Here is a 144,179-nt window from a genome sequence, read left to right on the forward strand (position 1 = left end):
AGCTTTGACCAGGCAACGGCAGAGTCAGGATTCTATTCATATAAATCCATATCTGTTACTTAAGGAAGCATTTAACCATCCATCCAAAACAACAGCATACAATCACAGTAGTATTTAATAGTTCTTTTGAATATTAGAACATGAAAAAGTTTATCACAACACATTTAACCAAGGGTACAAGTCAACTGTACAACACGCATCATAAACACAATCAGGGGTCACGCCATGAAAGGGTTTCTTGACATTGACTTTATAGATAATGTGGGATAACTATATTCTGTATGCATATGAAAAAATGAATGAATGAATAATGTAAGATGTTGTTTTATCATAACCTTGAAAAAGCTGCCCGGCCTTCTTTGGTTTTAGATCCAGCAAAGGAACTTTTTGTTAGACTTAAGTGAAATAATTTATATGAATGCAACTTCGTTCTGAATGGTATCGCCCATTAAAGAGTGAACACTGATATTTTCAGGCATACCCGCAGACAATTTAATGATAGAGCCCTTTGTAAACGAAAGATGGTTTCCTACCATACAGTGAAAGCACACTTCTAACATTACATGTTTTCATCTGGATCAAGGGCAGCTTTTAAATGTTTCTGATAATGATTTTGGCTCTGGCCACATGAAGTTGTTACAGTTCTTTCTAATTTTTCACATTCTCTGCTTTAAAATAATGCCCCACAGCATCCACTGTTGTGTACCTCTATTCCAAGGCCCATGTAAGTTTGCCACAAAAAATAATTTGTATTGTGCCTTTTATTTGGAAACCTCTTTATATTTTACAGCAGCATTTTGACCAACATGAGCCCTTTTAAATCAAATTAGCTTGTGTCCTTGAATGTTGATAGCGGCTTTTATGGAGAGGAAAGAAAGTCATATAAATGCAAAAAACCAGCAGCTTGTTAAAATGTTGGACTCATTTGGACGTTTAATTGCAAAAGATGCAAATATTTTTCGTTTTCTTAGAAAAGAGAAAATGCTTTTGCTTTTCATCATCTGCTGTATCTGCATGTGACAGTATATTGAGGAAATAAGCAACTATAAAGAACCTGGGAAGCAGGAGAAACAGGCGATGGTTCTACTGTTTTTCGTGACTGGCCTGTCACTGCATGTGGACAAACTGTTTGTGGATGATGGGGGACAAAGGAGGCGATTAGTTGGACAGAGCACTCCTAATACACTCTCGGGAGACCAGTAAGTCGGGCAGCTCAATGCTGCAGCCAGGTTCACTGAGCAATTAAGAGAGCTGGGAGAGTCAAAGTGGCTTAGCCTGATGCTCTGCAGCTCTGCGCCAGTGTTGAGAGCAGAGGGTCACTTTCAACCCCTATCACTCCACCTGTGCGTCTTAATGCACCCATCCACACTGGCTAGAGGAGCCGAGAACAGAGCCAACGGGATGAGTGGGGCCAAAGAGAACATGGGAGGAATTATTCTCCCCTTTCCCCATAATTGTGCCTGATAAATCCTTTGGCTTCCAGCCCAGATCACTAGCAATACATATATTTCTTTATATCCTTGTTATCCCTGGCTGCTTAATGAATTATTTATAGTGGGGAGAGTGAGGGGGGGTAGAGAGTATTTCCTTCAGAGTAAACATACCAGTAAAAGGAGAGATGACTCCAATAAAATGATATGGAAAGCATCATTTGCCCTTTTACCAAAATGATTTTTAAAGCAGACAAGAGCCAGAGCCAGATTCTTTAGCAACATGATTCTCAGAGAGCACACAAGATGACACTGAGGAAACTTTAAATCAAAAGAATTTGATTACCTTTGGAAGTGCCTTTGTCATAAATTCCATCACAATTCATTTGTGATGCACAAACAATTGACTAACTGTAATAATCCCGGCCACTTCATAATCTAAATTCACTCAGTCTTCTTAAATAGTCCATCTTCTAATGTAGTTTGACCTCATCGATCAAGTGCAAACATAGTCATAAAATGGCGTCAGGTTTCTCCCAGTTTCAGATGAGTGCAAAATGTAACAGACGAGTGGGGGGAAAAAAAACATAAAAACGTTACTGGAAGCATTTTAACAGTGAAGCCCCAGGGACATACTTCAACGTGGGATTTTTTTTTTTTTTTTTTTTTTTTTGATTGGCTCTTTTTTTTTTTCGACCATCAGTCCACAAGACATGTGAGATTACAAGACTAGAGGCAGTCATGGCTTGAGGGGAACAGCAGCACATTCGTGAGCACTCTCAACTACAGGTCCTCAGAGAAATGTGTGCTCCAATTTACAGCTTCCGCAGGAATGTGAGGAATAAGTGTCTGTAAATGGCAAATCAAGCTCTTTTGTAACATTTCATTAATATGAGAGGAGAAATTGTTAACCTCATAGAAAGATGATAGGGTTGGAATTCACTAGCACTCAAAGACTGCTCCTCTCATTCAGCACGTATAGGTTCCTAAGTCTCAATTTCTAGTCATTCACGTTCAGTTTTTAGCCCGCTTAATGTGAAAGGGGATTATTATTCTCTAACATATGACCGTGCAGGCTGTTCTTATTTCCCCCTCACTAAGACATACTTGCTCGCAGAGCTCCTATGTTTGAGACTTTCAGGAGAGGGCAGTGATAGGTCAAAGCAGAGTGCCTGTTAATTGAAGTTGTACATAATAAAAGGAGGGAGTGAAGTGGGAGAGGGGGGATCTGTTCATTAATAATTGATCAAAGAGCCGTTAAATTGGAATGTGTTTGCATCAATTAATCATCCCCCCAGATGCCACTAATCAGCTTTTTCCATCGCAGCATCATAGCAATCCTGCAGACTACACTTGTTGTGCTGAACGTAAGCCATCATTCATCATGCCTCACTGTGCTCTTAGAGCTGGCCTCAAGTCTGTGACAGAGTGATTAAAACACTATTGCCATTGAGCGCTGCAGGCTTTACTCACAATCTCCTCTGAAAATTGGTTGCAGTCTATTTTGTGTGGAGTGTGAAACTTGATTACCATGTTTCTACGAGTTATTGATATTCTTTGAACTTTAACAGGGCGGCGAGGCATTCTGCAACAGTCCGTGGCAACAGTTCGAGTTCTCAAAATGTTCAGTTCAATCACTGTCAGGCTTTGTTGAGAAGGAGGGAGGGCCAACATTAGCAGTTTGTGCACGAAATAGCCCGTAAAGCAGTGCAATGACACTAAGGATGACTTAATTCGAGCCCTTGCTCCATCACAGCATTTCACATACATGTACTATTACCTTAAGCTAAGAGACCGAAATGAAACAGATGCACACCGGGATTGTGGGGCCAACAGGTGCATGCATGGATGTACACCTGCTGATATAAAAAACTGTAAAATTGGAAAATTTGGAGCATGCAGGTTGAAAACAGGATCACAGCAGCAAGGACTTGAAGAAACCACTGAATTATAAAGTACTATAGCACTATGCTGCATGAAAATGTGGGTTGCACGTTTCATACAGTTTTTTTTTGTCAGTCTTGGTGAAGCCCCTTTTTTTTTTTTTTGAGGCTGCATGAGCTGTTAGCCATTAATGTGCATTGGGCCTGGCATGTGTGCACAGGGATTTTTATCTGTCGCAGTTTTAATGAAATTAGTTGATTAATTCTCTTGAAGCTTTGCTGAAAAAGATGACTATAATTGGCAGGTTGGTGTATGCATAAGATGCAGAGCGTCCATCTGTAGCAAGTAAAAGGAACTGATATTTGGTTTTGACAAGAAGCTCCGCAGAGCAGCTTTCAAAGCATGACATTGTTAGTCTTTTCCACATACACACAAAGCTAAACACAACATTCAGGAATTCCTATTGCTGATTTTTTTTTTTTTTTTTTTTTTTAACCATAAATACCTTTCCTCAGTGCTGCTGAGTCACTTACATAAGTTACCTGAGGATAAGGGCGTGACAAATATGATGCATTCCAAAGAGTCACTGCCATGTAATCTGCCTGAAATCCAAGCCTCCAACTTTAATTACGATGAAAGCATAAACTGATGTTTTTTTTTTTTATATTTACTACATCAGTGAACATCCAGGTTAATCCTAGATTAGATTATCTCTACTGACAGAGTGACCGCTCATGGAGTAAACTCACAGGTGAGGTGACTCAGTTTCTGAGGGCCTGTAGAGTTACAGGATAAGTCAGCCACAAGTCAAAATAGTCAGTGCCACTAAGCTGCAATAGGAATTGTCCCCATCATCTTTATTTAAAGTTTAATATCTCCAGGCTGTGTCTCGGGGCCGACGCTGGTGACATAAAAATGATCAATGACAGTAGATCAGCCCCATGGGAAGTGCAAGATACACATCACATGATTAATGGCTTTGTCAGCTGTCATGAACTATACTGGACCAATACAGTGAAGGCTTCATAAATCATAAATGTTCTGACACATGAAGTTTTTGTGCATTTTATAAAAGCCAAAATTTGGTGTGTTATCATTTTTCTCCTTTTTGATGTGGGCAGCACTCTCAGGAACATAACACGATCAACTTTGTTTCCCAATTTTATCTGTTTATAGTTGCTGCATTCTGTTGACGGCAGCGCTGTTGCAAAATGCCTCCAGTCTAATGATGAATTAAACATGAAATTTAAGCGTACATATAAGATGTCCCTCGGGACAGCCTGTCATGCGCTGTCATATACTAATGAATGTCTCTTAAACCTGCACTAAGTGTTTACTGCTAGCTAGAAGACTCCAAAACAAATTCACAGCAACAGAGCTCTGATATACCATCAGCTTATCAAGTGCTTAGGGGTAAGGTATTCAGAAAATTGGCTGCTTATACCTCCTCCCGCCACAGAGTGGTACAGGCATCCCACTGGTGTCTTTTTTCTGTCTACCTGTCAAATCCAAGTCCAACATTCACTCACATTACAGCCCTGGCTTCGTCCATGAATCCCTGAGGTGTGTGTGTGTGTGTGTGTGTGTATAAACTGGGACTTTTATGCTTTCTGGGTGTTAAGCTGTAAAAGATGTCAAGTGGTCAAAAGCTACAAAAAAAAAAAAAAAAACTAGAGAGTGAGGAGTTGATGTCGACCTCGGTCAAGGTTTGGTGACATCTGTGGTCACTCAGATATCAGCAAGAGCAGATTGATACTCGACACGTCCCAGAACGCTGCTGGCAACAAGCCGCTCTGACACAGCTCTTTGTCAGAAACACCAAAAAGGAACAAGCAGTGTTATCAGTTTGCTGTGCAAGCAACCAAACTCCCATTGTTTTAATAAAGTAAGTTAATGGAAATTGCAAATATAATGTGATTTCACATGGAGCAAGAGCTTCACCCTTGTGTTTTTATGTCTTATGCCTTTGCGGCTGCCCACTGTAATTTATTTATCTCACTAAAAATGATTTTTGGCTAGTTTCATAGACATTGTTTGGACAAAGAAAAAGAGCTCATATTTTACTGAGATAACAGCCTCAGCGCATGTTTCATGAAGCCGCAGCGGTGCAGCGGATACCACTGTGTCCTTACGCCAACAACAGATTCTGAGTTTGAACCCTCAGACTCACACACAGATTGGACTGGTCAAGAAGATCGGTTTCCATTCACTTCAGGCCAAGAGGTTCAATACACAGGAGGTCAAACAATCAGGCAACAACATCAGGATCAACGGGCTACACTTACCAAGCAAAAGACAAATAATGCTGGAGCATTGAGGCCGGAGTGAAGACCAGCAGGCCCAGCTGGGAGGGGGGAAAACATCAGGAGCCATTTTCCAACCGCAGGATCCAGGAAGAACCTTTTGAAGAACTGTGTGTGTCCCAACCAGGGGGTAAGAAATAAACCTAACAAAAAGAAAGAAAGAAATAAAGAAAAGAAAAGGGGAAAAGAAGTCAAGTCAATCGCATGAGAATAAAGTCGTGGTATTACTTGAGGACTCTTTTTTTTTTTTTTTTAACATGAGACAGAAGTAAACAAACTCCTCGGCCACCGTCCGCGGTGTCTTACGTGAAATTAGATTTTTTTTTTTTTTTTTACTAAAGTCCAACTTAACACGCACCTTCATTTTACAGCAGCCAATCTCCTAAATAACTCCTCGTTACACTTGTAACTTGTAACACTTGTAAAGTTAGGCTTTTCCTCACGACAATCCGACTTTGTTCTCATATATACGGTGAGTTATTTTTTTCTTTCACAAATTTCCGAGTTATCAGCGGACATCTGCTTTTCCCAAACTCTTGAACCTGCAGCTGCTCGCTACTTTCACGTCGTGCTCCGCTCCCTGCCGTAATCTGGACACCATTACCGCCGAAAAACATGCAAATTACCGTGGCATGGCCTTCGTCTTCTTCTTACCGCCGCCTACCGGACGGGCGGTTTACAGCAGTTACACTCATCGCTTTTCCATCCACCAAAACATTTTTTAACAATTCAAAAGCAGGAAGTGACACACAACTTTTTAACTGAACTGAACAGACTATCAGACTTGACTTCCTCCCACAGTCCACAGAGAAGCACAGTTGGTCGATGGATGACTGAATGCTCATCGACATGAATGGTTTCCCAACTCTGCATTTGAGGTTTGTCATTTTATTCTCTGTAATCTGAATTATCGTTGAGCTCTAAATGATCTATAATTTAATTTGGATCTCTTTCCGGCTCACCATTTTATTGATTATCAGTTTCTCCATCCTGCTTTTTGCATTTTGTGTGTGCGCGGGATGTGCATGTAAGTGTGTGTGTGTATGTGTGTGTGTGTGTGTGTGTGTGTGTGTGTGTGTGTGCAAGAAACAATTTCCTCCTCTTATTATGTTAATAAACTTGAGATGCTGTTCGGTTAAATTTTTTACACATTTGCATTCCACACGAATCATTACACTGCCATGTGTTCACAATAACTCTCCTTAATGGCCATATTAGTAAGACAGGTCACCGGGGGTACAACTTGGGAATGATAACATATCCACCCACCAACCACCTACACGTATGCATGCACAGTTTCATTACTAAAACATGTATGTGTGTGAAAAATCTCCACAGACAGCACTAGAAGGAGGTGATGCAGGGACAGGGAATTAGAAAGAAGGAGAGTGGTAGAGGTCAGAATTAATTGAACACTGAACCTTTAATAACACTGTATAATAGTAAGGCCATTACTTTTATAATTACACTCGTTAGCCCAATATCTCCTCCTACATCCTGTCCACAATGATATGCAACATTACTGAGATCCATCAGGATCTTGTGGGCATATGGTGCATTATGTCAGGAAAAATGAACAAGAAAAGCACTTCATATAAATCTAAAAATAGTTGTTTATCTGACCACTGGGGAATCTGGTATGTACATTTACTACCATTTTGTCTTCAGCTGCTTGCATTCCCGGGGAAGGCAGTGATGGCCGTTGTTACTTTTCTATGTCCTGATCAGTATACAATAAACCTGTAGCTCAACTAGTCGAGCAGCATTTCCCTCTTTTCACAGAAATGGGAGATTGTTTCAGGATGAAAATGTACAAGTTGGAGGAAGTCCTTTTAGCTTGTTTTCTTGTGTTTAAACATTGAATAAGAAAAATTCCAACATTTCAGCGATGGAAGGTCACTTCTTAAGCTATCTTTTCTTACTCAGTCCAAACAAGAACTTGTTTTGGATGCATTAAAGCTGAAGTCTTAAACTAGCATAGCAAGGTCAATGCACAATAAAGAGCTGCTACTATCACTGAGTGCATCTGCAGAAATATTTGCCAATTCCATGAGGAAATAATTAAATGAAAACACCACAGTAAAGGAATCACAAATAAAGCGTGTGAAAAACTGTGAACCTTGTGCTTTGCACCTGGTAGGTGGCACACAATAATCTAAAATTAATGTTTTCCATATTTGCAAGATCACTGTATGCATGACGGATGTCCACAGCTGTTGTTTGTGTTCTCGCTCATATATATTTAGACCCTTGATAGAACTGTTTAGGGTATTCACCACTCTTGGGCAATGCATGCTGGGGCAGGATCCAGTCCCACTGGGACCCTAAACAGGATAAGCAGCCATATGAAATGGATGGATGGTTGGCGGACTGGATGGAGAGTCCCTAGAGAGAAGATACTTTTCCTGAGATTCAGAAAGGTAGTTCACACCTTTCTGAATCTCAGGAAAAGTATTCTTACCTGTGCTGTGGCCACTGTCATTCCCAAACATGTGCATGTTGGTTATGAAGGATGTTAACTATAGAAGGCCGCCTTATTTGGAGCAGTTCTACAACACATAGCACGGGCGGCATTGTTGGCAGCCTTGCAGGTCCACAACCGTACACACACTGTAGCCTTGCCAGGACAATGATGCATGCATGTCAGCACATGCAGGAAATAGTTTGTTTAAGTGAAGTGTGCTTCCCAATGTGAAGCAGTGATCCCTGAAATCTAAGATGATATGAATGTAATCTGAAATTGCCACACCTTTGAGAGGCAGGCGTCCCCGGGAGTGAAGTGCAACCAAAGAACAATCTGGAGTTGAGGAGCTCTACACAGAGACAAGCTGCAAACGCCATCATTTTCTCCACAAAGCTCAGTTATTTCCACCACAAAGCAAACCTGAAGCAACATGATTGAACTCTTAGCAAGCAAGTTTTCTCAAGAAAAGGATTGTGAGCAGCAGCAGTATTGGCAAGAGTTAGATCAGCGTTAGCAACGAAGCAGTGCAGCCCAGTAACCTGAGACCTGAAATAAAACACACGTCAGAATAAAAGGTGTGTATAGTCCAGTCAATAGAAGGAGTCAGGCGGGAGAGTTCAACTGCAATTTAAATTTGAATTTGAATTTAAATTTACTTTCAGGCTTTAATTTAATAAAAAAAAAAAAAAAACTAAATGAAATTGTTGCAATTAGCGGGAAGGCCAATTTGCTCTGGTGAAGGGCAAACTTATGTACGAGGAGTCACAACAATGGCATCCATTCAGCTGTATGTTGTCAATGTTCTTACCAAGAAACAGTGATCTATTGGCTTTGTTATAAAGTGGACAGATTATCCACAGGAGGTTTGATATTCTAGATTGAGTTTTTTTCTTTTGTAATCGTGCATGCCGTGCAAACTTAACAGCTTTTTTGAGACACCCACTGTAACACCATGTGAGAAATCTCCAGGTATGTGAATTTAGCTGTTTAACAATGAGGGTTCTTAGTATCAAAGAAAATGGAAAATAAAGCGCTGTAATGAGTGCAGTGTTAGTGTGACTGTGGGAACACAACATCCTCATTAAATGGAACGTTTCTGGCTGTGGACAGGGCCTGACCCTTTGATTGCACCAGAGCCAGGACTGAGGCAGTCAGAAAAAAAAAAAACCTCCCCTGCCACTAAGATTAATAGTGGAAGAGCCAGGGCTTCCCTTCGCCTTCTTCTCCTTCTTCTTCTTCTTCTTCTTCTTTTTTTTTGATCATATCAGGCCATTTCTAGCCTAGTGACTTCTACAATAAATAAATCAATAAAACAGAAAATGAAAATATAAAAACACTGTGAAGACCATTAGGCAAGATGTGAGAGAGCTGAGTGCGGTCTGATGAGATGAAACAACTCTTTGTTACAATGAATTCTTCACTCAGTGGAATCTCGCCATTTGCAATTTTCTTGTCGTGTTAACTTCAACGAGCTTCTTCCATCATTATCCTACAGATGCCATATGTTCACTGATATGGTTAGGCATGTGTTGCACCCCAAAGAGCATATACATATGTATGCATATACACGGAAACTTAAGATGCTCATATATTAGATACTTGCTTCCAGTTGGACTTGAGGCTCCATTGACTCAACCAGATGGATGAATAGAAATTCAGCACAAAAGTAAAGCGGTGGTGCAGGTTTGGCTGAGGGCAGGTCACTCTGTTCATTCCTGAATTAAACATTAAGGACCAGACAAACGCTATAGGAGGTCAATTGGGAGTAAAATGCAAACCAAGCAATGTACAAAAGGGACCTTGTGGGGGGGCAACTACAAGTTTCATCCCCACAATAACAACACAAACATATGGCACATAAATTGATAATGTGTGTATATATATATATATATATGCACTTTATGTGATATCATATCTTGCATTTGCGTTAAAAGGATGCTGATGCTACAAAGTCCCTCGCCTCAGTTCACCATCATTTTTTTGTTGGAAAATATGTGGCTTACATTTTCTGGAACATCCATAATTAATAACTAAATATGTACATCATTTTTTCACAGCCTGTGCATCCATGCTTGCTTCTGCTCGCTATAAATTATTAGTTATATCCATTAAAGGCATCGATGGAGGCTGCTGTCTGGATGTTTAAATTCTTACCCTCATGTTGCGGCTCAGGGCCAGAAAGCAATTGGTTCATGCAGCATGTGGCAAAAATGACAAATCACTCAGTCAAAAAGCAGAACTGTGGTGAGATGGAGGTGATGCTGAAGACAGATCGTCTGCATCATTTGATAAAATCTCTGTTAAAAAAAAAAAAAAAAAAAAAATCGCACTAATGTAAGGGTATCTGGGTTTGTTTATGAAAGTATGTTGAGTGATTTCATTTTATACGAGCAGCCAAAGATAAGGCAGTAAAATTACCAGTGAAAGGAAGTCATACTTTAGAAGACTAAGAGCGTTTAGGGAGTTGGAAATGTTCCTTTAGGGACAAGCTCTTAGACCTGAGGATAAGCGACACAGAAATTACAGTATACAGAGAGTATAATAAACCCCCATGTTGTTACCCAAGCAGATTTGGGTACTAATGAACAGAGCACCAGAGGCTCACATAAACATCTCTGAGTTACAAAGTTCATCTTGCTCCTATCAGCGCAACTGATTCTCGCATTTTACATTTTGCTCTCTTCATTCAAACAAGATGTGGATGTGAAAAATGTAAATGGTCTCTTGGAGATAGGAAATTATCCTCAGGTAAACATATGAACCGATGCATGGGGATGGCATTTTCACTTCATAGACTGACTCTTTTCTACAAAGGATGATGGGATGCGCAGTCATTTGAATGTCCTGGAAATAATAAGGCCGTATCCAGGAAAGTACAAAATCTTTTTATTAAAGAAATACGATTTTAGAAATACAAAGGAGCACCCTTATGAATAGTTGTTAATGTTAAATCATTTTTGGTTTTATAGATCTCTAAGTACAGAAAATGTTTCAATTTTAAACTAAAGACGCTATCAATGTTGCTAGAAGATGAGAAACGCTTTTAATGCTCCTTTAATAAAGATTTAGCCTCCTTGGTGGTTTCATCATGTTTGGACTCCAGTTGTGCAATTGATTATTGCTTTGCTGTCATCTAGTGAAGCCTTTGTGTATTTATAGTTCCTCTTCGAGTCGTCCTATTGGAAATGCTTTTTTTTTTTTTTCAGCAGACAGAAGTTATACGGTGCAATTTGTATTATCTATCATTGGCCACAGTCATAGTCAGATTGCGAACAGGCAGCCTGTGCGGATGTGGTCAGGTAATTTGTGTCCTCGGGGAGCTGGCCACAGGAATGAATTGGGGCAATTCTCCGCTCATTGCTGTGAAAAATCATCTGAGAACATTCTTCTGAAAGCGGACAAACACAATTAGAGTGAGCTGATCGAAAAAGTGTCAGTGCTAATGCTTTGGGTTGTTAACACTGCTGATTTTGGTGACCAGACTCTGCCCCCGGTCAACATGTGGCCTTGATTATAGGCGGTCGTGCGGTTTTGAAAGCAATGACCCTAACTGCTTGAAAGCTGTTCTGAATCAAGGACATTGGAATAGGCTCCCCAAAATGTTTATTTTACATTTTCTGTGCAGTCTGCTCTGAAATATCTTAATGTGACCATCAAGATGCTCTGAAACCCACACAACAGACACAGTTACTGAATATATCATTGTGCAACATCTGGAATCATTAACATTTTACTTTTGGGGGTGCTTGGTGAAAGAGTTATTAAAGTAACCAGTGTGGTATAAAAGTTGAGATAAGTTGGCAGGCGGCTGTGACATGATATACTGTGTATGCTAATGACTCTTCCACTGCGAAACACGGATGAACATGAAATATGAATATGGAGGAGTGCCATCCATCCCTTCTGTTTCAGGACACCTGGCCATTATGCTGCCACTCAGACAAGTTTCCTCAGTGCAGACTCTTTGCAACAGGCCTGTTAGTGCAGGGCACATCTTCATTTCATATTCAAACTCTCCGGGGCACGAAGCATAAAGAACCTCTACTTGTCCCGATATGTTCATTACACAGCACAGGAGAAGATATTCTTATTTTGGATACTAACTCTTAGCAGAATATTTCTTTAAAAAGAAAAGGGAATATATATATATATATATATATATATATATATATATTTTGTTTGATTTTGAATAATCTAGGGGAGCTGTACGGCTTCCGACTGAACACCATTAAACAGGCAAGCTCTGTGAGGATCAGAAGAGTCAGCTTGAAAGCCAAACTCTTGGAATAATTATCATCACTCTGTAACTTTCAAGTTTCCGAACTGGAAGCTCATGCTCGGCCACATCTCTCCACAAAAGAGAATTGTTATTGTGCAAGAAATAGATGGATTAAATGCCACCTCATTATTTACTGATTCCTATAATCTTTTTACCATGTTTAACACCATCTAAGTGCCCAGAAATGGCCTTTTTGTGAGGTGGGAAAAGTCATTTGACAATTTGAATTATTAATTAAGGGAAAAGCAACCATTTTGTTCCTGGATTTAGACACAGTGCGCTAACCAGGACAACAAAATTACAAATGAGTATGAAAACAGACACACAATGCAGATGCAGGGAACAAGTGCCACAAATGGGTCTGAGCAACCCCCCCCAACCCCAAATCCCAATGGAATATTTTGTCATTACTGGCCCTTGCAGGATGGCAAATACAAGTATGCAGCATCCAGTAAATGGTGCCCTGTAGCCAACACTGGGAGAGCCCCCTGCCAGCCCGATGTGCTCTGCTAGCAATCACAGCCCACTGAGTCACGGGCCAGTGGAAAATGTCAGATAAGCATCACACTGGGAATAAGCTTCCTCCCTCTCCCTCTCTCCAGCTGTATAAGTGGTTTAAGAATAGCAATAGAGATGGAGCTGCTTATTTTAAGTGACACCATGAGAGTCAAGAGGTCAAATGAAATTCACAAGGTTAGAGCAGGCGAATACGGCGTTGAGTAGATCAGATGACTGAGGTACACGCCAGGGTACGCTGCGGGTTTCGGTCTGATTCAAACGCGATGCCGCATGTCACTGTGTCTCACCAACATCTCTGCTGTCATCCTCTATTATGTACAAAGCAACAAAGGAGGAAAGAAGGCTGAAGGAAACAGAGAATAAACCTCAGTCACCGCTACAAGTTGTGCAGCAGAAACGGTGCATTAGGATAATACACCGAGACTTGGCTCGCTCTCAACCATCCAATTCACACCTTCTCACAAACATCCACAAAAAGCTTGTTGCAATTTCCTGCGAGACCTTAACAAACACTGTGAGGAACACCTCTCACTGCAGGCTGCTGCTGTAAATCACATGACGGCAGCTCTGATATTTCATCTGCTCATCGGCCAGTGGGAGAAAGTGGCCTGTGAAACATCTCTTCCAGTTTCATGACATATTGCACAAACACTGCGCTGTGCTGCAAGTGGGAATTACACCATGTAGCATATTGTCAGTTATATATAAGATTTTAACTTGTAAAATTAATGGGGGATAAAAAAAAAAAAAAAAATAAAAAAAAAATCCTCTCACTTCACAGGTCTTATGCAGAGGTACTGAACTTTTGAGGAGCTCGCATTTCACTTGTTAATTTAATTTTATGCCTCTTGATGGTTTTATGCATTTAATTAACACTTTCAGTTTCAAGTTAGATTGCTGATCAATATTTCACACAATATTTGATCATCTTTCTGAAAGTGATGTTCTGCTGTTATAAAAATGACTTGCCACATCTACACAAAATAATAATTAAAAAAAAGCTACCTGCCGCACACACATAAATGGATTAGTATGAATAATGATCTATCAGTACAATATCTCACATAATGACAAATCACTTTTAGTTTTGCTACATGCGTCTGTACTTTTACTTAGTTTTGAGTTGAAGGACCTCAACATTCAGGTAGCTAATAACACTTTCAGGTCAGTTTTCCATTCTTTTCCCCTTTAGGAACTTTATGGTTGGCCTGGATGGTTGTGTGTCAAAATCTGATTTATATTCAACTTGTTCCAGCATTTCACTGAAACTATGTGATGTGTTCACTGAGTGACAGACTTTATACATATTTTTACAAAATTCAACTTGACGTGCTTCGTACTTTTCGAAAACTGTGGGGTTTGCAACAGAATTTCAAGGGAAATATTGTGGGTCCAACACTATTTGACTTTGCTACATAGGTTTGAAATGTACTCTGTTAAACAAAACATCTGCATACGTAAAATTATATTTATTTTTTTCATAATTGTTAAAAAATGCCACATGGCAATGTCTGGATAGGTTTGATTTAAATATTACCATAACCCCCTTTTATGAGGTCCAAAAGTCCTGACAAAGCCTTATTTGAACTTCCTCATCCACATTTCCTCTCTAATGTCTATTCCTGTCTCTAATGGTTCTCTCCCATTTGTGAAGAATGAAAAACAAAGAGATTGCTCTGACATTTCCTCAGGACTATCCCTTGTTGTACTGACTGTGTGCTGTCCAGCTCAATACTGAATGGCTGCTGCACATAGCGGAGATTAGCTCCTGTAGGAGTCGTCCACATCCTCCTTCTGCTCCTCCCTGGCATTCACTGGCAGTGGCAGCCGGTGATCATGGCAACGGCGGGTCTTTGGCAGGACCAGTCATGTCTAGACCAGTCGAAGCTACAGTATAGTCTGCAGGCTGCAGTACTAAGGCGCCCTGTTTAATTAGGCCCATCCTGCTGAGCTGCTGCTGTTTATTTCCCCTGTGACACTTTGCTGATCTCTGCTGAGCAGCAGGAGTGAGAGGGGGAAGGAATCATTATGCATACCTCTGTGCAAAAGCAGCTATACACCAAGTGTTATATAGATATATAGATATAAAGCAGTTCACATGTGTTTGCTGTCTCATGTGACCTGACTGTACATTGTTATATACACATCCGCTGTCTGGAACAGTTCATTCAGTGCACACTCGACCATTTTCCAGGGGAGACATACAGCCGGTCTGAAGCTTAGCCAATGATCTTCGGGTCTTAGCCCTCACTCCAAAATCGTCATGCTGCTGCAACATACTTAAAACCTCACTCATCTTCACAAACCACCTCAAAATTCTTTGAAGTTGAGCTGATAATGGTTTAGCTCTGTCACAATAATTTCAGAGTAGAATTAACTACAGCATCTTAAGTTTCTTGCTTGGAGAAAGTTTGGCAATTTTGGTGATAACACTTTGATTGGAGCAAATGGGAAAAGATATGGAGTCTTTGCACTTGCATGGCAGAAGTGAAACTGTAGCTGGTAAGCTTTGCTTACAGAGACTGAAAATAGGGAAACAGGCTCGACAGCTACTATTGTCACCTTAAGGTTGCAATTTAGTCCACGGAGAGGCCAGCAACCGACTGCCTTCAGGCGAACAAAGTGTTTTGTACATCATGCCTTTTGCTGCCAAAACCATTCTTCACTCTTTATTTATTGTATTTATTAAATGAAACGAGATGAACGGCGCAGTGGAGCAGGTTCTGAGTTTGAATTCATTACTGGCTGACTGCTAATTATAATGCTTCATATTAACATGGGAATAAAAAAAAAAGAAACATTCTCACTGCATCCTAAACGTTTGTTAGAATGCTACTTTGACACCTCTTGAAGTGAAAAACTGAGTTTCATTCATACATACACAAACCCCAAAATTAGGAGTGTACGTCTGTGGGTAAAGGGCAGCAGCCATGTTTTTCTGCTATAAAAATCAATCCAAAAATAAAAACACCAAAATGTTATTGACACGACATAACTTAAGTTGAGCCTGCGAGTTTCCCGGGTTCTCTGCAGGGCAAAAGCTCCACTGATTTCTTTTAAACATTAGCTGTTTAATTTAAGTGTGGGCCCAGTGAACTGGAAGAGAATTACCATTTATCTCTTCTGGGTCTCTGCCGTGCAACAGGGAGAAGCATCAGGTCAGCACAAAGCTGCAGCCAAATGGAGAGGCAAAGATAGATGGTTAGTCAGAACACCTCAGCACCAAACAGCTCCAGCTGTACAACACGTTTTTTCCCTATGTGCAATTTAAGCTGCTTAGCTAAACAAATCTGAGTGGTGCAAGGATACATGAAGAGGCTGGCAAAACATTTTTTTTTTTTTCTCCCTGATTTCTACCTTTTTCATCATTGTGTTTCACTGCTTGGAGATTGAGAACAATTGGAACACATGGCATGTGAGGAATCAGTTTGACTGCTCTGGCACCTACCAAACTGTGAAAGTAGGACTGGCAGAGCAGCCATATGGTCTGTGCCAGCTCTTTTCCTGCTACACAAACAACTCCAGATGAACATGCACACACACACACAAAAAAAAAAAAAAAAAAAAAAAAAAAAAAAAAAATACAGCCACAATCATTTAGGGGAAATATGTTTGATTTCCTGCCTTTAAAATGAACAAATCTAGCTTCATTCCCTCTAGTTTTAAACTGCAGCTCTATATGGAAGGAACAAACATATAGACAGTTAGCATTGCTTTTCATTATAATACACCGATTCTCGAGAATCAGGACAAAACACCTTCAGAAAAACTTTTTTTTTGGAATATTGATTAGGGTTATATATTCATGTAGATACAGATCTGTGCCAGTTAACCAAGTATAGGTGCAGGCTGGAGGTTCAAAAACATTTTTAACAAATAGCATGTTTTTCCCTCTGCAGAAAAAAATCACTGCAGCTAGCTAGGTAGTGTTTTGGCTTTGCTAAATGTCTCCATAATCTCAATAAAATGCTTTGATTGATTTCACTGTGATTAGATTTTTTTTTTTATCATAACAGAGAGATGGTGTTGACATACTCCAGTTGTGACCACAGGAAAATTGATATTTTTCATCTAAAACCTAAAAAAATGTCAAACTTACTAGACCATGTGTGGTACTGCTGCATTCGCCACAGCCAGGAGAATGAAAAGGGGTCCTCAGGGATATAGCTGACCATGCTATTGCCTGATTTAATAAGGTTTATGAAAAATCTGAGTTGATGGAAACAGAGGACACAACTTTGATAGGCGAATTTCAACAGAAAATATTTTTAGATTTTCATGGCATGCATAGTTTTATACATTTATAACCTTCTTTGATTTGATATGAAGGTTTTCATAATTGTTGAGGTTTTTAAAGGTTTTTGGGGCTGGTGAGTATTGTGACTTCTTGCTGAAGACAAGAGAAACAACATTGGGTGCCTAACCACTGGTCATACATTCAAATAAATATCCCACAAAAAAGTAATTATTTTTGCTAAAAGATAACATCAGTATACACAGTTCCTTTATCTCTGACTTTATGTGTATCTCAATCATTATTCATTTCTTTATTTTTGATATAAATAAGACTTTTCTATGTTCTTTTCTATATTCTATTTCTATGGACATGTTTTATCCTGATTCTCAAGAATCAGTTCATGACATAATATTAAGATCTAGGTCATCTAGATGTTTAAGTTCTAAGTTTAAGTTTAAGTTCTGATAAGTATGACTTATCAGTCTGCTTAGGTGCTGCAGGTGCTTCATTGCTCTGACACGACAAATTGCATTCCTGTTTTTGTGTTTCTGGCACCTTCCTTCGCCCACAAAATAAGAAGGGAATATTTTCCTTGTTAAATGGAACAATTTCTCCTCTTAAGGCTCAATATACACGAAGAATAATTCATGAGACACACTTTTATATTATCTGCTTTCACTTGTAAGTCATTGGCCACGTGTTGTCATTGCGAGTGGGTGATAAAGTGACTGAAAGCTGTAAAAAGCACATCCAGGAATTCTTTCCAAGTGCACAACTGCGCTCGTATCACTTCTATATGAAGTATAATGGGGGACCTCCTTGTCACTGTCACCTGTGATAGACTCATCAGGCTCCAAATCACAGGGCTAATGGAGAGGCCGCCCAGTGGGATATGAAGGTGAGAAATTGTCGTATGAGGTTACAATGGCATCCAAGCACTGAAATGTGATGCATAAATTCACATTTATTTACACTGTTAATGCATTAGAGGGGAGCTCGTTTGTGTGTCACTGTGTATACTTGACTGAAGAGGATGCAGATTAGCTGTGCAGTCAATGTGACCTTTCTGTCTGTCATTCCTCTTCTTCTCGCTATCTGTTGCACCATGCTTGCGTCTCCGACTGCGTGCAGAGTGACCATGAACTTGGATTAGGGAGGGTGCATTTCTGCACAATGAAAAATAAATACATAGCAAATAAAAAAATCAATAAATAAATAAATAGGTCAGTCTCAACAGAGACAATACTTGATCTAGTTCCTTTCAAAAGCACATTTGTAAAACGCCTCCAGGAAGGAGCAGCTGTCGGTGTTTACTTAACCTAATGTTAAAAAATACACTTGGATTGGGGGGGGGCGCTGTCCCACTCCTACGTGCGATTGCTTGGGCGGGTCAGTTGTGTTCGCTGTTACCCCCCTAGCTGGGGCCCCTGACCCGACTGACCCAGGTGGTGGTCTCATATTTAAGGGATGCCCACATGTATGTGTGGTGTCACTTGCCAGCTCGTGTTGGGTCACATCATGAAGAATTGATGAATCCTACCTAAAATGGGCTGAACTTTCACTCCATCACTACGTACCCTATCTTTGACCCGGCTCCTCTCCTGGGACACCTTTGCCTATCTGGACTCCCATCTCTCCAGAGATCTACACAGAAATCCTCTGGACTCTCATAATCCTGAGTGAGGTGACAGGAAAAGCACAGCATCCTTCACTCCACCAGTTCCTACCAGCACCACCTGCTTCCCTTCCTCTGTCCACCCGTCCACACTTTCTGTCCTTTGTTCCCCCCATATTCACTGAGGTGGAGCACTGCCCTCCCTGACACACAAAGGTCAGTCCACTCAATGACGATCAACAAACTAGATTCCAGGGAGGGCTGGTGATGGTCACACACATGCACTGAAATAATAAAATATTTAGCTGCAAGACTAAAAGTGCATCAATCTCATAAAAACTTGACACAACATGTGGTGTTAAACTATGAGGACAAATGCGGACAAAAAAAAACCCAAACACTTATCTTTTCACATGCATGCGAGAGCAGTTGCACTCTAGAAACTATGCATTTTGTTTTTGTAGTGTTTATTTGCTTAAGCCTGCCATCCATAAATATAATAATTATGGAAAAGATAAGAAAAAAAAATTAAAGTCCCACTGAAATTGTCCCTGTGGAAAGTCTTGCGGCTCGTGCTTTAAATTATCAGAAAGAACAAATGATAAATAATGTAATACCTCAGGTAATATTGTGATACTCCGACTGTTTTATTACACCCAGTTTATCTATGTTTGCATAACTTTTGGGGAGGCAAACATTTGTTTAGTGTCTTGACAGACATCAGGATCCTCAGCCAAAACAGAGTCATAGTTCAAAACCTTCTTGGCAATTGCTTGTAAAGATTAGCCACAGTCTAACTGGCAGTTTAATTATTTTTGATTGCACATCATTAGCTGGTCCCATTGTTGGCTTGTTTTCTGGGGCTTTCTTTTTCTTAGTTTTTTTTTTTGTTTGTTTGTTTGTTTTTTTCTTTCCTCGTCACCAGAGTTCATGACAACGTTGCTGACACTGAGAGTGATGGAAGCAAAGAAAGACAGCAGTGACAGGCTTGAGCAAACAATCTCAGCATGATCAAAGCTGCTGAGTGGAAGAGAACACTGTGTACAGTGATTGGAGAGGGCCAGAGGGAGGGCACTGTAGCGAAGCACAGCACCTCGACGCAAAGTTTCTCTGACACTGCAGTTCATGGGATGGAATATGGCTGCAGTTACAACCCATTAATCACAAGTACTGTACTAACGTCAAGCAACAGCTTTCACAGTCTACATACTAACGGTGCAAATTTACAGCCGGGAAAAGACGCGATAGCTGCAGCTGCAAGGGATTAAAGAGGAGCCATTAGTTATCGTAGTGTTACCTGAGGTGTGGCAACAAGAAGAACAAACCACACATCAAAGTGTGAGGTCTGCTCTTCAACTTACATTGTAATCAACCTGACAAGGTAGCGATCCGCATTCGGTCTCATGTTCACAATCTGCCTGCTTGCAGAATAATTACTGCATCTCTCCCCTGCAGTGAGCATCGCCAGTAGGAGCTCCATCCCCGTAGAGGCAGGGAGACATGTGACATCCACACCCACCAGCACTGCCAATAGGCACAGAGTGGAGGCAAAGTTCAGCAGACAACTCCTGTGTGAGGCTTAATGGTCCCCCATTGGGATGAGAAGCTGATTGGTGATAGAGTGAGTAAAAATGTGTGATGTGGTTGTGAGTGTGCCAAATTGTGTGGCAGAGTGTTGGGCTGGAGATAATGCACAGTGATTTCAATGCTATCGATCAGGGGGACAGACAGATATGGTCCCTTTGAAGGCAAAAGAAAACTCAAAATACATGTATTTGATTAAACTATGCGGGTGAATAGACTCTGGTTATGGTTAGGGATTCTGGGTTCATATATCCAGTTTACATTCTTGACTCTAAAATACAAGAGCCCACTTGTTTACCTGACAATTTATATTAAGTTAAGAAAAACTTACAGTTAATGTGGCACAATGGAAAACACTGCAAACAATAATTCACATTTAATTATTAACATTTTTCGATCACAAATTAACGTATTAAAATGTAAATATATTAAATTTCCGATCAACAGACGTTTCTCTTTGACATAAAGGTGAACCATGTTTGGTTCTGTGTCCAGTATTTTAGAATGCATTTTACTGCATGTGTGTGTTGTGTGTACCAGTCTTTACATCTATGAATATAAACTTACATTCAGCGGACATTTCTGGGTCAGTTCCTTGGCTAGATTTTAATCCAATCCGTTTCTTCTGTGTACAATTAACATACCGCTTAGGAATACTGTGCTGTGTCCCAATTATATTTTTCCAAATCTTCCCGGCAACGTCTCTGCAGTGTGCACTCTGCTCACACTAATCTCGCTTCTAACTTTGGTTGACAGGCGTCTGAAATACCTGGTTTGTCTACAGGGCCTTTCACAATGCCCCAGATCCATCATTGCAGGGCCATTGAGGCTCATTGTGTGCATCCATTAACTGTATCTATGGTGCAACCTTACAAAGGGCCAGCTTGAGGAGGGTCTCTGGTGCGTGGGCCCCCACCATCATAAATCTACTGCAGTCCAGCACTGAAACTCCCCTGTGCTCGACTAATGGTGCTCTGATTGCTGCTACCACTTCTTGGGCGGGATGGAGGAGTGTGTGTATGTGTGTGTATGTTGTGGGGGATGGGAGCTCATGGGAGGAACGGGTAGATCAAGCAGTATTCGTCTGTTTCCACGCACTAGGACCGCTGATCCATAACTAATCACCTGGCTTTTGTCTTTTTTCTAAAAGTGTTTCTGAGGAGCACAAATTGGGCAACCATTGTGGAAACACTTCTTTGAGCGAGATATTGATATTAATTTTCGCCTTTATCCCAACCGCAGCACAATGTTAATATCCATATGAATAAAATATAGACTGTGCAGTGGGGATGGTCAAACTCTTGCTTTCTTTCGGATGGATCTCATTGTTCCTCATTATTGAAGTGGGTCAGCGCCTCCTCACCTTTCTGCTCACCTGTAGAAAAAGATGTGGGAGACCTGCAATATTAATGCCTTCATAAAACAAGAAAAAGCTTCACCGCAACCATATCCTACAATAATTATAGGTTTGTCTTTTCTTTTTCTCTTGGAAACTAGCTCTATAGAAACATTAGCGTTGGTCATGAATTCATTCATGATTTTAGAAAACCTGTTAACAAATATCTAACATGTCTGCAAAATCACACAAAGGTTGCCAAACCTCATTCTTAACAAAGAGCAGTAACGGCTGCTGACTATCACTGCAAACATTTCTTTTGAACATTTGGATATCGTACCCAGAGGCTATTTAAAATTAGAAGAAATTTCGAGGTATAGAAATAAAAGCTAAATAAATAATAATAAAAAAAAAAAGTGTCGTATCAGTGAGAAAGCTGCTTCGAAGTGTAACAACAATTCATACCAAAGTTGTTATTTTGGTATGAATGCTGAGCGTTTGGCCATGAAAGTACAAAAGTCCCACTAATTTGCTTTCCGGGCCCTGGGATTAAGTAATTCCCTTGTGCTGTATAATATTGTCTAAACTGATATATTTTAAGAATGCTGAACTGGATATGAATAGATTCTTTAACATCTAGTATCCCACAGCTTGTCTTCCTTAGCTTGAGCAAATAATTCAGTTTTATTCCCATTGCTTTTATTAATTCTTCTTCTTCTTCGTCTCTCCACGTTTCATCTCTCCACCTCCAGGTTTGTAGGCAGCTCAGTCAGAACATCTCTCCACTGGAGTCTGCGGGTGTCCTGTCAAAAAAAAGGAACTCCTGCTGGTTTTCCTACTGCATCCTACCCACGCAGATCCAAAGGTTCCCTTCTCTTTGCCAATCCGTCCCTCCAAAATCCTGCCAGCCCTCACAGTGTCTGCAACACAAAGGAACGTGTTCACCTTAATACTCTCCCCGAGTGCTGAGAGATGCAGAGTGTTGGTGTTGGCAAAAAGAGAAGAGTGGCTCTGCTTTGGGGCCACCAGTAGCCCCCCCTCACCCCCACCACTGCTTCCTTCATATGGTGGATGATCAAACCTCAGAGGAAGATTCAAGTGAAATGCTTAGAAGACAATAGCATTTTCCTGCCAAACGCTGCAGGCTGACGGATGGAATGTAGCCAGTCATATTCTCACTTCAATTATGCCATTTAAATAATAGGCTATGTTAAGTGCCTCATGTCCAATCGTGCTCCTCATGGAGACACAGAAAATTCCTAAACAAATGAATAAATTGAAAGAAATGAATGCCCATATAAATACATGGTGTATAAGGTACAGTATACGAGCCAGTAATTGGTGAAATTATTATTGTGTCAAATGTTTCCAATGAAATGTCATTTTACCAGCGCTCATTTTCACTTCAACTTTTATCTCAGGGTCAGTTTTTATAGTTTATTTCATAATGTATTGATTTGTTTATGAATTTCACGATCACCACGATTCACTCACTGTGGTGGAAGCAAGGAAACGATCCAACGAACAGTTGCTGAATAGATTAGTTCAGGTTTTTGTGTTTCACGTGTGCAGTGCCATCATTGGAGTCAACAGTATTTGCGGCCTGTTGTGACTCTTGAGCGTAAACCTATTGCACTTACTAAAAAATTCACAGTCCATTCTAGGAGGTGCATGTGATTTAAATGTAGCAATCCATCACTGATAAGCTTGCAAAGAAACTGTCCTCAGGCGTCCGGGGTGGGTGATGGGACGAGTCTTGGCTGCTCTGTCACAGGGCTGCATAGAGATTTGGGTAGTACAGAGTTATCGAAGGACATGAGAAAAGGAAAGGAAACAATTCCTAATAATGCAGCATGTACTTTTCTCTTAGTCACATTGTGTCACGTGTAAAATCATGTTTTACCTGATCTAATATATTGCGGTAACATTTGATTGTTGGTCCAGCCTGTGAAGTAATACACCAGAGAGAGCCGTATCAGATATTCATCCGAGGTAATTTCCAATGTGTAAACACGAATGTCGTCCTTGATGAGGTTGTGCCCAACAGTCCTGCAATGATGATAGATGGCCAACGATCCACTAGTTATCCTCCGAACGTGCTCCTCAGTTGCGGGGGATTACTATTCTGCTCACTTCCTTTCTCTCTGTGTGCCAGGACAGCAGAGCAGAGGCTCCACAAAATATGAAATGCTTATGCAAATGAGCAGGTAAACATTTAAATAAACAGCTACCTGTTGGATGCATCCTACGGGCTTTATCAGAATATAATTCTTACAGTGGTCTTAAGGGGATCTCACTCTGTGATTATCCTCGGTTTTGTACAAGGGCTCATTTTAGAGCTGGTGGATATTTTGTCAAAAGAGATTATATGATTATGGGGTAATCCTTTTTCTGTCTCTTTCTTCTGGAGAGTGTACAAAAAAATATAATATACACGTTTGTGCCCTGACAGCAAAGATGTTTTCTTATGTCAGTGAAGTTATTTCTTCTGTTTTATAAAATATTTGAACACTTCTTTTTGATTTTTTTATTTAGATTTTTATTTTTTTATTATTATTTTGGGCTGTTCTCAGTTACTGTAAAATTAGCTGTGTAATCTTTCCTTACAATATCTTGTGCGCACAAAATTTAACTGGCCTGCTGCTGGAAGGTGAAGCCAGCCAGAAGAGTTACACAATGGCAGGCTGCTCTAGTTCTAAAAATGACAGCAACGCCTCCATAAAAAAAAAGAAAGAAAGAAAGAAAGAAAGAAATATCGACTTATTTTTAAAAACCCTCTGCAGTTCAGTAGATGTATAGAATAATCTGAACGTGTCAAAAAGCAGACGTGAAGAGAATAAAACAAGTAAAAGAGGGACTCAGCTGAAGGACCGAGACTGAGCTTCACCTCTTTCTTATTACAAGGTGTGATCGATCACAGCATTATGCCATTAATGGTGCTGCAGCTCACATGGAGACACTGGGATAACAAGTTCATGCTACCGCGTTATTGTGCAGCGCTGCTCCATGACAGGGTGGCAATATCCTCATCTTCTGACTCACACTTCAGCATCTTTTCATGCAGCTTGACTTGTGGTTTTTTTTATGAGAATTGTTGAATTTTTGCCATAAGAGAATGCTGTTAAAATTCTTTCAAAGGCTACTTGGGATATAAATGTTTAATGACTCTCTCCCAGCCAACTATAACCCCAGAATTATTGGCTTTGCATAGTCATTTCATAACTAATGTGTCTTAATGACATCTTCATGGTTCCTATTTAAGCCACTAATGGGCAGTAACAGATCTCAAACTGTGGTTTGTTAGATTAAATTAATTATTGATCTGCGCCTCAAATGTGATTGATGTCTCAGTCCTTGGATACCTTATTATTGATGTATTTTGACGGCGGCTGTAAAGCATGTCTGAAGTCAAAAGGCATCACGTTGTGCAGCATCACTGCAGACACACAACAACAACATGTACAGACATTCTCAGCTGCAGTGATGCAACTTCAAGGCCAATGAGGGAAAACCAACACAGAGAGTAGAGTTGCACATAATGAGCAGCACGACTCTGCCGTTGATAGATGGGGATAATGAAGTAAAATTGCTGTGTCCCGTGTTCGTGTTGGGCCATGTTTTGGGCCATGCTTTACTCCTAATTAAAATGAATTTGTGTTATTGTTACAGTGTTGCCGTTGTAATTGAACAAGGGCTGGTGAACGTAAAGGGATTCACAAGGTCTCTCAACATCATGTAAATCATGTCAGAAATATTTGAGGCAGTCAATCAAATTAATTAGCAGCTGAATAAATAGTTGACTTTGTTTATTTAACTCCATTTAACCAACCATTTACTGTTTGACATCAGACTAAGCAATCTCTGCTCACATCCCCCGACTGTACATTCTACTAAATCTTTATTTTCACTGCATATGTGTACTTCTTGGTTATGTGCATTGCAAACTTCTTCTAGTCAAACAGCAATATGAGAAGGCAGGCGGGCGTTGTAGTTTCTTTGTTGTGTGCATTGTTAGTGCTGCTTTGTGTGCCTGACCAAAAGAAATGTCAGTGTGCTCTACATACTGATAATAAAGCAGTTTCAGAGTTTTGAGTTCTGTGTTTGTGGTTTTAAAGCTGCAAGGATGATTTATCCATCTTGGCAGGCATGCATTCCTGCTTGTTTATAAACTGAAGAGTCTACGGGGCTCTCGGCTTTGGCGTTGCCGTCTTCATATGTCTTTTGGTCACGCTGCTTTTCATTTACAGAGGAAACAGTAGCTATACAGCAAGAGAAAACAAACCCTCCAAACAATGCATCTTTAAGCCCGTTTGGATTGAAGACACATTAAGATGCAACCTGACTGAGCTGGCTGATGTAGAAAAACTCTGATAAGTTAGATGATTTAATACAAACTTGAAACAAAGATGCCATGGCAGAATGTAAATGTCCGTTTTTGGATAAATGGAGCAAAACTGCTGCCGTAAGTTGCGGCATCATATTGGACACCTACCCAATCACCGTGGGACTGGGTAGCATCTGGCCTGTGTATCTTTGCCCATAATACTGCTGTTTCTGAGCTATAAACAAGTAGAGGCAGACGTTTCACTGCTTTGGTTAAGGATCCTTTTTCTGTCTTTTCTGCGCTGGTAGTAAGTCCTGTCCTATTTCTTGCTTCGGGATTTCTGTGCGTGCGCTATAAATATTGTGTGGACGAGCAGAAAACAAAAGAGACGAGGTAAAAAAATATATTCTGGTGCTAGATACCAAGAAAGAATCTAAAATATGAAGGCCTGTGGAACCGTTGCAGTTATTTACGACCAACAGACTTTATAACTCCGCCCACTGATGAAACGATTGTGCAGTACTCTGCATCTCTGCTGCACATTCGTTGGCCTGACGATCATCAATTAATGCGGCAATATTTTTGTAACTTGAACTGTCGTTTTTTTTAATTATCATTATTTGTCCGTGTCAAATAAAAAAAAAAAGATTTCCTTTCAGAGCACCTGCAACAAATGGATTTTTCCCTAAGGATTAAAAAAGTATTTCTGATGCTGATTCTCACATTTTATTAAGTGTATGAGTTGTTAAGGTGTTTTGAAAGCAACATAAAACGTCATTTATCTGCATAATGTGCTGTCTGTGTGCCAACATAGTTCAACCTATCCAAACATTCTGCTGCAAAAAGTGGATTCATTTTTTTGCCTCATTTTCTTTTTCTATTGCTTCCATCCACAAGAGACATGCAAATGAGCTGGTGACTCCAGGTTAACAATAAGGCCCAATGTGACACTTGTGAAATCCCCCTTAGGTGAAATCTGTGCTTTTGCGGATTTGGGACTTCTGAAGGAGACTGCATGTAAAAAAAAAACTTTCTGTGGGGGGAAAGCAAAGATTTTTGCAAAATAAACCTTAATTTCTTTTGAGAGCTCGTTTTCGATTTAGTGTTGAGGTTAAAGGGTGAAATCAAGTGAAGGAAGATTTTTTAAAGAAAGGAAAGATTAGTCAGTGTTGGGTGAAAACTCATTTAACGTCATACACTCACCAAGGAAATCTGTTTTACACCTTTCAAAAGTAGCTGGGGCGATGCCACATGAATATGAAATACAAGGCAAAGTATTTATTATCACATCATGGCATTGTTGTTGATCCAAGTGTAAAGAGAGTGCCCATGATCACAGCCAATCACAGTGGATGGTTTGCCACACATGTCAGGGCTGACTAATGATTTCCAGTCACTAATTTGCTGCTATGTTACAGTAATGAGCAGTATTTCATGTAACATCATGACATTTTACAGATGTCAGATGAATAATAGGCTGATTAAAACGTACTCGAATCGATGTGCATGCTCACATCGCACCCGGCATTCTTTGACAACGTGCTGAATGGAAGCTGATGTTCTTTTGACTGAATTATGCTCTGAGTTTCGTTCCCGCGTGGATGATGGCTTGTCACTCTTGTCACTCTACCCCTCGGCTTGCCATACAAACGGGGGGCAACAACAGAGTCACTAGACAGGAAAGAGCAGCCTGGCCAGTGGGGTCTTTTCCGTTTCACTCTTTCACACTGTAAACAGCAGTAGAAGAAGCCCGTTGTACAATCAGCAGCACATTGATCTCGGGGCTGTATAGCCTTGAGCGCATTTTATTAACCAGTGATTATGAAAACCCCTCTCCAGTCAGCAGCAAGATCATAAGTAAGATTTGCTCCCACTGGAGGAAACACCCAGTTATGGCACGATGCGGCCAAGGGAAATAAAGCTTTAATGACAAGCCAGGGATGGAATGTCAAGTGTTTAAAAGCATGAATAAATCTCAAGGTTCTCCGGGGAGTCTTTGTTTTCCCCTCTTTTTTCCCTTGTTGTTCTTTTTCCCCTCACACCACTTTAGCCTGCTGTGTTTCACAAGGGGACAAAAAACAAACAAACAAACACACACAAAAAAACAAAGCAAAAAAAAAAAAAAAAAACCCTACATATGACTCTAGAGTCCAGAGTGTGCATTTGTGAGTGTGCGGCTTCTCGGGTTCTCTCAATCTCAATAATAACCAAACATGGAGTTTAGTGACATCATGAAGTACTGTGGGATCATGGGAGTTGTTGTCTTCGCTACTGTTGCAGCAAAGAGTCCATCTGTGCTGATAATTTATGAGGTTTTTGTCTACAGGGGTTCCTCCTCCAAAACAAATGTACTGGGTGAATAAATGTGTTTAAAATACCAAATAAATCAATTTGATTTCATTGGTGTTGCTCGTGCTGTTTTGTAACACAGGAGCTCTCAGAGGAGCTGGGAGCTTCAGACTCACAATTAAAATCAGACAGGTCATAAAGGTCAGTTATAAAAATATACCTTAAGCAGCTATTTGTATGTTTGCTCCATAGTCAGTGTTTGGACTAATAGCTATTTGCTTCAGCAACAAACTTTATTCCTGAGTGACCACCAAGAGCGGCCACCAGCAGTGGAGAGCAGCACTGATGATAACTCTCGTCTCTATCACGTATTCTGTTCAACCCAAGTTATCTTTCTCTTTCTAATAAGAACCCAGTGTGGCCTTGAAGGCACAGGGCTGCCTTTTGTGTCTTGAAAATGCTACATTGGCCGAACTTCTCATCAAACATCAATCACCACCACAATCTCCCACAGAGAAGCCTCATTTAGCAGTAGAGGAAACTTACAAATGGCCCATTTAAAGCCATTTCTGACAATATTTCTTACAATACAGAATAATATCAGAGCACAACACAACAAATTATATAACACAGCTCTAAATGCCGCTACCCATTCGTATGTGAGACAGATACAGATTATAGATTTCATGTATTTGTTCTTTTATTTTGTAATTTTCAGGTTGTGAAACAGACACTTATCTGTAATGTATTAGTGTGCTGGAGAGAACGCTGGTCACAGAGTAACAGGAAGAGAAGGCCCGGGTGTAAATGCGCATGGTTTATGATTACATGTCCTTTGTGGAGCACATCAACCATTCATGCAAGAGAAAGCACGGCGAGATGAGAAATGCCTGCTATGCACTCAGAGGCAGAAGAAAGTGACATTGAGCATTCATATACAAGCTGAAAATCTCATGCTCAGCCGATATGCATCTTACGAGAGACACAGGACTCATCATTTTTGTCTAGATGCACAACCCCTGCCCCCTCCCCCTTGCCAATACTGTGACCATGGTGTCAGGGCGGTGTGTGGACTGAAAATAATGGCAGGACAGGGTCTGATAAATGAGAACTGATAATTCAGCATCGCGAAGAGAGGTAGCGCAATATCTGCTGAAACAGAGGTTGAGTGTTCGGAGAGATATCTACCGGCAGTCTGTGAGAACGCAGGGAGCTGTAGATCAACGGTTGAAGCTGGCATGATGGTGTAAAAAAAAAAACTAAAAACAACAACTCAAAATTGAGAGCATTCCTTCTGCTCTCTGTGGGTAAAGCAACCCAAACAAACTGATCTAATATTACACTTAGAGGGCAACATAGTAAAAATTAAATTGATTGATTTTACGCAAGTGACTAGGTCTATACACGAATACATTAAGGGCTGCATGTGCAGAGTGTGTGCACTTCCTGTCATGCAGCCCGCTTGCTTATTCATTTGTAGGTAGCTTGCAGGGACTGGGAGACCATAAGAAATATGCTCTTGCTGCTGCAGGCCAGAAATTTTTATCGATAGCTTGGGTAGCATCCATCTTCCCAAAGTCCACCAAAGGTCAGGAACAGCATAACTTAAAAGCTGGTTTGCATCGGATTCTAGTCTGTATTCTGCATGTTTACTGACAGTCTCCCCATGGAGGGTGGGCAGCGCAGTGACACTTACTCAGACACACACACACACACACATGCACAGAAGAGCTGGGGATGGCTGTCTTGTAAATCTGAGATGTTGAGGGGGTGTTGGTGAAAGCATTGTTTCACAGTCAATAAAAGGGGCCCCAGGGTGCTTGTAAGAACAGCAATCTGCAGCCATTTTCCAAATAGAACATCTTGGGAGTACTCAGGGGTTGTAAGTTGAGTTCCTTCTCGTATTTGGAGTTAATATCTAGAATAAAAACTAAAACAATAATCTTGCTTGCTACATATTGCTGTGTCTAATGGAAAAAAAAATGAAATGGAGTCACTAGAATGAAATGTGCACATGAGAGCCATATTTCAGTTCAGAATATACAAGACGGGCCACGGTGCCAGCCAACAAAGGAGAACACAATCATCATATATTTATTGCTCGCTGTTCTTGAGATTTTTGCTTTTCTTATGTATGTGCATTTTGTAGGTCAAAGACATTCACAAATACTGGCAGATTGAAGCGACGTCAATCCTATCCGGCTTAATTAGCTTTGCAAATAATTTTCTGCATATTTAAATTCCCTTGAATTCCTATTTTCCCCATTTGTCAGCTAGCTAAAATGTGCAAATGAGATTCTGTTTTGAGCAATTATTGCATTCCTCCTTGTTGAGCCATATGGCAAATAAGTGATAAAAAAAATATATGCTCCTCACACAATAGTCACTCCAATTGCTGCTCAGTCAGTCAATGTCAATGATTAAAATATTCAAATGTATTGTCCTTTAAATTCACATATTTCTGCATCGGTGTCACTGAAGCAGGCCCTTCTCATTACATTGTTGAGCAGTCTCTCACGCTACATGCCTATAAATGGTACAGGACTGTATATTTGGGGTGCGGACGGTGAAGGAGCTGTATAGCGGCTGCTTTTATGTCCCGGGCTTCTCACAGATTGCCAGCATTCCTTCAGGGATAATCCATGTTGTGAAATTGAAGTGCAGTGCTGGAATATAAATTGACATCATCAGGTGACAATACAGCGGAGTGGGAGAGCCGGGGAAGGACCTGAAGCTGAGGATGAGGCGGCATTAAGGACTGAACAAATATACATTGCAGTTTGTGCCCCAACTATGTGAATTATCAGAAAGAAAAGGTGACATTTGGGAAATTGCTAAATTGCTCTCTAGTGGCGAGTTAGATGGGCGGACTGATAGTGCACTCATATCTGTCCCTTATGGCCGCAGCCCGCAGTGTGTTGGCTTAGCTCAGCACAATGACAGTAGGAAACAGGAGGCCATTCTATATCGCATTTGTTTACTTTCTCAAAGCAGAGGCATAAAAATTATTAGCCCCCCCCAAAGAAAAATCACATATAATCTATAAAACAATTCACTGTTTTTTTTTTTTTTTTAGTGTTTCTGTTCTTTCAAGGATTAGAAAGTCATGATAATGTGTGAGTTTTAGAGTTTTGTTCAGCCAGCTAATCCCTTGCTCATTTTCATAAATGTTTTTGTTCTCAAGCTAAATCAGTTTTTGTCTTAAGTCTATAAACGAGGACAAATATATATATAAAAAGGGTGGAACTGATCTTCATTACTACCGCTGTGGCAGAAATTTCCCCCAAAAATATCCAACTTTTCTTTAAGTGGTGTTAAAAAAAAAAAAAAAACTTCCTCTGAAACAATGTCCTGGTTGGCTGCATAGCTCCTAACATTGAGCACATCTGAGCCATAAAAAAGGATTTGATGAAGCCAGTCTCAGATTGTGAGTCACTAACCAAGACCAAAGAAAAGAGTAGTTATGCAGAGGATTTCAGTGGCATAAGCCCTCTGATAGGAGAGAGAGAGAGAAAAAAGGAAATACAGCGCATTAAAACCAACCATCCAGTCTGAAAAACTCCAAGTCAGAGGAAGTGATTTGGCAAAACAATTCTGAGTGAGTTGCAGCTGAAACATCGCCTGGAGGTCATGCAGCATGTTTTTTTACATTTAATCAGACTGGGCAGCAGTACATTTCATGTTACTTTTGGCAAATGGAGTGAATAGCTCGGCGTACTGAAAGATAAGTGATATGCACCACACAAGGCCATTTCAGGTCCACTTTTTAAAAAATAAACTCCCTTTCTTGGGAGGTACAGGATGTGGAAATGATTAACGCAGACCAGCCATACTGATGACATCAGCCGAAAAACAAAAGGCAGCCAGGGCCCTCTGGTTAACGTCTGATAGATGTTCACTGCACTTTGTATGACGACCGCAAAGCTGCTGCAAAGTTGCTCCTCTATAATTTGGTTAAATGAATAAGCCGTGTCCACGTCTATACGAGTGTTGGCTCTGTGGATTACAAGTCCCACAGTAATAGAGAAAGGAGGGGAAAGGAAGGGCAGGTGAAGGCTAAACGGCTGATGCTCTGCGACTTTCATCATCCCAAGACACGGCGCACGTGACAGCTGAACAGATCGTTACCGCCGCCACTGCCGCCACGTACAGCACACACACACACACACACACAGATGTCACTCTTCTCCTCATCTTTTCACATGTCCCATGAGCTCAGATACAGTCACTGTCCCTAGAGGCACTTTTTTCTTTTTTGGAGGCGTTCTTCATTTTGAGGTCCAAGACCAATTTGACCTCCAGTATTTTACAGTAAAAATCCCTGATAGCAGACAGGTGCTGGATGGATTTGGCTTTTCAACGAGCTTTTGACCTTGACTTGGCTTAGGGACATAGATATTGTTGACAGAATGAGCCTATTGTTTTCTTCTGAGCCTGCGAGTGAAAACAACTTATCATCCACTGACTTTTTATGAGCCTAAAGCATTCTGATTTTTACACAGAAAGTGAGAACAACAAATAAATAAGGATATAAATGATTTATACTCCCCCACCCCACCCCTGGCAAGATATGGTCCAACAAACTCCATGATTTTGTTTAAAGCTATTGTCCTGAGATAGATTGCACAGTTCGCTATCTAATTAAGCCTCTGAAACAATGCTGAGCTGAGTAAAAACAAATAAATAAAGAAGCAGTTTGTAGCTCCAAAATTAGCATTTTATTTGGATGGTTGGGGTCAGAGATGTATAATTTGTTTTCCAGTACACATGGTTATCCACAAGGCTTAAGTCCAAAACCTTTCCAGTCTTAAAGCTGATTCATTAATTAGTGCCCAGCATGTCATCCCGCCCAAACCCCCCCTTTTTGGTACAAATTCAACAGTTGTGCTGACAAGATCACTACTTTTCAATTTTTATCAATGTGTTTTTTTTTTCTTTTTTATACAAAAAACTCTCTTAACTTCTACACATTTAATGTCACCCAGATGTTTTTATTATTTTTTTTTTTCACTTTGTAAATAAATTTGGGAAACGAACATTTTTCATTTTTGTTGATAAAAACATGCAAAAAACTTGAATTTTGTCGTCCAAATTATACATTTACAAGTTTGGAACTTTTTGCACTTCTTTATATACTACATCAAAAGAAAAAAGATGAAGAAAAAAAAACATTATGTACACACATCTTTTTACAGTGAAGTAAAACTTGAAAATATCAGATGATGACTAAGGCATATGAAGTGTACATAGATTAGACCGAAACAGTTTTTTTGTTGTTTTTGTAAAATATTACATCACTTCAAAAAAAAAAAAAAAAAGAAAGGGAAAAAGAAAATCTGCTACAAAAGTATGATTCATAACTCCCTTTATTTGCAACCAGCTGCATAATTTTAATTTTTTAGTGAAAAAGTCTACAAGTCTAGCGTAACTGTACAGTGCTGCTCTTAATTGTTTTTCTTTCCAACCAAGTTAACAAATGATCCTTCATTTTCTTTGTAGTTTATTTAAATAATTTTCAACAAACAGGAGCATTGTGAAACCAAAGGGGGAAAAAAAAAAAAAAAAGCATGTAGAAGCATACCAGAGTGTAACATACTTTGTTTGAAATCACTCCAAAAGTCAGTACCATTAAAGCCTTGAACATAAAACTAATCATTTAGATCCAAAAAAATGTACAAAAAGGCACATTATATCCCAGTGCTTCTGTACTGTGAAATTCAAGTGTAACTGAGCGCATTCAATACCAACAATCCGAATGGTGACAGTCCACCAGTGTTCCCTCCCACATCCACCATAACTGGACCACAGCCTATGCCTTTCCACAAGCATATGTATGCGTAGACTACAACAATAAGCCTAGGTTGGTTTTCGAAAAAATTTCTGAATCAATGTTTTGTTGTTTTTGTTTTTTTTTTTTTTTTGTTTTGTTTTCTGTCACAGTTCCGTCACTCTCTTGGGGGAAATATCAGAAGTTGTAGATGTCCATCGACAGGAAATCTTTCCTTTTCTTCTCTTTTTTTTTCCTCTCTCCATCTTTTCATCATTTAAGGAGTGGCTGTGTGTCCTAGTCATCGCTTCCGCCGTACATGTCTGCCAGTTTTCTAAAGCGAGGGCCCCAGTCGTTCAGGTAATCGTAGTCCTGGTCGCCCCCGCTGCTGGAGGAGTTGAGGGAGCTTAGGGAGCCAGCTGTGGAGCCACTGCCTTCATAGTCGAACACTAGCAGGGAGTCGTAAGGAGGAGCGGTGGGGTCGTTGTCTGCTGCCTTCAGTCCCTGTACAGACAAAAATAAACCCACGGTTAGATGAAAAGATCAAGCGCTGTCTGCAACAAGGGGAAGACCCACGTGAACGCGGTGCTCTCCCCCCTCCTGCTGTGCACCAACAGGCTAATCTATCCTAAAACCAGTCAGTGCTTCTTCCTCCACTTGTTCATGAAATCAGACTCTTGCCTTCCACGGGGGTTTTCTCTCTGTGTTTGGTTGGCATTCTCCTGATGTTTCTGGGATGTAGGATTATCCACTGCTTGATCAAAAGCCAAGCTCGAGCATGACCAGTCTTAGTTGAATAGAATCATCTCTTCCTCCCCCACTGACCCTTGTACAAGGCTCCCGTTCTCTCTTCAAAGGCGTCGCACAGGCGGTAAGACTCAAGCACCCATACTTTGTTATCTATTATCTACATAGCGATATATCATTCGCTATAATATTTCATTTTTATCTGAGTCCTCCCTAAACAGCAGCAGAGAAAACCAAGTCAGAAATGAGAGGAGCGCGTGTGAGTTCCCCATAACGTGGACATATGTGTTAACATGAGGCTCATGGTGCTGCTGGGGCTGGTTTTCAGTTTCAGTTGTGCTCGACATTCCCAGAAATCCTCATAGCATCATGAGAGCTCCTTATGGATTGTTATTGATTTCCAGCCTCATTCCTTAATGGGACTCCGGAGACTTGATGGATTGCTAATCTAGCAGTCGAGATGTGCTTTGGCCATGAACTGCTTTGGATCCAGGCCGGGCTTCTCCTCCTTACTGCCGTAAGTGAGGACACCCAACGTGCAATAAATGAATTAAAAGACGTGGAGCAACATAACGCAAGAGAAACGAGACCTCATTGGGAACTTGTCAAAGATTTATTGTTTCCTTTATGCTTCTGTTATAACACTGAAACGCTCTCAAATAAAAAGATAGATTGAATTAAAGTGCCTGGGCACTTAGCGATTATTTTCCACTTGTTAGCTTTCGATAAGTATTTTGCTCAGGGCCGTGGTGCTGATAATTTGGTGGGAAATATGACAGATGGATTGTTCATTACAATTACAACCATAATCGCTCTGCTGGTTATGGCCCCCTCTATCTACGACCAAAACCCCAATGGCAGTCTCATACGATTAGTCAATCACAGAATCCCACTTCATGATTTTCGTAAAATTTAATCATCTGCTGCGCAACACACAATCACAACTCTTAGTTAAATGGCAAACTGTCCAAACTTTTTAGGAGTCATGCTGTGCTGCAGATAACTCACCAGATGTGCAATCAAACTCTTTCTATCCAGAGGCTGAAACGCAGGCTGACACAAATTGTGAGGCAAAAGCACTGAGCGCAGTCACTTCAGCTTTGTCCTTCTTAGTGCCACTGGGTCCACCTGTGACCAATTGAGGACTTGTCACATTGGTGATAATGTATTTAATGTTACCCCCTTTGGTCTGCGCAGACCAGGAGCTGACTAATGGACTTTTGTTTGGCCAACTGTGAGGTTAAAGTCCTTATGGTAAATCTATGCCTAATTTTTGTCCCTCTAATTTAATTAAGAGCCACAAGCTCCTGGGGCGTGTGCACATTTCAGGATGAAGATCAGACCCTCCCCCCTCTCTCCCCTCCCTCAGCCCCTCATCTCTTTGCTCCTCTGGCAGCCAGCCTTTATCAGTTAGGTCAGATTCCAGCTCTATGTGAGTGCTGGAGCTACCATGACTGAGTGTTAGCGACAGTCAAATCTGGGACTAAAAACAGATCAACGGTGCCTGGTAGCAGCGAGATTTTTCTGGGTCAGGATACTCAGACTTTAAAAAGTCTCAAAGGCCTAGCGAGAATATTAAAATAACAAGTCTGATGAAGGATGGTGTAAATTGTCAAACTGTTCTTTGTTGGACGGTGCAGAACATTAAATTTCACTCCATAACTGCTGTTAGGACAAGTGTGTTAGGTGTATTCATGGCACAACGGCAGGAGTGAAAATGAGTGGTGCCCGCGTTAAGGGATCTGAGAGATAGATGGTCAGGGAGCAGAGCAGAAAGAGCAAGTTCGAATCTAAAAACATGGGCGCCATCCAAAAACTAGGAGAGAACTCCATTTGTAATGCTGTGAAACTCTTGTCTGTTGGAGCTTGTGAAAAATACATGACTGCTCTTTTCATTTTACATTCTCCCTTCATGCTGGAGTCAATGATGGCCTCAGGCAAACGAGGGTACTCTGAACACTGCACTCCGATAGAAAGCCAATGTATTGCTCCTCTCATCTCCTATTTCTATGCTGACACATCTATAACTACTTTGGCGGAAAGTGAAGAGAAAAACAATTATATCTAAAGGAGTTGGCATCATGTACTTTTTGGGCTTAGTACATGTCTGAGCGGATATATGTGAGATGAGAAAAGTTTCTACTTTCTGCTCAGAAAAGATGAAAACAATTCTAATAATAACTGATTCAATTTAAAGTTCTTCCCTCCCGCTACAAGGCGGTGCTTAGCTCTCTCTCTCTCTCTCAATACTGAGCCAAATTGTTTATTTAGATACAAATTTATTATAAGAAAGTCATTCAACTTGAAAATGAAATTCAAGCTTTGTGACAGCACTGATCCTTTTATTTCAGCTCTGTTCCTATTTCTTGGGATTTTATTTCAGTTTTCAATAACCGCTGGCTCGCTGATGTTCTTACCTCATTGATAAAGTCTCCAATGTCTCCAGGGTGGGGTGCTGCTGACCTCATGGGGTACTGTGGCTCGGGGTGGAGGGGTCTCTCGTCTAGACGGCGGATTCCGACCGGCTTGATGGCATCAGGCTCTAACGTGTCCGGTTGTTGGAGCTGACTGAGGTCATAATCCTGTGAAACACAGGGACAGATGGGAGTTAGCTGAGCAGCGTGTGCAGACCCCAAACCGAGCGTGATTATGTAAATACGTAAACACATTCTTTCGCTTTTGAGTGGAAAGAGGAGTTCAACTAAGTTGAGGGAAAATTTTCAAGTTCAGAATGAAGGAGAGAGTGTAGAGGGAGCGCGAGGAAAACTTTAATCTTCTTGTCTGTGAAGAACAAGCCCTGGGACAATTTGCCACATTAAAAGAGCAAGCAGTGAGGGGGGCCAAACTGAGGACCACATCACACGCTGCAGAGTGTTTATACTTGTGCAGTGTGCCGCAGGATGTGCAGGTGACTGTTTTGCTCTAATCAATGCCCAGACACGGGATGGTGGATATGCATAAGCCAATGCTAATCCTATTAACATTACCAAGGCAACCTGAATGGCTCGCAGTTTGTGCAAAGTCATGGGCAAGAAAGGAGGAGGAGATAAGGAGAGAAAGACAGAAAGACAGAAAGAGGGAAAGGCAGAAGAGGAGTTAAGAGACAGAAAAAACCTTGCTGAGCTGAGCTGAATGTCTGGATAGTATCACTGTGACAGCAGATATGATAGAGAAAATGCCATTTGAGAATCAGGGTGTGTGCCTAATAAGCGTGCATGATGGATTGTCCCTCTTTAGAAGATTTTCAGTAATCCATCCATCTCTAATATCCCCCTTCAAAATTGTCTTTGCTCAGTTGCACTTGTACCTACACACACAAGCATATGAGTGCTCGCTCTGGGGACAAAAATGTAAAAAAAAATAAAGGCCGCAGACATTCCAATGTAAAAATAAACGTGAGGATAAATATAAACCCTGTGATGATGCACTAACAACCCAGATAAACATCACAAACCGAGTGGGCACTTGACAAACATCTACTCATCTCCACTCTAATAAGTATCATCTCACATCTACAACAAGCACATTGATTATTCATGTGTAATTTAATTTCAGGGGGAATTACAAGCACCCTGCGGGTAGCTACAGAAGAACAATGGTCACTACACATCATGCAATAAGGCCATCCATCATCTTTGGTCCATTTCAATCCATTTCCTTCTGACCTTTCCTGAGTGTGCACAGCGGAAGGGTCAGAAGTTGGTGACAGGAATTGCAATGGAGCCATATAATTTCTGAACTAAGCAGGAAGGTCTAATGACATACCAGCTCCCTTCAGGGAATTGATTCCTCACACGTACACTGGCGTGGTAAAATGGCTGCCTCTGGCACTCATGACCCACATCCAAACATGAGAGACGGAACACTGCCAAGCCTTACCACTTTATCCTGTGTGAGACACAGCTATAGCTATCTACCCCTAAACATATAGGAATATAAGAATTTAAGATTTTATTACATTTTTTATAAATAAGATAAAATGATAAATATGAATTTACTGACAACCAGCACACCAGCTGCATTTCCAAACGAAGAACATGAGAAGCTATATGATCATACATGCTTCAAATGAACCCCAGTTATTTGGAAAAGAGAGAACAATTAAGTCATCACCCAAACAATTTGCTGTAAACATCCAGGGCAGTTAAAAGAATGACTTTCTGGCTCAGCTGAGGCACTGGCTTCTTTACAAGGTGCTTTAAATGAATAGCTGGACATTCTGGGAAATGCTACATGCTTATTCAGTCTCTTGCTGGGAATTAATCAGAAGATTCATAGCACTCTCATGTCTGTGAAGAAAAAAAAAGAAAAAAAAGACAAAAGACAAAAGAAGGGCTAGCGCCAGCTGCCAATTAGTTTTGCTTTGCAAAAAGAGACTGAAAACAGAGGTGCTGCCTGGTAGATTTAGCTACCTTTTCTCTTTCGCCACAAATCTTAGCTTGCCGTTTCCCCCTTTTCCATCCCTGTGGTGATTTAAGTTTCCTATTTACCATACGTGACGTGAGCATAGAATAATCGTCTTTCTGAAGTCTGATTCCAAGTGCTTCATCATTTTTAATGCTGTAAACATAATGGAAATAATGGCCAATATTTCAAAAACGATCCCATGTGTAATAAAGCAGGATCCTGTAAGAAACATATGTCTGATATATAAAACCTTCGTATATCTCCAGTGAGAAATACATGAGGCAGTTATGCTTATCTGCATAGACAGGTCTGATTTCTTTTTGTTTTATTATTACATGGAATTGGAAAAGATATCAGAGAGTATTTCCAAGCATGCCTCCAAAGCCACACTATGTAATGTTAATATGCATCAATTTATTCTGTGGCCAGTTAAAAAAAACAGATGATTTGTCAAACTGTCATGCATTTTATCTGTTTCACTTGCAAACCTGTACACAACAATTTCTCAGTTTGCTGTTATTTCTGCATTATTTTTTCCACGTCCACAGAGTGCAGCTGGATCAGCTGTCTGGTTTTGATGAAATGAGTGCTTCACAAACCAATACAAACCAGGGCAATGGCAGCGGCAACTAAAATCATATACTCCGAGAGCGACCAATGGTCTGACACTTCAATTTCCTCCCCAGCGGGAGATAGGGAGAACAGAGGTGGGCATTATAAAGACCACATCGCTGGGAAAGTCAGGCCCATTTTTTACCCAACACTGACTTCCTCGATTCTGCAGACAAGACCATTTTCTCCTGGCGCCCTGTACTTCTCTGAGTCAGTCAAAATGGAAGCTTGTTTTCTCTCAATAAATTGCTGTGCCCATTTGTTTGCTTTTGAGGAGTGTTATATCATGCAATAGTTTCCTTTTCAAAGTGTTCTGGTCCACAAGTTTGTGCGTTTTGTGTGCTAAAGTGAGGATGTGAATACACAAGTGAGTGTTCGCCCTCCTGCCTAATCATTGGCAGATGTATAATGGCTTTCCAGTCATATTGTTACCTCAGACAGAGCTTCATTATTTGGCCACACCAGATGTCTGTCTCCAGATGACATCACCTTACCAATTACAAGTCTCCAAGGCTAATTTGCCACAGTGCTGGGTCAGGCCAGGGTACCCCACTCATTTCTGCTATGCCTAAGCCACCAGAGCACTTCAGCCAGGCACATGAAAATAGACTATTTAGTACGTTAGCGCCTTTTTATGAAATTATTCCGTTCTGCTAACAAGGGGTCATTAGGAAAATTGATTTTTTGTCCATGCCTATCTGTCAGTGCAAGGGAATGCACTTGATGCTCGTGGCACTGCATTTCTATTGAGTATATGTGTTTTAGGGTTGGTGAGTGGGAACCAGTTACAGCTGAAGAAACATTTCCAATATTTCTAGAACCGATTGTATTATTGACTCAAGGCTTCGATTCACAGCTCCGGAAAAAAAACAAACGACCATATCCAATTCAAAGTCTGATGTCTGATGTGAATGGCAGGAAGGTATTTTTTGAGCAGTATAATGAGGAGGAAGAAATGCAAGTATGAGAGTGTCTAAGTGGTCCTCTTTGTCCCTATGCTGCTGCAGTTACATACAAATGGCTACTATACGGCATAGATGTGACCTCAACGATCACCAATTACAAAAACCAACCTCGCTTTACAGTATGTCTGTTTCAAGGAAATATCACTCTACCAAGCTACAGCAAATCATTCCTTAACGACACTGAAACTTGGTTTCAGGTCGTAGGAAATTGTTCTTTATTGTAAATATTCAAGTTAAAATGAATAAAAATAACTGTTTCATTTCAGGTGGAAATGTATCATCTATTACCAATTTATAACTCAAAAACACAGCTTGTTTGCTTCCCTGGGATTTTCAACTGCGTGATCATATTTTGGGCAAGAAAAAAGCACCCACACAGCCCCATTCAGATTTAAATACAAAATCCTGACAGGCGTGTGGCATTACCCTCCAATCCAATGACACAGGACACACACAAGGTGCTGCAAGACGTTTCACATCTTTGACAGAAAAAAGTGTCAATTTGGTAAACCTGTACAGTAAAAAGCAGTTTTTCATGCTTTTAAAATAAAAGCAGCGCTGCCAATATGTGTGTTTACCATATGATTCTCACCTGATCCTCCTCTCCGCCTCCTTCCTCATCATACTTGAGAATGTTGTCTCTCACGTCATCCTCGGGATCGATGAGGAGCTGCTTGGCCTGACGCTCTTTGTCACGGCGTTTCATCCATACAACAAACATAAGCACGAGAACTGACAGACAGAGAGAGAGAGAGGCATCTCATATTACAAAATATAATAGCTTACATATTTTCCCACAAATGTAATCGGATTCAATGTTTTACAGCTTGGATAAGACCCCTGATGAAGGCTATCTTTTCGGTAATCCTGCAGTAATCTAGGAGTATCTGAGATATTATTTTGCTGTCTTTATAATCCCTGTGTTTGTATGGGTGATGTGCCAATTGAGAGAGGAACTTAGACACTCACTGAGGAGGATAATGATGCAGAGGAGAATGGATATGATGGCCCCGGTGCCCAAACCAGCTGCCATAATGTGCTGCTGGTCAGTGCAGTCTCCGTTGATGTCGCACTGGCACACTTTAATGCGCAGGTAGGAGGTGTTGGACATGGGCAGGTTGCCTGAGTCTGTGATGATGATGGGGATCTCGTAGATACCGCTTTCAAGGAAACCTATCTTCAGGCTCACCTGAGCGTAGTCACCTGAGGTGTGGAGAGGAGAGAAGACAAAAAGAAAAAAAAAAAGAATGTGTGTGGCTATAAATATAAATCGGTAAGAGAATGAGCAAGTTAATGTGATTAAATCTAAAATAACATGTTTCCTTCGCAGATAATTCTTTCAGAGCAGATAGTTTGTATGCCGCATGTTCACAGTGCGATTACACACTTATTACCACAAATATGCAGAATAAATTCCTACCTGGAAGTTGCATCAGCATATCTAATCCAAAACATGGTCAGGATTTAGATTTGGAGCTTATAAATCTACTGAATACCTTTTGATAGTGCTGCTTAGGCTAAATTCCTAGCTGCGATAATCCAAATGTCATTATCCTATTAAGATATATTCAGTGCGTTTCAGCTCACACTATTTAATAACGAACACACAAGAAATAATTTTTTCCACTGTATTTTCCTTTCAAATTCGCAAAAACAATAAATGATTGTTTCGTGAGGTGATTAGTATTAGTATTATACTGTGGATCATAGCTCTACCTGACCTTTCTACTGTGCACTATTTACACATAACTTTCAGTGTTGCTCAGAGGAATGAAATATCTGTCTGCAGCTTTAATTACTGAACAGATTGCTGAGCATTGCATGCATAGATTGCTGGATACTGTACAGTTTTCTTTCTAATTATTAAATTGCTCCGATTGGAAAAATAAGAAGAAGCTGAAAATGGTCACCTTCTCTCCCTTCCCTTCCTAATGAATACAAATGAAGGCTAATTTCAAAAAGATGAATCACTGCCCTTGACAGGTTATATCAGGCATTTTGCAGTCTGGAGTTTCTTTCATGTGTACAGTATAAGTAGCTTATATGTAAATTGTGGCGGCATTCTGCGTCTTACCACTGATCCTCGTGATAGTCCAGTTTCTTCGAACGTCAGCGGGCCTGTGGGCTAACTCAAAGGCAAATGGCCCTGCATTCGGGTTAAGGTCTCCGTCAAGTGCAGTGATGTTGATGGCATTTGGCTCGGGCTTTTCACATATCTCGGCCTCCTGGGGGAACACCTTAGGAGCGTTGTCATTGATATCCAGCAGGTAGATCTGGAGAGTACCTGTGCCACTTGCTGGTGGTGTACCTGCATGGACCATAAAGGAATTCAAACACTTAGCACATACATATTTATGAGAAAAGGGATTTTCTAAAATTCCAATATGGTTGGCAAAATATATGCTGAAATTCCAGGTCTCATTTTGCTCTAAATATGTGTTTGAGAAAGGAAAGTAAAGTGTGAGGCCTCCTTAAAAAAACTCTAAACAGCTATTTACTTCAGCAGAAGAAGACCCATCCAAAATGCATACTGATCTAAAAATCTAATCTCAAGTGAGTAGGTAGATAGAGTGAGGGGGATATCGGAACATTTGGCTAAAGTGTGTGTGTGTGTGTGTGCACGCACGCCTGAAGAACGTCTTCCTGACGAAGGACACAAGATGGGAATACTAAAGCACACAAACAGAGCCCACTGTCGCTTCTCTCAGGCTCCTCTATGTATTCACTCAGCTAAGAGGCTTTTTTACCATTCAGGCCACGCTCAAAGGAGCTAGTCATCCAATCCTGACCCATTAATTCTGAGAAACCTCTTTATTGGTAGAGTTTTTAAGCCTATTGGCCTAAGCTATGCTCCGGAGAACAGGGTAAACTTGAACAGAGGTAAATCCCACAAGTGCAGGGAAGAGGTGAATATATCCCCATGCTGGACGGTCCTGGGATTGCTAGCACATTAACCTTCAGCTAAGATGGTCAGCGTTCCAGACGGGCCAAATGTCTGTTTGAGTTTCAAGCATAGAGGATGTACTTGTGTGTTTGCTGTAACTGAACCAGCGTTTTGTTTTATTTTTCCATCAAATATGGTGTGTTTGTGCACTGGCTTCAGGTGAAATACACAACAGAGGTACTCAAAGTGATGCTGGGCGGAAGATTGACCTTTGAGAGGGAGGCTACATTAGACATCTGCTAGGCCTCCTTTCGAAAAAGGCTGCGTTATCTCCTCTTGGATGCTCGAACAATAATGGCCTAGAATAGAGTGCTTGTGTAACAGCCTGCCTAAAACACCTAGACCATGTAACCAGTGCATCACAGGACCTCAACAAGGTATTTTTGGCCATGGCAGTAGCACTTGCTTACTTACCGCTGTCAGAAGCCAGGAATGTTGCATTGTACAAACTGTTCTTCACAAAAGGTGACTCTCGGTCCAAAATGGCAATTGTTGTAATACGACCAGTGTTGGGGTCAATCCTTAGCCAGTTGGCTGGATCTGAGAGTTTAGAGTATCTGAGGGAAGGAAAAAAGGAGGCTTATGGACTTATGGACACAAATTTTGATACAGTTTAAAAAAATATTTTTTGTTTGGCATAAGTTGATTGTTTTGGTCTATTTGACCAGTTCGGTATCTATTGCTTTCTACCCATGATTTGCTTACACTGAAAAAATATTTCAGATGTCGCGCAATTTACATAATGAAGTTTTGAGAATGGCTGGTCAGGGCAAACTGGCCTGTTGTTATCAGTTGCTGAAACTGATTTGGAGGGCAAATTGCGAAATTCTAAAACTATTTTTTCCTCATTGACTGTTTTCTGGCAAATAAATTCATTCATTGTCAAAAAGCAAGTTGTCTGATAATTGCCAGCGTGAAGAACAGACATTGAAGGAAATTACGCTTTGTCAAAGTGTAAACATCTATGCACTAGACCTGCTTCCTCTGAATATGTTTAATGTTTCAATTAATTCTTTGTTTGCTGTAAAATACCTGATGCTCTGCTTCATTAAATGATCAGGGTCCTGTGCTGTGAAGGTAGTCAGAGTTGACTCGGGCAGCATTCCCTCTTCCAGTTTTATGAGTTTGGGGTTGGGCTCAAAGTATGGACTCTCGTTGACATCGATCACATTGATGGAAACGGTGGCAGTGGACTGATGAGGAGAGTGGATGCCTCTGGCCAGGGGGATCTCATTCCTCGCTTCCACTGTGAGCACATAGGTCCTACTCATTTCATAGTCAATAGGCTGGAAAACAGTAAAGAAGATGATACAGACAGATAGTCAAAAAACAGTGTCAGTGAAATAATATCACATGTTTCTTTGTGTGAAAATGGTGAATGAGTGATGCGGAGAAAAAAAATATTTTCTTCCTCTTGGCTAAAAAGCTGTTATTGTTATCGATGGTGAAATGAGATAAAGAAACTGTGTCCTTTTGTGGCCAGTTCAAGGATAGACAACAGTAAGAGAGGTGCTGTAAGAGCTGAGCAACCCACTTATCTGAAATGTGGACTGAATTTAAAGATTCAGTTCTTAGAGTTGATCATGTATTATGAATTTGAATGGACATAAAAGAATTTTCTAGTGACTCGTGCCCTAAACTAAGCATAACACTTACAACATTGTCATTTCTATCAAATTTAATGTAATTATTTATCAAAATATTATGGATACACTGACATAAAAGCCAAAAATGGCAAAAAAAAAAAAAAAAAAAAAAAAAAAAAAAGCAAAGATAACTATCCTCAAAGCTTCAGAATCGCATCCATTGTACATTTTCTAAGGAAAAGGAAAAGTATGGAGTTTGAAAGGGAGGACTTACCTTGACGACTGTAACCAGGCCCTCATTAGTGGTTGGATCAGTGGGCACAGAGAACCTGCCAGTGGGGTCGCCCCCGGTGATTTTGTAGACTGCATTCCAGGCGGGCGTGTTGGGTTGGTCCTTGTCAGTCACTGTCAGGTTGGCCACAATGACATTCACACGGTTTTCAGGCACCTCACCCTCAAACTGCATGAATAAAGCATGAACGTACAGAACAGTGAGCTGTTAGTGATACTGCTGTGGCAGCAGAAAACACACTGGGCCTTGCCTTACATGGCACAGCAGGGCCAATCTCGGGTAAATAGACATCTAAGGTAACTTATCATGTCGTCATGGTCATCTTGCTCCCTGCGCTCCCCTGATAGCACAACAGTAGCATTACAAATTTCAGCGATTCGCGAGCACGGTAAGTGCCTCCTTCACTCGGGCAGACATCCCCCTAGCAGTATATGTCAACATTTGAAGGGGGATATAACACTTTGCACATGGATGGCTACTTGTGCTTTTGTATGGCTTTGGAAATGCTGGGCAAGCAGATCTAGCTAAGTGAGCAGAACGGATGGATCAGTGCATACATCCACATTGACGTGAGATGAGGGTCCTTGAGATACTTTCCTTTCACCAAGATTACTGTGTTGCCTTAGCTATGAATTTGTGTCTTACCATCTCAGCAGTAAACTCCGGTGGATTGTCATTAACGTCAGTGACTCTGATGACAGCGGTAGCTGTGTTGGAGAGACCATACATAGGGTTGCCTTCCATATCGGTGGCCTGGATGATCAGCGTGTACTGGGGAACTTTCTGCAGAGCAAGGGAAGAGAAACAATTAAAATTGGATCTTTTATATAGCTTTAACTTTTCCTTCTTTAACAATTAAGTGAGATGAGATGCTCTTTTGAACAGCATTTTTTAAATGACTCCTCTGTAGTATGTGGAAACACGAATGGGCAAAAATATTAAAAACACAATATTATATAATGCAGCTTCTTACTAAACTACCACAAATTACAACCTGACCTATAAGGTCAGGACCTTATAGCTGAATCAACGCCTCTCAGGCTCAGTGTCAGCAAAAACTAATCATTATAAGCAGATGAAGATTTTTTACTGGGTTATTGTCAGGGATTACGGTGCATTTCAGCAGTTCCCTTAATAAGCTGGTAACTCAGTGTGCATGACTCTTAATGTTTTCAACTAAAACAAATCTGAACTGCATAGCTTCCTAATTATGATGGCTAATGGTGTGGCTTTTTATATAATTCTGACTAATCCCTATGGGCGGGTGTGAGTTTCCAAGTGGATGTGTGAAACTTACCATGTACAACATCATGAAGCTAACAAATTACTCTTTTCACATTAAAAGCCACTCAGGTGACGGACCAGTTGCTAGGTAATGAGAGTTGGGCAAATTACTTTCATGGTGGCAACTGGCAGACATAAAACGGCAGCCCCAGGGCGGAAGTGATTGAGCAGCCACCTTGCCAGATTGCCCTCACTAGAATTGCACCAACTGGCTCCAGCTTTCTATATTATTTTATTCATTTTCTCAAACAGCCATGCGATCCAATTAAATTAGAGTGTGGGAGCATTTACAGCACAAGAAATAGAGAGAAAGGAGATTGAAGTAAAGCCTTGTTTTAGAAAAGGAGAAAAAAAACAACAGAGAAAGTGCGAATGAGGAAAGGGAAACATTTAGTTGCTCAGTGATGCATGTTGCATCCTTGTAAGAGTAAATAAGTGTGAAAGAGCCAAGTCCATTTCTACTTCTCATTTAACTGATAATCAGCAAAATTCACTTTGGCTCATTGGTTCTCAGACAGTTAGACAGATATTAGCAAAGATGTTCAAGCTGTGTTTTGTCATCATATAAAATATGCAGGGTCCATTTATGTAAACATGGAAAATTGATATGTTGATCTACATCTAGTAGGAGCTGCAAATGCAGAGTGAAAATAAGTTAATTTATTAATTTAATAAATGAAGCCTTGCTGATGAACATTACACTTAAATATTCTTACAACAATTTTATACATGTATGAGTCGACATTCATAAACACTAAATAGGGAGTGGAATGGCAACAGCATGAAATTGTATTGCATCAAGAGATGGAAAGCTATCACATTAACAGGAGGTAAGGGGTAACGCAGAAGGTAAAGAGCGACAGAGAGAGTAAATTAAGCACAGCAAAAAAGAAAGAAAGGTGTCCGTCACCTCTCTGTCCAGGCCGGCCGCCACCGTAATGATGCCTCCAGTTTTATTGTTGATGGTGAACATATTGGAGGTCGGACTCTCTGGATTCTGAGACACGATCTTGTAACGCAGCATCCCGTTAGCTGTTTTGGGGTCATCTTTGTCAACAGCCGTTACTGTCATAACAAATGTTCCTATAGGATAGAAAGACAGAGGGGAGATTTCTTTTTTGAGTATGAGTTTTTAGCAGCTCATACAACAGCAGAAGTTGAGTGAATAGTGCTGTTTGAAAATCAGATTTATAGTTTTGTAACATAGACATACAATGTTTTTTCTTGTGATCATAAAAGACCACTCATCACTTTAATACAAGAGAAGCAGAGTTAGCAAAGTGGCCACCACAGGAATGCTACTAATGCTGTTTGACCTAAGACCATGACAACTTGTGGAGGTGGAGACGGAGACTCGGACTACAGCCAGTCGTTTGTTCATGCAGTGCGGTGGTGTGCTCGGCATTATATTACCTGGCTTGCAACCCTCTGGGACTGTGCCGTTCCAGATCTGATGGGTGAACTCGGGTCTGTTGTCGTTCATGTCGATTACATTGATCACAATGTCAATAGGGTTTTCTACCTGGTTGCCGTTCAGGTCCACTGCATGAGCTCTCAGCTGGAGGGAAATACAAACACATCTGGACTGTCCGACTTTTCAAGCAAGAACTCTTATCAGCTGTGAAAACTATATATTAGGAGAAACTACTCGCAGAAGTAGTAGTCAATTGTTAAACTGCTATGATAATTACTGAAACAAACTGTAATTAAAGTCTCTTAATGCATGTAGATGAGCATGTAGTTTTTCCTGCTACTAGCACATGCAGGTAATAGCCCAGAGGTTAGATTTAGTCTCATACCTGCCCGGGAAGACAAAAACTCGAGCATTCTGGCTACATTTTTATGGTTGTCTCTTGAAACATAATCTCAGGGCAGTTGCCAAAAACTGTGTCAGCAAAGATTTAGATGTTTTATGAAAAATGACTCAGATCTGCTGAATCTTTTTGCACTTCAAATATGTGTTGTTTTTTTTTTTTTTTTTTTTTTTTTTTACACACATAATTGCAAGTTTGGTTTCCAACAGAGGACTTGTGCTCTAGAATAAATTTAAGAAATATATTGCACATCAAGATTCAGGCTCTGTAGAGTTTTCACCACATATTTTTATATTTTACCTCAATGTCAGGTTCAAGTGCACATTTATGAACAAATTTATGTTACTGTGTCGAGTACAAATGCAAAAAATGAAGCGGCTAACTCATACCAGTGGTATGCTCAACTAAAAAGTTGAGTCACATAGTTTACTTGTACTGAATGAGCATCTATGAAGCTTTTTTGAGGTATATATAAAAAAACAAAACCCCTGCATTAGAAGAACATGTTTCATGGTTTACTTTAATCATATGAGTCTATCAGTTGTGTTAAGAATGAAAATGTACCATTAAAAAGAAAGCTATAAAATTTAAATGCCATAGAAGAGCCACTAATGAATAAGGCAGCTCTACAAGAAGCTCAAGGATTTAGCATACACACGCAATCCATTCATCACATCTCTCAACAAAAGTCACGTTAAACCCTTTAAATTCTCAGACGGATCAGTCACATCGCCTGAGAGACCTAAGTCTTTACTGAGACTGAGGATGCCATTTATGGTACACATGACCCTCGAGCACATGCCAACAGTCAGGAATATACTGCATTGCCTGCGAGAACACATTTTTCTTGATAAAGATGTCTGGAAAAAAACATTTGCAAATAACAGAAATATGATCTGTGTATTCTTTAACTACTGTGTCTGACTTACATGGAAGCTCGGGATGTGTTCTCGATCCAGAGGCTTGTTGACTGATAACTCTCCAGAAATGGGGTCAATGATGAAGATGCCAGTGGGAGGCTGGTCAGCGCCAGGGCCTGTCACGCTGTATCTGAGGGACCGGCTTTTGTCATGGTCTGACCGAATCTGTGGGTGTTAAGAGTTGTTAATAAACAACAATAGATACTGAAACATATTGAGGATCAGCCAGTACAATATTTTATGTTTATGATACAAATTTACCACTAATATTGGTCACTACGTAAACCCAAATTGCTAATTTAGCTAATAAGGCACAGCAAGAACTTAAGATGATTTTTTAAAATAATTATTATTGTTAATTGATTAATGGCTTGCATAGAGATGTGTTGAAAGTATTTAATAACGGTATAAACTATACATTTTTCAACAAAATTTTGAGAATGAGCTTTGTGTGTGTGTGTGTGTGTGTGTGTGTGTGTGTGTGTGTGTGTGTGTGTGTGTGTGTGTGTGTGTGAGAGAGATCTGGACTTGGACAGAAATGTCAGTGAAAAGGTTGATAAACTGCACTCATCAGGAGTCTGTCTTTTGTCATTGGTCCTCCTGTGACTCTGAACCTGAACTTGGTGCTTTTGGTGTTTCTGGAGCTTCAAATGTGGACAACGCAGCAATGTAAATATCAGACAAAAATCTGCTTTTCTCCAGAGAAATTGTATTTGAAAAGGTGGACGGTGGACATTAGGCTCATTTCTGAAAAGGCCAAAAATCTTTACAACTTTGAAACATTTTTTGTTAACTTTTTGTTAACTTGTGTTCCTATGAGGATGATTTACATTTCATTTTCTCAAACAATTTTCAGATCAGCTCTCCAATCTAGTCAAAGACATCACCACTCTGACCCTGAGCATTAGGCGCAATGGGGAGCTAAGATTTTCACTGAACTTCTCCAAATTGAGCATGATACTTGAACAGTCACCGACTGTGTAAAAGATGTCAGGAGGATGAATGCATTCCTGAATATACAAGACTTTTGTCAGCATTCTCAACTTTGAATGTAGTCTGTGGCTCAAAGTATACAGAAGTAGTAGAGATATGAAGAGGCCTCAATATATTTCTGTTTTTTGGCCTCCTCTCATCCACTAATAAGGGTGTTTTTGGCTGCATTTTTCTAAAAAAAAAAAAAAGTCAAAACATACCGATCCCAATTGGGCCACACATTTAGATTTGTAGTGCCTGATTTTTCTCAAAGCTGTGTGACTAGTAGCAAATTAAAATTTTGATGGAGGAGATATAATAAGAAGAAAGGAAACACAAATAAGACCAAGAGTGCCTCTGTGCTTTGCCTCGCGGCATTAATAATATAAACGATAATCAAAAGTGAATATCTACCGTTTGAGAGGCTAAAGCAGCAAGTCTTTGTTAGTCAATTATTCATTGAAATTGCCAATATAATTGCCAATGTCCTATAGATTGACTTGTTTATTGACTCGTTATCATCATCATTTCAGCACTGGTTTAAAAATAAGTTGCTGTATGAGTAAAAGGGTGGATATAAAGAGTGTTTGTGCCAGTATAGTATTTAGCTTCTGTCATGGCTGGGTTGTTTGCCCTGTAAGCTGAGACCCTCTGTGCCTTCAGCCCAGAAACATGCTGAGCAAATAAAGTACTTCCTCATCCTGATATCATCCACTAAAGCCCAGGAACATCCCCTTTAATATGGCTGGATTAAATGTAATACATGCAAATGGCATGTACAGAAGTTAACATTCAGCAAGGAAGTTCACGTAATTTGTTGAAAATGGATGTACTTCTTCTTGGAATTGCTTTTGTAAGTATTGCTTGTCCTCTGTCAGCCACCCACACCCTAACCAGAGAACTGTTGCAAATGAACTGGGCCGTGGACGTCCTTGAGCCATGAGAAAAGGACTGTAATATCTCAACAGGCAACATCAGGACAATTGTGCTGGTGACCACGTCAGATTTCTTTCTGCTGATAAATAATACCATGTTACGTTGGTACAGACCCCCCCTCCGAAAGAAAAGATGAATAATGCGGTGTGTAAAAAAAGAGTCAGACCTTTAACCAAGTGCCGTAAATAATATAAGTATTTTGTTGAAGGCATAAGTCTCATGTCTGTGACCCTCTGAGTTTAAGCTCGGGGCAACAAGGGTGTCAAATCAACAAAAAGCATTTTCTTTGGATTTGTGAGATTGGTGTGTGTGTTGACATGCATATGCGTGGGTGAGTTATGTTACCCGGACAAGCTCTTGTGGGAACGGGCCACGTGAGTTCTCCGGGACATTGATTGGGGGGATGACCCAGTCTCTCTTCATGCGTTTGAGTTCGCTGTCTGTGTTTCGTGATGGAAACACTATTTCCTTCAAATCCTTGGACACGGCTGGAGGTACTGCAACTTCCTGGACCTGTGAACAGGAATTTATTTAGGTCAGTGCCAGGTTATAGTTAGCGTGATAAAAAGCTGAACTAAGACGGTAAACGTGCTCAACTCAGAATGTAAGAATTAACACATTTGCATTTCAGCACAGCCTTGCAGAGTATTGTTATAATGTTTTATAATTATGTATCCAGTTAGAATGAAAGCCTTAATTCTGCTCATGTAATTACTGTGATAAACAGCAGCACACTACCTTCCTGCAATATTAAGCTGATCGGTGACCCTTTTTTTGCTCCTACAAAAAGAAGCTGATGTGGTGATAAAAGCGAATATGCTGCCATTTTCTGCATACCCTAATAAGCTCCTGCCTGTTCAGTCAATCTCTTTTTGCACAGCTTTCTCTGGATCTTAAAATATCTGAAGTTCAACATGTGATGATATGATATGCTTTGAAATACTTTGGTGTGGCTACTGCAGCAACCACACAGCACCAGCGCTGGTTGGCTTTAAATGTCAGACCTCTTCTTATGTGCTGATAAAATGCACCCACACAGACAGACCAGCTTCCATAATGGATCTGCCACCCTCCCTCGGCTGTAATGAATGAGATTTGAAACAAAGGAGGATGGTACCTGCAAGCCAGACACTAAACACACAGATGGCTCAAATTGCCTATGCCGCTCCAGAGACTGAGAAGACTGAAGTAGTGCCAGAGAAAGTTAAAACAACCTTGAACAAAACATGGCGGGAAGGGAAACAGAAAAACAATATGTAAAATCTGTCAATGTCAATGAATGATAGGTGGGATTTCAATGGAACTGCCAAAAACCTTGAAGTATATTTCATACTGTTGCCTGTAATTATTTGAATGTTGATTGGTTGTGAGGTAGTCAAGGCCAAAAAACTATTTCCAAATGTCCTATGCAAACAAAAAAATTAATTACCACTTTGCCACCTTATATCATGACCCATATCCCACACCCCCCCTTCTAACATCTGGGGAGCTGTCGGAGAGCTTCCACTAATCATGTTTGAAATGCGATTATACTGCTTTCACACATTGGAAATGCAGAGAGGCAAGCGGACAGATAACAAAAGGGCATGATTCAGAAATATCTATTACCCTATTAAAATGGGTGCGAGTGAGCAGTAATTATTTCCAACCTGTATCTTGAATGATGAATGGCATGGTGGGTTTGCTCAGCCTAACACGCATCTATCTGTAGTGTGCTGGAGGTCTGTACTCATCCACACTATCAGAATCCCCTCCATCTTCTGACTATTAGTCTACTTCAGCGTCTCAGAGAGTGTTAGACTGAGTGTGTGTGTGTGTGAGAGAGAGAGAGAGAGAGATTACATGTGTGACTTCACTCCTTCAGAAAAATTGCTCCTTTCAGATTATGAAATATGTGCAGACTGCGGTCAAGCCGAGGTTCTGATAGCAGAGGAAAATGTGGGTGAGGAGGGTCTTATGTTAATTAGGATATTGTTTTGCTGCCACTGATTAAAATGTTTCCCTAAGGCTGAAATATTCAATGCAACAAGCAAAAATAAAAAAAATAGTTCACATGATTAAGATATGCATGATGAGTTATGACATGGATTGTGCTGGAGGGAAGATACCTGCCCATGACCTCATAAATGTGCAAGTGATACAGCAAAATCCCTGCATTTGTTATGGTCAAATCAAGTCAACATTTACAGAGCTGACAGTTGTCAGTGATGATACAGATGATTGCATATGGAGAACCCATGACTGTGATTCTTACTTAACATCTAGAAATTCTATAGAAAGTCTATGTTAATCCGTTGGGACTCCTATGTATTTGCCTTTGACCAACTGACAACAGTGACTAATGGTATCATTAAAATCACATACCTGAAGGAGCCCCATAGTAAATGACTGTCTGCAGCTAACGATGGTGTTTTGAAAAGCCAACCATTACTGACTACAAGTTTAATTTTGGTGCAGCAGACCACTGCATCCTTAGCACCCACAGTAACCACACATAACTGTCGGCATTAACTTTTAATCTGCACTCACATAAAATATGATGGCTGTCTTTCTTGAGATTATCTGCTGAGCTACACATTCAGAGATGGCCTTTTGTGGTCATTTGTTTAATTGTATTACATGGATTAAAAACACAGTGAAGCACATCGGTCTTTGTAAAGCAAACACAATTACTGCATTTATGGGTATTCATTAAGACATCAGACAGCTAATGATTTAAGATCTTATCGCAATGATTATAAACAAATGCACAGAGAAGCTCTCCCATAACCCTGGAGAATAGGTCTGGTAAGGGAGCAGCATACGCAGTTGAGAATAGCTACAGTAGTGTGTCTGTGTTTGTGTAGTGTCCTATAAATTTAAAGCAACAAATATTATCTGATTTAGCAAGATCACATAATCCACTGGCACTGTAGTTGAAACCACTACAACAGCACTGCCTTTGGAGCTTCTTTTCATTTCCTGGTTACAAAATAGACAGATGAGTTTTTTCTCTTTTTTTGTGCACTTCCTCTGATCCTTGGCCAACCATAATGTTGACATATGAGCACACGGTCATCCTAACTAATTGCAGATGACTGCGTAACGCGTCCAGCAGAGCAACACTCTACAGATCAGACAGATGCTTGCCGTCAAACAGTGAAAGAGGTGCGTCCCTTTTTGGATGATAAGGCAATAACCTCACAATCACAAGGCATGCTCGCTGAAATCATTTTTATGAGGAGCTATTTTGCATCTGCTCTTGATACTCACTGACCCTGTTGAGTATATGTTTGTGCACCTAGTAAATTGACACATTAAGTTTTAATGAGCACATCCCTACCCAGTCTCTTGGAACACCTGCTGAAATTTAGGCTTAGAGCATGCTAGAGGACTGTACAAATATTAACCAAAAATTGTGAGTGATCTCAGCTATGACAAGAGATTTAACTGATTATTAATGTTTTGACTATAACAACACACATACCAGATAATTCAGTCTACCAAACACTGATTTTACAAAACTATTTGAAAATCTCACATACATTTTTGTGAAAAGGCAGCAGCTAGTTGCCGTTTCACCTAAAAATCTTTGTCTTATAGATTTTATAGAATGAGCGGGAGATTATGATACAGCTAGTGTGAGCTACAACTACAAGCTAATATCACTGTTATTTTTGCACAGATGGTGAGAAGATGGTGAGAGTGAAGTCTGTGTGATGCCATTCGCCATCGCTGACTAGAAGAATATGATATGTGGTGAGGTTTAACAATAGCATTAAAATGATATCTGTAAATCCCTTACACCAGGAGATCATGTGGGCAGATCAGCCTTGAATGGGAAACACCCACATGATTATTGGGAGGGACGAATCACACACCAAATCTGCCCAATTGTGCAGTAGGGTGGAACCAGCATTGGGCAACTAGTCATCAGACAGACAATTGACAAAACAAGTCAGATATGCTCTGGAAGTGTAGTCACCTGCTGCCTGGACTGGGTGGAGGGCATCAACATGACTTGAGTCACCCATTGCTGCAGCTTGGTGGAATCGCTGGCCTTGATCAGCAACGGTGACACGGGGAGTGTTGAGTGCTGAAGATTTCTGGCAGCATAAATCACTCCATCAGACTCTATCCGGAAGTCAGAGGGGTTACTGCATTCATACCGCACCAGGATACTTTGGCCACAGTCAAGGAACCTCACTGTAAGAGACAGAGACAGATGGATTCAAGTAAAAAATTACCAGAGAGAGATAAACCAAGTAAAAAAATTTGATACATAGGAGGTGGAAGACAGACAGCCACCTCGCCAGACAGAGAGACAGAGAGGAGGTTTTCTCATTCTCCCTCTCTCATACATTATTCACTTCAAGCTATGCCCCAGAGGTATTGCTGAGAACAGGTGCAGTGGAGGAATGAGTCGGAGGGAGAGAAAACAAGAGAAAAAAGTGCCCCCCTTAAGGGCTATTAAAAGGAGTCCAAAAACCTGAAACACAACATTTTAAGCCTGATGTGTATATTATATTGTCTAGATGCCCCTCTGTGTTTAGATTTGATAAAATACATGCAGTATGTGTAAATACGTAAAATTCTGCCAGATAAGTTTTATTTTATTTCAAGATAGGGCATTGCATGCCAGCTTTGTCCCCCATGACGTACAGCAATGCCTTCCACGGATGACTACCTATCCTCAACACCTCAAGAGACAGAAGTAAGTGCGTGTGATGTTTATTTCATTGGCCTGTTCACACAGAAAACACACCAAAACTCACACACACATAGAGATACTGCAGAAAGGCTGCTCATGGGGCCCTGAGTCCCAGAGGTGCCTCAGCGGCAGTAGTACAACACCAGTTCATGTTACAAGTGAGTGACAGTATAGCACAACCTACGTAGCTCAAACATGTACACACTCACAAACATACTTCACTGTGTGATCCTGTTGTGTGGTTATTTTTCCCTGGCAGGCCCACCTCATGTTTATAGCTCACAAAACAGGATAAAGGGAAAGATAAAGATTCCTCCCAGCCTTAAAGATCACAATGCCACCATATATTGTTTGTGTGGAGGCTCTGCTGGTGCCGCATTGAATTATTAAAGCAGATGTAGAATTACTTAACAAAGGCCTTGAAGAAATGTGCCTAATCTTCCTTTGTGTTGCTACCTTGGGGACCCACTGATGTCTTCAGAGTATCATCTGCAGTCTGAGTGCACAGAAAGGGATGCAGAAAGGATGCTGTAGATCCACTAAGGGTCTAAAAGGAAGTTGTAAATTTACGTCAGTCCCTAATTTAATATTATTTCCCAAACACTTGCAATCAATTCTGCCAAAGTGCACTAGAACCTACAACTAATACATCTCTCAAATGATGACAGCGAAGGTGTTTTTTTTTTTTTTTTGTGCTGCCTCTAATAGCCAACAGGGCAAATGGTTTCAGACACTTGAATTCAGCAGCAACAAAGATGTACCTGCAGAAATAAAAGCACAGCCTCCTGAATGGAAGACAGGAGCAAGATGTGCAAGGAAAAGCTTCCTCTGAAAAAGCTATTATTGAACAGTGAATGTTAGAAAAGCGTGCGGGGGAAAACAGAGACCACAGCAAGCATCGTATATAAAATAGAATAAAATAGAATGCATGTAAGAGAATGCAAGAGAGATGGAAAAAATATGAAGACATCAAAGGAAAGTTTTGAAAATTGGCATCCAGCGTGTTCAAAATGTATTCATCCCAATGAATGAAAAAGCAATCTTACTCTTCTTTATCAAAACCCAAACAGGGAGAACAAATTTCTGCAAGGACTGGGTGCTGCTTCTTTCCATTAATGTCTGCTAAAAGATTTAAACACTGAGACAGAAGAAGAGAGCAGCACTGAACTTAACTTTTTTTTTTACCTGAAGAATTGCTATCACTCTAAATATTGCCTACAAGGTGAATTAGCGTTTAAGGCAGCTCCAATAATGAAGACAGAAAATGACTATATCTTTCTTCTATGCTGGAATACATATGATATTGACCTTCTCCTGGGTGCTCTTGTTCAATTGCCATTGACCAATTAGCTTTTCTTTTCTTTTTTCTTTTTTCTTTGAGGCTGGTAAAGCAGACACAAGGTATATGACTTTCTCTTTCCCAAGGTTTCGCCACAAAACCACCCACCTGTAAACTCAAAGCCTTCAGGCAATCAACCTAGCCAGCCCAAGTCAGCAGATGCTCAGACCGAGGTGGAATACAGAGTAAGGGACTGTCAAAATAGCTCAAAATATTGCACAAGAAAAGTCCATAGATTTGGGTTTCACGATATTGCTGGTGGGGGAGGTGGCTCACTCACATATTTCTAATATTTGGAAGAAGAAAACTACACATTGTTTAATAAATGTAAGGAAAGCTAGAAATTGGTCAATTGATGTTCTTTCATTAATAAAAAAAATTGTCAGTTTTGCTGACTTAAGGTAATTAAAAAAAATAATTTAATTAAAACCATTTAAAGATATCACCTTTTGCATATATTTAAATGTGTTGTGCTGGTTCCTCTGCCCTCGTGGCATTCAGGGCATTCCAGTAAGAATTTTGTCAGTTAGTAGGAAGTGGACACCAGTACTGCTGACCTTGCTGCCAGATTTTGGATTCACACATATTGCCTTCCTGCCCCTCGAAGCTGGGTGTCTCCATATTCGATCCTGCTGGCACTTCTGACTATACATTTTTGTGAGTGTGTGTAGTGAGGAACTTGACAGCAATGTTCCCCGTGTGGGTTATTTTAGCCATAGCCTCTTGTTGAGCACAGCTCCCATTCTTTAACATTGTCTGAAAATCAGCAATTAGGACACTTCCCAGAGAACCTTCAGCAGTCAGCCCCTACGGCAATTGCAACAAAAACTCCCAGCAGGCACCACGCTTTCCAATGGTAATGAATAGGAATGTCCAGTATGTGCCTATTCATTTATCAGACACTCTGGTGGATTATAAAACCACATGAATGCGTAATGTAGCTTGGTTTAAAACCTGACTGCTTCAACTTATCTATATCTAGATGTATTTGCTCCCTAAGGTATAGAGCCAGAAGAGATCTTGACTCCCACACCCTATCAGACATGTCGTCATGGGCACAAAGATAAAGGCCTTTGGTTTGGACAGAAATGCCGATGCAGCAGAGTGGAATTGGGGGTTGGGGTTCGGAAAAAAAAAAAAAAAAAGAAGAGGGAGAGAAGAGAGGGAGAAACAAGCCTGTCAGCAGAAAGGCCTGTCCAACTAATGCCCTGCACCGGGGCACAAAATTATCTCCGACTCAATGATCCTATTCACGGCTTAGATGCCCCCCCTTACTGACAAGCAACACAAAAACCCCGGCTAACCTCTCCGTAGTGCCAGAGTGCCTCCCTATTGTCTGTTTCATCACGTGACAACTCTAACTCAGACAGACACAAATAGTTAGTGAGAGAGAGACGGGGAGAGGCAGAGAGAGATGCATTTAATTTGGAACATGGAATGCCGACTCTGACTGCAAAGACGAAAAGAAAATGCTCTCCAATTTCAGCTGCTACGCCCGCCTGCCAAATACAGTGACTGCAAATGAGCATGCTGAAAGTCCCCCTAAGTGTGACAAGACAGAAACCTCTCAAGTGAGATCATCTCAATACATCATCATTCATTTTCTGAGAAGTGAGGTCACTGACATTTGAGGAATACTCCAGATAGGTGTTTCATCAGTAGCAGGAGATAAATGCAGACCCCACAAATACCCCAGTGGTCGCCCAGTGGTAGCCAACCTCAACCCTGGCAAATGATACAACATCCCTGACAAAATGCATTATTCACAAATGAATGTGACCAGGTTTAGTACGGCGGCCAGCACTGACAATGAGACAATGCAATATGAAGCAGAGGCTCAAACTGAATGTGATGTGTGACACATCCATGCTAGCACCACTGTTTATAAGATCCCGTTAAGCCCCAGTGGAGCTCGCACTCTCATACCTCAATTCAAACTGCTGTGATATGAAATTCTAATCCTGTCCCAAACTGGGGGGGAATATGCTAAATTAAGGTCAAAAAGCACACCGACTTTACACCCAACCATAAAAATATCCTTCATAGCATAGTCTAACTGCCCAATTATTGCACAAACTAAAAGCACAATAGACAGTTTTTTTTTTTAAATGACTGCTTGCTATGTGTAATTGCGCATGCATATGTTTTTGTTTCTAGCTTTATTTTTTCTGATGCTATTTTTATGAATGCCTCCTCACAGCTTCAAGGCTGGTAAGTAAATAAACGCCATTATGCAACATATTACATTCTACTCTACACACTTATGCGCATTTCCATGCCGATGCTTAAAATGCTAGCCTATTTTTAAATGGAAATCCTTCAGTGGAAAATTTCTGGTTTCCTGCTTTCTCATTTGATGCAATCAATAAATTAATTTATGTTTAATTCCAAATGTATAAACCATGTGCATTTAAACTGATGGATCTAACAGTGAAATTTAATCATGTCGGCAATTACTGCAATGAATCTGTGGTTGTGAAAACATCATTGATTCTTTTTAATAAAAAACAACCAGCACTAGTAGAGTGGTAAACTACGTTTTTGATTTGCCCATCACTCATCGTACTCATAACATTTCTAAATGTCCATTAATTCACAGACACTGAAATGTAGACTGAGATGAGAATTGAGTGTATTTCTGTTTTTAGATTAGAGGGTATTCTTCAGAGAAAGTAAACTGTTTATAGCTGAAAACCTGGATCTGGGAATGATGATACCCTCTTTCACCAGACTAAAGCCCTTGAAGGCGTTTTACTAATGCACTGCACTTCAAACGCACAAAGCATTCCATGCATTTAGAGCTGCTCCTAAAATATGTAAGTGATTTGCATGAAAAAAACATGCAATGTTTGTACTCTGTTCAGTGTCTCTGGCAATTTAAAAAACTAAAGAGGAATTTCATCAGAGCCTAAACACATTTTTAACGAGCAGCTGGCTCATTTTCCTACATTTTCCTACTACTGATTGCGTTGACCATTCCCTTAGCACTTGCTTTGTGTAGCGTACGCATATTGTTGGAGCCATTTTTTCATCCAAAAACTGCTGCCTCAATTATAGATTTATGAAGAGGTCCTCTAAAACCGTATTGCTACTACCTTTCCTTATCGCACGCAGAAACATAAACACCTTGGATGTCTAAGCAGCAAGAGCCCGATGAGCTTACTCAATCTCAAACAGAGACTTTTAAGCTTCGTTGATCTAAACTGGCCCCTAGGAGAAGAAAACTTTTTGTCTTTTCTTTTAGCGCTTGCTTTCTGACATGTTTACACAGTCATCCACTCTCCCAGGTTACAGTAACCCCCACTTGACAACTACAGCATTCAGAGGACAATTACCACTGAAGCAGACTCCCCACCAGCAAAAAGCGTCACCTCTATTTCCTTCAGGGTGTCAAAGTTTCTTTCTTATATTTTTCAATACAAAAGGTTCTATGTATGTTATTTCTCCACAATGATTAGCCCAGAGGAATCTACCTTCTCCCTCTCTGCTGGCTGTCTTATACCTCCACAGCAACTCCATTCCTTGTAGATACCCGCTGGGTTCGAAGCAAAAAGCAAGCTAACTGCTGTGATCTTAATAAACTGACATTCAGTAAGAGCCTCTTATACCAGTGGAAAAAGCCCCATGACAACTTGACTCTTTTGACTAAGTAACATTTGGCCTTTGAAAATTTACAATCTCAAAGGATAGTTGTGAAGGGGGAGCATAGGGGGACATCACAATTATTCTTGCGCCTTTGTTGGGTAAATGAAACGATTCTGTGTTTTCCAGTACAATGACAGCCAAGCATTGTGTGGATTACTGTGTCACTGGAGCCAAGAGCTGATAAGGCTAAGCTACATCCCTCTGCAGTTATCAGCACATAGCTACTGGGACTTTGTTCTGTGAGTTATTGAGACGAATGGCTTGATACAGAGGTTTAAGTGGGGTATTAAACTGACCACATTACCGGGATGTCAAACAGGCTTCCTCTTTATGATGTCTTCAGCTGAGCTCTTTGACCACTGTAAAAAGCTTACAGGTGAAGCTCATTATGAAAAGGCTTACACTGATATACTGGTAAACCCAACAGCAGAAATTGATAAATGCTTTATAGAGTCAAGGAAAATTTTTATTTTTCTTGCTTTTTGCTCAGAAGTAAAAAAGAAAAAGAAAAAAGAAAAAAGATGTCATCGTTTGAAGAAATAAAATTACAATGATGCTGCTCAATGTTTGTAAAATGTGACCAGAAATATGTCAATACATCCTTGTCTTTTGAACCTAGAGTGAACAATGCCCAGCTGGTAGTAGCTCTCTGATGTCTCAGAGTTATCTGCTAAATTTCATACTTATATACAATAGATACTTTGTGTATCCTCTACAAGGTTGTTGGGTTTTAAGTACTGTGTATAACCTTGTTCAACTTAAATTACTGCCACTGGAAACTCTGCACACGCTTCAAAGTCTTTAATGATATAAATAGGGAAGAAACGGGATGAAGAAGAAAAGCAGATTGGAATGATAATAAAAAAAAAAAAACAATTTGGAAGGTTATAGGCCAGAGGCAGATCAAGACAACGAGATGCCATCAAGAAAACGGTGAATAATAACCCATTTAAAGGTGTCTGCATGCATCACTTTTGTTGTTACTGTATGACTGGGTCATTCTCTGACCACACAACACACTAACACACACTTTAGTAAATGCTCCACTGCACCAGGCATCCATCTCAGCTGTGTCACAGTGCTGCTGCATCTCAGGCACTTTCAGTTGGACACAAACGTGAGTCTCTGGTTGGGTGAGAAATTCTAATCTAAATTTTAAACACCAGATATAGATCCTGTTCAATTTTTATGCATGCAACTGCGATATAAGACAAAGACACTAAAAAGGCAGTGGCTCCAGCACTAGGCACGGTGAGATTGACGCAGAAAACTGATTTAATTTTTAAGGGAAAAAAAAAAAAAAAAAAAAAGCACATCCATTTCATCAGCTTCACACATTTTTCACTCATACATATATATCTCAATGGTGTAAACAAATGTCTTGACATACATAAAAGACAAAATGGTATGCACAATTTCTTTCTATATTCTAGGTTAGAAACAAGAAATATGCAAGTAGAGCAGTTAGTGGCAGCATCAGCTAATCACTGGGAGCCCTGTGCCTCTGGGTCCAAGTTGAGCTTATATTTTCTGAAGAGGCTGATCACAAGGGCTGTGCACTAAAACTGCTCCAGTGAAACCTGTAATGTGACATTATAAGGCCCTTTTGATCTGAAAACCACAGACTCGAGGCTATTAGTTCTTCTCCTTGATCATTTCTGTCAAAATGCCATCATAAAAATCAAAGAGGCAAAGAATAAGGCAGTGACCAGTGATGAGCTAACCTTTGCTGGCATGTTCCTTTTTTTAATCACACCAGCAGAGCAGTTGCTCTTTCTCAGATTTGTTGCTGAGAGAAGGAACAGAAATATCTCTCTGGCCAGAATGGCACCAGCCATTGTTCCACAGAGACAGCCCTTTTACTGGAAAAATTGAATAGGTGACTTATGCAATGATGTCAATGTCTCATTCTACTTTCACACAAGTGGAAAACTAATAGTGTCAAATTCATGCATAGTTCGGCTTGGCTCTTCAGCCCCCTGTCTCCAGCTGTAGTAAATATTATCAGTCAAACACTACCCACTAAAGCTAAGGCTCAACACTGGCAGAGTGTGTCTCCCATTTAAACTGAGTCAGAAGAGCCTGTTTATGGAAATTACATCAACAATCACTCAAGGTTGGTCTGCAACAAGATACTCACTTACTGACAACGAGAGCAGAACTGTTATCACTGCTGAATCACTGGCGTCTGTGTAGTTGAAGATGGCGGGTGCCAGACATAAATGCTCCAACACCACTTGGACCACATTCACAACCCTCTTCTAAAAGTAGCACGTAGAAATGTATTGCATTGATCAAAGCCTGACAATGATATATTTGTCCTTCATGCAATGAAGAAGTGAAAAATGAAAGCTGCATGTTCAGCTACATCTTGGCTCATAAAATGTATTATTGTGCAACAGGGGTGCATGGGATGTTATTCGTAAAAGGTAATAAATGCACTGCATCTTTGAAAATATAAAATCCAACATCAGATATGTTCTGAAGCACTTCTGGACAGTAACAGGAAGACAACAACCTGCACAGCCTATTAAAACTGTGATTTGCACTGGACAAAGGTTGTGCAAATTAATGTTCAAGTAGACACAGCCATTTCCCGGGAGATTGACCACCAAGGATACAATTTGTACGTTATCAATTTTGATGAAATTAGCATGGTGATGTCTTAAGATGTGATTAAATTCTGACAAATTGTCTAAGCTCTTGTGTCATGGCTTGACATGGAGTTCATTTAGTGTTGGAAGGAAGGAGATCAAGCTACCGTAGTTAATAATAACCACTATGCGTGACAGCGGTGCCTTCCCTTCCTATGTGATACATCCCATGTATAGCTGTGCAGCACATACTAATCACTCAGTCTTTATTGTTCTATTGAAATGAAAGTAGCCATCAAAACTCAAAACTCTGGTGCTAAATAAGCCGCATGAATGACCATTCAGAACGAACACAATGTAAAAAAAAAAAAAAAAAACCCATTATGTCATATTTACAGAAAATCACAGAATCAGATGAATCAGAATCAATAAACGTTACATGGCACCATTTCTCACTTGCTTAGTGACTCATTCATACATTCACAAGTGACTGGCATTCAAGGCTGCCTTTGGCTGTGGGTGTAAAAAAACAACACCATGTGCATTAAAGAGATATTAGAAAAACCACAGGGAAAAAGAGGATGTCAATTTTATTTCAGTATTTCAAGACAATGTATAAATAACATAGAGGAAGTTCCTCTTTTTTTCCTGGCTGTCTTTAGTCCATTCCTGATTGATATCTCCCAGATGATTATATTTGTTTGCTCAAAGTGGGCTGGTGTTTACGATTCTTGTGAGTACATTAAGTTTGATGACTTAAGCGAATTTACAGAAATCTGTCTAAACTGAACTGAGATCTAATCTACAAATATAAACCCAAACGCTGAGGCAAACGGAGAATGGTTTGCGCGGAGATGAAATTTCTGTGTGCAAATGAAAATTCAACTGTTTTCTTAGCAATGATGACTCCATACTAATTAACAAGACAGTGATATAAAAAAAGGCATGATTTGTGCAGCTTCTCTACATTTATGAGGAATAATAATTATGTCTGCTTTGCACTGCTGAGTTGTCCATCAACCCCATGCAAATGACTAGCTCAGGTAAAGACTGATACGCTCCACTGCATCCAATTACAAAGCTAACCACACACACACACACACACACACACACACAAATTTGCCAATCTGTTCATATTTTTTACATGCATAAATGGAGGTATACACATACATACACTGGCAAGGTCTCCCTTTATCCCACTGTCTACTTGAAACAAAGGAGTTCAGCAATTGGAGGCAGAAGTGGGGAATTTTAACACATCGTGTTTAAAAAAAAAAAAAAAAGATGTGGCATGTTCACCTACAGCATAACATGCAAAGTAAGAAGAATGCATGCAAATCTGAGACCAGTTCTGGGGCCAATATGTCATGTGTGGCACAGACACGAGCTCACACTTAGTTTTTGAGAACAAAGCTAATGGAATTCCTGCCTTTCAGTCATTTCCTTTGGAGAAGATGGGGCACGGGGAGAAACAAGGAGAAGGCATGTGAATCCTCTTTGGCTGAGAAACAAAGCAGCACACAAAGGAAGCTGAGGCTGACAGCCTCTGGAGAAGACTGTAATACTGTAAGATTAAGACTGCTTGTGCATCTCTCTTGAAAAAAAGAAAAATGATTTACTAAGACTTTTGAACACATAAAAACTATATACTATATCTTCCGCCTGAACACTTACATCAAGATCTCTACGTCGTAAAAATCTATGACCAGTTATGTTGGAAACCAGCTTAACTATTAAAAGATGGATTGGACAGATAAAGAAATCAATTTTATATAATGTGGCGAAAAAAGGGGGACGAGGGAGAACATTACAGTACTATGCTGAAGCCTTAAGCAGATCTCAATGGTTTTTTTTTTTTTGTTTGCTTGTTTTTTTCAAACTTAAAGCAAATGAGTCATCATGGTGGGTCGACTGTTACAGTCATGACTACAAACCATTATCTTCTTTTCACTCTCGTGCCCTATTAGATACATCATTAAACTCTTGAAAATTTCTCCTTCTTTATATGAGTGGAAAACACAAAAAAAACAACATATGGAAATACCCAAGGCTGTTGAATCATGGGAGTAGAGCCCTACCTACTCCAAATGGCTGGGGAGAAAAGAAAAAGAAAAAGTACATTCTGAAAACAGTGACAACAAGGAAAATAAAGCTTCTTCAAAGAGACGGATTAGGGCAGCTGCCAATACATGGGGTGTGTGCGTTTGCCATTGCATGGTTGAATCGATATGTGTCAAATTCTGCTTGAAACACAATTAGCTGCTGCTTAAAGAAAAGGACGAAAAATAGACAGAGGGAAGATTAAAGACAAGCCAACTGTTCTCCTCAAAAGCTTTCATATCTAACACATACACAGCTTTTCAGACACATGACAGGTTGTTATGTGCCGCTCCAGTCGAAGAAAGCAAACACAGAGGGAAGCAGGCGCTTGTATGAATTTACAAACGCTGTCTTAATGTGTCAACTAAGCTCATCCCTTTGTACTGCGCTGGTTCCTGGAGCTATCAAACTACAACTGAAATGCCGAATGCATCTTGCTACTAACCTACTTTGACCTGGGTGACCCTCCCCCACACATAGTTTGAGCTTAAAAGAGATCAACTGCTTGGAACAGAAAAGGGGGAGGGGCCACTTTTTTTTTTTTTTTTTTTTTTTTTTTTTAAATGGATGGATGGAAGCATGACATCCATCTGTGCAAAGCAATTAATTTCTATATCATAAGGCTGAAAGAATCATTTTCAATTTGATGGCGCAAACTTGAGTATTTGTAGTACACAAAGACTTCATTTAAAAGCTTTTCTTTCAAAGCTGCCATGTTGTGATACAGGCATCTTGTGCACCACTCAGAGCTTTTATTGATCAGTGTTACTGTTTTCTTTTTTCGTTCTTAAATGTAGTTCATCCTCTGATGCTCAATGTGGCACTATTTGTAAGACAGACACATCTTTCCATTAGGGTGGCCCACTTAAATATGCACAAATTCTTTTTTATTTCTGAGCACACAATCCACTCCGACAAATTGACTTACTGCATTGGTCACATAATTCAGCATGAACAGCAGTGAAACTACACAAACTATTTGACAGCTCAAAAAAGTTTTATAAAAACTTCTGTAGAAAGTTAAGAATGTTTAGTCATCAAAGTTGCAATTGTAAATTCATAGTGCTTAGATGAAGAACACGCAAGATCTGTGTTACACATCACAAACAATAGGATAGTACAGTTTCTGCACTGTAACTGTTCCCTAGTGCAAAGGCAACATTAGGTGAGAACAATTAGTCCTGGCATCAATCCAGCAGAAGGAAGTGTCTCCTCTCATATGCATTATGTGTGTTAAGGGAACAGTGGAGCATTACTATGCGGGGAGCAACGCTGGTGTGACTGCTCTTGGTGAGAGGAGAGCCCTCTTACTCCTATTTAATCAGCTGAACTGAGGGGGTTCAGAGAAGGATCTGTGCAGCTGTGCTTTATTACAGACACAATGACTCCCAGATTAGGGGAACTGGAAGGAGGGAGGGGATAGAAGATCATGGGGGAGAAGGAAAGGGAGGGGTTGGAAATGACTCCAAACACATCTGTCCTGAGTTTGTCTGCAGTATAACACCAAACCACAAGCATGGTCATGTACAAATCTGTCTCCATTTGGAAAGGCTGCCTGCGGAAATGTTTCCAGACCTTTGGTTTTTAACGCGAAGACTCGTGGGAATGCTCTGTCGCCTCGCAGTGATAGCGATGTTCGTCAGGGTCACACTAACATTGACAGCGGTGGCGCAAACAAGCAGGTGGCACAAACATGTGAATCACAGTAGACAGCTTCTGGTGCTGTTGTGTGGTCTCTGCGTGTATCTTAGGGATCAGCAGTGCTTTTGCTGTGAACCTTTTATGGTGACTGATGTTCTGTTTCTCCCTCTGTTTCCATTTGTCTATTTCTTTGTCACAAAAGCAGCCTGAACTGTTACTAAACAGAGTAATTGGTGCCTAATTACACAATGCTTTTAGGCTTGGCCTAACAATGCAACCATACAGTTCTGAAGTGTTCGTCTGAGCCTTCAAATATGCAAGTGATCATAGTGACACCACCTGAGTCACCCTAACCGACTCAGAGAAGGAGCAGGAGATGAACGGGAGAAAAGTGATGTAGTGTGTTTAGCCTGCTGTCTGATCATTCTGCTTCACTGGAACCTCTCAAGCTAACAAAAATCCAGGTTCACAGCCTGTTATGCCAACAGAGGCAAGATTCAGCAAGAAGACATCCCACTGCCATTAAAGCTTACTGAAAAGCCTTTCTATCCCCTTTAGAACAGCTTACGCATAAAGAGTGATTAAACATCAAACCACACTGTTGCACCCTAATCCACCGCCCCATTCCTGATGTGCCGCCCTGTTTGTCTTGCTTTCTTCCTTCACATATACATAAGTAGAGACAAGATGATTCCCAACACTATTCAGAATTAATCCAGCAATGCAAGATGTTGTGTTTGAGAAATGGCAGTAAGACTTTCTTACACAGCTGAGGAGATTTTTCTTTGTTGCAGCTTACATGTGAACAAGAAAACCTACATCTAACTTGATGAAGAAAATGTAATTTTGGTTTCAATACACATTCATCAGTTTTTTCATTACTGGGGAGAGGCCAAAGTTGGATGAAGTTGAAAACAACTGGCCGCCAGGTACATGATGCAGCACTGCTTCTTTGTTGGAAATAGTTAGAGGATTAAATTGTTCCAGGTGGGGTCCTATTTTCTTTTAAACTCCTCTGCTAGGCCTGCAGGTATAAGAATGGCCAATGAACAGGCCAATGGCAGTGGTGGGGGCTGTATCACCCGGTCTGTGGCAGATTTTATTACTTACACTGCTTCTCATCGAAGCCTGCTCTCTCCACTTATCCGCATACCTCTGATCCACTGGAGTGGGCACAAGAATTATGTTTTTGTTTTTTTTTACTAGATTAATCTCATTACTTTTCATTGGCTAATAAAACTCTGCGCTAAAAGTAAGCTCATTATTTATTGTTTTGAAGAAAGGCTATGCACCAGGTGTGTGAGCATGTTCCGATGGATGTTAGGACAATCAGTCTAGGGTTGATAATAGTAATAATAATGACAACAGTAATAAGCTTTTATTTTTTTGTTCATATCTTCTGTGGTCAGGGTATTGCCCAGCTGCTTATGAACCAATATGATCTCCTCCACCACTCTATTTCCTCTAGGACCACACAGGACAAATCTGGCAATATACATGGACACTCAAGATGTACGGCCTAATAACTCACATTATATGAATTCAATAACACATGTCTATAGCTCTGCATGGTTGTTGATAGGAGCCGTAAAACAAACAATATCCCAGTGTGTTAGAAGTGTTAATGATCAGTGCTGTGAGGAGATGGGCTATAATTCACTGTCCACTGCCACCTAAGTACCAACGCAGACTTTACTTCTCATGCTAATGCCACATGCAAGTGTCAGATAGCTGTCCCTCCAAAAAAAGGCAGACACAGCAACCATAAACAACAATCTGCCAACAGACTTACCGGCTCTGCGATATAAGCATTGTAATTGCAGAGCCCTAAAACCCACCACAGCACATCAACCTGTTCTTATTGTTTTCTCAGGAATGCGTGACACCGACCACTTCTGAAGGTTATTCATCAGCATGTGATTTGGCAACTGAGGGCAAAGTATTAGTTAGCAGAGGTGAGGCTTTGGCAGGGCTGACTAGTGCAGCAAAAATAAGGGAAACATGGCATGCTATGAGATCACAGACTGCTGGCCAGCTGTGTCTGTTAATGCAGTGGAACCGTTTCAAGCCCCTTCAACATATGGTTTGAATCAGGTACATCAGAGTCATACTGGGCTTTAAAAACAAGCTAAGGTCCCATGCATTTGCAAATGCTGCATTAATTAAAAACAATGAAAAACACGTCATGAAATTAATGTTGACATGTAGAAATGCTGACACTGTACATATGTGACCGCGTAATTCAAAAACAACCCCCCCCCCCCAAATATTTGGCTGAGTGTTTCAGTCTAATCCAGCTATTTTTTTTTTTTTTTTCAAATAATGATAAAAAACAGCTTTTCACTGTGAGGCTCTGTCATATCCAGTTAAAATCAAGGATTTGAATCTACAATGGAGTGTTGGTGTATATTATATATATAGGTTGACTAAGCTAAAATACTTTGTAGTCGGTCCCAGAAATACTAGTCAGTGGAAGTAATCATCAGTGTTTTTCTAATGTTCAATGGTGGTGAAATGTTGCTTCTGTGATATTAGGCAGTCGCCTGCCAGTAGTCAGGGCTGAACAACCTCAGCAGACAGAAACCCCGCCCTCACAACTGTCCATATGTGGAGAACATGCAAGGTGGAAAATGGGACAATCACATGTATGCATGACAGCAGTTGGCACTATTTTGATCTAGAAAATGAAAAAAAAAAAAAAGTTGTATGTAGGTTGTATCAGAAAAAAAAAAAACAAAAAAACAAAAGAGGTGACTGAAGCAATATATAACGACATTCAGCAACGGCTATTAACCGCCAAGAAAAGTAGGCTACTTGTGCTGGCACTGCTCACGTTAGCCACGCCCAGCTAACCAACCACAGTTATCTTGAATATATTGTCATCCTACTGAAATAATTTTTGATTTTGACTGATTTCTGATTTTAAATAGATGCCCTTACCACTCTTAAATTGTTCAGATATGATATGTTTTCATAGGAAATCAATCACAGCTGTTTTTGTATGTAAGACCAGACAATGTCAGAGTATATGGTTTCAAGAGTTAAAAAAAAAAAAACCCAAAAAAAACAAAACATCCACAGCTTTCAGATATAGAAACACATTAACACACTACTGACGACAACAGAGGTAGAACTTTTCTTTTTGTTGGCTGGGTTCGAATGTTATTCTTTCTTTCAAACCCATACTCTGTTCTGAGAAAAATACATCAGAAAAAGTGTCAGTCCAGTCACTTCCATTCGCATCAAAGTCAATGCTGTAATGGTCATTAACTGTGCACGAAAAACAGTGGCCAGTCGGTTTTAAGTTTCTGGTTAAAACAAACGCAACAAAGAGGTAAATAAAAGACTTCCTTTTCACAGGAGGATTTTGAAAACTAACTAATGAGTCACTGAGTGTAGACTCCATAGGTCCAACTGGGATCTAATCCATATTAGTCACAGGTCATCTCTGACCTCACATCACTTCCCTTTTCAATATAACATGTCCTATGTATTATGTCGTGTGATGCTATATGCAGCATTGTCACTTAGGGATTTCCTGAAGCCACTTTGACACGCCCTGCTCAATGTTCAAGGTGGGAATGTTGTAGATGTAGCCCCCCCTCACAATGCAGCATAAAAGGAGTTACCATGAAATGTGCAGAGATATTGCTGTTCCTTTAACCAGCAGCGGAGGGAGTCAGAGCTGGATTGACATCTGTGTAAAAGGATGTGTCGCCTTGGTGGGACAGAAACTGACATTGTTATGTTACACGGCACCCTGCTGATTCTGGATAACATACTGTTTAAAATCACTGACTGGTGTTGGCTTTGTTAAGTCCAGTGTAAACGAGCAAAGCAGGGATCACGATGGATCTTATTAAAAGCAAAATAACAGGATCTTGGTGTAAAAGGCGGCTTAAGATTTATTCTCTGTCCGGCTAACATGAATAGAAGTTGTCGCGATGCATGGGGCGGCAAGTTCAACTGATGGTTTACTGGAGCAAACAAATTGCAGCTATACAGATGCATGGCAATCAGTTTTCACTCAGTTAATTCTGAAATAGACAGAAAATTCTTGTTGAACCCATTCGCTTGAACAAAAGGAGCCAACATTTTCCCAGATTGTTTCTTTGGTGTGAAATGTAACACTTGTAAGAGCAGGACTGGTCAGTTGATATAGTCTGGGAAAGGGCGTTGTCCATGAACCTCAGTATACTGCTCCATCTTGTGTTACACATCCCCCTATCCTTTGTGCACACGGACAATAACAGCATTTGGGAGGGGGGAACTACAGAGCTGATGGGGGGAGTAGGATCTGGTTACTACTGCCAACCACTGCCATAACAACATATGGAAGAGGCTCAGTTACATGACAACAGGTCCATCTTCCTGTATTCCTCTCTATGTTGTGCAGATGTCTGAGGGAATTGATAAAGCATTAAACCCACACATACACTGAGGAGACCACGCTATTCCATACAAAAATGCAGACATGTTCAGTAAAATTATTATATCATTCTGTGTTTTTGGACACCCATTTGCATAATGTGGGTGTAGAGGGGTCAAAGATCATCGCCATCACAAATCCCTTAGCGTGAGGAGTCACAATGGGCAAGAACTGAATGCTTTTAGCCCAGTGGCAAAGGAGAGAATGGCTTCTCGCTTGGTGCTGGGTTCATCCATACCAATGCGCTTCCAATTCATCCTGTTATTCACATTTATTATTTTAAAGGAAACTTACAGCCTGTGGTGAAACCTGAAGCAATTTATTACATATCTGTTTTATCAGTGAAAAAAAAAAAACCCCAAAACAAAACAAAACTGAATAACACGGACGAAAACCTAGTGAAACAAAGAAAAAGGGATAGAGCTGTACTAGTAGCTGTTTTATTGTATCCTGGTCTATGGTGGAAACTGTGGGGCTCCTTTCAGTTGTCACATTAAAAGACCCATCCGTCAGAAACAGGGTTGTGCGAAGTCCCTACAGACTGGAAAAGAGGGGACACTTTCCACTGTGCTGGCCAACACTCCTAAACCCAGCTAGTGTAAATAAGATTTCCATTGGCAATCATTGTGACCAGCATACAAACAAGGCAATAACATTCCCTCCAAAAAGAAAACAACTAAATTAAAGAGATGGTGGGAGGTTTTGATTCCTGCACACTAGCGGAGCATAGCTAAGCAGAGAGTTCACCACCTTTACCCAGCACACCATTCATAGAGTAGATTATCTAGAATGAGAAGTTCATACAAAGTACATTCTGCACTAATCGGAGAAAACAGCATTTTGGGGGAATTAAAGCAGATTCCTTCCAAACTACAGTTGGTGTGTTTCAGTTGGGACTTGGGGCTCCAAGATGGCTATTGTGCCAGAGGTGTAATGATTAACTATGCTGTCTTCTGTCAGAGATAAGGACAGATTTTTGAAATGCAGCTGGGATGCTTGCAGAGATTGTGCTGCATTCAGAGCTGGAAGGTTTGTGCAGGAACGGGATAACATGACAGCTGTAGCAACCCAGGATACCAGGAGGACCTGGAAGCCCAAACATTTGCCTTTCTGCCTCACTGGAATTCACATTAGGGGGTCGGTGGCATAACAGAACCCCCCAGACATGCCCCCGTGGCAGCTGTGCACGGGGGTTTACAGTCAAAAACACAAACAAGAGATAGTGTTTTCAGAGAGATGGGTGCTGTCATGCATGTACAGTATGATACTGGCACACTATCCCTGACATTGTGGCTAGGGAAAATTAAATTACAATTTCATGACAAACTGTTTCATAAAAGCAAATTACACATGTAGGTATATTCACGAAGAGAGGGGGGATAGGGATGAGAAATGAGGCGAGTGGTAACATGAGAAACCCCATTTGCATCATAAATCAATCAGGCTAACATCACCGGGGTCATGCTATCTTACACCGAATACTGAAATGTTTGATGTTGTCCTTGCACATGTCCCACTCAATCAGGGTAAGGTCTTCCCCTCAAGTAGACCAGTGGGAGCCAAGATTTTAAGATCAATGTTACACATGGAACACACCAAACTCAGAGGGAGTGGCGCCCAAGGGTTGGATTTAAACACGGACAGACAGCTGGTGCCACAAGCTATGACAGCAAAGAATTCAAATTGAATCCCATTCCCTTTTTTACTGCTGTGGAATTGTGGGCAAATTGTGGAGATTCTCTGGTAAGAACATTAAAGGGTTTTTTATGGGCCTCCTAGCAGAGAACAGGTCAGTTTAATGAGGGGCATTGTCCAGCCCATTCTCCTCCTCACTTTAACAGCAGGCTGCCTCAAAGCCTGCGTTGGACCCTCAGCCACATCAGGGCCATCTGGCCCCTCCATCGACAAACATGGCCCTTAATGGGCAATTACAAAGTCCAGGGCCTGGGAATATGCTTCGATTTATAGTTCCAATGTATCCAAACCCAGAATCCTCTGTCTATCATGGTCACATTAGGTTATGTGAGACAGGAGGCCCATCAGACCTAATAAGCCTTATCCTTTCCAGAGGATAGCCATTAAACCCCCCCCCCCCCCCCCCCACGCGCACACACACACACACACACACACACTATGCCAGCCCAGCCATCAGTTCTCAGTCTAGTAAATTAAACAAATGAATGGCGTCCTCACTATTACAATTAAAGCATAGAATAACATGAAACTATAAAGCTCATTAAAGCTCTGCTCCATCTACACTCCAAGAAGATCCAGGGAAAACTCAATTATAATTCATTTATAAGGCAGACATCCAGTGTGTGTATATTGTTTCACCCTTTCAATGTCAGGCTCATATTTAGTCCTTCTATATACCAGTATCTGAATTTCTTGAAGAGAGGGAGTGAGAGCAGGTTACACAGAGCCATTTCAGTTGCCCCTGACAACCCATGGCTTTTGCCAAGTTGAGCCCTCTTCATTTAAGTTCCAGTCTTCTTCATTTCACTCTTCCTCCCTCTTTTGTCAGCTGGAGGTCTCCTGCTTTTATTAAGCCCCCTCCCCCTTTCGGTACAAACACAACCGCATTATCCATGTCAAATCCATTGGAGGCAGCCTGAGGAAGTCAATGGAGCCAATAGATTCTCTGCTTTCACTTTGGCAGGGAAGGCAAACACAGCTGAAACTATCATTGAAAGCTAAAAATGTTTGGTTCTTTTTTTCTTTAAAATAAGGACACACTTTTTTTTTTTTTTTAGGTACAAGCTGAGAACAACAATTTAACTATCTCTTTGCACATTTAGTCAAGATTTATTATGGTGTAAACAGTAAACAGTTTTTCCTGCATTTGATGCACAAGTAAAGGAAACATTTTTGTCTTGTGCTGGATTAAAAAGATGGACATGAGAGAAAAGAATGAAACTCTTTTCAGGAGGTCGGTAAGTTCAGATGCACTGAAAAGACAATTAATGTATAAACATTTTGATTAGTTTGTTGAGTTCCTCTAGCTAACAGAAAATTCCAATGTAACGTAGACATTCATTCTTCTTCTGCCGCTTATCTGTTTCCAGGTTGCAGGGGGTGCTGGAGCTAATCCCAGCTCACATTGAGCAAGGGGCAGGGTACACCCTGGACAGGTCGCCAGTCCATCCCAGGGCCAACATAAAAACTCACACTCAGAGCTACGGACAATCTAGAGTCACCTATTAATCTAAACATGTATGTCTGGATGGTGGGAGGAAGCCCACGCAAGCATGGGGAGATATGCAACAGAAAGGCTCCAGTTCTGGGATTAAAACCTACAACCTTCTTATTGTGGGGCGACAGCACTTACCACTACAGTGCTGTACGCTGCCCCAGACAAAGAAATTATAATCTTTGCACTGTGATACATCAATCAACCCAGGGGACAGTATAGTATACTACAAAAATACCCTGCCTGGTTTTTGAGCCCTTTTTTGCAATTAACACCTGCCAACAGCTTTTCACCATCCTGTCCTGAGACGCAGGTGTGAGGAAACCAATGTGTGACCTAATGAAAGACACACCACCAGTGTAGTGCCAAACAGTCATTTCCCCTCACTGATAGTCCATTCTTTATTTAGTGCCGCCTAAAGATGTGTGCTTAGACCAACACACACCGGCACTAAAAATAAACTATTATCAACAGCACAGACCACTGGTCACACATTAACCACAGCAAACTAGCTCTTCCATACCGGATATGATGTGAGTCTTGGAATTAAACAGGAGACAGAAAGCAGGAGAGGGAAAATGGGAAAACATGATATCAGAGGTGAAACTATGAATCACCACCTGTACAGCGCTATTCCTCCCAGACTTCCTTCTGCTCACCCGATAGCCGGAACTTTCGAAGTGACAGTGAATACTAACAATGCGAGCGAGCCTCTCCTGGGTCTCTGTACAGCAGGCACGATGTAGAATCATAAATGAGGGACTTTGACAGAAAACACATAGGCTTACAGAAAAAAGGGGTGAAGGATGAGCAGCAAAGAAGGGAATGAATTTAGAGGTTGCGGGATTTTCAATATGACAGGGGCTAGTTATTTGCTGGCAGCAGCAAGCCCTTTACCAACAAAGGGCCTTTCATATTTCCTCTGAACAGAGACAGAGACTCCCATTAATCCCAGAGGGAGGGCTCATCTCAGGCTTCTCCTTCGCACATAAATTACTCTTCTTATGCCCTTCCTCCCATTACTGCTCAGTGTTTACAGCATAAAGAGTAGGGGAAGAAAGTAGATGAGCAAGCCACACATCTTTAACGTGTTAGGCCACTCTTTAAAACAGTTATGTCGGCGCTAATTCATAGCACATGTGCCAAAATTTGCTTTGCTCCAAGCCACAGTCAGGAAGCTGCGGCTACCCCGCTCCTATTGTCCCTCCCCTCATTCTGTCTCTCTTCGTCTCATTTCTGTCTATCTTTCTCATATGGGAGGAGTGAAAAAGCTCAGTCCAGCTGTCGCTCTTTTGAGCAGATGAACCAGCTCTGACGGGCAGAGTACATGCCAATCCCCACTTATCCCGCACAGGATGGAGTTCAACAGTGGTGCACAGCTGCCTGTGTACACATGCTTAGACCCTCTTGGTGGTCTGGTGGAAGACATGATAAGCGGCTAAGGAAGCATAGTCTAGCCTGTATGGCATGCTGAGAATGGATTCGCTCGAAGTGGAGGAGACAATAAGAGAGATAGGAATGAGAAAAACTGTAAAAGGAACAGGGATAAAACTGTACCATCCTATTTCCAACAGACACAAATCAATGGAGGGGCAATTGCATTTTCCAAGCGCATTGCAGACAGACCAATAAATGAAGGCCCAGGATCGGAGGATAGACTGAGGAGAGCCTAGACGCTGTACTAGCTGTAGCCAAGTTTCACAGAATGCTGTTCCAGTTGTCAGTCCAACACCTTCTGCTGCACACACATACCCACACACATACCCTTTAATGCCAATAATAGCTCTGTTCAGAAGGTGCTGAGTGTGAGAGGCTTTAGCTGTTAGTTTGCCTCCCATTCAAAGCAACAACAACGGCACTGTTTTTCCTGTGAGTACATACTGATTATGACTAAATGTGCTACATAAATGTGGCTGGACCATCTTCATAATGGAATGGCTTGTAAACCTTATCACTCAGGCCATTTATTGATGGAGATGCACTTTAGTATTGACTACTGGATTCAACACTACAAATAACTGGTAGGCGTATATTGAAGTCTAAAGTCATAATAATGCACTCACGTTGCATGGATGCATGTACAACATCTGCCGTCGATTTTATTCTACTCCATCTTGTATTATCGAATATCTAGTTCTGAAAAAAGTTTCAGATTTTATTCCACACATCAATATATTATGCTATGTAAAATTCAAATACTTTCCAATTCAGAAGACAACAGTGTGTGACGTTCTTGGCTGTCAAAAAGAAATAAAATTAATATACAGCATTAAGGCTCATGAATATATATTCTCTTGCAATAAACTCTGCAACCTTTTGACAGATTGAATAGAACAATGTGTACCAGTGTTGCCCACTACACTCTGAACAGAGTAAATGCAGAACAAAGCCTTATTTGTGTCTTTTGACCTCAGCTCTCCTAGACAACACATTCTTGGTAGGACATAGGGGAGACATTCAAACGAGTTCACCACAGTTGTTTTTCCGCTATTTGCCCAAAAAGATCCTCTTTAAGAGACAAGGTGTGTGTTTGTGTGTGAGCGTGTGTGTGTGTGTATGTACTGGGGTTAGGGGAGAGCAAACAACAAGCAATACTGAAGTAGTTAATGCCATGTCATGACTGATGGTTTATGTTGCCGGCAAGCCATCCACTGAATGCTGATTGATGTTGATGTTGATGTTGTTTTTCAGGTCAAGAAGTTCTTTGTTTGCTTCTGGTCGGATTTCTTAACTTAATCTATTTGTTGTTTCAGCAACAAATTCGGACTGAATGTTTCTCAAATGTTATCACACAAAAGATGTTCCAGGGATAAATAACCACAAACAGTTCATTTTACATATAAACTGACTCAGTGTCTAAAAATTCTTCAGCTGACTAAAATCATCCTGACCAACAGACTAAGAGAACAGCCTTGGTATTCATATCGACTGTGGATGATTGACAGCTCTATAACCACTGCCGGGAGTTTAAATTATATACTAAATTTGAGTATAGCCTGAGAATAAACAGGTAACTGGAATTAATGTGTTTACCCATTATTGACATCTGTAAACACAGCAACTTTAGTGCTGTCCAAAAAAGGGCATCTCAATTTGCTTCGTGGTGTTTTTTTTTTTTCCTTTTTCCTTCTTTTCAGCCTGACTCAACAACTCAAACAAGCAGAGATGTGATTTTTGTCCATCGCACTGTGATAAAATGACAGTAATTTCATATTCTTTTTCCGCCTGACAAAGTTAGTATCAGTAAGGCAAGTGCACAGTGCAAAGTGCAGCATTAGGTTCCAAAGAACAAAATGACCCACGGTGGGAGTAACTTCCAGTGGAAATGCAGCATCAGGGCTGAAAAAGCAAGGTTGGTACATTTCATCTCCATGACAAAAAAACAAAAGAGAACTTGCACGTCAAAGAGGAAGTGTGAGAGGCTATAACTAAATAGATATGACCAAGAATAAATTCACATTAATATTCAGCCTAAATTTTCCAGCTGCCAGTATTTGGTGGTCATCCTCTTTTTAAAGCTGAACTGCATATGAACTTTAGATTTAGAATGACAATCATATTTAGCTGCAGAGAAAGGGAATCACACTGGAAGTGCACATTTCTCCTTTAGCTGGCACCCAACTCCCCACAGCTAAAGCTCGAGGTAGAAGTGTGAGATGGAGCTTTTCAAGTCCAAAATAGCCCTCCCACTTATACGAAACCCCTCTTAGCCACAGGCAAAGATAATATTTGTTCCATTTTGTACATACTTACATTTTGATAAGTAGCACATCTTAACACATAAGTCCCTGCATCACACAAGTATGCACTGCATGTAGAAATAGCTCAGTCAAGTGCACAATATTTGTATGCATTAGCCCCTTTTCCTCAGCCTCTGGTTATCTTGTTGCAAATAAACAAACACTTGAAAAATTCACCAAGCTCCTCCAAATTAATACTACAGAGGGTGGCTGAGGTAGCGTCAGTGATTCTGTCTCTATTCTTGCAAACTAAATGAGGTTATAGCTGAGCCCCTGTGCAATATGTGAGGTAAATTCGTAAACTGAATAAACATTGCGTTAAAAAAGTTCTTTTGGGTGCACCTCACTCTGGAGGTCCCCTAATAACAAAGACATATCTGTGGTACAAGTTTTCTGCTTTTATCTATTGCTTATTTCCACTGGGATACAATTGGGGTCCTATGTACAAACAATGCATCAGACGGAGATAAGCTTCTCCAGAGTCAATAAAAATGGTTTTAGTTGAACCCCATAAGGGACCACATATAATTATGACAAGACAAGAGCTGGAGCTGGAAACATAACATCATAGCATGTTGATCCAATATAAATACATGCCTCCCTTGCCTCCCACCAGGTTTTACAGACTCGGAGCTCTGAGGGAGGATGGGGTTGAGAAAACATGTTCTCAATCTTCTCTATCCATGGCTCCGCTTCTCCGCTGTCTGCACGACATTCTTTACATGCCTCATTTTATCTGAGCAGTTTTCTGCCTGTTCAGCTTTCCTCCTCTGGCTTACAGCAACACATGTAAATCACGAGCAAAGACCCCCAACGACAAAAAAGATTTGTGACTGCCTAGAATCCAGATTGCCTTTTGAAAAAAACTTTGATTAAGTCATTCAAAATCCGCACAATCCTTCATCTGATAACGATGACCTCAGTTCAAGATGTGCTGCTGTAATGGTTTTTATGCTTTAAGTGTTAATCCTTCAGGCAGTTCACACATTGCACCCACATTCATGGGGGCACTACAATATGACTCAATGTTACTCTCAGTTCTTTGTTTCTATTTTAGTTGAAGACAATTGGTCAAACAGTGAAAAAAGAGAAAAAGTAATGATTAAATGAAAGAGAAAACTGCAGAATAAAGTTGCCCCCTAGGTTTGATTCGAAGCCCAGCTCTATAATAAGCCCAATTCATTTTCCTCTTGGGTCTGGCTTCTTCTATCACTAGTGACAGGCGTGAAAGGTCAATAACCTTGGCTCATAGCCCTCATATGGTTAGCAACGCTATAAATTAATGGTTGAGACCGTTATTCCAAACTCTTAAAGTCATCCGAAGGAAGCTTATCCTCTACAAAGGTCACAGTGCTTGGAACACTTAGTGTGAGAGTGAAGGGCTGACACAGGACTTATCTGAGATGGCATGTATTGTACTCAATCAGATAAAAGGCAGATGCAATGCTGCTTTTGGAAACCGGCAGTACAGCTCACAATAATATCCAGAACAAAAATACAGAGATCAGCAGGTGGGATTTAGGTATTTCCTTTAACATATGTGTGAAATTTATTTCATGTATGTACAATTTTTTATTATAGGAGGAGTCAAGGCGATATCAAATAGTGTAAAGCATGTTCTTTACACTTGGTTTATTTTTAGTTAAAATCCACAGTAACCCACAAAGAAAATAGCAGCATCTAGACAGTGGAATGAAATTAAAAGTCCTGCAACAAGTACTGAGTTTTTGTTGAGAATACTTTTTCTCCCACAAACATCAAGAGATTGGAGCCTGCAGGTGGCATGGATTTTCTTGATTGCTTGATAGTTTTGAATACATTTGCGGTTTCCTTTCAATACCTCAACTGTAGCATGTTTCATGCAGCTTGTTCAAGGCTTCCACCTCACCGTTTTGTATAAGAGGTAAGAACAGAGAAAAGGGCCATTGTGTTTCCCTCTCTAAGCTGGCAGCAGATGTAGTCATACCAGATTGATTGTGTGTAAAAGGGAGATCCGGCATGGCTGGACAGACACAGATGTTGCTGTGTTACACGCAACGCCTCCGATTCCAGAGTGCCATCACACTTCCTAAAAATCACACATTTCAGAGGCTTCGACCCGACCTCGCATAAGCGGATGAAGATGGATGGATGGGTGTTTGGTTCAGTGTAAACAAGCAAAGATGGCATAATGAAGGGTCCATTTAGTGGTACTGCAGCCCAACCCTGCATAAAAATTTGCTTTTAGTTGATTTCATCAACTTAGAATCTAAGGTTTTTATAAAAAAAAAAAAAATTAATAATAAACTGTGGCCCTCATTTATATATAAGCAAGTTGACATCAAAGCAGGCTTAGATACATTTATTTCCTCTTCTAAAGCATCACCAGAAGGATTTCCTTTTTCTGACTACATTTCAATTTGCAATTTCGGGAGAAATTTGGTGTGTTTGGCAATATTTGATCTGCTAATCCAAAACAAACAAACTCAATGTCATATACAAATGAGTTATACATTTAAATATTGATGTTATAAAAATTAATCAAGCTACTCTGATCCCAGCTCACACACCACACAAACAGATTATACCTGCCAAAGATAAAAAGCCAGAGTAAAGCAAAATAAAAAGATATTTCATTTATTTGTAAACTAGTCATTTCAAAAAGCAGAGAACAGCTAACCTACATTTGACATGAGGCAAGAGTGTGTATGTATATATATATATATATATATATATATATATATATAAAGTATAGTTGTGGGGTTTGTAAAGAAGTCTTGCTGGACATTTTTTGGTTCAGCCAATCCTCGCAAATGATGATAAAACCTTTGGATTAACTCCAAAATCCATTTGGTAGCACTCATAACGTGAAGCACAAAAGTTATTTTCAACAGGACAAATAAATAAAAATATAAATATATAAATAAAAATCATAGTCAAACTGTTATGCCATATGCCTTTGGCTCTGCCAACTCACTGGTGCATGTTTGCCGAACACACAAGGTTATTTTATAAAAGTCAGTCAACATGTTTGGCGAAATTAGCAGACCTCCAGTTTGTAGAGGCAGTTATACCCTTCAGTAAGAATCTACCTCCCTGCAGCCATTGGCCTGCTGAGCAGGCAGTGGTACAGGAAATAAAGTGGCAACATGCTGCACGCGTTTTAATGCCCCAGTAAATATCGACAGAGGAAGAGATAAAATGAACTCAGACAAGGCAGGCCGCAGAGCAATATGTTGCTTACTGCCATAGTGTGCGTTCAAATGGTGACCAGAAATTGCTGCAGGTCAATCATAATATCCGTGTGGTGATGGCAGACACTGGTGTCAGCAAGGCTTGGTAACAGTAGATCACCTGAGACAACTAATATGTTGGCCTGTATATGGTTTTCTGATGAGCCAACACTTTCTTGGGAGATGGGGTGGGGGTAATGATACCAATCACCATTCTATCCCATAAATAAAAATAATGATATTCTTTATTTTAGACAAGAAAAAATAGAAATAACCGATATCGCAGAGGCCCGTGGAATGATAGCTTAATCAATAGTGAAGAAGAGCGTTTTATTCACATCCTGTCACATGGATTAGTGTAAAAAACCACTTGTCATGAGGAAGCATCACAAAACTACATGCTTAACAAAACCTCTACAAAGAAAGCACTAAGATGGTTGGACATCATTGCCATGAAGCAACCAAGATCTCTGCAAGAAATAAACTCTGCTGTTGAATAAACGGCCAAATACCTCTGTATTGCATCAGCCCTAAATGCAATGCCCTTGCATTACTGAATTAAGGCACATCAATCATAATGTATAGCCAAGGGAGCTCTTCCATCTTCAAGCACGTGTGGCAGAGGGGGAAGGGATGGTGAGGAAGAGAGTGGCGATAAGAGGCTGGGATAAAAGGAGCATGCGTGGAGAATGTCACGAGATACGACCGAACAACTCATCAGAGGCTAGTTTTCAGAGAAGAGCTGCTGTGTTGAAATTGAAGCCTGTGCCGGAACACAATAGTTGGCGTGGCCCGCAGGAGGTAGTCATCTCTTTCCAGGCAGGATATTGGCCTTTGTGAGCATGTCTAGAGTATCTGGGTCAATTAACGTGTCCCTGCATCAAATTTCTCTTTTGTTGTCAGAAGAATAACAGTATGCCAGTTCATGTAGCCCCTTTAACACAGCACGAGGTTTGAAAATGTGAACTATGTGTGTCACTTGCATAAAGAAAAAGGCTTGACTATGGGCTTATCCTAGTTGTATTTTCTACATTTGCTCAAACTCTCATTAATATATTAATTTGAGTATAAGCTTCCCTGTCTGACCCTTCACACAAAGTCTTTGTGTTTGCCCGCTGTCTGTCGCTCACAGCTAGATGTGACAGGTAATGCTGTTGAATCTGCATCTGGGCATTCAGTGAATGCGCTCTTGTGTACGAACAACAAAGCTGAGATTAAATGTATTATGGACAACAGATTCGACAAAGTAGAAAAGAATGGGAGTGGCTTCCCCATTGGCTAAAAATCGAACGACAGCATTGCACAATTAACAGCTGTGGCAACACTGCAAACAGTGTTTTCTTTGCAGAGCCTTGGTCTCAGAAAAAAAGATATGGACTTGTTTTCTTTACATCCAAAAAAGGCTGCTGGGCTCTTGGAAAAAGGACATTGAAATCCACAAATCAGTCACTAAAAGAGTTAACAATTCACTCCATACTGTTGATGTATTGTCTTCTAGGTGCAAGCTGGCATTTTCTTTATCACATTGGTTCTAGTATTTCACTTATGAAAAATAACACTAGCCTAGTTATATGGAGGCATATATGCAGAAAGCCAGGTCAATACAGCTATTTATATGCGGCCCCATTACATAGCGGGGTCATCTTATGTGCTCTTTTGGTGTTCTTCACATTAAATAAAACCCATGAGAACCAATGTGTCAGGCACACTAAACCACAGTGACTGTGGTGTGGTGATCTCTGCTCCCTTCCATTTCACAACCAATGAAAACAGGGAAGGATTGCCTCAAAAGAACAACTAAATCTCTTCTCTTTTGACAGGCTTTCAGGTGGATGCACACACATCAGCTTTAAAACCTTAGTAATATGGCATCTTGAATAAAGGTGTCCAGGTGTGATTTAGAAGCAAATAACCCATAAACCCCTCCGAACCTTCACGTGACCATGTGAGGGAGCGATGCGGTGGGGGGGTCTTAGCAACTCTGTATTCAAACATTGTGGATAATAACAACAATCAGCCAAATGCGGTTACATGCTACTTCATGAAACACTGCAGATTTTCACTCAAATCGTAATGGTGGTCAAAAGTGTCTATGTTAAAAAGAGCAGCTTGTGCATTTGTCCACCACCACTAAGAGCTGTCTGGGCAGAACAATCTAATTATATGCCAAGGACAAGCCCCCACACACACACTTACAGGAGAGGGACACCTTAACTACTGCCCAATGTCAGTGGCACATAGTTAGGTGCCAACAGGAGAGGGCAGGGCCTGTAGCTGATAAGAGTGATATGAACAGAGGTGATGAGAAGCCACCCGCACAAAGTCAGCCCTCCACAAAACACTTTATCTACATTTAGACATTGAACAAGTACCTCTCTGTCTCCTTTAATTCTGGAAATAACTTAAAGCCTAAAAAGGTCAAATAGTATATATATAGTATAATATAATGCAATATGCCACATCCTGTCAGGCTACCATGGAGGTTTAATAAGCACAACCACAAATTAGCTACAAATGGAGGTATTTCTTAAACACAATCACCTTTTTTTTTTTTTTATTTTACATTTTAACAATATAGTCTTAAGAGGGCTGGCCCCTAGCAGTAGCATTCAACTAACCCTGCTTCTTTCTTACTCATTCAGGAAAACACACCCATGCTAAGAAGCATTTACAATGAATATGCCTTGAGATTTAACATGCAGTAAACAGTAATTATCTAAAGGCATTCATTCATTCGTCTTCTTCCGCTTATCTGTTTTCAGGTCATGGGGGGTGCTGGAGCCAATCCCAGCTCACGTTGGGCGAGGGCAGGGTCACCAGGCCATCACAGGGCCAACACACAGAGACGGACAGAGACCAACAACCACTCACACTCACACTCAGACCTACAGACAATTTTAGAGGCACCATTTAACCTAATCATGTATGTCTTTGGATGGTGGGAGGAAACCGGAGTACCCGGAGGAAACCAACGCAAACACAGAGAAAACATGCAAACCGAACCCACAATCTTCTTGCTGTGGGGCAACAGCACTAACCACTACGCCACCTCATTGCCCTTTCTTTGTTTAAATGTAAAATGTAAAATGCAAAAATGTATCAAAGGTTATTTTCAAAAATCCTACACTGCCAAGATTCAATCTGTTGTCACAATATGTGGTGGTTATCTAGGCCATGGCACTCTCAGGAAAAATAAGGAATCAACAGTGACAGGAGACGAAAATACATTTATCTAGGCTGATAACAATAAAGAATAAAACAAATTCAACTGCTGCCCAGCCGTGATCCTTTAGCTGGGAATTGGAGCACAGCCTTCATTACAACATATTGATCACTGCAAACAAAGACCCCGGATTTATTGATCCACTTCCAGCAAAAAAGAGGGGGGAAGGGGGCAATAGGCTGCTCTTATGAACAAACTTCCAATGAAACTGCTGCCCTAGCTTAAAAAACTGAAGGCGAGCTAGACTTTGAACCCCCCAAAAAGGAAAAGGATGGTCATGTGGTGTCTCTTGATGTGTCACAATGACAAAAAGAATGTGTGAAACGTGTCGAAGCCTCGATACTATTTCAAAAAAAGCATTGCAGAGCCTTGCACTGCTTTTCATTTTTTTGCTGCATGAGAGCTCCTCTGACCTTATGGATCTCATTTTAAACACAGATTTGAATATTAAGAAAGTCATGTTTTATTTTTGAATGATTCAGTTTTGCCACAGATAGTTCACAGACCTCCTATAGCTCAAACAAAGATCTCCACAGCAGACTCTCCTTTTTGACATTGTGATTTTTGAAATATTGCTCAAAATTATTACAGAATTTTTCAATAAATATTAAAGATATACAAATTACAATTCTGCAGTTTTGCAAAGATAGCGGCTTGCAGTCTTTGACCCATTCCACAAAGATTTAAATGGTCATTTGCTGTTCATAATCCTGTCAGAAACTTTCTCTACAAACTGCCTCAAAACCTGTAGGTTCGCGACAGTTGGCTTTGTCTGTTTCTCTAAGTGATGAATGATCAGCTTTGTATGTTTGAATGTCATGAAGTAGGTGTGCCATGCATCTGTGGCCCTCAAAGTGACGGGTCAGGACCTCTTTGGCTAGTGTTCCATTCATCTAACACCTCACCACTAAACCCCCACCAGCCGCACACCCGATCTAAGAGCAGGAAAGAGGGCTGAGTATGTTTCTGAGCACTTGGCCCAGTTTACAGGAGAGGGTCGAGCAGGGTCAGGTCTCAAAAAACATTGGGGCCCCTTAAACATATCAGAGTGGCCCCAGCTGTACCCAGAGGTATCAGAATCTCAACAGAGCGCAGAGAACCAGAACAACACAAATGTTGCTTCAGTCAGTTTTGGATTTGACAAAAATGCGTTATTTTTCCTGACAAAATGGGGAACATTGGATTGTTTTGAAATGCAGTCGCTGTGGCCATACACAGTAAAAGAAAGATTAATGGAAAATTCTGAGAAATGTTTAGCCCAAATGAGTGCATGTCCTGGTTGCAGACGTTGACACTAATTGTTTTAATCACATTATTAAACTGGTCAACTGTAAATCCCTCCCCCCAGCACATCTACAGGGCCAGCTTAGTAGACCCTCTTGAAACAATCAAATTCAAAGCACTTGAACCAAGCCAAAAGCAGACTATAAACATACATCTCTTTCATCAGCATAACTCATTTAATTGTCGAGAAAATAAGTAAAACACAGGCCTGTAGGGGTGGAGGAGAGAAAAATTAAAGCGGAATAGATGGTTGGGGGGAGGGAAGGAAGAACAGCAGCATAAGAGAGTGTATTAAGCTCAATTAGGCTTTTGGGCTTTTCATTAACCTAGTTTTTAGGGAGGGAAACCTCTGCTGAATAATGCTCAGACTGACTCACTTTGCAACCCTGCTTTAAAGGACTCATCTGGAAAAAAAAAAAATTGCACAATGTGTGTCAGCTCTCCAAAGTCACCAGAATTCCATTAGAAACCCAGGGGCAAACCACCCGCAGCTGCAGCCTACCTGAAATTAAATGTAATTTAGTAAAACAAGTGAGTTTATCGAGAACCAAAAAAGATAAAAGGAAACATGAGAGTAATTTTTAAAAGACTGCTTTCATGTGTACGATAGTCTGATAATAAATAATGATATTTGGTTTCCTTGTCGCTCAGTATCAGGCCAGAGCAAACATTGCAACCTTAACATCAAGGTCATATAGACCCTCAAAGTTAGACAGCTTATAGACTCGTAAGCCTGATGTGATTTTGCAAACAATGAGCGTAACCTCCCTTCAATGGATCATCAGAGAGGAGTTCTCATACAAGTATAACTGTCCTTCCTGGCTTTCCTCCTAGTCGCCCTGCCAAGCAACTCTGAAGAAATGCATTTTAACAAATCTATTGCAAATCAATGGGGTGTCACTTGGCCAGCTAACAGTTAAAGCCCAGTTTGCACCCCCACAATGTGATTAAATCTTGCAATCAAATAGCTATGTTAGCTGGTTAGCCACAATTGCCATTATCAAATCCACAGGATGTCTTTAATTTAGCGAATACAATGTGAGCTGTTTACATGTTAACTGTCACCACTTACAAGCCTCAGGATGTGTATTCTCTTAATCAATAGCAAGGATGAGACTGCAATCAAAAAGGACAAAGATCTCACCCACCCACTACATCTCACTGCACATTTGAGGTCAAAAGCAATACAATATGAGCAAAATGGTCACGTTACTGACACCTGAGACGATCTACTGATATTATGACATTGCTGCTCAAGCAGATCATACTCCAAATAACTAGCCTGACAACTGGTGATCATTCATCAATAATTAAAGGTGAAGTTTTATGCATACTGGAATGAGTGACTATTTATATCATGACCCAGCCTATGTGTTCTGTTCTAACATATTCCCTCCAGGTATTTTAATGAAATGACCCCAACAAGATTCTGCTCATGCTTTTCCGTTTACTATTTTGGGGAACACTGGAACAATTATCAAATGCTAGGGCATTTTAAGGATTAGCTAGCTAGATGGAGCAATCGCAGCATCAATTAAAAAAAAGAAGAAGAAGAAAAAAAAAAAGAACCGTGCGTTCCTGGTCAGAAAGAATATTCTTAACCAGCACGGTGAAAGCACAGCTGAAAACTTTGGGCATATTCTCCGCACTGTGGGGGCTTTTGTCTTTCAAGACATGCCACAGGAGCTTTTCATTAGAGAATGCAGTTTCATTAACATCATCCCACACTGCTGAGCCTTGCTGCATTACAATGACACAGGAGTGCCCCTCTCTATCAAGGAAATCTCCACAGAGCAACAACTCAGTGGGGGAGGGGAAGGCACAGAAAAGAGAAGAGGGGGCAGTGCGGGGGGCAGACAAAAGGGAACCTAATTCCCCACTCCTCACCCCCCAAACTCCGGTCACGGCTCATCCACAAGCCAACAGAGGGAAATCCATCACCTGCAGGATCAAACAAAAACTTGTGCACAAGGTAAAGCCCAGTGAAAGCTGTACCCACCCATCTAAGCACTCTTTTTCCTTTCTCCTTTCTTCTGTAGTCATTGCTACCTTCCCCCTTCACCTCTCTGACTCACACCGATGGCAGCATGCAAGTTCTAGCCACACACTGTGAAATCTAACACAAGTGAGAATGTTCTCTGGTCCAGATGACCTCAAGGCTCTAACCTCTCTTATGACACACTGGTGATATGCTCCAGTTTTATTACCATCTGTAGGTTTGCATACTACCTCATGGTAGCTGCATCTTCATTTTGCCAAGATTAAACTTCAAAGAGTATTGGTCATGCCTGCAGCAATGTAATCGACCACCACAAAGAAGCCATTATTTTTCACTGTCTTGTTTGCACCAGGTTATATATTCAACCTACTACAACTACATTTCCACCAGAAGGACTATTGCTATAACTAACATTTTGAGAGATACTTAAATTGCGTTTATTATGGCCATTAACTGGGCTTAAATGTGTAAAACTGCAACTGGGTACATTCCTGAATGACTCAAAGTTAAGTCTTTAAACTAACAGACACATATAGTTACATTATATGCTTTAAAGCTCTGCTAAATTGATGAAAAATAAGGACAGAACAAATCGGCATGTGACAATGGTATAATTCTGTGCTCCAGCACAAGGCTCAGAGTGTTTAATAGCTAGGTTATTTGCTTGATTAAAAGGTACTTAAGTCCTCAAATTTGTGTGTAATTGATTTTTAATCAATGCAACAGAAACTGTCCCACATGTAATGAACAAAGTTTTCCGACTTATAATCACAATATTAGTAGCTTTTCATTGCAACACATGATATAGCACGTGGGTAACAAACTCATTATGTTGGTGCGTGTTTTAAAAGGAAAAAAAAAACAAAAAAACAACATGGGTGGGAGCTATATAAACCTGAACCACATTTGAGCTTCTTTACAAGGCATATTACACAACTTGCGATACCACACAGTACACTAAAGCTAATTGTTTAAATATGTCAGGTTTATTCCAATCCTTCCTGAAATGTAACACACAGAGGCAAGCACACACAACTGATGAACATGCAAACACACATGCACACTCAATCAAACACAGACATAACAAATCCACCATGGAACAGCAGTGGGAATATTTCACCACTCACCGTTGAAAAGGGGCTGTCCTTTCTCTGAGATATCTGGCACAACAACCTTGTATACATCTTCAGAGAAGCCAGGCCTGCATGGTGCGGTGCCCCTGCCCTCTGCTGCAATCTGTGATGATGTGGAGAGAGCGGATGAGAAAGAGAGAGGGGGGGTTAACAATGAGTCATAAATCAACCTTCAAAAATGCACCCTGTTGCCTCCAAAACCTCTTGCTCACGTTCTGAAGTCTCCACAGTTGTACAAAAGCATCTGTTGTTTTTATAGCAGGGGCTGCAATTAGGATAATGAGGCCAAAAGGGTTAAGCATTAGCCAAAAAGCATGGCTAGGCAAGAACAAGCTCCATTTGTCCCCTGGAGGGGCCCAGCCACAAGGAAAGGGTTATAACATACGTACTTGGTCAGCCCCTCTGATCAACACAGTACTTTGGACAAACACTCCACTTTGAAGTGCAGGAACAAGGAAATAAAAAGTAAATGTTAACGATCTTCTGTTGTGGGAATAAACATCTATGCATGAGTGCCTGAATAAACAAGGAATAACACCTGCTGATGTCTACAGAAACTGCAAGGCTAGCAGTGTGATCAATACAATGTCTTTTTTTTTTTTTTTTACACCTCCTTTTGAAAAAGAAAACTCTGTGCTTAGCGTGTCAACACAAAAGATGTAGGGAATAACAGCATTGTCAAGGGAAAAAAATCTTTAAATCACTGCAGCTGGTGTTCCCATAAAGCGTGAATCCAGCATGAAAAGAAGAAATTGCTGGCGGTGAGAAATCACGGACGGAACATAAGTGGAGAAAACATTTTGGTGTCCACACTTGTCCAAATATACTCAATCTCACAACCTCAGCATTGATTCAGCTCTTAGCAACAGAGGTCTGGCTTTTTCTTTTTTTCCCCGTCTTTTCTTTGCCTACAATCTCTAAAGAATGCAAAGCAAGAGGGCTCCTGCTGAAAAAGAGCATTGTGGGTATTTGTGCCACTTGCCATTCTAAATCAGAGGAATTTAAATGGGAAAACGCATGCAGAGAGAGAGAGGGGGGGGGGCTTCTGGGAAATCTAGCACGTTACAACAATAGCACCTGGATGTACTATGTTTCTGGTTTTTAAGTGTCAAACCACAAGCCGGATTTCTTTTCGCCAACTGTCTCAGCCGCAGTGTTTCAATGTGTGACCGGTATCTGCTTGATGCTGAGAAACACAGTCCGAACAAAGTAGGCAGACAGTCAAGAAATCTAATTGTTTCCACAAAAGCTGTAGATGTGCAGCCTAGGACGTTCACTGCTTTAAGCATGGGAACGCATGTTGATACACACATTGAAATAATTTACAGTAGGATACTTTTCATTGTTGCTCATAACGCAGTTTTAGCACAGAAGCAATTAACTGGCCGGGAGGGGGGAGGGGGGGGGGGGCGCTGCAGCAATCTACATAAATATTCAACCTAAACTATATATGACAAATAAGGACCCAGACTGACGTTAGCTAACTTCCACACCATAAATGATTCAGTTATAAAATTAAATGAACGCAGCTTTTATACATGTTAGAATTCATCCGATCTGCAATGATTCCTTTGAATGTGCGTAGTTTTTTGTTTTTTTTTTTTAACACGACGCAGTGTCTCCTTTTTGATCATTCAGATAGAGCCGTTAGCTCCCAATTACAGCCAGTGCTGCTCTTACTTTGGGCTGATTTTTATTTATTATTTTTGCTACATGCAAAGCCGTGTTAAACAAACACTACGCCATGTAAAGTGCGCGGAGGGAGGCTCTAGCAGCCCGACAAGCCTGCTCGTGACTCCACCAAAAGAAAAAAGAAATAGATTAAATAAAGCAACATGATAAAAGAGACCGAGCCACCAAAGTGTCCGGTGTAAACTCCGCTCCAAAGCGCTCATGTTACGTTTACCTGCAGTCCTGCCAAGACCGCCAGCAGAAGCAGACCGCTGCCCTCGTGTAGTGAGTACATCGGTGCGGCCGTTAACTGCTTTATTTCCCACTTCGGAATCCGTGTAGAAGAAGAAAATTTTTAAAAAAATCAACAAACAAAAAAACAAACAAACCAAAAAGCAAAAAAAAAAAATCTACAAAAAAAAAAGCAAGTTGTAATTTTTCTTAAATAAAAATAATAAAACAAAATTATCCCAGTGGCTTCGGTGGAGAAAAAAAAAGCGCCCCTCTCTCTCTCTGTCTATCTCTACGACAAAGGCAGGAGCGGCAGAGGCGGCAGAAAGGAGCAGCCTCCTCCACTGTCTACACCCAGTCCGTACTGAGAGAGAGCACTGCCTGGTACTGAGGCTGGTGCTGCTCCCTCCCCATCCAGCCCAACACACACACACACACACAAAAGAAAGAAAGCCCCGGCCACTAGTCTACAAACCGCCCATCTCACTGTCTCTCCCTACTGGTCGGACTGCCAATTTCACTGCTTTGGTCTCCAGTGGTAGCCATTATCTCCAAATCACGAGTTTTATTATCTTCACACATAATAATAATAATTAAGGGACAATACCTCGTGCATTTTCTCATCTGGTTGCCCATTGATGTGTATTTTAAAGTGTGACCACCTTAAAATGCTGCATGTCTTTAATTGTAAAACTGCTAAAAGAGGTTAGGCAATCTGATTGGGATTTTACAATACCCATACCATCCACATTTTTTCGATTCTCATACACACTACATGTCTATAAGCTATATCTTCAGTCTGAACTTAAAAAAAAAAAAAACAAAAAAAAAAAAAGATCTTTGGCTCCCTCCTGACTCAGAGAGAAAATAACACAGCTTATCAGTTGAGATGACGCCCTACAGTACTTCGACATTTTAAGGTCAGTTTGAGGGCGCCGCTTATTTGATTATTGGTTGATTTCACTTTTCTTGCTCATAGCACATACATTATATTAAATACAATTCTCAATGAGACTGCATAGTCTAAAATATAAAAAACAAAAAACAAACAAACATTCATGCGTATGACCATAATGCGTTATAGACATCTCAGAATAATCTGAAATTGAGTTTATTGGTGAGATTAGATAATGTTGCACCTGGCCACATATACAGTTAGTGTGTATAGTCAGTTGTATCCTTTAGTGTATTTCATTGAAATTCTATGAGTATGAGTTACAGACTGCTCTGAGAAAAATGCCATTTTAATGTCATGGGTGTCAAGTCAGTTAGGATCTGATCAGCTGTCTCTGAGCTTGCTGAAAGAGCCCAGGTTCCATTGATCATTAGGTGGGAGATTTTTTTATTCACACGCCCTTCGACAGGCAGTACAGCAGCAGGGGTGGTTAGCACTGTTGCCCCACAATAAGAAGGTTGCGGGTTCTATTCCCAGACATGGGGCCATTCTGTTGCATGTTCTCCCCTTGTCTGCGTTGGTTTCCTCCCACCGTCCAAAGACATGCATGTTTATGTCAACTGGTGACTCTAAAATTGTGAGTGTGAGTGGTTGTTGGTCTCCGTCTGCCTCTGTGTGTTGGCCCTGTGATGGACTGATGACCTGTCCAGGGTGTACCCCACCCTCAGTCAGTGTGAGCTGGGATTGGCTCCAGCACCCGGAAATGGATAAGCAGTAGAAGATGAATTAATGAATGCCTTTGATAATTACTGTTTAGTGCATGTTTGATCTCAAAGCTTATTCATTGTAAATGCCTCTTAGCATGGGTTAGTTTCCTTCTGTCTTCCTTTGACACACTGATATCTAGGCACAGTCACCCTCATCACCGCCTAATAAGCCCACTGTTTCACAAATGACTTGATCACTATGGAACTTTGAATTTTGCATTCTATTCATTCATTTTCACTTAAGCCCAGAATTCATAAGTAAAGTTTTTTTCATGTTCCATTAAAATATGCAATGAATAATTCTCTTACATTATCTTCTCATGTGATACAGCCTGATGAAGGTTAAATTACCTCGGTTGTGCTGCTGACACCTAATTAACTATCAAGAGATGGCTCTATGCGATAGATTGCATCTGTAATACAGAGATATTTCACATTGGTTGATGAGAAAAATACTTCTTCCATCTCCAAATAATAAACAAGGGCTGACTTTTATTTCACCTCCTCCTAGGCAATCTGCTGTTTTCCAAGTTATTGGCGTTTTGAGGTGCAGGCAGGTATGTGATGGGAGCGACGCCGCTCCTTTCCTAGTACAAATCAAACCATCCACCCCTGAGAGTGTGTTGTAATCCTAAACAAACAATAAGCACTATCACATCCTGCTTAAAGTCAGCACATGCCCACACAAGAGAAGAGGGCTGAATAATTTTGGAAAGTGCTTACTTCAAGTCACTTCACACTCTTGTCATTGATTAGAACGCCTTATCCGTGTTTTAAAATAATTAGACTTGTCTCTTTGGTGGAAAAGAAAGCTAACAAAAGAAAAAGGACTAAATTAAGATAATACACTTAGCCCATTTATTGAGGTCTTTTGTGGTTGTGGGTTACTGCATTCAGTTTTCCCCAGAAGCTATTAAGAAACATGACAAACTTGTGTCTTAACCACAGGCAGACAATTCAATGGGCACTTCTTTTGTTTAGTGTGGCAGAACAGGGCAAGAGATCAAACTGAATGACCTGGTGATAATTGATATCGCGTTTTATACAAATTGTTAAATTTATGTAATCTAATCTAATTGCGAGTGGGATCAAAATGCTCCATCTCTTTGATTAATACAGAGTCGGTTATCTTTCATCAGTACTCCTCTAGAAAGGGGAGGAGAGGAGGTGTTAGAGTGAATCCAATGTGGACTTAGTGCATTCATTCAAACAATATCATGCTGCACAATTCATAAGACTAGTGTGATAACCCTGACAACTCTGTGTGCAGCATGTACCTGTATTTGGCATGAGCTAAAATGTGCATCCAGGGGAGAAAATTGACCATCAAGGTCACTGTGCTGTCTGTAGTTAATATATTCTCAGGTCTGTGTGTAGACAGAAAGCATTGTTTTGCATGCGTGTGTGAGGCAGCTATATGATGCATGTTGGTTGTGGTGCTGACACTGCAGTTGACTCCCATAAGCACGGGTGTCTAAGGGGTCTTCGCCTGGAGGAGCCCTTCATTTTACACCTTTAACTCTGCACAAATGGATGCAGTGTGGAGCACTGCAGCACTGTGGCCTTGATGCCACTGGAAGAAAAATGGACCAGGTCAGCAGTACTTTCACATCCACTGCACTTCTTCATGCTGACTTTGTGTTGATACAGGAATATCATACAGTCCACCCTCCGCTCCCATGTACCATACCGCACAGCTCATTTCTGCTAAAAGCTAAATATAGATGACAATATTCGTTGACACACATGCACACAGCCTATTCTTGTTGAACTCACTGGCTTATCATAAAACTGACAGAGTATTTTAAAATGACACGGACCCTCAACTTACAATCAATAAGGGAGAATCAAGTATTCCCTCCTGGTATAAACACACATATTTTGACCCTGCTCAACTGTTGGCTAATTACCCTGTCATTGCCAATCCCTTGCATGCCAAAGGTTGCTTTGGAACAAATTAGTCAGTGGAAAGGAGCAACCTAGTCCTTGAAGCCATTATCAATTCTAATCAAGCTTCATTGTGATGCATTCAATAAAGGATCTCCGAGGACCACAGTATTGCTCTGATTATTCTCCTCTCATTCAGGCTTTTATATTCTAATACAACAATGGTGCCAAATAGACTTGTCCATGTACTAAGGTGTACATTAGTGATGGGCGATACCACACTTTTATTGTTCCATGCGATACCGCTTACTTCTTTGGCATATTTAAATGATATTGATATTTTCTGTGATTTTTTTTTTTTTAAATCAAAATATTACATATATTGCAGTAGTTTCTTTCTCACAGGTGAAAAGTACGCCAATACCACACTCCTTTTTCTCTCAGCCATTGCTCCACTTTCTTCACCTTTGTTCTCCATTATTGCTAACATCCTACAAAGAGACACAGCTAACTGCAATCACTGTTCCTCTGGTCATGTGACATGGATGTACTAGTTCAAATTTAAGCTACTGGGAGGTGTGTTGGCACAAAACTCTATAGTAAGTTACCCTAAAAGATTCGGAAGTGAGGCATGCAATTTTTTAATTTTGGATTTATTAATTGGAATCAATACTTTTATTGGAGTAATTGATAGTCATTGATAGTATCAATAGCCCTTTCATGCAAACATATATTTAGATGTACAGGGTGTATCCGCACTTTCTATGTGGAAATCATATTACTTATGGATAACCCGAAGTTGCTTCTTGCTTTCACTGCGCAAGTGTTTTATAGTGAGGTCACATAATATCATCCTTCTCACATGACCTGTGATGATATGTTTTAGACGTGAACTAATGTGTGACTACTTTAGTAACTTAAAAGGAATCAGATTATATTGTACTTCATGCACAGTGACAAACAGTGACAAAGACTTGCACGAGGATTTTCTCTTTAATTTCTTGCGAAAAGAAATGACAGTAAAACAGCTTGGTGCCACCGCGTTGTTGACAATTAAAGGGAAAACGCTGCTTTGCCAGCTTTGGAGCAACTCTGGCAATGTTTACAGCATTTTAGGGCTCATGCAAGAGTGTGCCTCTCCCAATTTAAGAAGTGGAGCTTTTGCTGGAGGGACACATGTACCTGCTGTGTGCTAATGCGGCACACCGATCTAATAGTGATTGACTGCCTGATTAAGGCAAGTTGTGTTGAACTCCATAAAATCCCAAGGAGAGCAGAAAGCATCTTTAGTTAGTGATGCAATAAAAGTGTGGTGATTGATTATGGCCACATGTAAGCAAATGGTTGTCTTAATTATTCATGGTTCACTTGTTATCTGGTATTTTTTTTATGCCAAGTATGTTTTGAAGGCAACTTTGCAAGTTTTCTTTGGTAATTTTTGCAATTCAAAATGACATATTGGAAAAATCTGCATTATGGTTTATTTGGTTTGGCCAAATTTGCAACGCATAAGTTATAGAGTACTCCATGGCATTGGAGTTGAAGCCACGTTTGCTCCCTAAGCTTAATGCTAATATTAGCATGCTAACAAGTATAATGTTTCATTCAACATTGCAGTTTGCTTTGTTAGTATATTAAAATTTTCGGAATTTGGAAGCACTAAGTTTTGACCTAATGATGGTGCTGGAAGAAAAGTTGGGGCTTAAGTAGAGAGTGAAGCTCAGAAGAAGACACAAACGTCTGTGCAAAATTTTATTACAATCCGTCTGATAGCTCTCGAGACATTTTATTTGAAATGCTGATAGTAGATGTGCCTTAGTGGCTGAATGAACACCAAGCCAGTATTATCATCCATAAAGCCAAGCCACTAACATGATTTAAAATAGCCTATTCACAATCCACATTTCCAAGCCTCTAAAGAGAGAAGAAGTTTCTGTTCTTCTCTATAGCACCCAATGCGAAAATAATAATTGGCTGCGTTTTTGTTATCTGAGCTTTCAGCACCAAATTCTAAAGTAGGTGAGTCAGTCAAGCGCTTGCAGAGACACACACACACACGCACATGCACGCACACACGCGCACACACACACACACACACACGCACACGCGCACACACACACACACACACACACACACCTATTTGCACTTACAAGTAAGCCTACAAATAGGCAGTTCGGCATACCTTCATGTTTATCAGGCATATGTTTTCAATTGTGCACAGCCCTATCCCACAACATCCAACAAGTACAGAAAACAATACAAAGTGATGTGTCATACTCTTTCAGACTTTCCTTGCAGTTTTTCCTTACCATGAACAACATCTATCAATGCTTTACTACAACTTTCAATGTGAAATATTTCTACCGTACCATAAGAAAAAGACTCAGCACAGATACTTATGGAGCTCTTTGAAACCAGAGTGCCCGTTTGCGTTTTTCTATATCTGCAGCTCAAAATTTATTTCCCTTTATCGCCATTGATCTGCAAAAAGACAAGGTCTCTGGTCGTGACAGTTTGGCCCGTCTGATTTAGGAGTGGGCCAACAGCTTGTCTGAGCACAGGAGCCTGGATGGATTTATATGATGGCTGTTTCTGCTCTCTGTTTTTGATCCACCACCACTTTCCTCTGCCTTCCTCTGTCTCAAACTGGGCTTTCTTATCGAGAGCTTAAATTTGCAGGCGGTCAGGAAATGAGTCTCCCTTTCCTATTTTCTTTTCTTTCTTTCTTTCTTTTTTTTTTTTTTTTTAAATCACAGAGGTAATGAGATTGGAGGTTACTTCTGTAAATGTTAGATTCTTTTTGGTTAGTCTAATGTTTTTAACTGGGAGTATGGCTTTCACATTTATTAGATTGCTTTCATGCAAAAGTTGATGAAGCCTGATTACGAAAATGTGTTAATAATTACCGTGTGGCAAATGGCTGGGCTGACAGATTCCACAAAAAGGTAGCATGTGTTAATTAAAAGGATTAAAATCGTGATTAAAAAGTACGACAAAGGCAATCCAGTTATTATGCCACAATAGCAAATGAGTCATGGACTATAAGGATGTCTTATTTTTGTCGGTTCTCTTTAGAACAGTGCTACATCGGACCCAAACCGTGTTAAGCTAATATTTAAACAATATAGATGCTTAAGATGACACATCTTAACACAGCTACACAGCTAAACTAAGGAAATTATCCATTTTATGGTAGACAATATTGTTGATTTGACACAAGATACTGCATTTTAATGAGATTAAAATATGATCTGAATTCTTGGTAATTGCCTTAGTGCCTATTACTACACTTGCCTGAGGGTATTAGTATCTATTTTTTCCCCTGTCAATGTGAACGGGATTATTATCTAGTGCATACTGCTATCTCCACAGCTCATTAGCAGTCAGCAGGTTATCAGGAGCTTAAGATGATGTTTTCTTTCATTACGTCAGAAAATAATAATGCTGTATTCTTGATCAAATAATAATAATAAAAAAAAAAACCCTGCATGTGCGCTTAAAACTTAGTTTACTGCTCGCATTTCCACTTGCATTCATCTTCAGCAAAGTAAGGTCCTGCCATCCAAGTTAATAACTGATATGAAGAGGAGATGAATTCTTTAAAAAAGGCGTGCTGTAGCATTTGAAGTTTTCCCCCTATGTAATATAGACGTTTGTACAAACCAATAAGCAGAGAGGATTTATACATCTTAGAAGGGCATTTGCAGCCAAAGCAGCAGATGTTAGTGGCAGGTTGCTCAGAGCAAAGGGTGCTTCATTTGGCTCGCTCAGGAGGTGATCATGAAACATATTGCCTTTACTCTCTCACTCCACACAGACACATGACCGCACTCTTCACCAGCAGGGGAATTCAGCAAGACTAATATCAAAGTGGTAGTAGACTGAAGAAAAAATATGTTAGCCTCAAATATAAGATTTATGGATTTCAAATGTATTCAAATTCTGAATGAGCAGGTTTATGCAAGATTAATCTAAACTTAGCGGAAAAATATGCTGGGATTAGTAGGACCATAATAAATATCCCATTCCTCTTCTTCATATGTTTTTGACAAAAAAAAAAAAAAAAAATGCATCACGGAAAGTTAGGTTAATTTTTTTATGCTAAAATTGTCTTATGGGGATGGGGATTTATGAGATGTGATATCAAATGCTGCCTTTTGCTGATGGCCTGAGAGCAGAGCTTTATTTGGTTTTAAGTGAAACAAAATGACGCATCAATGTGACTCATAAGGCTAAAACCTTTCCAGCATCTGACACGTAATTCTTTTGAAATGCCCATGAAGTGTGAGAGGTTTATTTAGATAGCCAAAGTGTTTTTTTTTTTTTTATCAGACTTTGCGCAGTTAAAGAGCACCATTCCATGTTTCACTATGGCAGAATTGTTTTTTTATTCATGCTCATGTATGTGTTCACAAAAAGTCTCAAGGATCTCTTTTTGTCTCAGTCTGTTCTTTTATAGCTGCTCAACTCTTCTCTCACCTTCCTCTGTGTCTAATTGGGTTTCATTGATTTACTCCTCCATGATTCTGGCTTGGCCAACTCTCTGCTGACCTTGCAGAAAAATATCAGCCCGGCTGTCTAACAGGCGCTGTTCCGACAACCCACTCACGCACAAACACACAGGCACAACCACTTACACACTCAACAGTCCCAATGCAAGCGCTGAATGACTGTTTCAGCGAACTCAAAGTGCGTCGACCTGCCGCTACTGTGGCCCCCTTAGCAGAACCATAGATTAGTGTCACATTGAAAAAACAAAAGGCTGAAGTGAGGCCGGTGTTTTACCCACTGCTCAGGGACTCCAGTATGTGGTTTTAGAGGGGGCAAAAGTGAAGGGCCAACTGGTGGTCGCCAAGAGGCCCACGGACACAGACTCTTTGCGCCTGAGCAACCACATGTCACCTTGAGCTCTAGAGGAGGTGTCCGGACATAAACCCACTTGGCCAGACGGGGTGTGAAGAAGAAGGCAGGATGGAAGCAGAGAGGAGGTAGAGCTAGCCATCCAGCTTCCCATATATGGCTTCTGTGGCTCAGTGGATGAGAGAGAGCTGAGGAAAAACCAAAAGAGAAGTGGTGGGGCTTGGGAAAAAAAAAGAAAAAAAAGAGCAATGCAATCACCTTTTCAATTCTCCATACAGCAATAGAGAGGATAAGAAGAAAAGGATGTAATACAGACAGAGCTTTGATACCAACTGTGTCCTCGTTTCCTCCTCACGACTCCTGTCCCCCTTCTGCCATGCATTATAAACGGTTGATTATGACAGTGACAGCTCCTCAGGTGTGCAGTATGCTAGATTTGTTATTCAGCTCACAGGCATTGCTGTCCCTCCCTCTTACCACCTGCACTGCCACACGCGAACACACACACACACATACACACACACAGGCGGACGTGCACGCGCATAAACACACACTCATGCGCGTACGCATTGCTCACAGCTGCTGTGTCAGCGGGACTCTGGAGCCGGAGAGAGGAGGATATTACATGAATCAGCCTCGCACAACTGTTGTATTTACAGTGCTATGATCCAAATTCCTGGTTTGAATTGGGCTTTTATTGTCTGATTTAGATATTTATGGGCGACTGGTGTTTTCATGAACTTGGATTTGTTTAATTTTAGAAACATTATTACATTTTAGTGGACAAAATGGACAGATTTGCATTCATGGTGCAAACATTGCAAAGTGAGCCCAAAAAGCTGGTCCTACAGCCATATATTATCCATTCACAAGAGCCCCATTGAGCCACAAGGCATAACAGAGTATATATATACACTCCTGTGCTGTTGGGATGTATTGTATTCGTATATCAGACCTATAAAATGATAAGTGAATGTTGGTTCTATTAAGGATACTAAACAATAAATTCAATGCAAGACGTGCTCTGGCCAGTAAATAAAATCAAATCAATGAGTCAACTGAAAATAAAATTGATCCATTTAATGAGCAAATCTATTCTAACCCGAATCACTATAGATGATGAAACTATCCAGAGGTATTGGAAATGTACAATACTTTTCTGGGCCTGCTGCTTGGCAACAACGTCAAGAGTGGTGTGGTCACCTTGAAATTTTTCCAGAACTGTCACATGTTGTGTAGTGGAATTACATCATAGTTGAAATGCTTCACTCAAAGTATCAGTGGTTTTCTCATTGAGCGCTCATAATCTGAAAGCAAGGGCGTCTTCAAAGGCTCGATGGATAGGCTGCCCAAATTTTTTACCAGTTGGCTGCATATTTGGCTATACAGTAAAAGTTTTCTGGGGCATTGCTGAGAGGCACACTGGAAAACATTTAAAAACACACAGTAAGAATTAGCACACTAATTAATCTGTTTGAAAAAATGGCTAAATCCAAAGTATATTTATGGTTTTACTTAAAAAAAAAATAAAATATATATATATATAATCTGTAATAATATGTTCAGATAAACACCACAATTAGATATCTGTTTGTTGTACAATACTGGCACCCTGCAGCAAATTTTCCTTTTAAGATTTACAGTGGGGTCCAACAGTCTGAGACCATGTCCCCAATCACAGAGGAATTGGAAAGTGGTCCACCATCTGCTGGTGTAAACAGTTCCGAGGATCCAATTTCTTCTCCTGTTGCTGTACTTTGAGGGTATAAAATGAAATGAAAGGGCAAAGATATCGAGAGGATGCTGTATAAAACAAACACGGTGAGCAGTAATAATTTCAAGGTGTATTAAGGAAAAAAAATCTCATTCGTGAGGTGATGATTTTCAAGAAGTCTCCTCATACAGCATTTCTTGAAGTGCCTTTTATTTCACCACAGCCCATTGCTCAGCTGTCTAATTTGCTCCAGCTTTGGCTTCACTCTACCATGTAAATGCAATCAAGTTGCTGACAAAGTATTTCTGTTGGCAGAGCTGCCGTCTCCCATCTACATAAAAAAAATAATAATAAGGAATGAAATAAGTAGGAATGTGATCTAAAAATAGCGAGATTAATCACTTTGCCAGGTCTCACCGCAAGAAGCAGTAACTTATACCCTTTTAAATTCCCATCGATTGCATTCAATTGGTCATATTTGTGTTTCTGGCTTTGCCATAAGTTTTCTTAACCTAATCCAACTTGACAAGGTTAATTTTGTGAGGCCCAGTATACAGTAAGGCAGACTGCTGACCTTTTGACATACAGATTCTCATTCAACTTTTAATTAGGTTCCCTGTTCACTTCATTACTTTGCTTTTCTAACCCAGGCAGATTGGAAACAGGAGATATATTTGATGTGATGTAACCTGAGTAGGTTAGCTGAGCATTGCACCCCCTACATTAAGACTGATTGCCCAACCTTACACATAAAAAGGTTACATCAACCTTCAATTAAAACCTCCTTCACATTTCTTATACTATATGGAGAGCAGTAATGTAAATGTTAGTATAATGGCTGCTAGGTCAAGAGCTAAAATGTTAATGCCCTGGTGTGTAATTTACTTTGTTTCCTTGAGGGTCCGAAATTACTTCTCATAAACGCATCATTACATCTGAATTTCCTTTCTGCCTTTAGGGCCAAATTAGACAGATGTCACCTTGATTGGAGGTTGCTGCTACAAAGTTTCAGCTTCGTCGGTCAGTACATTCAAAAATAATCAATATGCAGCTATAATTGCATGTTTTGACAGGTACAGAGGTAAAATAAGGCTTTTGTTTACAACATCTATTATGTATATACATATATGAATTTGTATTAATATATAAAGTGTTACCGATATAGGATACAAGCAGCTGTTTGGCTGGAACGTGAGCACTGGGAACATTAAATTGAAATGAACCTTGAGAACATTTTTTGAGCATCTGTTCGTGAGAATGTCAGGGCTCACAACCCTTAAAATGAGACTGAAATTGACACTGACAGAGAAGCTCTTATGAATGTCATGGACTCCTGAATGTGATGACAAATTATATTGTGGGTAGGAGTTTAGGAATCTGGTGACAAAGTGTCATCATGCATTAGCTTGCTGAAGATTGGCGGATCAGGCTAAACAAGGTGGCAGTGAGGTGGAGAGAGGCAGTCAGCAGATGAAACTGTTCACTCCTGACAAGCTTATGCTGTTGAGCACTGAGAGGAAGAGCCGGTATAGTCCAGTGATTTTTTAGGTTTCCACGCTATGAACCACAAATGACATTTGTAGTTAGCTTTTTCCCCCCAATTTTCTTGTAGATTCAAATTTATGAATACCATGCTGGAAAACTTAAAACAAAACATGAAAACTCAGACAACCTTAATGTTACACAGGCACAATTCAACAGAAGCTACAAGCTCCTGTGCTTATCAAACCCTTTCAAAAGTATAAGCCTGGATCACTTGCCCTACAGCAACATGTCCGATTCACAAAATATGGTGGCAGGATAGAGAAGGAGCCCTGTTTAGACTTACCACTTCCCATTACCTACATTTTATTTATTTTTTTAGCTTTTCTTTAACCGACTCTGGATCCAGGAAGGCGACTCGAGGAGATTCTGCCTTCATACTTATATTCCCATAAAACCATGTCACCTCTTTAAAATGATCCACTAAATTTTGTTCCGGCGTTTAAGAAACTTAGAAGTAAACTTCCATGTAACATTTGTTCTTTTAATCTCTCTTTCAGTGCTTTCCTGTTCTGAGCTTTGCTCACAGGTCCTCTTACTTTCATTAAAAGCCTCTGTTGTTATACAGCAGTTTATCTTCTGAGTTTAATTTACTGTGTTTAATGTAATTTCAATTTTAGGTAATTTCATGCTTTCTGATTTTATTCAATTAAAATCGCCAGTATGCTTTGAATCATCTAGTTTCCACCTGTATTAATAGTTGCAGGATAGGAATGATTGATTTTAAAGACGTGTTTTTCACAAGGCTTAATCCCTTTTAGTATTGTTGAAAGCTATTTTCATGAAACAGTGATGGCAGAATAGCCCTGCTCATCATCTGGTTCCTGCCATTACCAAAGAGCTGCACAGCTTTGTTGTCCTGAACCAACCTTTTGTTGGGGGGGGGCTGAAGATTAAAAAATAAAAAAATGAAATATATAAAGAAATAAAATCATTCTTTTATATGCCTTACACCTGAAAAACATTTGAGATGCCTGTGTTCAGCCCTGCGCTCTGGCTGAAAAAAACAAATGCTGTGAATCGGAGACTGAAAGTTGCCATTGTAATATTATGATGATAATTTAATTTGTATTCCCACATTATGATTTGAGAAGACAATGGAGAGAGGACAACTCCCTGCATGCCAAGTAGAAAAATATGTGTTATCTCATAATAGCTAATTAGGTTTCTTCTGCAAATACTGACATGTTAGACAGGCATCTCCTGCTAGTGTCCTTCATGGACCGTAGTCATATTTATGATTACCATTAATCCTGCCAACAGAGTGGAAACATCTTGCTGTTTGTTGCATTGATCTGTTCAGGTTGAGTATTTGGGGAAGTTCATTCATTCATTCTTCGTCTACCATTTATCCATGCCCGGGTCTAGGGGGTGCTGGAGCCAATCCCAGCTCACACTGGGCGAAGTTGGGGTACACCCTGGACAGCTCTCCAGGCCATCGCAGGGCCAACATAAAGAGACAGAGACCAACAACCACTCACACCTACAGACAATTTAGAGCCACCAGTTAACCTCAACATGCATGTCTTTGGATGGTAGGATGAAACCTGCAGACACGGAGAGAACATGCATGCATGCAAGGCCCCAGACAGGAAACCAAACCCGTGACCTTCTTATTGTGGATCAACAGTGCTAACCAATATGCCGCCATGCTGCCCAAAGGGGAAGTTATGATGACTAGTTTTCTTTCTTTTACACAAGTAGATGGATGTTTTAATGAGTATCTGTTGGTATAAATGTGCTACTGCTGTGCAGTGCTTTGAAGTTCTTTAAATGTAATGGAATGTGATTCTATTTGTCTATACATGTGTATATATATACATTTTATCCATCTTTCTCCATCTATCTATATATGCACTACAGCAACAATGAAAAGATTGCTACATGTTTCAATCAAATTGCAGCCTTTTGTTCTTAATCAGAATGTGGCGGTGCTGATGGCATCATGCTGGTCTACTGATGATCACGTCCAGTTGGAGCATACCAGGGTCTGCAGTTGTTTGTTTTGCTCCTCCCTAATGCGCTGTTAAATGGGATTGCTAATGTTGATGCTGGTAACAAATTACCTGGAGAATTTGCATATTGATGTTTGCAGCTAACATCACCAACTCCCAAAATGTGCATCACCCCAGACTTGCTGATGAATGATTATAGTACTTCTCTATATGTTGCAATTATGTGTGGTCATCAGAAGGAGACATTATGAAAGCCTATTTGAAATGCGCTTGATCCACTCTTTATTTGATTAAATTGCATCTTGCACATTCACAAATCATAGTATAAAGCGTTGTCAGAGAGTGAGCTACAATACAAATGTTTTCCCATGAATGAGAATGCTTCGCCTTTGTTGGGTGAAGCTTGCCCTGAAGAATGTTTGTCTGCAGGCCCTTTGCTTGGCCGCTTTTAGTGTATAGGACTGGCTAAGGATGGAGCATTTAACTGACTTCCAGGTGATTATTTCCCAGTTGGGGAATAATAAATGTTGGACTCAGACTTCACAGGCCTATTAGACAGAAAAGAAATGAACACTGCATCAATACAGCAGCATTTTCCATTCCCCTTTGTTTAGATGGCAATTTGAAATGACCACTTGAACTACAATGGAATGGAAAGGGGGGGAGCACATAAATTGAAAGCACATTCTTTTGTAGCATATGATTACTAATCTGCAGCTCTGCAGCAACCAGTCTCAAAAACACATATCAGTCTCCACTTCCCTTCTTATAGTGCCCCAGCTTTTGGGACTATGACATAAAATAAACATATCTGAAGTAATCTCAGTCAGATAAGCAGAATAAACACGGAGCACATTCAACACCTTAGTGGCCTGGCTTTGGGTTTTGAGTTGTGTTCTGGCTGAAACTATTTCAGTGATTGTGAGACTTAACTTTGGTGCTGGCAGTACTTCAGTTTCACTCAGGGATATCTCTACAGGCCTTGACCTGAGTGCTTTTATTGAAAATGCCTTGGACCTTCAGTGACACATTCTATCTGACCTGGCACTACCCCTGCAGCATACAGTCACATATGTTTTTGCTCAGTATGATGACAGTAAGGGAGTGCAGTAATACATCATGGAACACAGGGAGTCTCCTTTATCTTGAAAAACTGGATGCATGAACTTGATTAATCCAAGTTCATTTAAAAACTATTATTCTGAATGACACTTGGACAGCACATAGCCAAACAAGTGGTGACACAAAACAGACGTTTAACACACACACACACACACACACACACACACACACACACACACACACACACACACAAGATAAAAGCTCTAAATATTTACAATAATATTAAATTAATGAATTACATGGGATCATAGGTCGTGTATAAAAAGGGCCTGGGGCAGAACTGAAGACGGTTCAGATTTTGGCACGAGGGAGAATAATTCATGTAACACCACTTAATACACAGGACGATGAGAAACGAGCTAACCTCAGAAAACTGAGATAAAAATAAACAAAAGCATTGTCAGTTTAGCTTTGACAGCCCGTCTGGACTGAGAAGAACAGACCACGACCCCAGAAAAGTCTCTCCTTACCGGCCGGAGCTGCCCAGGCGTCCCGCTTCGGCCGTCATCTCCATCCCCGCAGGCCTTGAGTGATTTGGGGGGCTAACCGTGGTGCTACGTGCCATCAGAGACATGACAGGTGGGCCGCGAAAAAAACCGGAGGACATTTTCCTTTTCATGCCTTTGTCCATGTCTTTCTTTATCGATAGCAAAGATCATGTATGCCAAAGAAAACACCCACACACAAACAAATTCGTTATTAATGGACTACGACTACATGTAGCTCAGATTAAAAGAACAATATATATAAGAGACTGGGACAAAAATGTGACCCGGAACCAAAATGCAAAAGTAATGATTAACGTCGGCACGTTAATTGGAGCGGAACAATGGACAAAGGTTTCACCCGGAAGGACGACAGGTTAGTGTGGGATGTAATCATCATAATAATAATAATCCTCCACAAAATGCATTTATTTGTGACATGCACCAAAAAATGAATACATTAGAAATTGTTAAGTTTTTTTTTTTCTCTTTCAGCCCGTTCCTTACTACACAAAAAGGAGAATTATCCCAAGACTTTCATCCACATCTTCCACCCTGACAACCTCCAGTTATTCTGTTTGGTGAGTGAAGCAGTTATTTTCATTTTCCCCTGTTTTGCTGCAGGTTAATGTGAAGGCCTAAACAACACATGGCCTGCCTGCTGTGTATGTCTGCTGGCTCTGCTTTCAGTGGTGTTTCGTCAGGTTTGCTTTTTGTAGCGTTGGAGACTTGTGTTGAATTGTATAGCCAGTGATGGCTTGGACTCAGTGACATAGTGGTGTATTAATTCTTATTCAGTGGTCCATAATTCCCCTTAGCTGCACAGACGATTTAATAACTCAGCCTAACATTGAATTACTTTTTTTTTTAACTGCATTGACTATAGCTTTCAATTCTGTGGCCCTTTCAGTGACACTTGGTGGATTCAAATGATACAGAATTAAATTTGATGACACAGCTTCATTGGAAACCAATATGGTGACCACAGGAGAACAAAAACAAAACATATATAAAACAAATATACGTCTGCAGCATTTCAAAGGCTCTTATTCTCTCACTAATATCACTGAACAGGAGGCATATTTACAGCCATTTTTCCTTTTAAGGATTATATGTAAATGCTTTGCTTCTGTTCTCACACCAAACATTATCCTAATTACACTCCAAAGACAACAAAAGAGCCGAAAGAAGCTAATTAACAAATCTGAATTTTGCTTTTGATCCATGGTTTTAATTTTTATGCTGCCCTGAGGATTGTGACCTCTCATTTCTAAGAGTAAAGATTGTGTTTAAAGTACAGTTTTCACAAAGAATTTACTGGGGTTAATAAAATGTCACAGTACTTGGAATGGACTAGAATGAAAGAAAGAGAATGGACTGACCACAGTTGGATAAAAGAGATACTGTATCTCTCTACTGCTTATTGCTGGTAATGTATATATGCAGCTTATTTAAATGGGTAGCAAAACATTTTGATACCTAAATTTAGTTGAGCATTATTATCATTAAAGCAGTTCTGATACAGGAAACAGAAATAAGAGGCTGATTGTAGAAAAGGCCCCTCTTTGATAAGAAAAACAAGAGTGCTTTGGTGTCAAACTGTCACTGAACAGCTCTGATTAAGATGCTACACAAAAAGCCACTTCTCACATTAAACTGTAGATACTGGTGCTGCTGTCATATGCAATGACAGTCAGGTATCTGCAGGGAGTAGGCATGAAAAGAATATAACCGCTCACCTGACATGGGAAATCTACTCACCTCATAAATGATATAATTAAATCTCCTAAAAGAAGAAATACTTCTGCAAAGAAAAAACATTGTTGGATTCATTTTGTAGGGTTTCAGGATTTGGTAGACAGAGGGGAATTACTTTTTTTTTTTTTTTGGTCTGCATTTGTCCTCATAATTTAACACCACAGGGTGTCAACATTATATAAGATTGATGCACTTTTAGTCTTGCAGCTAAATATTTTATTATTTCAGTGCATGTGTGTGACCATCACCAGCCCTCCCTGGAATCTAGTTTGTTGATCGTCATTGAGTGGACTGACCTTTGTGTGTCAGGGAGGGCAGTGCTCCACCTCAGTGAATATGGGGGGAACAAAGGACAGAAAGTGTGGACGGGTGGACAGAGGAAGGGAAGCAGGTGGTGCTGGTAGGAACTGGTGGAGTGAAGGATGCTGTGCTTTTCCATGAGGGGAATTACTCTTGACTCTTTTTTTTTTTTTTTTTTTTTTGCAGAAATGTTGATAATACTGAAGAGCTGACATTTGCTGCTATTTTAACAGAACATGGGAGTGTAATTTGTGCCTTAAATCCTATTGTTTTTGTGCTAAAGATGAATTTACATTGAAATAGCATTATTTGCTGATAAGGGCTTCTGCAAATTCATTGCAGAAGTCAGAATGTTCCTCTCTGTAGGGACACTAACTTGCATCATTTACCACTTATTGTAGCTGCATGTTAAGACCCATGAAATCAGATATTATAATGATACTGCTGTACAGGAGGCCCAACAGGGTTTGTGCTGCTGTGTATTGGTGGTAATTACAGAGACAAATCACCTGAGTTTATTCCAACTGTGGGATGAATGGAAAATAGATTGCTGCAAACATTAGAGCATTTCAGTATATGTTAACTGTACATATTTCATCCAAATGATATGCGCTTAATGGGTATGTTTTGTATGTTTTAGTAGAGCCTATCATACATATTTTTGTACAGACAACATGCTCTTGGTGCATAATTTCTTACTGTAAATGCCCCACTTTTCAGCACAACTAAACTAAAATCATCTCGGACACTGATCTAAATTTCATATTCAAAGTACAGCACTGAGTATCATGGTCCTTTGCCAGCACAAAGTAAGAAATGTATCATGTCTGGTGGTATGCAACATACAGGCTGTGACAGCTTTTGAACACCATTTTTCATGTTTGGTTAAATCTGAAGTAATTTCATGGTGAATTGGATGTTAAAACAAACAAAAAATGAGCGTTGATCAGACAGCAGGCCAGTGTAAAATGTGATACTCAAAGATGCATCAAAGACTGCAGGTTTCCCAATTTGAAAGAATTTACCTCAATTAAACTACTCACTTAGCATTCTGCTTCTATTTCCTCCTCTCGACCAAATATGCAATATTTTCAGTCTCATTTCTTTGGCAATTTTCTTATTTAAACAGGTTTAAGTGATTTTTTTTTTTCCTGTTGTTGCAATATATTTGCACCAAGCAGTAAGTCTTTCACTCTTCAGTTTTTATCACTCTAGTTTTTATTTCTGAACGTTCAGGACATTATGCAGCCAGTAAGTGTGTGAGTGAGCAACACTTACCCCTGCCACAGCTTGAAAGAGAAATTCTTTTGAAACAGCAGGAAGTCAGCTGTGAAGTCTTCTGGGTGAGCTTTTTTTGTTTTATGTTACATGTGATGCTTTCACCACACCTGCCCTTCAGTTGAAGAAAAGTTATCAGTTGACTTAAGATATGAAATTGATAACTCTTCAATTCTGTTCAAACTTTTGACACCTTATCGATTACTTTGACGTTTCTTGATACTTGATACTTTTTTTTTTTTTTTATTTGTTAGGGAGAATGATACAGCCTACACAGTCTATCAGTGCAACAATGTTATCATCAGAACACAGTGAAGAAACAGCAGGAAAACCATTTATGACTCTGTTGAGGAAACTCTTAAGTATTTAAACTAGTGCTTTGCTTTTCATGGTTTCTGGGGTCGAAGAAAAATTCTCCAAAGCCTGTCTTTCTCATACTAATATTATTGTAAGATACACTATTAGAGGCATGTTGCTCAATGGGGGTGTAGATCGTTATAAACATAGCATTCCTGATATTAAAGACAATGTGAAGAAAGACGTTTCAGGATATTGGTGGTACTCTTACTTGATATTACTATTTTATTGACATTCCAATCGACACTGACGTTGTCTTTCTCCATGAAACAGAGCAGTGTTATACAAAGTGTAACTCAGGAAAAACATGCTGGTCTTGATAACAGGAATCTATAATGAAATTATTCCCTAAAAAGACTTGTGTAAACCTTTTTCTCCCTCTTTTTGACTTCAAGATTCTGGCTTATCCTGGTCATATAGCCAAATAAAACAAAATGAATTATGTACAGAATACTTAAGAGAATAATTTTTAAGACGTTTGCAAATTGGAAAACCATTATTTGAAACTATTATTTGAAGCTGCTGGTGAATTTCACAGGCAAAACTGGTCATGACTTGTTCTTCAGTGTTGTGTATTTTGGCAAAAGCACAGATGCATGTGTATATACTCAGGGAGAGCACATTTGACGAGGCCTAGGGCTATACCCGAGTTGACTCAGAGTCAGGGCTCTAGCTCTGGCATTTGGAGTTGGACATTTCAGACTCATGTTTTGATGCAATTTTTCATTACCTGTAATGGGAAAATATCTTTATTTTTTTTTTATTTTTTTTTTTACACAGCCAGCTGCACACAAAAAAGGACATCCATGTGACAGTGCAGTTCTAAAATCCAATTGCACCAAAAAGCGTCTCTCCTGAGTCCTGACTGTGCTGTCAGCCTCACTCAAACTGAATATGAACAGAAGAGATTTTACTATCTAGTTCAAAAGGAGTTCAGTTGACTTTATTAACATTCAGCTTCAGAGCTTAGAGCAGCAAACAGAAAAGTGCTCCTCCATTCTGATCACCCCTCTCTGCCTCCATCAGTTCATTGTCTTGTCATTTTGAGTCAGGACACACTGTAAGAATTTACCACCTGCCATGTTTTTATCCTCTAACCACTTTTAAGTCCCCCCAAAAAAATTTACAGAGGGACCATCTCAAATGGATCACAACAGGCAACTCAACAATACTGACAAATAAACCCTGTAGTTTGGAACGTAATACGTCATGTCGAGTGAGAAATATTCAATAGTGAACCTTTCGTGGAACCCAAAAGTATGTTTGATAAGTCGGAAAGTAGGAAAATTGCACACATACGTACATGAGTACATCATGTATACCATCCTGTGGCAGCACATATAATTCGTTAAGTGAAACAGCTTTTTTGAGGAAAAAAAAAAAAGCTGAACCATGGAGCACATAACGGTCATTACTGTTGAATACAAAGTGAAACCATATCTTTGCCCTGACAGAATGTATGAACTCAACTGAGCTGTGCCTCTGTGATTGACGGGAATCTGACAGTTCTATCCAAGGAGGCGTGTGGCCAGGATGTTGAGATATTCCAGCTTGTGCATCTCCTGGTGAAATGAAGTGACCTTTGAAATAAGCAGCACTCTGGAAATTTGCAGATTGAAAGCAGCTAGATCGTCCTTCTGTTAGAAAGTCATGAAATTTAAGCTCATCACTGTGGCAAATTGTCAATATTTTCTGTGCAGGCTCCACGTGGCACTGTCCATTTAAGCTCCCTACCCAGTTGATTATAAAATCTTTTACAGCACTGCCAATATGTCCTTGTTGTTCAAGATCCTCAGTTTACCTTTTGAAGTGTGACATGCTAGAAGCGAATACCTCACTGAAATTCAAATGTGGTGAAATGCAGTTATCATTTTATAGGGATTTAGTTGAACTGTTTGGTGTTGGGGGGCTCCTATTCATTTATTCTGTCGCCATTTAGCCACAGAGCTGTATGACTGAATTGATGCACTGTGACAATCTTAAGCTATTTTTTATCTTTTCTCCAGCATATTGATAAATTACAGCTACTATACTATAAAAAAAAAAAAAAGTCATGGATTTCTAACCGACAACATACTCAGCTTGATATAGCTCATAACATCATTTATAAGCCTGATTTTTGAGTTTTGTTCCTCTGTGACCTGTAGATCAAAGCAATGGATCGGATTCTGTGCACTGCAAACTAAGGAGGCTTGAGATACTGAGCAGTTTAATGGTTTTGGGCAGGTTCTTAATTATGAGACAGTTTCCCCTGAGTGGTTCCACTCTCTTATGGCAGGACAGGGCAATTGTACATTTTCACCTGATCAATACAGTGAGGATGTTTGATTAAAAGATATGTGAACAGGCTCCATCAAATCAATTAAGACAAAATTACTCAGACTCTCACCGATACAATACGTTAGCCTAATACGACAGAGAGAACGTTGTGGTAACATACAGGAGTTGGAACATTTTCAATTTTATTCTTTCTTGTTATCTTCAGTGCTGATACCTGGCAATATCTCTTTACTACTGAGAGTAGGCCGTATGTCCTCAGCAAGTTGCTCTTGAAGGTATGTCCTTGTTCTCTGCATTTCTGTGGACATCCTGCACGAATGCTCAGATAATAGCCTGATGACTTTTTGTTCCAACAAGTTCAGCAGGTCAGACGAATCATCCATTTTACTTTGGCACAAACTGGTATTGATCTCCCTTAAAGTGTAGCTTCTTTTTCCCCCTTAGCAGAGATTTCTGTAGCAGTGAGAAAATACTCCTCTCTCCTCTCTACTTTCTGGGCCACACTTGCCACACGTCTTACATCCAGACAAACTGTTAACATTGATATGATAAAGCAGAATGGTGAAAAGCTGATGCACAGCAAGTAAATATTTTTGCAGCGTGCCAGCACAGTGAAATCTGTCACAGGTGAAATGTCTGTTTACAGGTCTTTTACAGGCATTTCTTGTTGCTCTGTTCACATAGGTTTTTCCTTTTCTATGTGGATGAAAAATAATAATAATAACTACAATGGCCCTCAGAAGAGCGCATACCTTCACCAATGCTAAACACTGCCACCCACGCCTGTCAGGTCCACCAAACTGTACACAGTCATAGATGTCTGCACCATAAATATTTTAGATTTGTCGCACCAAAAGTTTTTGTCACCCATCACTAAAGTTTGGGGCAAATCCATTCAGTACTCTTTGTGTAATACAGCTGAAAAACAAACAGACACGGCAAAGGTTCTGTTACAGTAGTACTAGGATTACGTCAAAGTAGTTCGATAAAGGAATACCATGTTGCAAAAGAATAATGGTGATGATGAAATTAAAACAATGAGGCTGCCTAAGAATGCCACAACCTGGTATGTGTATATTGGTGATGTACTGTTTGGAAAATAAAAAGCGTTTGACAGTAAAAACAATAACATGAAAATAGCTGCCAATAGCAGTTGGTATCTAAGCAACACAGAAAGTATATGAAGGTTTTAGTGACATATATTGCCAAAACCTTTTTCATCATTTCAGCCTGTTGTAGAGAAGACAAGAAAGACAATCAGGGTGGTTGTGGGAGTGAGCTTTATATCCATGGAATTTGAAATTGGGTATGCTGAAGTAGGATGATGAAAAGCATCCCTTATTTGAATATTGAGCTTTGTGTTCACCAGATACAGTTCCTTATTAAACATATACCTTTACTGCCACTCCCTAATTCGCAAATATACTATATGCAAGTGTTTAAAAACTTGAAAAAAGAAAAAAATGTTCTCACATGTTGATCAGAGGGAATTCAAGGTCTCAGTCTTTGATGATTCTGGCACAGGCACTGTTTTAATTTAAACAAGTGGTGACATGTCATCAGAGGACTTCTCTATACTGCCAGAGATTACCATATTTATTATTATTATTATTATTATTATTATTTTTTTTTTTTTGCTAAAAGTAGAATAAAATAAAACAAAATAGTTTCACTTTGGCGCTACATCTAAACTGCTGGATGATTAATCATTGCATCACTGGAAAGATCAGTGCTACCATGGCTTAGCTTTTTTTTTTTTTTTATTATTTATTTATTTTTTATTAAGCTGTACTCTTAACAGATGTTTTCATCCAACATGCAGGGGCAATGATGGGTGAGCAGTTTCTTGTTTGGGCCCTCTTTTTGATGCTCGCTCTTTTCTCATATTGAAGGCGCACATTTTTCCAAAACAGCCTGAATAATTTAGTTTTTAAGTAGGATTGCCCTTAAAAATCAAAGAGTGTGCTCGTCTGGAGTGCTGAAGTGTCTTCTCTATGACCATGGCAGAGCATCTTCTGCCAGCTTGGTGGGGTGTACTTAAAAGTCATTTTGCAAGTGTTTCATCAGTCATGCATAATTTTTATTTGATGCACATGGCCGACTCTGGTGAGTAATGTTAGTCTGACATTAATGTGGGATTGCTGCGTGAGTGACAAGCTTGTTCTTTGCTTGCACCTCAGTCAGCTTTAAAACTAAAGTTTCTGTATCATTTCTCTGTTTTTGATTAGAATGCCCTTCAGTGTCATTGGATTTTTTTTTTTTTTTTAATTGTTAATGAGAAGAGACATGGATAAGTTAATGATATAAAGAAGAAGAAAGACGTGCATATTTTTACATGGACATATCACATTGCCTCAGCCTCCTCAGCTCGTGTAACGTGTAAACTTGAAGCATGTCATTATCATAAGCAAGAACTTCAAGTGCATTCAGTAACTGGGGAAGAAACGATATGTTGCTGTCACTGTACTCGGAGGTGAGCTAGTTGAGACAGTCATCTCACTCTGTGACTTTGAGAAGTTCTATAAAACCTCAGCCAGTCACACTCTGCCCTGAGCTGCTTGTGAGTGATTTGGGGCAGACAGAGATATCATCCATCAGCAACTTCACCTGGGCCTAATGGCTTGCTGCAGACAGGCATGTTTGACTCTGTGTTTGATGTGTGCATACCACATACCCACTTACTCTTTTTATGTCAGAATATCAGAAGGCAGCACAGTGTCAGGGCTCACAAATGGATTTTCTAATCCACTTGTTTGCTGCAAGTTCTTTCAGCCCCTGGGCTTGAAGCCCAAGCCAAAAATGTACTTAAATACAAGCATTCCCTGAGACTCCTGTCTATCTCAGCCCCAGCTGTCATTGTATGTTTTGCTTGACTAAAACATTTTTTCGTGGCAGAGAGAAAGAGATGCAGGTAGAAAAAGCGAAGGACATCAGAAAAGCTCAAATAATAAGATGGCATGCGTAGCAGGCCATAATTGCATAATTGTTAATTGCATTTATTCCGGTGCTTTTGGACTGCAGCCATGATGCTTTCAGGAATATAAAGTGGTATCCTCAACATGTTCCAGGTTTAGACTTTTAATGATCAGTCCTGAAATTTGATAAGCAGCACTCTTTTCCAGGTTACCAACATGTCTCACATGGCCAAAAATGGGGAAAAAAAAATCAATGTTTTTAAAAGCAAAATAGATAGAATCTCAACAGCAATAAACTAAATGAAACACAGGCTTTGGTAAGATGGCAGCCAATATGGTGTTACTCTCTCTTCTCTGACATACACAAGATTGTCTCTACATTAGAGGAGAGTTTGAGTTGCATGGGTGACCAGGATATGGCATAATAGTTTGACATTGTTTGACAGTTAGTATTCATCAACTGGAAATCGCTCCCAGGATGTGGGATGTTTGCTTTGACTTGGCCATGTTTGCTTGTTCTTCTGACAGAAATGACATATTCGTTGAAGTTTCCTTAATTTTTTGTTTTGTTTTGTTTTTTTTTTTCCCCCCCAACTCCCACTTCACTTCACTTGGTCTGTAGTACCAGTCAATGTTCATAACATCTGAAGGCAATTAAAAATGTGGCCGGACAAGACAGGAAAAGTTTAAAGTTCATGAGTGTCCCATTCTGTCTGTGATACTGTATTGCCTGTTCTCTCATTTCCTATATATATAATAGAATAGATTCTTGTTAGAGCTGGCTGAACATCCTGCCAGCCTAGCGCCTTAATTAAATTCCATAGAGAAACTGTCACTCATTTTACTTTTCTGTGACTCTAGTTTATTGCTTTTACAATAAAGACATAGACTTAGGCGCACTACAAATAAGGCTGTGTTTAGAATCAACAGCTTTAATTTTTTATTTTTTTACACACATGTACAAGCATATCCTCTGATGTACATACCTTCCCAGTTTTCCTTGTCACCCCCAAACCATCTGCTGTCAGACACTGGTAATTAGTTTTAAGATGTTCTTGGCAGCCTCAGTATGGCTTCACAATAATTACCCTTTTATTGTTTTGTATTCTATTGTTAATATTGTTGTTGTTTTGTGGCTTGTCCTAATTAAAAGTTTGGAGCTTCGCAGAATTAACACAGGCTGCCCTTTTTGTCCTTCTAAATTGCTTATCCTGCAAAGCTAACATTAAGCGACGGATGCAGTGAGTGACTTGAACAGATACGGTGAGGGACTGTAAATCCTCTCGAGTACTCTACAGAAGAGCTGCCGGTTCCCACAAGCTGTAATGACTTATAAGGTGTCCAAGTTTCTGGCACTTTTTCTCAAAGATGAGAAACTATCGCTGTTTTCCAGGAGAAGTCTTGTCTTCCATCCCACCAAAGGATCCCAGGTGCTGCAAACAACCTTTGCATCCCTTTTTTTAGATTTCTTTGACATGCAGTTATTTCCTTCTGCCCTGCAGCCCTCCTGGGTAAAGCATAAGTCAATATTCTCCCCACATCTCTCACTGTGCAGTTTGTTTTAAATGGCTTTTAAGTTGACAGGTGGTCAGAGCTGGCTTTCTCGAGCCCCAAATGTGTTGTCTGAGAGATATCTGGTGCTGAGCTTTGGTCATCGTCACACCCAAATCCACTTACACACAACTCAATAAGCTTTCTCATTCAATAGTACACATTTACCCGAAGTAAAAGCTCTCCAGATTAAATGGAGGACTTAACCGAAAGAGGAAAAAACCGTCTGCGTCTGGTATCGACAGACACAAACCGTTTTTGATACTTGGGAAACAGAATTCTTTGCTGATCATACAGATTCAAGCAATCGTGTTTTTTTGTGTTTTTGAAAAAGGCACTACTTTGTAGGGGTCAGAATCCTTTACTATCTCACCATTTTTGGGGCTGCAATTTGATTCAAAACGATTTGATTCATAACAATTTCTGCTTCAATCTATAGGTGTGCAAAGGATCCTCATGATCTACTCCAGTCTGCTTTGACAAATGGAGCCATTAAAGTGTCTTTTTCACATTTATTAAGTTTTGAAAATTTATCCATGCTGAGATGGAATTGTTGCAACTGTTGCATAAAAACAATATCACATATTGCTTAATGAACAAAAATAAGTGTCTCTTTATGAAAAAATAATTGTGCAGTTAAACATGGGTTCCTCATTTTGCAAACCTTGCAGACTGAGAAGCTAATGTCAAGCTTGGTCTTCCCGGGAATTCGGTAGATAGGGCCCTATAAAAACATAAAAAATTTAATTCATTATAAACACAGAATAACATGCAACTGGTCGACATTTTACATAAAGGAGGAGGAGGAGGAGGAGGGGGAGGGGGAGGGGGTCATGAGTATTGCACACCCCTCTACCCATGAATGAATGAATGTGGTGACTTGAGTGTAGTGGCGCGGTTTGATGAGGGTGGGGGCACCTGAACGTCTAGGTTAATTGGTGACCTGATGTAAGTATATTTGGTGACCTGAGCAGCACGCTGGCGTAGTGGTACGTTTCTCGCAATAAGAAGGGCACGGTTCGATTCCCGGTAGGGGCTAGGACACTACGATAATTTGTAATGAGTGATGGAGCAAGGAATGGCGACCAGAATAGACCAGAGACAAGAATCCTGCAGAGAGTAGACCAGATCACATGAGACTAGACAAGACACCAGGCCCCCAGAGACTAGACTGGACCAAACTTGAGATGGGACCGCCCCATTGTTTTATTGTTATGTTTTTGCTTAAATGTGTGGAAGCATTAAAGTTTTCAGTTATAACTGAAGCAATTTCATAGCTTAAAACCCTGCCCCAAGGTTAAATTTGTTAAAGGTTAAAATGCTAAAAACTGAATTTTCAGAAATTACAAACCAAAAAAAAAAAAAAAAGAAGCAAAAAAACAAATATGGGCAAAATTAAAATGGAGTTTTGTAAAAAAATCAAATGGATTTATACGCTCTAGGTAAAAACCAAAATGAGTCAAAATTTATTGCCTTCGACAAGGACGGAGCCGGTTGAATCTCTCTTTCCTCCATTATTGTAGTTTCCTCCTTGTTTTGGTGCTTACTGCGCATGTGTATGTTCCAGAACCGGCTCTGTGGTGCAGGACGTCCTGCATACAAAATGGAGGCAGAAAGCCTGCAGGTTTGTTTTATTTTTTTATTTTTTTATCAATTTTGGGACATTTTAAATCGATTCTGAATCGTAGTAAATAAGAATCGCGATTCTTATATGAATCGTTTTTTTGTTTTTTTTTTTTGCCACACCCCTACTACCTTGTGAGTAATGCTGGAGACAACCTTGTTTAACTTAGAGTAGTGATGATGTTTTGAGTATAATACCACCAGCCTACAACATTTCTCCTGCAGCACTACAGTGAGTTTGCATTGGTGATCTTGTAGTCAATGAAATATTTATATTCTCAAAAAGTGGCCTTACCATTTTAGTCACTAAAATGTTAAAAATTTTATGTGACATTCAGAAAACCCTCGTTATTATTGATGCAGATGGCTGCAGAGACAAAAGTATGTGCCAACACATGAATTAACAAATAAAAAGAAAATTAACTTGTAAATTAGAAAATGAATAAGAGGAAATTGATCAAGAGAACAGGAGTTAATACAACTATCATGTGTTGACAGCAGTGATGTAAATCTATGATATTTTTAGCATCCTTTTTTTCCTAAAAACAAAATACTTTCTTTGAATCCTGTTTGATCTGTGATTTGAATACACATCTCAGATCCTTTACCTATATTTATTATGAAGACAGTTATTCTAAAAAGTTAGCACTACATTATTCTCTCTGTTGGAAAGAGAAAACAAGATTTATTTGATCATTTTCCTTTTAATCTATTGACATTTATTTTTTTCCCCCCTAATTACTCAAGTTTAAATTTGTGTTTACATAACGCCTGGTCTTGTAGTCAGAATGTCAGAGCGTTACATATTTACACAGGCTAATGACCTGTACTGACACGAAAAGGGACACAGCTATCTCTTTATTTAACACATGGAGAGTAATGATTTGCACTCAGAGGGGGCTCTGGTGAGGGCCGGACATCTCAGTCTGTGTCCTTTAATAGGGCCCATCTCCAGTGATTAGGGATTGTTGACAGGGAAAGTTGTAGCGCCTAGCAGCAGATGGAGCGCTCTTTTTCCCCATTTATTACCGGCCCAGCTTACACATACATGAAACCACTAGCCCGCAGATGGACACACACAGACACAAACTTTTGCTCATTATGTCAACTATCACATGGTGGAGCAAACATTGTCAAGTCATTGGGGAGAGCTTGGCTGCCTTGCCTCCCACGCCTCCCGAAAACTTCTGGGTCTCAGGGCCATGCTGGCGGTCACACTCCGGCTCTCTCATCATTACACCCTGGCTCATAGCGCAGCATCAGGACTCTCAATCCTAAATCAGGCTGGAACCAAACTAATTAGCCTGTCATATCTGTTTCTTTGCGGCTGCTGATTTATTTATTTATTTATTTAAGTGTGTGGTGGTTTTTGTTTTTTGTTTTTTTTTTTCCCCCCCCTGATTAGTTTCTTCGATGTCATTTCTAAAATGGTTCATAGGCCACAAACTCTTTTCTGTCTAAATTAATCAACAGTGTCCTTCTCTTTGTTTAAAAAAAAAAAAAAAGGGGGCAGATCTTGAACTAATTGTAAAGGGGCTGGCACTGTCTCAAAGTCTTTTCTTTCCAAAAGACAAATAAGCCTAATTCTCTTTTTTTCTTTTTTTTTTTTGGATAACAGCCTGAATATGACAATCTACTTGACCTTTCCAGTCTTTCTCATATCTCTTGAGAGCAAACCCAGGATCATGTAGAACCTCTAACACTTGGCCACTTGAGGTTGCGGCTGACCTTTACCTTTGATCTCTGAGGGTACACAAACTGTACAATCAACAGTAACTGTGACTGAATAGTGAAGCCACAGCTAATGCTTTCCTCTAGGGTCCGAAGGCTAAATTAATTTGTATGAAAGTCAAGGATAACTAATGGGTAGCCTGGACAAATAATACAATAAAAGACCCCTTATTCCACAGTAATTCAAACATACAAGGCTTATTTGATTATATATTCCTGCCAAATGCATACTCATCCCCATATGCAAACGGGGACCTAATGGCATACTAATGCACAGTGTTAGCTATTATGCATGAACCGTTTCAGCCTAAGCCACCATGAAAGCCAATCAAACCATAGCCTTCCAAATTCCACAGTGTGTCTTATTTTTCTGAACAGTTTATTCTCCTGAAATCAGCAATTAATTGCGTCAAGTTAATTGCTGACTGAACTGCAGATGACCTGTACTGCTCTATTGCCGTGTATACCCCGAGAGACGAAGAAGCATCGCATGGAAATGATGCACTCAAGGGGAGTAAAATGGGCTCTCAAGTGGCAGCTAAAGCTAGGATATGTTTTTTGAAGATAATACCAGACCAAAAATAAAAAAAGCTACTCTATATATATATATATATATATATATATATATATATATATATAGTAGCTTTTTTTATATATATATATAAACACAGAGGAGATCTGGAAAATTGATCCATCTTTGTCACAATCCATCACATGGCACATGGCAGCCATCTACCAATCGTATCTCATCATAAATCACTGTACAGTAGTATGTCCACACCTAACAAGGCAATCCCCAAATGAAAGAAAGGAAATCAGAACTAACAGTCACAATCCCACTGACCAAGGAGCAGCTGCTTGTCACATATGATAATTGTGTCGCTAGCTCTGGTCCATGAGCCCATGTTGGCTTATATGGGCTGGTCCTTGGGCATACAAGCTCTGGCCTTAATCGCTGATGATTAGGACTAATGGCTATAATGATGTACATTTTCTCCCCAGCAGGACAGTGCAATTAGCATCAAACGAATTCAGTATCTCCTCAGGCAGTTCCCAAACCCATTTTCCCTCCCAGTTTATTTAGCCGAGCTAGTGCATGTGTGCATGTGTACTGTATGTGTTGAGTGAATTATTGTGCATATAACATACTTTTTTAGGTGTTTTTTTTTTTTTTTTTTGAGGTGTGTGCTTCACAGATTAGCTAAACTAATTAAAGAGGTAATTTGCCGTAACCAAGACTTTTTTTACCCTACAGTATGACCCAATCTGATACAACTTCATTAAATTCTTCCATCGTGAGATCGATAATAAGAAGTCTATGTTGACACTGTCTCAGAGGTGTTGATTGTCTTTTTTAATTTTAAGTCTGTAGGCTATTATTGTTTCAATTTGATTTAGTTGTTTTTACTATTTTGTCTTTCTCCATGTTAAAACAGTGGCAGCCAACATTTAAGCATCAATTTCTACATAAAGCTTAGGATATTCAAAGTTACTGGGAGAGACATGCGCAGAAGTGTGCTTTAAGCATATCTGCAGTTTTGTTGATCATAGATGACTGCATTATTCATCAAACAAAACTTGCCCCTGGTAAAACGCTACGCCCTGCAGCTTTTTCAACTTGTTTTTGTTTGCAATATAGCACTGAAAAGCTCTATCACTTAAAATCGCATATGGCTTTCCAGACACTTCATCTTGCCTTGGGCCACGTACACCATGTGTGTGATTCTCACTGTGTTCACTTTTATTCAGCTACAGTATTCCCGGTAAATAGATGAACAAAACCAACCTTTTATTTTACAGTCGACACACATCCTTTAACATCAAAGAGATTTTGCTCTTTACAGGCTTCCTGTTGCCATGGTTACTCATGGCTCCTAAAGTCCATAGTAGAGGATGAGCACAGAGGATGTGCATTTTACACTAAGAAAATGGTTTTGGGGTTTACTTTCAGCTGTGTCTCTTTTCTACTTCAGACTTCTGTGCAAAAAACGAGAGCACATGCACATGGACAGACAGACACACACACACACACACACACACACACACACACACACACACACACACACACACACAACGTACTCTCACACTTGCACGCATTGTGCTTGTCAAATCAAGCCACGTCTCCATGGAAACTACAGTTGAATAAAGAGATTGCCTTAATCACTTGATAAGTAGTACAAACCCTTCTCTCGTCTGCTGGCCAAAGACATTCACTTTCCAATGTGATTTCAAATTCAGTATGTGAAATATGTTGGGCCATTTCATTCTATTAGCCCGAGTTAATCACGGTGACATCTGGGACAGCTCTCCAATATGTTGTACTTGGGGTTAATTAAAAATGTAATGGTCAAGACTGTATTTCTAATAGAGCTGACAGGAGCTCATAATTCATTCAGATTGATTAGATATTAAACCACTGGTCTGTATAACCAGTAGTCAGTGATGACTATATGGAACAATTATTCCTGAATCAGTGCCCATGATGCCTATTGCTCTGATCGGGACGTGGAGGGAAATCTAAGGAAGCAGCAAGGCCTTGTTGAATCTTTGACTTTGTATTCATTGCTACATCCTTGACTGCAGTGACACACATATTTCTCTGTTTGTGATCAATGAGTTGGAAAAAAAAAAAAAGAAACACTAATTACTATTAATAAATACAAAGAAAGTCAAAGTATAAATAGCAATTAGACAACTCTTCTGTTGTTGTCATGAGAGGATTACAAAAGATGAAATTAAAATTTTTGTTTGGAAATTAGAAGATTTATGAAGGTTTTAATAAATTCTGTGCAATATGTCCTCTTTTTTGTGTCTGTGTGTATTTTTCTGATGTGGATGCAGTTCAAATAAGTTGAAGCTTAAGGATAAAATCAATGTTGTGCTGCTTCACATTCCCTATTACCTTGCAGTACATGGAATTCCTATTATATAATGTGCTTAATCAATAATTATCATCAGATATAATATGGAGGTGTCGTTTGAGGGAATCAGCGAGCAGTTCTTTGTGATATATTACACAATCATAATTAGTGCCAAGCAACTTGAGCACGTCATTGTTATTTGTCCAACATTATGATCGTGATTTAAAAGAAGAAAGAACAGTGAAAAAAAAAAAAATGAAAGAAAACTGGAGAACTTGACATTGCCTGTTAATACTGAAACGAAAATCAGTATACAGGAGCTTAAAAATGCCGCTATACTCAGTAGATTTGGCTAAGTTTTTACTGGTAGTTTGATGATATAAATCAGTTGTATTACATAATACTTTACATAATATTTTTGTGATTACCACAGCTCTGCACTCTAGCTGTGATAGCTATTGGATTTATATGTGATTTGCCATGATATAACAAGTTATTTGTTTGAGATTTGTTAACGGGACTGATGTGAAAATATATATTAAATGGATACAAGCACCTAGTATGACAAATCACCACTCAAACCCTGCTGATCAGACTGTTAATATACAAGTGTGTCTCATTAGAATGTAATAAAAACAATTTTATTGCTTTATGTTGGTGCATCCAAAAACAAGCCATGATTGATGTGAGAGCTTCAGCTCCTTTCTGCACATCACTCAAAAAAATAAACAGGCTCTATCTGTGCTCTGCATCTTCATCCCCTGAGGCACTGTTCTGATGTGGATGGAGTGTAGAATTATCATTGTGAGATAAGATGGGCGTCTGCCTGGTATATGCTGATTTCAGCACAGTATTATTTATTTATTTTTATTCCGCTGGTATTTGTCTGCATTGAAATGAAAAGGGAAAGGAAGAAAAAAGAGGTCAATTTATGTTTCTCACATTAACCAAGTTCTAGGAGCCGTTCCAGAGATGGATAATGATGTCCGTGTGCATCAGTCGAGCAGAAGAAAATAAGCTCGCACAAAGACGAAGGTGTTTCTGCCTCTGGCTTCGCACTTGTTCACCTTTTATTAATCATAACTCCTTTGAATGTGGAAGGCAAATATGTAGCATACTGCAGAACCCATATATTTTAGTGCTGTTGTGTTTGTGGATTAGAAGGTATTATGTCACCCTGTGACAGGTTTTGAGTTTATTGTTGGTCTGATAATTTGGCGAACCACATGTGGTGGAACATTGAAGACTAATATTAATTTTCCTTGTAAATGCTTTGTTTTGTTAGTTTTTTTTTTTTTTTTCCCTAAAGGCAAAAGTGAAAAAAAAAGAAACAAAACTATTTGTCTCATCTCAACTCTGCTCCACACATTTCCGTCTGATCTAGTCATGGAGGTTGCCACCCCTGAGTAGAGTGATATCTGCTGGCAGTGAGTCATGACAAGCACATATCAAATCTTATTTTGGTAAAAGTTATCATCAATTCTTGTCATCAAAAGGAGAAAATACAAGCGGGAAAAAAAGAAAACATCTGAGCTTCCTTGCCTAAGCCTCATGGACTTGGAATTGTTATTATGTAGATGTGACTGGACTGCAGAAACCTGTTCACTAAACAGGATTCAGGGATGCACCAGCAGAGCTTTTGCATGATTTATCCGATGGTAAACATATGCTGCTTAGAGTGGACAAATGTAGTGACACACCCAGTAATTAAAACAAAAAGCTGTCACTCAATCAAAAAGTGGAATACATTTGCAACACTTGAGCTGATATCTGAAGAAGACTGCGGAGGAAACAGTCCTGCCAATTCACTCTACCCCTTGAATAACAATTTAATATAGGAAATAAATTATGCAAATAAACGGATGTGTCGGTCTTCATTTAGAGTGAGATGAAAACATCAAGAGAAAAAAAAAAATCAAGATCTAATTTTTATCTGAAACGCTTCAGATATGATACTTAAGGACAAATTTAATGTAGTGATTGAATGAGAAGGGATTATCTGCTATTTTGCCTTTTTTAAAAATCTGCTCCTGGCTATTTTTAATGCAACTCTATACAAAAGTTTTCTCGCTCATATCGCTCTGTTTTGTTATTTATTTACTAGATTCAGACTTGTTAATAAAAAAGCAAATGCCAGTTTTAATACAAGTTTGACTTTAAGCAATCGCCACATTTTGAGAATAACTGCTAAACTTGAAAAGAAACAGCTTGTATTTGTTGATAGAAGGAAGGTGAGTCCCAGTTTTGTTGAAATATGCAAATTCTAGCAAAATAATGCTATGACTAAATGAGATTAAATTTTAACAGTCCCTGCAATGTGTTGCATAACATGGCTGAAATAGTTAAATCTGTGTCCTGAATACAGAAACTATCATGAAAAGAGTGTTGTATTTTCTTAGGGTTCATCATTGATTATTAAATTGACAAAAATTGAAATATTTAAATTGTGATCTGACTAAAATGAGTCTCTTTGTACTCAAAAACCTCAGATGTTCTTTTGAAGTTTAAACCCCTGTCTTTATTTTAGTTGCCACAAATAACCCTGTTTACCTTCGCATCCATACTTTAATCTGACGGAAATAGTTTCATCATCACACCACAATTGAGTTTTTTTTATAAAGCTTAATATTAAAATTTCAAGATAACAAGATATTGCTTGGTAGTTCTTTTCACTTCACTGTGTTATTATTGCTCCTTATCTAAAAACAACAGCAAAACATCAATAACATGGAAACACACGGCAGTAAAACACACAGACAGATACTGAAAAACCTATTGCTGCATGGCCGCTTCAAGAGCAGCACCCTCAGCATTAAGACATGAGCACAAGATAACCAGATGAAAAATATAGGAGCCAACCATGGCTGCTCATGGCATCTATGAGATAATTTACCTTTTGTTGCTTCTCAGAATTCCCCCAAGAGAGAAAACATATCACATATTACTAAAAATATAATCCACTCCCAGAGGCTTTGCAAGGTCTGATAGGCACTGTGAAGATTTTAGGAGCATTTTTGGCTATCTCTGTCTGTTCTAAAAATACGGGCTAATGGAGTCAAGTGACTGCATCTTAAAATGTGAAAAAGCTCAAGCAATTTTTTATATATACATATATTTAATTAGTATGTTAATTTATTTATTGCCATCCAAGAATTGTATACATTTGTATTCTATCACGCCATTGTATCAATACATCACATAATATTTGGTATGTGATAATAATATTCTGCAAATTATTTTAATTACGTATTCAAACGTTTGACTAGCACCAAACCACAAATCCCTAATTTCCTACAAAGGAGTCACATTAGCCAATGACTATATAGAAATAGCTGCAGGTGGTAGTATGTTTCCATATGGCCACTCTTTACATTTATCAAAATCCTCTGAAACAGTATTGTATTGTATCTATGAGGAACACAGTGTATCTTTTGCCAGCGTGCAGCTGGCAGAAAAAATGGCTGCGAAGAACAATTAATGGAATATTTAAAAAGATGTGTATCATGCAAGCCTCAAGGCACACACACATGCAGGGGCTTGAATACTTCCCTTGTTTCTCCTATCACCCATATATGTTTTCATACCAACCATGATAATTAGCATCAGCATGTAAAAATTACACTGTCATTTGTGCAGCTTTTCCTGTCTGATAATGGTCATCGTACTTGTAATGAAGAATGTAAAACATCCTAGACTAACAAACATTTACACCGTTATTTTGGGAAGTCAATTACTCAATATTGATGTATTTCATTGTATTACAGACCTCTCAGTGCACAGTCTCTCTCTAGCCTGAGAAAAAGGTGCAATTGTGTGTTCTTCAACAAAACACCAATGTGAAGAGATGGGAAAATATTTTATTAACCTCCTTCAGAAACATAAGGCTCTAAACCTGCCTACTATTAACCTGCACCCCCTGGCAGTGGTGTCTGAATAGCTTTATTCTGTTGAAATTCTGTCAAACTCAGTTTCCATAGCAGGCCTTGAGACTGCCTAGAGACTGAGGCTAGCTGTCTACTCAACAATTGGTTGTTTTGATTGGTTTTAGGCCAACAGGGCTGTGAGAGTAAGGGATATAAAAGAGAATCTGAAATCATAATCCGACTTTTAGAAAATTTTAAGTTGTTGAGATTTCTGGGGATTCTCGAAACTTTCCTCACGTGCAGACACTGGACATGGACTGTGCTGGGCCTCTGGAGCACTTGCCAGGGCTTCGGCAGCTTTGATGTGTGGGTAAATAGGTTGAAGTCGCGAGAGGGAGCAAGCAAGGGTGAAGTCCAAGGCCAAGTTAGTTTGAATTCACAGTTCTCACAGCATTTCAAAGTTTTTACAGAATTGATGAAAAGTCACATGGGTATTGAGGAAAACTAATCAAGCTAAAGGTCATTTTCATAGAGTTTGAATTATTGATGCTCAGCAACCGACTATGAACGCACAGAATACAAGGGCAAATTCATAGTTATTGCAAGTGTAAAGCACCCCAGAATGCACCAGACCCAAAACCAAATGATTTATATTTGTGTTCTGTTACGAGGTTTGGATGATGATGAAGAGACTGCATATTGACAAGTTTCTCAGAAAGGTTCTTCTTGTGGAAAGTTTTGAGTGGGACAAAATCAATGTTGCTTTTATGTATCTATGCGCAAAAAAACATGCACTAATAATAAATGAGAAAACAAGATTTTCTTAGATATTTGGACCATCTTTTGAGAGACCATGGATCCTCTCAACAACTAATGCAGTCTGTAGTATAGCTATGGTCAGAGACTTTTTAAAAAGCGTAGAAAGCATAATTGCTTTATATACACATAAATATTAGAATGGGCCAGCTAGCCTCCCTACTTTGCCAGCGAGACATGCTATATGTTCCGTTTGCATTGGAACAATATGTCACTACTAGGAGTACGACAGGGCTTGCCAAGATTTGCAGGGAGGAAATATGAGGATGGTGATTTTATTTAACAGCTCATTTAGCATTCATGTATAGTACCTTTAGCCCAGGTTGCTAATGGCCTGTGTCCTCCAGGATTTGTCAAAAGATGTATGAAAATGCAAATATGTCAGAAGGGATGTGCACCCAGCTTGCTCCCTGCCCACAGATAGATTTCGTCGGATTACACAGAAAATTCAGGCAAGTGGGAGTTTTTAGCACTGAACCGATAACACTGAGGCACACGGCTGCCATAACACTGTCATAACAATGGAAGGAAAGTGGCATAAATATAAATGAAGTTAATAATTGTTTATAACTCTAAAGTGTAATTTGTGTAACATTTACACAATCCTGTGGCAGTTTTGTTGTAGCATTTTGACATTTTTCAAGAAGACAGAATCCGCATTACAGGGATTTATGATAATGTGTTTATTATTTATAATAGTGTCAATAATCATTTCCCTGACAATGATGGCCTTTAATGTTTTACCTGAATGTTTCACTTTATTTCATGGCAAAGAAACTGCTAAATTATTTTTCATAATTTCTGGGTGTCTAAGTCCAAGACTTTAAATAAATAATAGATAATAGATAATAGAAAGTAAATAGACTGAGAAACATTTAATATGTAATACAATTGTAATAACCCTGTTAAATAATATGATGCATTAATATCTGAAATAGCCTAACTTAGACTTGAAATTTAAACAATGCTAAGTGTGTTGAATCTACTTTAAGTTAAATAGAGCCATATGTATTTATGTATGCAAAATCAGATTCTATCCATCTTGTTTATACTGGCTGATGTACAAATCACAGCAGTCCTGAGGGTGGTGGTGATGGATGGCAGATGGAAGTTTTGTTTAGTTTCCATAGACAATCGCTCATGCCTCTGCCTCATCCATACTGATCACTCAGTGTTTGTGTTGATCAGGGGTCTGATAAACATTACAACAGCGCTTCTTCTTGCCTTGTATGTGGCAGAAAGACTGATGGTTAATTTCAGTGTAACTTCCGGCTGACTTCAGCTCCCTTTAGTTCATAGGACAGGCCTGTGACGGCTGACCCTCTGTCCTGTATTGTCTCAGTAAAAGTAATTTTTGGATTTTGGAATAACAGATACGAACAACTTTTAAACATTTGGTAAAAGTGTCTCATAGGCCACCTCCAGAAGAGCTCTGAGTTTCTAATGCTGCTTGGCTATATTTATGCCTGGCCTCTTTACTGCCATGCATATTTGGGTAAATGTAGTATGAAATTATCACACAGCAGTTTTGCAGCAAATGCATTTCTTTCTTTCTTTCTCTTTTTTGTCGTCAGTGTTTCAGTTGGCTCGCTAACCTCCATCGTGGTGAATGGCCATTCTGTTCTAATTGTAAACAGTGAGAAAATAATGGAATTATCAGAGTTTTGTCTTTGTTTTCTTTGGATTAAAGTGTCCGCATATATTTTCATGGGAAAGCACAGAGTAACTTGTCAGAGAACTTTTAATCACAGATGTTTGTGGATGGTCTTATCCTTTCGTGGGCGACAAATCCCCTTCCACATACACAAATGCGCACACACACACACACACACACACACACACACACTCACACAAACACTATTCCGACACGGTCAATAAATCAACAAACCTGAACATACATTGTTCCTCTACCTTTTGCATCCAAAGCAATCCACTTAATTATGCCCCTCTCTCCATAATCTGCCTGCTGTCAGCTGTGAAGGAGTAAAACTCCGCAGCTAACCTTTGTCTTTGCAGTGTTAGCTGCAAACATGCAACTATACACACACACACACACACACACTCATGGCAGTGAAACTCTGCTGATCCCATTTGGAGTGAACTCATCCACAGCATTGCGTCTCTGTCAGACAATTAGTTACTGAGGGCTCCTAATGGGTCTGCCACATGTATTACCTGGCACCATCCAACTAAAGTTGCTCTTAACAGAAACAATAGAAACCACACTGGTCTCTTTTGCATAGCTTTTAAACTGAGAGGGGAAACATTCTTGGGTTTTTATTTGGTGCTATAAAGTGTCATCAGGAAGTGTTGGTGTGTGATGTGTGGAAGTCCACCGTCAGCTCCAGTCTCCTTGTCAGCAGATGTCGGCTGGACCACAGCCAAGCAGACCTCCAACAAGTGGAGTTGTTTTTTGTTTTTTTTGTTGTTGTTGTTTTTTTTCCATTTCACTGCAACAAAGAGGCAAAGCTTTAAGGGGCTCCACACTCAGACTCCACTTACTGAGAAGCCCACCAAAAAAGTCTGCTTTGTTTGAAGCCAGTTGTGCATTTAGCTATGTTACAGTGATATGAGTTACAGTCCACACTGTTTTCCAATAGTTTAGAGCCATCATTTCCCAGCTGATGCGACTTTATAATGAATTAACTTTCAGCAGTGAAAAAGTGCTTCAAGAAAAGGCAGCGCAGTAACACAAAGAATTCTAAATCGGCACAGTGTAGTTGCTGTGTGTGACAGTTCAAAAAGTCAGATATTTAATTGCTCCTTGAGCGTGGCTTTCAGGTGAAAAGGCGAGGAGGAAAGATATACCAGTAAGAGCACAGCACTTGACCAAATTGCAGAGCTTCCCACGGTTCTCACTAGCTGAGAGCACACGGTGGGAGGTATATTAATCACTGAACCTAAAACGCTGCTGTGGCAACACAGGAACACAAAATCCTCTTTTGTTTTTACACTGAACCCACCTGTCTAGTTTTTATAGGACTAAGAGTCAGTGTTTAGTAACACAAGGCGAAGTGTTTTTTATTGATACAGTGGTCAAAGGAAGAGTGTAGAAGTATGTATGTCTGTGTGGCTGTGTATGCACACGTGTGTGCGCACAAGTGTGTAAAGTTCAGGCTGTGCCTCAGGTCTGTGAGCTAAAACCTTTTTCCTCCTGTGCACACACTGGCAAAATCTCTCCTTAGATAAACACCTTCGTTCCTGACAAATGCCATGCATTTCGTATCAAACCCTCACTTATGAAAAGTGAGAGCCACTAAGAAGAGATAAGCAGTGAGATAATGTCCAACGGCTTATTTAACATTCATGTAAAGGACAGCTAATCTGACGTTTAGCTGTCGAACAGATCCAACCATCACTGGCCAGCACTTTTCTTTCGGCTGGAAGTGCAGTGATGCTGAGAGAGAAATGTAACTTCTCTCAACAGAAACTAATCTGTGTACCGTTCATCGTATATGATTCCCAATGTGGTTGTGAGGACTGAAATGCTGATCCCATTACAGTCAAATCTGACGTCTTACGGGTGCAGTAAGTGATAACAGCTGTAAAGGCTGGTCTAAAAATAACCCATCTGTTTCATACTTGTTTGGTCAAGTAGGAGGAGTACCTTTTACTTTTTTTTCCTTCCAATGCTTGGGCATGTTTTCTCGACTTGACCCGCTTTTTTCATTCTCACTGCTTGCCAATTTTCCTGACAACTGAAGCAGAATGCCGACGGAGAGAGAAAGAAAGGGAGGTTTGAGGCTGATGCAAAAGCATGACAGTCCGTCTCTGGCCTTTGTAATGACTGCCCCCCCACCCCCCACCCACCCACAGCCTCTCCTTTGTCCCTCCTCCCCTTGGCCTTACCAGAAGTGGGTTTATAATCTGTGATAAAGTACCCCTGGTCTGGGAGGAATCAGTCCTGGATGTTTATTGCATTAGGTCAGCATGTACTAATGGAGAAACTCCTCCAGACCATGTCATCGCCACAGGGCAACAGGGTAGCAGATACAAAACGGTATAACTTCTCCCTTCTCTCCCTCTCCTCTTTCTCTTTGTTCCGCTTTTCCTTTTTTCATGTCGACAAAAGCACAAACCCATACTGGAAAGGTCATACTCGATTAAAAAGCTTATTTTCCTCTTTGGCATATGCAATTTATTTGACTCTATGTAATTTGAAAATAAATAAGCAATTATGTATTTTGTCTCCGGCTCACATATGCTGCTCTGTCGGATTCCATTTATTTGGCAGCAATGGAAAATTAGCTGGAAAGAAAAGGTTGAAAGCTGTTTTTAGCTTATGATGCTGTGCATTTCTGATGTGGGGATGAACCTGCGTATGTGTATGTTTTTGGTGGAATAAATGTACCCACAAATTGTGCTTCGGCAAGAACCTTTGCTTCCACACAAGAAAAAAAATTTATTTAAGATCTGATTGTGTGATGTGCTCACGTTTTACGTGCAAAACATCTGATGCTACTTTGTACTGAATGTGTTCGTGTCATCTTTTTCAGCTTTTATTTTTGTGCAGTCCAAAATATCCACTGTAACACCAAACTGCACAACATTAAGATCTATTTTTGCTCTGACATCTTCTCTCCAGCTAAAAAAAAAAAAATGTAAAATACAATTTTTTGCTATTATTAGATAAAATTGTACACTCCACCATTGTCACATAGTGAGGAGACATACAGATGGTATGATGTGCAATTAAGCTCTAAAACATGTTTGCTCTTAAAGCTGGTTCCGAGTTCTACTTGAGTACTCCAATGATGACTTTACTCTGACTTACGCTGTTCAGGTGTCTTAGAAAGTATCAGCTGCCAGCTCACCTGAGGCCCACAATTAGTGTCGAGCAGCTGCTGAGCTTTCTGCACCATAGCAATTCACACTCTGTGAGCACAGACTGTCAGCCTTGCAAGATCAACCACACAGAGCGATAAGCTCTGTCTTCTTTCCCCCCAGTTCGAGCCTTTTCACGCTTTGTCCTGGATTTATGAATGCACCCAGAGAGGCAATCCACCTTCTGCTTTTATGCTGTATGCTAAGTGGCAACCTTGCATCCTGGAGGAAGCCGCACATTAAAGGGGCTCTCATTCATTTTAATCAGTGATGGAGAAAGTGCTGCGGATTCAACTGCTTGTTGAACCCCTGTTGAAAACAGGCAGGCCCTGGCCCATAGGTAACCCTGGCAAGTGCCACATCAATGGCCTTGGTGGCACAGTTAATGAGAGATACTGGCTGTGTGTGATGTGAATCATAGAGGGACATATCTTTACCATGCTGTGCCGAGTGCGCTGTGTTTTCACGATGATTAGGAGTCAGACAAAGCCAGGGCAGATGGTTTCTCTTGAGGCATTCTCTGTTAGGAGTAACTGTCAGGAGCAAAACTAGTTACCTGAAATTATCTGTTCCACTATAACAACACCAAAATCATCATTACGATAAGAATGTGCAGAGCAGCAGATAGGAAAGGTAGATAAATGTTTGTCTTGCTGAATTCAGCCTCCTCAGCTTTTCTCATGTTTGGCACTTTTCTGAGAAATGTGGATGCCTAAGCAGAGCAAAGCAGACTGAGCTAATACAGTCCAATTCCTTCACCCAGCCATCTCCAGGCTCGCTTCTGCTCTGGGTTAAATCAAATACATGGCTATCTGTGTTTTCAGCCAGTTCAATCCTATATAAAGTTTGTATAATATGCCAAAGTTGATCAATTGTTGCATGACAGTTGAGGCAATAAAGCCTTCAATAGCTGTACCCAAAAGTCAAACATATATATAATCAATCACAATCTTTCAATCACTGCGTTATTGTCTGTTCAAGCTGTTATTGTGACATAGAAACAGGTTGTTACCTCGAGCAATACACAGTGAATAATAGAATGAGGCCCCACTGGTGTAAACCCATTTAGCAACATCAGAGCATTATAATAGAAAAAAAAAAACAACACATGGTTGCACTTAACTCGAGGTAAAATCGAGGTATCTTAGAAACTAATGTTCTGTAAGGGATTCTTTCTTCTGCTAAAATCTATTTGTCCACTGAGCTGAACAATAACTCATCAATCACAGTATTGTAAAGGGCAACGTAACAATAACAATAATAATTATTCAATAATTTTTCTGATAAAGGTAATATCTGTCACAAGCCATCCTGGTTGGCAATACCCATTAGGTCTGTTCAAAAGAGCCAATGCACTCAAAGTGTCACCTTTTTATCATAAAATAAATAGGCTGCCTATGCACAGTAACGGCACACTTTCCTTCCTTGTGTGTCTTTCATTAATTTTTGCAATGGCTGATTTAAATAAGCAGCAGGCTGCCACACATGAAAAACAGCTCAGCAATTCAAAACCAGTTTTAATTACCTGTTATCAAAGGAGGATTAACATTTTTTTTTTTCTTATTTCTTTTCTTGTCCAAATTTTCTGAAACACACCAATATAATGTATACAAACACACACTCGCACAAACAGTCACAGCCTTGATACAAGTGTAGGTGCACTTGACACACTGTCACACATTAACATACACCAACATAAAAACTTGTACTGCCACGGTCTTAACTGAAATCTAGCTGTAACGCTGCTTTGCGTGTCTGTAACGTATAATCATACAGCAGGTGCTGCTGTATAAATTGATGTTCACATAAATAAAGGTGTGGAAGTTCCTTCAAAGCGGAGCAGGGTAAGTGTTATTTACTCTATCTGCCAGTGAGAAATCCTTCCTGGAAGCAGTGCAGGTACCCACCTCGGCACCTTGCGTCTTCTCCTGTGAAAATGCTTTTTCTTTCGAGGGAGTGAAGGTGCATATCTGCTCAGCGAAAGAGAGAGAGGGAGAAAAACATGTTGCTACTGTACCAAAACAAACAGGATAAATCTCACCAGCAGAGGCAGTGGTGCAGAGACAAGCCTGACAACAGCCGCAGGGCCCAGCGACTACTGCACTCTGCCTAATCAAGCAGCCCTTTGAAAACATTGTCACTTTTATCCCAGCGAAAAGACAAGGGTGAGAACTGGGTTTCAGGTGGCAGAGCGGGGGGGGGGGGGGGGGGGAAGCAATAAAAAATAAAAAAGATTGCTTTCTCTCTTTTTATTTTCAAGTCGCCGTTCTTCAGGTGTGCAAAAGAGTATGGAAAAGGGACAAAATAAAGCCGAGCAGAAAACGTAGGAAGCACAGACAGAGGCTGTCTCGTCGATAATGGATGTGATTCACTGATGAAACATCAAGCAGCCACTAAGTGATAACCAAGGTGAATGTTTGTTGTTTTCATTTTGTCACAGCTTTTATTTTGATTTTATTTTTTTTTTTATGTTTTCTCTTGAATATGTTCATGTGGACATGGATGGCAGGTAGTTAACTATGTCTCTTTCTGACCTTGGCAAGAATGAGAAACACTTCAGGGTAGTTCAGTTAAGATGGACTTAACACCTCTACACCAACTACATAAAACCTAAGTCAAAACAAATCAGCAGCAGGCCAACTTCGGTGGCCGTATGTGCTCTTAAATCTGAAATGTTTTCATGTTTGCCAAACAATAGCCTGTAATTATTATCTCCCAGATCAAAGCAGAACTATTTATGATCAGAGTCAGAGATTTTTGTCTTTGAAGTATTCTCTCTGCAAACATGAGAAAATGATGAACCTTTCAAACGGAAGAACAGAAAACTTCATATCCAATCTCGGAAAAATATTTTGCCATTATCTTCCGGACCTTGAGCATCTCACCTCATTGGGGTGTCATCATTACTTTATTAATAGAGTCTAATTACCACCACTTGAGGAGTAAGTCTTTCTAACTGAGGCTAAATTCATGGACATTGTTTTATAAATCCTATTGACAGTTGCTGTTTTGTGTAACCCTGCTGTCTGTGACTTTGTGTTGTGTTTGTGCACTTGGTGGATTCTACAATAGATTTGTCTTTTTAGGATAAATAATCTGTCATTTAATGTGGTAAAACTGCAACCACCTATCAAAGTGCAAGACTTTAAATGACAGGTACTTCACCTGCATTTTAAAAAGACTACCAACATACAAGTTCCTGTTTAAGACGACTTATACACTGTAACTATTACTGTTTTGTGCCATTTGTACTGTTAGACCTTCACTTAAGCAAAATATTTATCCAATCAGTTCTTTTTTTCCTAATTTTTGTCTGCCATGGCAATGAAGCAGCGAGAGGAAATGACCTTCTGTTTTTATTATAATTTTCTTTTCTTTCTATCCATTGAAGGGTCTTGTAATTACTTAACTGCCACTGAGTTTCAGTGGCTCTTTCAATCCGAAATAACACAAGGCCTGAGGTTAAGAATTTATTGTAAATAATTAAAACCAATTCTGTACAAAGTCTTTTCCTTAATTACAGAAAAAAAACAGGAGATTTCCAGTTAGCACTTCCAGTCTGATAAGGGTTTCACTTTGCTGTCAAACTATGTTGGATTTTGAACAATATATGCTTTCTGGCTAAGTAAATCTGTTTTACATTAACCCTGAGTGTATTTGTCATGGAGTATTTCCCCATTTGCCTTGGTTTTGCTATCAAACATAAAATATCAGCCTAACAAACAGCATTTGACATTTCTGCTGGTCTGTGCCAATGTTTCTGCCTAACAATATGGAAAATATTGAGAGCACAGTCCCTCAAACCACATGTTCTTTCAATTCAAAAGCATGCAGTGAAAGTTTTGAATCAAGATGTCATTCCTCTCGCTGTAACATTAGTAACCCAAGACATGCATCATAACATAAACCAACCATAGAGGGGAATAACACTCAGCACGAAACGCAACCTAATCAAATCTAAACTATGTCCATTACCAAGATTAAATGTGATTGAATTTATCATTGAAGATTTGCTCTAAGGTTAGAATTACTGCTATTACTGTTTTCTTTCCCAAACAAATTGTGGTTTTAATTCTGAGTGCACTCTATGCAGAGTCAAGTGATCTAAATGCCATGGGTGTTATACATTTCCCACTTCCTTTTTGAAAAGTGTCCTTGAAGCAAATGAAAAGAAAATTACTCAGGATAGCTATTAGCAGTCATCAGCACTCAGCCTGTAAGTGACCCTGAGGAAACATTTCTGTAAGAATAACAGGGACTTTAGGGAAAGTCTGACATGTGTTGGTCAGTTTGCCAAAGGCCATGTTTATAGGCCCCAGCCTCTCATCTCTGTGGTATCAATGTCTTCATCAGTACAGCGCGGCTTATTGAACCTTGTCTGCCTCTCCACCCAAATCCTACAATCTCAGCGAGCTTTCATATTAAACAATGTTCAAATTTAGCCTCTCCTCTCTCCAGCGGAGGAACGTTGACTTTTCCTCTGTTCCCACCAGTGCAAAATTTGAAGTAACAAACTTGCTGTAAAAATAAAAATAAGGTTCGTGTGAGGAGATGAAAGAAAAACTTTGCAACATCTGGCAAGCAGACGTGAGCAGGTTAAGGTAAACAGAGTGTCCTTTTATGGTAGTGCTCTTACCCTCCACAGAATCAGAGGTATGATGTGGAACACCTTCAAAGGAGCGAGGGGCCAGCACATCTTGTTTCAATTTATCCGCTCACTGGCAGACATGCTCTTTGGCCATAATATACTCCCACTAAGAGGATACTCGGCATATGTTGCTACAATCACGCATTGATAGTGAGCCATGCTCGGAAATGGGCACATTCTCAGACACAAAAGCTTTTGTTAAAGTATGCATTTCATAGAATGCAGACTCACTCATACACACAAGCACTCAGACATTGACATTCTGATATACACAGACTCGCATAGTTTCACTGTGACCTTCTGTGAAACCGGGCGGGAGTAGATTAATTAGTTTGTGGCCAGCCTTGAAAGCCAGCCTGATGCCAGACCTGCATGTCAGCCTGTACAACATCTGGCAACGGGCAGCTGGTGCCATACATCAGACCAGCTCCTCCATGTTCCATGCCCCGTACACTGAATGTTGGCCTGATCAAACTTAACTTCTAAAACTAACATTTGCTTACGAGGGGGAAAAGGGGAACCACAAAGTCCAGATGCAGAACGACTTCTTCTACCTCTTTTTCAAAGGTCACTGCCTAAGGTGCGACGATATTTCCTGTTATTTTATTGAAAGAGTATAAAGCAGTGTGCACAGGAATGCTTGGTCATGCTTTCTTTTTTTTTTTTTTGGTGACAGTGTAACTAATTCCAACTTCAGGCTTCCATCCCTTATGCCCCCAGCTGCTCCATGCGTGTCCTCTTTGCCAAAGCCTTTGATGTGACTAGCTGAAATGTCACAAACCTGCAAGCGCTTCAACCGCTTAGAAAGCTCTAATGAACAGGATAAAAACACAATCCCTAAATCAATGAACAGGCAGCAGCAACCCTGTAGCTGTCAAACTTGTATCAGAGCGGGTCTGCCTGCCGTGCTGAGGCAGCAGGAGAAAAACACGCTTTCCCTGTGATAATAGGTAGCAGGCTTTAGGCTGTTAAACTGGGTCACTTAGTGGTGCATATATCTGTGGATATTTCTAAATTTCCCCTCACCTCTCCCTCCTCTCCTCTCTTTTACCTCACAGATCCTTTTTTCTATCAAATGCTCACCCCTCCAACAAGAGCACTGCCATCTGAAGCAGTCCTCTGTAGTCTCCCCTTGCCCTCTCACCTCAGATGAGGGTAACCACATTCCTCTCCAGTGATGCTACCATGTATTACTGCTACTGGTTGTAGAACACATTACATTGTTGGACTGCCATGTTTTCATGCTCATAAAGCAGCTTGGCAGCTCTATTTTGAATAGAGCCGCCTATCTGGCTGCTCGTGTGTGGGATTTCATTATCATGTTTCATTGAGTTCCGGTTCCCTCCGTCTCTTTCTCCTCCTGTAATGAGAGAAAGAGATTGTTACCTTTGCTGCCTTTCATTCTGTGCACGGTGCCATACTCAGCTGTGGAGTATAATTGAATGGTTTTGTGACATTAGGGATTTTTGTTTATTCCTCTGTCGCTCTGGATTAGCAGTCCTTTTATATCTGCTTTGGGGAAAAGCTCACAAAGTACACACTTAATAGACACACACACAGACACACATCTCAACAGCCACAGAAACCAACGTGCTGAGAGGATAGCAAGGTGGTAAAAACCTAACAAAGTGTCCGAGCTGTAAATGTGTAAGCTGTAGTGTTTCTATTTTTAAAATGAAATACCGCTGATAATGAGTCAACTTCCTGTCTACATGATAAGCTAAATGTACACCTTTTTTTGTCTTTATTTGTGTATCTTGTTCAGTGTCTTGTCCTTGTGCATGCAATGCTGTCTGGCTCCTGAGCATCATGGCAGCCTTCACTTAGGTAGCAAAGCAGTTTCAGAGGAGATAGCTGAGGGGGATTTTTCTCATGCACTGTATTCTTAAAGCAGCGGAGGTAGGCTCAGACGTTTATAATGTAGGGAAAGCCTGCAGGGCTAGCTATCTGCTGTTCAGTGGGTAAAAGGAGAATTTACTATTAATAACCTTGCTGTGAATCCCGTCCTTCTACCAATCCACCAGTAATCCTAATAATCTAAGCTTGCACTCCCATCCCTCTGTAATAAGTGCCAGATGCTGATGGTCCAGATAAACAGCAAACCTGTGCTTTTATCCAAGAAAAATAAAGCAGAGAGGCCCACTGGAATTCACATGCTGTGATGAAAGAATGTGAAAACAGTGGTACACATAAGAAAATCTCTCATCAACCAGAGACAATGGAGACAATTTGTGCAAAAACCTCCCTTTCCTACAGATATGTTTTTAAGTGGTACATGCAGTGATTTAAGAGAGTCTGGCTTTCAGCAGTCTTCTCAGACTTTGTTGAATTAAGCTTACAAGTCATATTCTTGTATGTAGTCTGACTTTCTCTGAAAACACTTGTTTGATTTCACAACCACGATACTTTCTTCTAAATTAATTTTAATCATGACTAAAATCAGATAGATTGAAGTTAAATTCTGTTTATCATATCAGCATTTTCTTCATCAGGGCTCGCTAATTTACTGAGAGAGTTGACGGTGCTTTTCTTTTTTTTTTTTTTTTATTAAATAAATTTAATAAATTTATTGGCATATTCTTGCATAATAACCAGTTCAGCAGGCGGTAAAACTCTCTCTCTCTCTCTGGCTGCTGCCTCAGGCTCTCAAAAGTTTAGCACTAATACTGGCCTGTTTTCTTGACCACTTGACCGTCATTCTCCAGTCATGGAATGGATGAGACATCTTTGAGCATCTCACTTTTATTCCTGTCACAGTATGTCTGTGATTGGATGACATCCTTTCCAGCTTATTTCTGACAGCAGTGCTTGAATATCTCAGCTGTGAAGTTCTGATTCTTTTCCTTTTACTCTTGAAAAACTTGCCCACAAATGGAAACTATATACATGAGTTTGTGGGCTTCCATTATGTTTACGAGGCAATCTCACAAATGTGCACCTACTTGAGAACAGGTGGCATGTATCATGTTGTGACAAACAAATTTGCTAACATGAAAGCATTTGCTGATCTGACTTGGAATAGAAGAAAGTGCTCTTTAGGATAAAACTGTAAAATATTTTGGCATCAGGTCGATTAAGAAGCTACCTGAACAAAGCAACAACATGTAGGAACGTGGCTAAGATAACACCTGTATAGAGAGGCAAATACAGCTCATAGGAACTGACTGATATTCTCTTTTTTTTTTTTTTTAAGCAGGGGGGAGCTTGATAGTTTCCCGAATTCCAAAGAAGCAGGCCAGTGGTGCCAGAAGTCTGAAAAGGAAAGATCATGAGCAGAAGATTACAACAAATATACTGTAACTGACTTATCTGTTCATATATCCCACCCAGAGGTGGTGAACCTTCATGCCAGGCACTATTTGATACAGATCTCGCAGCAGATTATGAAGAGAGGCAGCCCTTTGATAAAAATGTTAAATGAGTATTTTATTTATGATTGAGGCAGCAATATAATAGAATGACAAGTGAAATCTAAGGTTGGGTGGGTTTTTTTGTTTGTTTATTTTTTAAGGAAGCCGGCAACCAGGTGACTTTTCAATTCATCAGACCAATTAGAAATCTCAGAGCATTCATATATTATCGCGCGTCTCAATGGATTTTTCAGAATCTTTTCCTTTGTCAATTCTGACAGTGATTCATTCTCGATGATAGTGTGAGTCTGTCTGACCCAGTTGTAGGAATGCCTTGTTTCACTTTTTCCTTTCAGCTGGAGATATGCTGGCCTTGGCTAATACCCCCACACAATACATTGCTTTTAAGGCTTTTCCATGGCACTTGCTTGGATACTGCTCAATGCTGTATTGTTATCTCTTTGACATACCAACAATACATTTCAGCATTTACTTTTATCCTTTAGCGATTCAAGGTCCAACTGAGCTTAAAAAGACATCTGAATGTTTTGAAGCAGGAGGAAGTGCTGGACAATATGAGGTGATTAGCATAACAAATATATGTGTTGTTTTGTTTTTTTTCCCCCAAAATGAGCTTAGACATCTTTGATGGTAGTGATGCAGATGGCAATAATGATAGTTGTGATGGCACTGTGTCCAATGAAGATTAAATGCACACGCTGTAATAGTTACCATTTTTGTACCAAATATATCTTTTACACAGCTGAATCCTAAGCAGCTATCCTCAGGTGCTGTTGTGTTTAAGCTTCTCCCAGGTCTTTGTTTACCACCTCCCAGAATATCAGGGTTCTTCCTTTGCAGACGGAACAACTAGAAAACCAATATCAAAGAGGAATCAATCATAGTAATGTTTTTTCCCTGTGGAGAGTGAAGCCAGGCCAGGTGACATATCCACCCCCATCATACGCCGCACAGCACTCCATCAGCTCTGTCATCCTGAACTGCAGAGTCCTCTCTCTGTCCAATCTAGTGGACCTTTACTTTATCTCTCCAAGCAATTGCTCCGGCCCCTGATGCCATCACCGCTCAGCCAATTTTAATTCTCACGCTACGCTTTAGCTAACCAGAGCTCTCTGCCCCTTTGTCTTCCCAGTAGGTCAAATTAATAGCAACTACCTTTACATGGGACATCAGAGAGATCGCTGTGGCAAAGAGGAACAATGATATGCTTCCCGCTGCTTTGCTTTGATAGACTCAGTGCAAACTAGCCAGAACACTTGACTTTGTGTTAGTTGGAGTGTCAAAAATGGTGGGAAAGATCTTTTATTTCTTTTCTTGTTTTTGTTTATTTGAAGATCTTGAGCAATTGAATGTTCAAACATACCCTGCTCAGTCTGGATCATATTTCATCAGGGAAGAAAATGAGAAATAGGCTTAGATTTTTGTTATACTTCATGTCATTAGGTGCTAATATTTGGAAGGCAAGTAAGTTAGGTCTTCCCTGAGAATAACCAAAAGGAAAGTAATGTTTTTATTCACTTGACGCTTTATTGCAACCCCTCATGGTCCACATTTTGTATAGTGTCAAACTCTGATTCACAAGTGATCCTTTTTCCCAAGACTCAAAGTCACAGGAAAAAAGCAAATAAAACTCTGACTTTACATGACAAAACACTGTCTGCTTTGTTGAGAGGATGACAGGAAGGATGACTAGTTCAGAAGGTATCCCAAAAGCTAACACTGCTCCTAATGTCTCATACCTCTTTCCATGTAGAATAATGGTGGGCCCCATTAGGTAGGGATGTGTAGTAGCATGAGTCAGGCACACTAACAGCCTCTTTTGCTTTCTCTTTGTCAGTCTGCGCCTCACACTACTGAATACAGGACAGGGCAGTCTGCCAACATCAACTCCTGATTTTCTTTGCCGGGTGCACGCATGTGTGTGTCTGTAATTGTGTGTATGTGCTCCTTTCATGCCCGTTTCTTATTTATTGATTTCTGTGTCTCATTATTTGTCTATTTGTCTTCAGCCCATTACAGCATTATTGCCATAATTGCCCTTTGGAATAAATCATGCAGAAGGCTGTTAAGCAGTCAACCCACACACTGTACAATGAGGCATATCTCCAATACATATTGACTAAATTATGATGGTTTATTAACACAACAAAGATAATTGTTATCGGTAATTGACCAAGTAGATATATATTAAACCGGTTCAAATGGTCTTGCAAAGACCAGAGGCATGCAAAAATGATTTCTGCAACTAGAAATTGCAGAGACTTTTCATTGGGAAAACAAATAAGCTCATTTGTAGTTGAAGACCTCTTTTGAAAATTACAAATTGCTGGAGTTAAGATACATTCATGTGTTTCTTCCACATGGAGACACAATTTACTGTCACAAACCTTTCCCTCACAGCAGACAAGTGAATGCTGTTGATTCTGCTCATGATGTTTTCCTATTGAAATGATTTTGCATTTAATTTTAATGAAATGTAATCAGACACCATATAGTGGAAACAATTAGAATGAATGTCATTAGCCACATGTATACAGCTGTTGTGTAAAATTTTGCATTGCAAATTCTATTATGCACCATTACATATACATCTTTGCCATTTGCAAAACACAATTACTTCACATTTGTCAGGTTTTCGTTCTCTGAACGAAACTCTAATGACCAAAAATGACTTTATTCCTGTTTCACTTAATGTCAGCTGGAGAGTGTTTTTCTATAATTAATCTAAGCGAACTAAACAAGTAGTCTGCACATCCAACAGGGGCGTCAGAAGCTGAACAGTGGGATCAAACATGGTCAACATTAATATTCCCTTTCACCGACACATGTAGTCTTCATCATATCACTTAATTGTCTGTCTCTTCTATCAGAGGAGCGGTCAGCTGTGCCTGTGCGGGATTCCTCTGGCGGTACAAAGACATTAAAGCTAGATTAACTTGCAGCTCTAAATTGCCATGAATGGTTGTTTGTCAAACAGGCACCCTGCCCAGGTTGTAACTTAACTTTCACCTAATGTTACCTGGGACCCTGAAAGCAGCATTGCTACCCACTGATGTATTTGGAAACCGTAAAAGAAAGAGCTGGCCGTGTGCAGGTAATATCTTCTGATGCACCAAATCACTTCTCCTGTCATGTTCCTCTCTTA

At 40.0% G+C, this 144,179-nt stretch overlaps 1 protein-coding gene across 1 annotated transcript; it reads right to left on the reverse strand.

The window, feature by feature from the left end:
• Nucleotides 1-34,123: 34,123 nt before the first annotated feature.
• cdh2 (cadherin 2, type 1, N-cadherin (neuronal)) lies at nucleotides 34,124-91,695 on the reverse strand. Its single transcript, XM_029524811.1, has 16 exons — nucleotides 91,636-91,695; nucleotides 89,724-89,832; nucleotides 55,475-55,695; nucleotides 51,856-52,023; nucleotides 49,612-49,767; nucleotides 48,282-48,426; nucleotides 47,779-47,951; nucleotides 46,230-46,367; nucleotides 45,567-45,752; nucleotides 44,739-44,992; nucleotides 44,121-44,263; nucleotides 42,837-43,070; nucleotides 41,732-41,965; nucleotides 41,355-41,494; nucleotides 37,196-37,360; nucleotides 34,124-34,535 (listed from the first exon to the last, which is right to left on the reverse strand). The coding sequence occupies exons 1-16, from the start codon at nucleotides 91,693-91,695 to the stop codon at nucleotides 34,329-34,331; spliced, it is 2,733 nt and encodes a 910-aa protein (XP_029380671.1). The 3' UTR covers nucleotides 34,124-34,328.
• Between the last annotated feature and the right edge of the window lie 52,484 nt (nucleotides 91,696-144,179).

The sequence above is a fragment of the Echeneis naucrates genome, chromosome 17 (assembly GCF_900963305.1).
Source record: "Echeneis naucrates chromosome 17, fEcheNa1.1, whole genome shotgun sequence".
Classification (NCBI taxonomy): Eukaryota; Metazoa; Chordata; class Actinopteri; order Carangiformes; family Echeneidae; genus Echeneis; species Echeneis naucrates.

Excerpts from the sequence above, each read along its gene's own strand:
- cdh2 (XM_029524811.1), bottom strand. The coding sequence starts at position 91,695 with ATGTACTCACTACACGAGGGCAGCGGTCTGCTTCTGCTGGCGGTCTTG. Across the intron at positions 52,024-55,474 it reads CCACCCAGTCCAGGCAGCAG|GTCCAGGAAGTTGCAGTACC; the intron begins GTGACTACACTT and ends TCCTGTTCACAG. Across the intron at positions 48,427-49,611 it reads AACACATCCCGAGCTTCCAT|CTGAGAGCTCATGCAGTGGA; the intron begins GTAAGTCAGACA and ends ATTTCCCTCCAG.